This window comes from Borostomias antarcticus (assembly GCF_949987555.1).
Source record: "Borostomias antarcticus genome assembly, chromosome: 4".
Lineage (NCBI taxonomy): Eukaryota > Metazoa > Chordata > Actinopteri > Stomiiformes > Stomiidae > Borostomias > Borostomias antarcticus.
Genome location: NC_140237.1, coordinates 26,473,867 through 26,586,605, shown reverse-complemented (window position 1 = coordinate 26,586,605; position 112,739 = coordinate 26,473,867). Strand labels below are relative to the sequence as shown.

Here is a 112,739-nt window from a genome sequence, read left to right as displayed (position 1 = left end):
AAGCATTGGAACTGAAGTGTCCAGGTGACAAGACTCATCTTTATTTATCAGACATTACCGTCCTACCAGTCCCGCACAGAAACAAGCCAGCCAACACACATAAGCCAGGCTTGGCCTGGCCTGGTTTGTTATAGACATCCGTAGGAGCGTGTGGATACCGAATGAATGGAGTGTCCCCTCTTGGCATTCCATACTCTTTGTTTTTACAACGTATCCAGAATGGCCCCGCCCATCGAGGGCTCTTTCGCTTCCGGTCTCCCCTGCTGCTTCCTTTCTGCCTGTGCAAATTTCACCGTCAACACGCGCTCTTCTTTACAGCATCAAGTGAGTGACTTATTCAAACCTTTTTTAAGGTATATGTCATGTAAACGGAGGTATATTACGACACAGTAGCATTAAACACACCATATATGTAAATCCTGCAACTCCGTACTGAAAAGTTTGAAAAAATATTGTGTTTTTAGAAGAGCATCGCGCTGGCTAACGTTAGCTATCTAGCTAACAGGAGCCATGTGTGATCATAGTTATGTGCACTGCTGCATCCAGTGGTGCAAGGCCCAACGTTAAAGTAATGGAACAGTTAACTTGAGCAAAATGGGCGCACATTAGCTAGCCATCTAATCTCTAACGTACCTTTAGTTTGTACCTTTAATTTAGTGACACAGCTAACACTAGCTAACGTTAGTAAGCATCAACCACCGGCTAGATTAGCTAGCCACATCACCCATTAGGCTCAAATGCTAGCGAACTAGCTACAGTAGCTAGCTAGCTATCAAACTATACAAGGCTATGGGACAGTACATATTGGAAGTTTCCGGTGGGGTTGATGTTAGGTTAAACATTGGGGATATGATAATGAGAACCTTAAAACTAAATTTAACACTGATTGGTAGATTGCTATTCTTGCACTTTGCCTTCAGCACTAGATTATTCTCTTAGTCACTTGTTTTAGAAAGGAGATGCACTTTTGAGTTCTGGCAAGTAGTAGTACATTGGCTTTTCCTACATTAAATGCAATTATTGTTAGTTGCTATGGATAAAAGCGTCTGCTAAATGACTAACGTAATAACATTGACTGCCCACATTTGTAACAATCTTGGCTATATTGATTTGACTACTAGATGGTTGTGGTGTAATGTTAGTTAGATCGATCGTCATGAACTACTGGAATAAAATGTTTTTACTGATATGTAATTTGGCAATTAATTTAACTCAATAGATATGAGGTTCTTTCAGGACTATTGAAATGATTGGGTACCTTTCTCTAGTTGTATTGATTGACATGTTCTGGTCTCTTTGAAGGATGCGTTACGTCGCTGCTTACCTGCTCGCTGCCCTCGCAGGCAAAGACAGCCCCCAGGCCGATGACATCAAGAAGATCCTGGAGAGCGTTGGCATCGAGGCTGACGACACACGCATGGAGAAGGTTAGGGTTAGGGCTCTGCACTCTACACACGCATGGAGAAGGTTAGGGTTAGGCTGACGACGCACGCATGGAGAAGGTTAGGGTTAGGCTGACGACACGCATGGAGAAGGTTAGGTTTAGGGTTAGGCTGACGACGCACGCATGGAGAAGGTTAGGGTTCCACGACACACGCATGGAGAAGGTTAGGGTTAGGCTGACGACACGCATGGAGAAGGTTAGGGTTAGGGCTCTGCACTCTACAGGTGTCGTTGCATCTGCTCGTCATTGCTGCTTCTGCCACAGCCTTTCCCAATTCTTGAAAACACCTCAACCTCTCCTGCCTTAATTGGAAAATCCCTGATCTGATGTGGCCAGATTGGCATCAGGATAACTCGGGATACATGTAAATGAAGTGTTCAAACAGAGACCCTGGGGTCTACCTGAATGCCAACCTAGCCTCATCTTCCCCTGGTTATGCAGAAACATAAAACCCAGATTATAATTCCCAGCTCAAAATCACCTATCTGTTGCAAACACACATTTCTAACATGTATATTTCTAACATGTAATCTGTTTTTCTGTGAATGTTGTGACTTTAGGAAGGCTTTGATCTGATGAGGTCCTCTCTGCTTTTCCAAACAGGTCATCTCCGAGCTCAGTGGCAAGAATGTGGATGAGGTGATTGCCCAAGGTGCGTTGCTGAGCTTCCCATTGTCAGTGGTGTGAAGGATGTTGAGAGGGCATGCACATGTCTGTCTGTACTTGGCCTCCAGAATGGGCTGGCGTTTTATCTGCCCAGATGTCACTCCAGAAAACTGATGAGCGTTAGACACGTGGATAGATAATGTTTTCTTCCAAGTTTGTTTCAGCATTAATACTTCAGTTAATGTTTTTATTCCAAATGATGCTTGTAATTATTGACGTCTTCATCGCAGGACTGTCAGTTTGGTCATTGTGGTTATTAAAGGACTTGTTTTCTCCCTGCCAGGCTATGGTAAGTTGGCCAGCATGCCAGCAGGTGGCAGCGTTGCAGTGGCCAGCTCTGCTGCTGCTGGCTCCGGGGGAGCAGCCGCGCCTGCCGCAGGTAAAGATCTCTAGAACCTCAACACTTCTCTTTAAGATCTCTAGAACCTCAACACTCCTGTTAAATATCTCTACAACCTCAATACTCCTTTGTTCCTTATCTATATGTTCAACTACAGGCAATTGATAACTCTTGGATGCAATTAGTTTTACTAACAAGTTATGATTAACAACCTTTTTACTGTGTCTTGTTGCCTAGCCACTGTTTAGGAACACTAATAAAGTTTTGTTGTTTTGTTTACAGCTGCTGAGGAGAAGAAGGAAGAGAAGGAGGAATCGGAGGAGGGGTCAGATGATGACATGGGATTTGGCCTGTTCGACTAAACTTGTTCCAGACCAGATAAATAAATTGTTCTTAGAAAAAAGACCAGTTTGCAGACTCTTTTTATAATTTTGATTTGTATCAGGATCTTGTGGGTGGGTTGTTATATTTGAAACAAATTCAACCGTAGCATTTGATGGCATCACTGATAACGGAAGGAACGAGAGGAGGTGAAGTGCATCATTATACACTGACCTGACCAGTGAAACCGGGCAGTGATGGTGTGGGGTGTGTTGTCATTGCACATAGTGGGCCCCGTGATGGAAGTGCAGCCATGTTGGAATGACACAGCACCGTGCTCATCGGGTGCATTCCTTCCAAGGCAGCAGTGTAAACTCATGCTCATGGAGTTTTTCAGCAAGGTAATGGCCCATGCCCCAAGGCAAAGACTGTCCAGGAATGGTTCCATGAACAAGACGAATTCATGGAACGAGCATTCAGAGTAGAGATGCACTACCAGCCAACTCAACACAACCATAGCAAGCGCTGGAGTCGGCATAGGCCAGCATGCCTGTGGAACACTAAATACCTTGTTGAGTCAGTGCAAATACAAAATAATCAATCAGATTTGTTTTATTGCCATGCGGTTTTCTCAACGTACTACGAATTTGTTTTCGGTCGTGGTGCATAACATGGAAACAACATTGGACAGGATGCAGGATGAGACAGGACAGTGCAAAGAGCAAGGACACAATGCTAGTCCAAAAAAGGACAGGCTAAGAAAAAGAAAAATGTACAAAAAATAGTGCAGTTGGTACATTGAGTGAGCAGTGTAGTGTGTATGTGAGTAGGTGTATATGTGTAATGTGTATGTGAGTAGGTGTATATGTGTAATGTGTATGTGAGTAGGTGTATATGTGTAATGTGTGTGTGAGTAGGTGTATATGTGTAGTGTGTGTGTGAGTAGGTGTATATGTGTAATGTGTATGTGAGTAGGTGTATATGTGTAATGTGTGTGTGAGTAGGTGTATATGTGTAATGTGTATGTGAGTAGGTGTATATGTGTAATGTGTATGTGAGTAGGTGTATATGTGTAATGTGTATGTGAGTAGGTGTATATGTGTAATGTGTATGTGAGTAGGTGTATATGTGTAATGTGTATGTGAGTAGGTGTATATGTGTAATGTGTATGTGAGTAGGTGTATATGTGTAATGTGTGTGAGTAGGTGTATATGTGTAATGTGTATGTGAGTAGGTGTATATGTGTAATGTGTGTGAGTAGGTGTATATGTGTAATGTGTATGTGAGTAGGTGTATATGTGTAGTGTGTGTGTGAGTAGGTGTATATGTGTAATGTGTGTGTGAGTAGGTGTATATGTGTAATGTGTATGTGAGTAGGTGTATATGTGTAATGTGTGTGTGAGTAGGTGTATATGTGTAATGTGTATGTGAGTAGGTGTATATGTGTAATGTGTATGTGAGTAGGTGTATATGTGTAATGTGTGTGTGAGTAGGTGTATATGTGTAATGTGTATGTGAGTAGGTGTATATGTGTAATGTGTGTGAGTAGGTGTATATGTGTAATGTGTATGTGAGTAGGTGTATATGTGTAATGTGTAGGTGTATATGTGTTATGTGTATGTGAGTAGGTGTATATGTGTAATGTGTGTGTGAGTAGGTGTATATGTGTAATGTGTGTGAGTAGGTGTATATGTGTAATGTGTATGTGAGTAGGTGTATATGTGTAATGTGTATGTGAGTAGGTGTATATGTGTAATGTGTGTGTGAGTAGGTGTATATGTGTAATGTGTATGTGAGTAGGTGTATATGTGTAATGTGTATGTGAGTAGGTGTATATGTGTAATGTGTGTGTGAGTAGGTGTATATGTGTAATGTGTATGTGAGTAGGTGTATATGTGTAATGTGTGTGAGTAGGTGTATATGTGTAATGTGTATGTGAGTAGGTGTATATGTGTAGTGTGTGTGTGAGTAGGTGTATATGTGTAATGTGTATGTGAGTAGGTGTATATGTGTAATGTGTGTGTGAGTAGGTGTATATGTGTAATGTGTATGTGAGTAGGTGTATATGTGTAATGTGTGTGTGAGTAGGTGTATATGTGTAATGTGTATGTGAGTAGGTGTATATGTGTAATGTGTATGTGAGTAGGTGTATATGTGTAATGTGTATGTGAGTAGGTGTATATGTGTAATGTGTGTGAGTAGGTGTATATGTGTAATGTGTATGTGAGTAGGTGTATATGTGTAATGTGTATGTGAGTAGGTGTATATGTGTAATGTGTGTGTGAGTAGGTGTATATGTGTAATGTGTATGTGAGTAGGTGTATATGTGTAATGTGTGTGTGAGTAGGTGTATATGTGTAATGTGTATGTGAGTAGGTGTATATGTGTAATGTGTGTGAGTAGGTGTATATGTGTAATGTGTATGTGAGTAGGTGTATATGTGTAGTGTGCGTGTGAGTAGGTGTATATGTGTAATGTGTATGTGAGTAGGTGTATATGTGTAATGTGTGTGTGAGTAGGTGTATATGTGTAATGTGTATGTGAGTAGGTGTATATGTGTAATGTGTGTGAGTAGGTGTATATGTGTAATGTGTATGTGAGTAGGTGTATATGTGTAATGTGTAGGTGTATATGTGTTATGTGTATGTGAGTAGGTGTATATGTGTAATGTGTGTGTGAGTAGGTGTATATGTGTAATGTGTGTGAGTAGGTGTATATGTGTAATGTGTATGTGAGTAGGTGTATAGGTGTAATGTGTGTGTGAGTAGGTGTATATGTGTAATGTGTATGTGAGTAGGTGTATATGTGTAATGTGTGTGTGAGTAGGTGTATATGTGTAATGTGTATGTGAGTAGGTGTATATGTGTAATGTGTTTGTGAGTAGGTGTATATGTGTAATGTGTATGTGAGTAGGTGTATATGTGTAATGTGTATGTGAGTAGGTGTATATGTGTAATGTGTATGTGAGTAGGTGTATATGTGTAATGTGTGTGTGAGTAGGTGTATATGTGTAATGTGTATGTGAGTAGGTGTATATGTGTAATGTGTGTGTGAGTAGGTGTATATGTGTAATGTGTATGTGAGTAGGTGTATATGTGTAATTTGTATGTGAGTAGGTGTATGTGAGTAGGTGTATATGTGAGTAGGTGTGTGTGAGTAGGTGTAGGTGTGTATGTGTGAGTAGGTGTGTATGTGTGAGTAGGTGTGTATGTGAGTAGGTGTATATGTGTGTGTGGTGTGATATGTGGACACAAGCCTTGATGAGGCTGATGGCCTTGTGGAACAACCTCTTCTGTGGCGTGCAGACGTGGTCTTGATGGTCTGCAGCCTCCTGCCTGAGGCAAGAGATTATGGCCGGGGTGGGAGGGGTCGGCCGCAATCTTCCTGGCCCGCTTCAGGGTCCTGGAGTTGTGCAGGACCAGGAGGGAGGGCAGGTTGGACCAGGAGGGAGGGGCAGGTTGGACCAGGAGGGACGGCAGGTTGTACCAGGAGGGAGGGCAGGTTGGACCAGGAGGGAGGGCAGGTTGTACCAGGAGGGAGGGGCAGGTTGGACCAGGAGGGAGGGCAGGTTAGACCAGGAGGGAGGGCAGGTTGGACCAGGAGGGAAGGCAGGTTGGACCAGGAGGAAAGGCAGGTTGGACCAGGAGGGAGGGCAGGTTGGACCAGGAGGGAAGGCAGGTTGGACCAGGAGGGAGGGAGGTTGGACCAGGAGGGAGGGCAGGTTGGACCAGGAGGGAAGGCAGGTTGGACCAGGAGGGAGGGAGGTTGGACCAGGAGGGAGGGCAGGTTGGACCAGGAGGGAAGGCAGGTTGGACCAGGAGGGAGGGGCAGGTTGGACCAGGAGGGAGGGCAGGTTGGACCAGGAGGGAGGGGCAGGTTGGACCAGGAGGGAGGGCAGGTTGGACCAGGAGGGAGGGCAGGTTGGACCAGGAGGGAAGGCAGGTTGGACCAGGAGGGAGGGCAGGTTGGACCAGGAGGGAGGGCAGGTTGGACCAGAAGGGAAGGCAGGTTGGACCAGGAGGGAAGGTAGGTTACAGCCGATCCCCCTCTCAGCAGAGCGGATGACACGCTGCAGTTTGGCCCCGTCCTTGGCTGTAGCAGCAGAGTACCAGATGGTGATGGAGGAGCTGAGGATGGACTGTGAGGATGATGGATGTGTGGAAGCGGAATGAGTCAACAGAGGTCACTGGGGTGTCATTCAGTGTGATGGGGGGGGGGGGGGGGGGGCTGGTTAACGAGCTATAGAAAATATGTACACAAGCTTCCCTCTTTTTTAAAGACGTGGGCCCCTATAAACTGTTCAAAATATATATATTTTTAAGTTTGTGTAAGGAATCTCACCCTAATTGTCTATCGGTGTCCCTGCAACAAGAAGTACAAAGGGCCTCCCGAGTAGGGATGGATATTGATATGATTTTAGCGATTCCGATTCCATTTTGGATTCTGCTTACCCTACCCCTGAGGCCTTGGGCCCTGTAGGCCCGTTCGGTAATATGTCTTTGCATTGATCCGCTGCATAATGGACTTTAGTGATTAGGATGTTTGTCTCTGCAATATGTTGTGCTAGATTCACATTGGGCATGTGGAGCGCCACGGCTTTGGAAAAGGCTCTAAACTGCACTGACAGGATGGGCAGTCAGAATTAAGCCTATTGGGCAACTCATTAGCATTTTGTAAATGTATGGGCGAAGAATTTTGTAAATTTTTCTAATTTTTTTCTGTAAAACTAGGTTAAATTGCCAATCATAACTTAATGATATTAATTATTTTCAACCAGTGGTGTAACTTTTTGAGGAGCATGGGACACAAAAGAAGGTGGGGGGTCCTCCCCGAGTTACGAGGGGGACAAATGAAATGGCACAAAACAACCCCAACACCTTATTCACATGTATTCCAATGTGATAAAACCTTCAAAGGTCTTTCCTGCCCTCTTGTGGACACCATGGGTAGGCTAAGGACGTTCTTTCAACTACATGGCTACAAACTGGTGTTTCTCATGCAGCCGCAGACTTCAGGTTCAGTGATGAGAGGGATCTGAGTAACTGGCAGCAAACTACACAACCGACGGGCAGTGAGATATTTTTTATGGATTAGCGCGTAGTTACTAACAGCAGTAGCAAATTGCATTCAATAACGATTTACTAGCCACTGTGAGGTTTCAGAGTCAAAGGAGCGCTGATTGTATTTGTTTTGGATGTTGCTGATGGAGTTGTGGCTCTAGCGATCTGCACTGCGGATAAGGTTTATGTGGAGATTAGAATTGAAAACATTGTTGTTGTTTATAACTTGTTGAGACGATGGAGCATGATTTCTCCTTTGATCGCGGTCTGTGTTTTTAATAGCTATTTGGTAACAACCAGTGCAAGATCCGCGGACACTTCTTGAATTCTTCTGGGCCAGAGAAGTGTATAGTGCTAGCTAGCCAGTTAGCTTGCTACGCTAACCCCAGAGTTCTACTAGCTTTCAAGCTACGGTGCAACAGCTGCGTATAATGACGCTAACTAGCTAGCTACTAGTGGACATTTCCCTTTACAGAAACTAGCAGCTAACAATAATAATCAAGAAAGTTAACTTAAGTGTGTTCAGTTGTCATACAATTTGACAGAGTAAACTAACATTTGCTTCCAAGCTTTTTTAACGAGTTAGCTAGCACTAGGAAACTGAGGTTAGCTGCTAGCCTAGCACTAACAGTTAGCGGATTCAGATTCAAACAAGTTGTTGTTCGTCGAGCTGGCTAGCTAGCCTAGTTAGGCAAGCAAACAGCTTGCTAGCTAGTTAGCGAAATGTTTGTCTTGTCACAGCAGTCTGTATAATGCGATTAACCCAGAAGACAGGATTGAACTTAGATTAATTCTTAGAACTGTCATTATATTGCACCGCCAGTGGAGAAGTGATTCAATTTGAGTTGCGTTGGTTTGTTTACTTCTTGCATAGCTAGCTATCTCGGAGTGGCTGCTAGCTAGCGCGTTAGTAACGTTATGTGGCCAGCGAGTCAGTCAACTTTTTTTGTAGCAAACCTGATGGATTCCTGATGGACTGATACACCGCCAACAATAAGTGACTCAGAATCGCTACGTTTTGCTCCTAACTTTCGCCTTAAGTTCAAAGTAAAGTTTTGAAACTGTGCGGCCCACACAATGTCCGGATCACCGGGCTCGGGTGGGACTAACCCGAGGAAGTTCAGCGAAAAGATCGCGCTGCACAACCAGAAACAAGCTGAGGAGACACGGGCCTTCGAGCAGCTTATGACAGATCTCACCGTCTCAAGGGTAAGCACATTTAGCCCTTTTGTGAGATGTGTAGCCTCGTGAGACTACCCTGATCTCTCGAGTTACTTTCAGTTTCTCTGCAGATCAATCTGGACTACCCCTATTCCGATCGATTTATCTCAGTTTACGTTTTGATCGGGCCAATCAGGGACTGTATTCTAACTAGCCTCGTCACCATGCACTACATATCCGGTCTTGTTTATACCATAGTGTTATCGTTCATACGCCAAAGATAGATTGCTATGAGATAGAAGAAAACATGTACATACCAGACAAAGTATTCCAAAAAGTTAGTTTATCCACGAAAGATGTTCTCGCGTTCCTGCCGACCGACTTTTGAAAAAGCCGAATATTTCAAACATGGCTCACGGTATGCAATCTGTTTGGGAACAAGTTATCGGTGAATAAATCGCTGGTTGATGAAATCGTTACAGTTGACTGCTATTTTGACTAGTTATGTTATTTTGAATGTTATGTTGACTAGTACTTGAATGTTATTTAATTGCACTGCCTACAACGACACAGTCACCCATGATTGGATGGGATATGTAGTAGGGCTGCTCGATTAATCGGATTTTAATCTAGATTAAGATTTGGGCTGTCAACGATCATTAAAACAAAATAATCGCCATAAAAAGATTAAGCACAAATCAAGTGCACCCTACACTGCAGAGCTATACTGTGCTTGACCCCACCTCCCAAAGCCCCAAAACAAACACTTAAGTTCAAAGCGAGACGAGTTGTCAAGCGAGGCGCACGCATGCTCCTCTCGAACAAAACACAACAAGAAGAAGATTATGGCATCAGAAAGAGAGGTGGACAAGAGAGCTAAAACAACATCAGTGGTGTGGAAACACTATGGGTTTGCGGAGACAGATTTGGAGCAAGTTGACACGGTGTGTAAAATTTGCTACGCAGTCTTAGGTGCCCCTCAAAGTAGCCCTTCTCAGTCCCGTTGTCGCATTCCGCTCGCTCATGCCAGACAGCAGTCCTTTGCCGGCCCATTCACTTTGCCGTCAAAATAAATCGGTGTCAGCCTATTTAGGAGAGGCGCTCATATTTACAAGTGTCAGATAAAGATGAAACTTCACTTACCTAAGCAAAAGGGTCAATTTTAACAAATACTGGGTTTTGAAGCCTCGGCGCTACCATTAAATAAATTATTTAGATGCGTTCTGTCGTAGTGAAATTATTTTTCCGAGGTAGTCTTCTTCTGTGGTGGTGGCGGTGCTTTCAAGCTTCTTTATTTATCAGTTTTGGCACTTTTATTTATTTATCTATCAAGGTCAAGGTTCACTATTCGTCTCCCATGGGAGACATGTATCTAATCCAAAGAACATTGTTAAAAAGAAAAGCCACTGTCAACATTTAATAAATTAATTGTTATCAAAGTCAATGTATAAGTTGATTTGTTAAGAAAATGTCAAAACTTTTGATAAAAAAAATAATTCAATGAATGATCGTGTTAAATAATCGTGATCTCAATATCAATCAAAATAATCGTCATTATGATTTTTGCCATAATCGAGCAGCACTAATATGTAGCCTACAGTAGATGAGGATCAAACTGATATAATTGACAGACCACTGGTAAATTGCCATTTTGGGAACCTTAGCTAACTGGGAACTGATTAGTGCTGATAAGTTACTGTAAGGACAAGCAATGACGACATTCTTTGTACCTGTAGGCTACCTGTACCTGTTGTTATATATATATATATATATATATATATATATATATATATATACACACACACAGTAGGACCCCACTCATCCGAACTTCAGAGATCCGAACCTCCCGGTCTACCGGACAGGCTTAAAATACATTTCTTTTATTCGAGCCTGTTATCTGGTTACTGGTAGGGATTTTCATTACAGTACTGTACCCTACTGTGAATAAAAACAGAACTGTATGTAGACCTACATGTTGCCTGTAGGCTGTAGCCTACTGTCACGTTTCATTTCTTTGTTACTCTAATGTCGAGCGCAAAATGCAAACTAGTCTGCTGCGAGAGCTGCATTCCTTGGTAGCCAGAAAGCGCGTCAGCAACCTGAAGCAGAGGAGCATCGAGTCATTTTTCATTCCCAGTTAATGGACTTCAGGAACACAGACGTGTTGTGAGCATGTAGATTAGCTTCTAGGCCTATTGTATTTGTTAAATAATAACCTACAGCCTAGGCCACGTTAGCCTACATCGGTTGTTTTAGAGACTTTCTTTTAGGCTACAATAGCCTAACTTGTCTGTCATTTCATTTATTTATTTATTGATTATCATTTGCTCTAATTGTTGTTGGGTTGTTTTTAGGTTATATCATTTTGTTCTGCGAATACAGTAGCCTATCGATACAGCGTACGCCTCATTTGAGAATAAGGTACTGTATTTGATCAAAGCCCGCATTCAAGTGGAAATTAGTTTATTTTATTATAGGCTACTATAGACCTATTATAGGCTAGGCTATATGAGTTTAGTTGGCTATTTAATTTCAATTTTGATGCATTTTCACAAGTAATTGTATTTATCTGTCTATTATGAGTCTATATGAAACAAGTATATACCACCTATTGAATTTGGTGCATTTTAACATATGTTTCAGTCATCTGGACATTTCAGAGATACGAACGACCTTCGGTCCCGTTGGGTTCGGATAAGTGGGGTCCTACTGTATATATATTCTGTTTACATTTGTTTGTTATGAGCTGGGATGAACAGCCAGTTTCCCAAAGGGGATTAATGAAGCAAAAACTCAAGTCAACATGTCACATTGTTATCGACTATGGTAACAAAGCAGACATATGTCCCATTGTGATTTGCCTATTAACCACAACTTAATAGTATAACGGAGGGTTGTAATGGGGATTTCATTAAGTCATTACTATGCAATTATTTTTGAAGTTATCATATAACCTGAAGTAGCCTTCGGAGATGTAATTTTTAAAATCATCAGGAAAACTTACCATCATCACTTAACGTAACATAGACACTCAGGCAGTTTTGGCATAAGTTTTATTATGCTGATTGTCTGAAGGAGTTAGAGTAAGAGGCAGGTACTCCCCCGCCCACTGACATCGTTAGAGACAGGAGGAAGGCCATAGAGATGGGATTTATGGCTCTTTGAAGGAAGCCGGATCTTGAGGATCCGTTCCTTTCAAAGAGCCGTTCAAAAGACTGGCTCATTTTTATATTTATTTATTTTTAAGAAGCCAGCCTTGGGGTGATCCATTTTATCTGGGAAATAATCACTGGGAGGAATGATAGGGTCATATTTGGATCAGAATCATTCAAACTTAGACCTCCAATATATATTCTATTGGTGGGATATTCTGAAATAATGATTAGGCTATAATTTCATTTGGTAATGGCTTGTGTGGACATTTGTGGTAAACATTCCACAGGGTGGCGCCACATGCTTCTGCTTTGACAGCAAGATCATTTTTTTGGATTTACCCTTTGTATAAAATGTGTTTGTGTGTAAATAAATCTGACGTATGTTATTCACGCACAGTGAAGTAGTCGGGAGGAGCTTGAGTGAAAAAAGAACGGCTCCCACAACTGCGAATCGGTTCCCATCGTTCGTTTCAAAGAGCCGTTCAAAAGAATGAGATCGTTGGTGAACGTCACATCACTAGAAGGCCAGACTGATCTGCAGAGAGAAACAAAGTGAGCTCGCTAGATCAGGAGGCTGAGATGGGAGCAATCTCAGGCTAAAATGCTACATCCACTGTTATATTTTTTTTTTTTGACAGCTAAATCCGAGTTTAAAGCTATACATCGCGATATTTGGACCTTTACAAACGTGTCTGGTGCTAATTCTCCAATTAGATTTACTAAAAGTAAGCTGAATCATCCAAACTGTCTACTCAGAAAGATAATATATTGACATTTATTACCTTTTAAAACTCACGCCCCCGGGACGCACCATTCAGTCGAACCGGCATGTGCAACGTTGTGCTTAAACAACACAGTAGTAGCTAACTATTCCGGCGTCTATGGATATCATGCGTTCTATTTCGTGGAGCTCCGCCCCACAGGGCTAGCTCCTATTGGCTAGCGAAACCCAGCTAGCCACATTGACTGAAAAAAAAAAACATACATGCACCTGTGTCCAACCAAATCCGGTGCACCACTGTATAAGCGGGGCTGCGCCCACACATCTGCTCCTTCAAAATGTTCAGCTCGCATTGTACTGAAAGAAGAAAGATCAAGAAATGATGTCTACCCAGCGGACCCAAGCGGAGCCGGTGGCGTCCCTCGATGACCCCCTGCCGGTGCCGATTGATCCGCCGGATCGTTTTTGTGTCTAAAGCTCCCGCTACAGCGACGTGGGACACCACCTCTGTCTGGGGCCGCAGCACGCCACAGCGGGTCTGGCTCCGTACCCCGCCTGCGAGATCTGCGCCCTCCTGGACCCCATGGAGAGGATGCTCCGGGCGCATTTCTTCACTCCGCCGCCGCTGGAGACTGCTCAGACTGCTGGAGACTGCGCCCCCTCAACAACCGGCAGCCCCGATTACCTCCCTCCCGCCTACGGATGATGAGGGAGAGCTCTCCGAGCCAGACGAGGGTCTCTCTGCCTCAGAAGCCACTACGGCTAGTGGCGCCTCCTTCCCGGAGCAGGGTTCCTTCGACTGTGACCTGCCCTGGCTGCTGGAGAGAGCCGCGCATCACCTCGGTATCCCCGTCCCGGAGGCTGCTGCGACTACAGGGCTCCCCCTGTGGAGCTCCGTCTGCTACGGGGGTCCCTCCCAACCTGCTCCTCGTCTCCTACCGGCTATGCCTGACCTGGAGGCGTTCGTCGAGGCTGAATGGGAGCCACCGTTGGCCATCAGAGGTCCGCTTCGCCAGTTCAGCAGAGCTACGAGGGTAACCGGCTGGACTGACGTAGTAGCTATCGGCTCTCCTCCCCTGGAACCCGACATCGCAGTGGTCCTGGTGCCTGGTTCCTCCGCCTGGGGCTCGGCCAGGAAGCCTCTCATGCCGGACGTCAAGGACAAGACAACCCTGTCCTTGGCCGACAAAAGTTTTTCGCAGGCCGTGGCTGCCTCCTCTTCCATTGCTATGCTGGCCATTTACATCGGCCAGCTGGCTACGGAGCAAACCCCCCCCTTTATGGATGAAGACTGGAGAGCGGAGATGGCCGAAGCCACCGGAGCCGTGGCTCAGCTTGTGAGAATCTACGCCTCCTGTCTGGGTGGAGTGATGGCCATCTCGGTGGTGCAGCAGCGCCACCTATGGCTCTCCCTGACTCGTCTGTGCGAGGAAAACAAAGGTGTCCTCCTCAACTCACCGGTCAGTAGGGAGGGGTTGGTTGGGGCGGCTGTGTCTAACATCCTGGAGCAATGTCGCAGCCAGGAGCAGGACCGGCTCCTCCTCGCTCGCCACCTCACTGCTCCGGGGGAGCACAGTGTGCCGGCACGTCCGTGACCGGGAGCAAGCGCCAGCGAACACACAAGTCCAAACAACCTGCCACGGGGTCCCGCCCCGCTACAGCCCATGGACCGGCTCGTCCGGGCTCCTGGACTGCGCATGCGGCTCCTCCCCCGTGACCTCCCCCTGCGTACCCCCCGCCCAGGGTGCCGGGAACGGACCGGCGTCTTCAAGCGCGCCCACCGCTCCGCCTCCGGCTTAGGGCAAGAAGAGACACACCTATTGACGGTGCGTGGAGATGCGTGGCTGTTGTGCCCACACCACGCTCTGTTAAGAGCGGCGGTCAGCAAGTTTCCCTTTTTTCCCTGAGGAATAAATCCACAATGCAACGCTATCCTGGTTGTCATGTACAGTCCTGTTTCAGCAACTGTAATGTTCTCGGCTAGAGCCGCTGGGTCTTCTGTGAAAAAGTCGGAATTGACCACGGCAGGTCTCGCCGCAGCTGAAAAACTGGCTCGAGCCGCGGAGTCTCTTCCTGCTAAAGCAGACGTGACTCACGCGGGGCTCGCCGGCTCAGATGATGTGATGTATTCGGCTAGAGCCACCGGGTCTTCTGTAAAAAAGTCAGAATTGACCACGGCAGGTCTCGCCGCTGCTGGAAAACCGGTTTGAGCCGCGGAGTCTTTTCCTGCTAAGAAAGCAGACGTGACGTGCGCAGCTCTCGCCAGTTCAGCGAATGTAATATATTCGGCTAGAGCCGCCAGGTCGTATGTGAGAAAGTCAGATTTGACCACGGCAGGTCTCGCCGCCCCTGTTCTAAACAGACCGTTGGGGTTTTTAACAGAGGGGATGTGTGCGCTCAGGCCAAGTGCTAGGCTGTACTGCCCTGTTCAGAGTTTTCTCGGGACCGACCGCTGGCGGGGTTTAGCGGCGAAAAAGATGCGCTAGACCCCCAGACGGCGTTCGTTCATTCAGGCCGAGCGTACGAGCCTCTCCCTGTGTGTTCGACAGGTAGAGAGGTTTCACGCTCACCGGTCAGTGAGAATACTTCCATGTTTACTGAGCCTCCGGCTGGGACAATGGCACGTTTTTCTGCTTCAGCAATTAAAACGTTTTCACTTGCCACCGGGGATAGGCGAGGTAAACAGGGTGATGGTTTGACGGCAGTGTGGGCTAGCTATTTTCATGAGCAGCTGAGGTGCCGCTCAGTGTGTGTGATACCAACGCTCGGCCTTTAGCTAAAAGGAGCAGGCCTTTGGTGTCTGATATCCACACTTCATCTCACAACGTACACCAGTCGCATGGTTTTCGCCTAGCCGCTTTGTGTGATGTTGGTGAGAAATCACTGCCCGCCTCTCATGTCCCATCTAGTCGGTCTGCGAAAGACGGCACCTTGACAGATCATGCAAATGAGAAGGCAGCGCTTTATTAAAGGCCCTCTGGATGTAGTGTCTTCATATAGAAAATCAGTTTACATTGAGATTTAAGCTTACATGTAGGTCCTTTCCCTACATGTCCCCAAGGGTCAGAAATCACATTTTTACTCATGATGACGCCTAGAATCTCCATCTGATTTAGGTCTCAGCCCCATGCAGAATCCAGGCACCCTGAGAAATAGAACCAGTCTGTCCAGGGAGAATAGAAAGGGTCCATTCATGTTATTTCCACTACATTGGTTCACAATGGTCTTCCTTTATGAGATAGTTTGAAATAGCTGGTCAAAAAGGATGTGGTTTTAAGGCTGTACTGAATTAAGCCATAAGGTATGACCTGTGTGACCCCTAGGATGCTTTTAATGTCTCATGTGTCTTGATGCTTTTAATGTCTCATGTAAAGCACTTTGAATTGCCTTGTTGCTGGAATGTTCTATACAAATAAACTTGCCTTGCCTAGGAGCCAGAGATACCTGTGAAGAGCAGGTCTTGTGGGTCAGGCTACAGGACCCACTGCCGCAAACAGTTGTAATTCGAAATACCTGCTTACACATTTGCACCAGTGACCGGATGATTGAGTTAAAATGCCTTTGAGGGGTATTGAATGAAGGTCTGGGTTCCTTCAGGTAAACGGATCTTCCTCTGCCCCGCTGTGGGCGGCAGGCTGTTTCACTAAGCACCATCTTTGACTGGCCCGCTCTCTTCAAGAAATGTTCCAGTATGGGGCGCCCCGGTAGCTGCATGTCTTCCTCTCTCTCTCTCTCTCTCTCCCACCTTTTCTGTATGTCACATACACTGTCCTATCCCTAATAAAGCAGAAATGCCTTAAAAATATCTTTATAAAAAAATAAAAAGTTCAAATATAGCCCCAAAACACATAATACAGTATGTTTGTTTATTTGTTTAGCTTTGTCTGTCTGTCATGGTCATAGAAAAATGTTGTTGTTTCCGGGTCATGGTTACTGGTTTGTGATTGCTTTGATATCCGATCAGAATGACGGTCTTGCTGATTCTACCTTTAAATGATATTTCTCTGATCAGTGGCATTAGCATTCTCTCCGAGAGATGGTCTTTCCAGTCTGTGTAATTCCATTGATAACATCAAATGAGGTCAGTCTTTGAGATTCAAATTATGTCCTTTTGGAAGTGCGAGGAAGAAACGCCCCAAATTTGCATATTCCTGATCGGAATTGATAATTGACATTGTTTACCTTGTTTACCTTACCTTGGCAGAACAAGCCCAGCCCTGTGGTCTGTGGATTGGTCCTTCTGAATTGCATTTAGAGGAGGCCATAACAAATTAATTTCTAAGAATTTCAAGTTTGCTTTAAACTGTCCACTTCATAATCTTGATATTATCCCCCGTACATTGTACCTCATCTCCTTCGTTTGTTGATCTTGCATTACCAGTGACTTTACAGCCCACTTATTACTACGAACCGTGGTGTTTTGACAGGTGCAGTTCCAGAAGATCCAGCAGCTCCGCTTGTCTCAGACAAGGGCACAGTACTACGGAGGCTCCCTGCCCAACGTCAACCAGATAGGCAATACCAGTACCGACTTCCAGGTGAGATCTCAATCCAGGCGCCAGGCCTCAGACTGGGGTGGCAGGCCAGGGGAACGTAGGGCCATTGAGGCCCAGGCTTTAGACTGGGGTGGCAGGCCAGGGGAACGTAGGGCCATTGAGGCCCAGGCTTCAGACTGGGGTGGCAGGCCAGGGGAACGTAGGGCCATTGAGGCCCAGGCTTCAGACTGGGGTGGCAGGCCAGGGGAACGTAGGGCCATTGAGGCCCAGGCTTCAGACTGGGGTGGCAGGCCAGGGGAACGTAGGGCCATTGAAGCCCAGGCTTCAGACTTCAGACTAGGGGGGCGGCCCAGGGGAACGTAGGGTCACCCAGGCTGCAGAGTAGGGGGTCGGTCCAGAGGAACGTAGGGTCACTTTAGTCAGCTGTGAGAGGGCGTCCTTGTTTTCTCTCCCAGCATCAGGAAACATTTACTGTAAAAGGAAGTTTCTTGAAAAGGGCACACCTTGTAATTACTGTCTTTACCAGAAACACGGCTCTTGTTCACAAGCCTGAGTATCTCAGTGCCAGCTAAGACCAGACCATAGTAAATTCTTACTACTAGTCTAATGTCCTCCACACATCACTGTAGGTTCAGAAGTGCAATGCAGCCTTTCTTGGAGATGCTAACTCAGAGTAACTACACAGAGCCCTGGATGTGTGCTGGTCCTAGTGCTGGTCTAACTACACAGAGCCCTAGATGTGTGCTGGTCCTAGTGCTGGTCTAACTACACAGAGCCCTAGATGTGTGCTGGTCCTAGTGAGCTTCAGAGTAACTACACAGAGCCCTGGGTGTGTGCTGGTCCTAGTGCTGGTCTAACTACACAGAGCCCTAGATGTGTGCTGGTCCTAGTGCTGGTCTAACTACACAGAGCCCTAGATGTGTGCTGGTCCTAGTGAGCTTCAGAGTAACTACACAGAGCCCTGGATGTGTGCTGGTCCTAGTGCTGGTCTAACTACACAGAGCCCTAGATGTGTGCTGGTCCTAGTGCTGGTCTAACTACACAGAGCCCTGGATGTGTGCTGGTCCTAGTGCTGGTCTAACTACACAGAGCCCTGGATGTGTGCTGGTCCTAGTGCTGGTCTAACTACACAGAGCCCTGGATGTGTGCTGGTCCTAGTGCTGGTCTAACTACACAGAGCCCTAGATGTGTGCTGGTCCTAGTGCTGGTCTAACTACACAGAGCCCTAGATGTGTGCTGGTCCTAGTGAGATTCATTCCCATCAGAAAGCCAGTGTTGAATGTGATACAGCGGAGTTTCCCTGTAGCCACAGGCCTGTATCTGTGTCAGCCCTCTGAAGAGAACTCTACCCCAGGATACAGTAGTAGCTCCAGGTAAAAGTGCCCTTGTTGCTGGAAAGAATGGCTCTTTGAGGAGTAGAGCACTGATCCCTGGACTGAGGCTGGCTTCAGAAATTAAAGCCAGTGAAAGCGCTTCTTAGAATGGGGTCCATTCACTCCTCCCTCAGGGATGCTCTTCAGACTGAATAGGCCCCACTTGATTTGGATTATTTGTTAGTGCTCATTCATTTTAATTATTGGATGGCCTTTAGTTTGTTTTTGAGTGCTTTGGTGAATACATCTTGATAGATACTGTAGTTTATTTTATACTGTATGTATTTGCTGCTGGAAAATATTTTTAAGGTCCCTCTTTATGAAAAATGCACTGCTTCAGCACTTGTGTAAATACAGTACATTTGGGTCTCTGACGGGTCTACTAACACACAACCCAGTCAGTTTTTTGTGGGCTGCCAAATTCAGAAAACATGATCCAACAAGCCATTCAGATTTGCCTTTCTAATGTCAGGACAAGACTCATTCAAATTATACCGCTACCCCATCTGAAAAAAAAAGTCCTGCTGCATTGTTTGAACTTCTGGAGGCACGGTCGGACTGGGGGTGAAGGTCGGACTGGGGGGGAAGGTCGGACTGGGGGGGGGAAGGTCGGACTGGTGGGGAAGGTCGGACTGGGGGTGACTGGTGGGGAAGGTCGGACTGGGGGTGACTGGGGGGGAAGGTCGGACTGGGGGGGACGGGGGGGGGAAGGTCAGACTGGGGGGGACTGGGGGGGAGGTCGGACTGGGGGGGGGGAGGTCGGACTGGGGGGGGGGAGGTCGGACTGGGGGGGGGGGGTCGGACTGGGGGGGAAGGTCGGACTGGGGGGGGGGGTCGGACTGGGGGGGAAGGTCGGACTGGGGGGGGGGGTCGGACTGGGGGTGATGAACAGCAGCTCATTTATTAAAGCCACAGACACAGAAACAGCCCTTCCAGAACAGGACTGAAACAGGGATGAAATCTGAGTGGTATTTTCTGCCAAAATATTCAAAAACATGTTTTGGGGATCCCAGAGACCTATATTAACTTATTGAAAAGGAATAGGGGACCTTTAATATTTACATACTAATAACTTGTCATGTTGCTCTGTTATTCCCTTGCATTTGGCTTTCTCCTTATGATTTTTTTCAATATTTCTCACCCTCTCTAAACCTGTCTGTATCCCTGTCCTTCATCCTCCTGTTCTCCTCCATCTTGTTAACGTTGTCTCTCTCCGTCCCTCAGGGCGGCTTCCCAGCCGGTTTGGACTCGGTCAGAGGGATGCGTCACCACGGTCTGGTGGAGCGGGTCCACAGGGACCGCAGCCGCATCAACTCGCCCCACCGCCGACCCATCGACAAACACGGACGGCAGATATCCTTTAGAAGCAGAGCCATGCCTGGGGCTCTCCTGTCCCAGACTCACACCAAGCCTGGGGCTCTCCTGTCCCAGACTCACACCAAGGCTGGGGCTCTCCTGCCCCAGACTCACACCATGCCTGGGGCTCTCCTGCCCCAGACTCACACCATGCCTGGGGCTCTCCTGTCCCAGACTCACACCAAGGCTGGGGCTCTCCTGCCCCAGACTCACACCATGCCTGGGGCTCTCCTGCCCCAGACTCACACCATGCCTGGGGCTCTCCTGTCCCAGACTCACACCAAGGCTGGGGCTCTCCTGTCCCAGACTCACACCATGCCTGGGGCTCTCCTGTCCCAGACTCACACCATGCCTGGGGCTCTCCTGTCCCAGACTCACACCAAGGCTGGGGCTCTCCTGTCCCAGACTCACACCATGCCTGGGGCTCTCCTGTCCCAGACTCACACCATGCCCCGTCCGGGTGGCCTTTTGGGCTCATGGAGGATGTCCCACCTAGCAGTCAGTTATTAACATGGAAAAGATAGGCCGGTGCGTTTTGGGATAGTTAGGGTGTATTTGAATGGAAGTCTATGGAGCTGTGTGGAGGAGAGGAGCTGCTCATCTTCCCTACACCTCAGCATGCTCTCCCAGTCATTTCTCCAGGGAGCTATTGAGACTTTAACATTGGCAATAGGGTTTAGTGAATCCTAGATGCTTAGAAATTGATTTGAGGGCGATTCAAAAACAACATTTTTAATTAATCTTTTATTTATTTTTCTTTGAATTTTGGGGAGGACTATCCTCCCTGTCCTCTATGGACAAGCCTCCTCTTGTTTGCTCTGAGCAATTTTCCCACCCTTGGATATGACCTGCTTTTCCATAGCAACAAAACGCAAGCCCTAGCAACCAAACCTAATGCCAGACTTGACTTTGATGGCAAACAGCTAGCTATGAATGATAGGGTACTGTTCTGCTTGTTTGCTGTGCAACATTGTCAAAAAGAGATGCCAACGAACGAACAAGTTTTTATTCAACAACTGTAACACACATAATATACTAAGCTAGTTACTTTGCTTAGCTAGCTAGAGATATTTGGCCTCAAATCATTTTTACCTCTGCAACAGTGCAGGGCAAGATGTAATGTTTTTGGTGTCGTGGGTGCGTCTGACTGTTAGCAGGATTATACAAAAACTACCACACTACTTGTCATGAAACTCTGTGGAGGGGTGTAGCATGGGCCAATTTAGAACCCATTCAATTTTGGCACAGAGCCACGGAATGCATTCAGGGGCGGAGGTCTGTGCTCTCTGAGCACCAATTCTAGTACAACATGTTTTCATGATAAACAAGCAGAGCCACACAAACAGTGCAGCACCAGAATGCAGTGAATCATGTATGAAGACACTGTTTCACATAAGTCTACCATGAGGATTCAGATTCTGAACTCAGTTTGATATTGGCCGTGTTTCCCGATAAAGAACCTTCTTAAGGAACCCTTCTTAAGCAAACATTTGTATGGGAGTTAAGAAGTACTTTGGAGTTAAGTGCTTCTTAACTCGTTTGGGGAAACCCGGCTATTATCATTTTGACCCATGAATCAAAGATGGCCGCCATCCAATAGAAAACGTAACTTTTATACGGGAAGGTAAGATCTGGTTTTTGGGTTTTGTTAAATTAAAGCATAAGTCCACTATTCTGAACTATAGGACCCATTCTTGGTCTGTCTTACAGCACATGAACACGACACATAGAGACTATAATTTCCATCATGGCCTCAGTATTGAGCTAGCTACAGTTCTGCAGGCACACCCTTGGCTACAATGGAAGTCATCAATGGGACCAATGAGACCTTGGAAAAAGTACGAAGCATTGCTGTTATAAAAGATTACAAATATAATTTGTTACAAATAGTTAGTAGCTGACTAGTAGTAAGCTCACGAGGCGCTCATGCCCAGCCTGTCTGATGAGATCAGACCTTGAGATTATGAGAGATACCAGTCAGATACCAGTCTCCTAAGAAACCTGCGCTGCTGCTCAGGCAGCATTGAAGGATGATGCTGAGCTCCAGAGCCTCATCACCAGCTTCTTCACCCAGGTGCGGCCACTGACATGGCAGACTACTGGAGGAACTTCCTACCCATGACAGATGTGTTTATGCAGAATGTGCACACAGTTCATATCTGCAACTGGGGTGAGAATGTCTGTGTGCCATGCTGCCATGGATGGTAGCGTATCACAACAATTGGTATGGAAGGTGGTTGCCAGACTTCTGGGCAATGCTGACAGCACTCTCTGCTGATCAGTTCGCCTTCCTTCGTAATGACTTCACTTAGTCCACCACCACTACTCCAACATGGCCTGGGACATGTGGATTGAGTGTACAATGAACAAAGGCAACAAAATGAAGTCTGTCCGGCTCTCCATTCTCGAGAATGAGAAACAGCTGCTGGTGCCGTCCAGAAATGTGAAGTGTGGCTCGAATCTGGGTGGCGTTCTGGCCAACCGAAAAGAAGCCAAGATTAGCTGCCTCTGATGAACTGCTTCTGATGAGATGCCTGCCTCTGATTAACTCATTGCAGACTTAGTCAGCCTGTCCTGTGGGAGAGATGTTGACCAGCTTCTTGCGAGATGGGGTACCAAGTAAGAATACCTCCCTCCATGCGCCCCCACCTCTGAGCAAATGCTTAACGTTTGGGAGCCATGCACGGAGAAGCCTAGGGAGGAACTCAAGGCGAGAGTTGCTGAGATGGAGCAGAGCATGCTCAAGGCGGTGATCGACCTGGTTGAGGTTAGTCAACTTGTGAACCTCCCAGAGTTGCTGGAATCAATGAGTTAGTGGCCTTATTCAACTCCGACAGCACATAAAGGAAGTTGTAGAACAGCAAGCTCACCCAGAAGCTCTCTTTCAAATCAGTAGATCTGCAAGAACCCTACATCGCTATCGTTGAGATGGGCATGATCTGGAGGATGGCAACTCCATCAGCAGAAGATCGGCAGGCACAAGATGGCACCCCATACAAGTGGTTAGACTACATCCACAAGGTGTCACCTTTGCCTGCCATGGTGCTGCTGACCGTATCATCTGTGTGAATGACCCGAGCAAACTCAACTAAAGATGACGAGTGAGACCTGTGGGTACAGGGTAAGCCACATGTCCCCAACACCAACAGGAAATTGAGGGACCCCTTCCCTTCTGCCAGACCATTTAAAACGCTGCTGTGTAGTGTCAGCAACAATGGGCCGCTACAAAAACTGATATGCAGCTTCATTACCGTCATTGCACAGAATTTAGATGCAGAGATTGTCTACTCGGTTGGCTCCCACTGCACCAACTTGTCAACCCATCAACCGATGCAGAACTACAGCTTTGAACTGTCTGAGGCTGACACCATGCTCTTCTCTCTCTATGGGCCTCTGCTAAAAACTATGATAAACATGCATTTTCAAGGCAGGAAGCCCCTTACCTGTCTCAGTAGAATGTTGTCTTGTGAAATGAATCGCCATCCCCATGTGTTGACGTGTTGGGCATGGCTAGGAGGATGTAAACAATCGTCTAGCTTTACCGCTCACACGCATGCTCGCGCTCTCTACCACATGTGGAGGAAGTTTACAGTGCGAAAGGTATGGTGTAGTGCGTTCGGCGAAATAGTTCTGGCTCAAATGGTGCTTTTGTTTCAATATTCGGTTTGAGAATGTGATATATTTCACATGACAGCAGATCACACCCTGCACTTCCTGCCTTGAAAATGCATGTTTATCATAGTTTTTAGCAGAGGCCCATAGACCTTCATTATAAAGGGGGTGCGCGCACAGAGGAAAAAGGAGCTAGCTTACTATTGCACGGATCGGTTAAATGTTGGTGTATACGGATCGGTTTCATTGAGGACAAAGCGACATTTGAGCTAAACTTGCTATGACAGCGGCGTTCCCCTTGAAAATAGCAGCTTTTGGAGGTGGTCATGTGTGTTTGTGAGTCAGAGGATTTGAGATTGAGCCCAACGAGGTGGCAGCTGAGGGTGGAAGCCGTGCTGAGAGGGTTAGGTTAGGGTTAGGGTTAGACACACTGACACCTGTTGCATCATGCAGAAAGGGAGATTGAAGGAAACGTGCATTGTTAATCTTATTTGAATGTGAAAGATGGATAGTGAATTAGAACATTTTTGATAGTGAGTGTGTCGGAGCACCGGGAAGTGATTTTAAAGCTCAATGAGAGTGGTTCTTGTGGTTCATTATTCACCTTTACTTGCTATTAGTTTATGAATTGGCCTTAGCAAGACCCCAAAAATCATTTTCGTGACATGAGACTGCATGAGACCCTGTGAATTTATTATTTTAGAATTTCGGTGTACTGTTTAGTACACTGGCGGGAAATCTTGTGGTGGAAAAGGGAGTGACACGTTACAATATCAGGAAGAATAACAAACACTTTGCCCCGCGAAACGAAATCAACATGCACATAAAAGAAAGAAGACCGGTATTTACCTGCATTGAAGCCATCCTTCTAGAAAGTAGCTACAATCTTCCAATCCAGTCTGCGCCACGGGTGTTTATCATTTTTCCCCCATCATTACAGCGAGTGAGTGGGGGATTGTGGGAAGTGTGGTTCTTAAAACGTTCTTAAAAAAGTGCCGATTTTATCACGACCAGAGAGGCTACCAAAGTGCCGAGTTATCTCATGTACACTATTGCCAAAAGTATTCACTCACCCATCCAAAAAATTGAATTCAGGTGTTCCAATCACTTCCATGGCCACAGGTGTATAAAATCAAGCACCTAGGCATGCAGACTGCTTCTACAAACATTTGTGAAAGAATGGGTCGCTCTCAGGAGTGCAGTGAATTCCAGCGTGGTACTGTGATAGGATGCCACCTGTGCCCAAGTCCAGTCGTAAAATGTCCTCGATATTCCACAGTTAACTGTCAGTGGTATTATAACAAAGTGGAAGCGATTGGGAACGACAGCAACTCAGCCACGAAGTGGTAGGCCGCGTAAAATGACAGAGCGGGGTCAGCGGATGCTGAGGCACATAGTGTGTAGAGGTCGCCAACTTTCTGCAGAGTCGATCACTACAGACCTCCAAACTTCTTATGGCCTCCAGATTAGCTCAAGAACAGTGCCTAGAGAAATTCATGGAATGGGTTTCCATGGCAGAGCAGCTGCATCCAAGCCATACATCACCAAGTGCAATTCAAACCGTCGGATGCAGTGGTGTAAAGAACGCCGCCACTGGACTCTGGAGCAGTGGAGACGCGTTCTCTGGAGTGATGAATCACACTTCTCCATCTGGTAATTTGATGGACGAGTCTGGGTTTGGCGGTTGCCAGGAGAACGGTACTTGTCTGACTGCATTGTGCCAAGTGTGAAGTTTGGTGGAGGGGGGATTATGGTGTGGGGTTGTTTTTCAGGAGCTGGGCTTGGCCCCTTAGTTCCAGTGAAAGGAACTCTGAATGCTTCGGCATACCAAGTGATTCTGGACAATTCCATGCTCCCAACTTTGTGGGAACAGTTTGGCGATGGCCCCTTCCTGTTCCAACATGACTGCGCACCAGTGAACAAAGCAAGGTCCATAAAGACATGGATGAGCGAGTTTGGTGTGGAAGAACTTGACTGGCCTGCAAAGTGCTGACCTCAACCCGTTAGAACACCTTTTGGATGAATTAGAGCGGAGACTGTGAGCCAGGCTTCTCATCCAACATCAGTGTCTGACCTCACAAATGCGCTTCTGGAATAATGGTCAAAAATTCCCATAAACACACTCCTAAACCTTATGGAAAGCCTTCCCAGAAGAGGTGAAGCTGTTATAGCTGCAAAGGGTGGGCCGACGTCATATTAAACCCAATGGATTAAGAATGGGATGTCACTTAAATTCATATGCGTGTAAAGGCAGATGAGCGAATACAATATAGTGTAGCTTTAAGATTTAGTTTGTTTAAAAAAGAAACAAAGTGGCCACTGTGATATAATGCACCCACCAGTGCCTATGTGACAGAACGCTCCTGGGCTTGGAATAATCTGCACAGTATGTTCTTCCCTTTAGGCCCCTGCAGCTCCCTGTATGTTGCACAACAAGTTCTTCACTGTTCAAGCCAATGCATGTCAAGCTCCTATGCTATAGCTCTTAGCATCACTGAGCTATCTTTTATTGAGGGAGAGTATCTTGTGCTTCACCCCTCATAGGAAATCATGATTTCTTGGACTTTATGTATTCTATATAAATATGTATGAGTGAGGACACGCATGTGAACACACTAAAGTCATTCACGTCACAGTACTCTGTTGTCGGCAGAGGAATTGATGACTGCACAAACATCAAAACCAGCAGAAAATCCAGCAGAATCTGCTGCTCTACTCGCTAGCCACCATAATTTGGGAGCAGTTGGCATTAGCCATTCAATAATAGCTTCGATAATTTGATAATAGCTAGTGCTGCTAGCGAGCTCACGTTAGCTGAATGGCTGTCAGCTGTTTCCAAACCTAGTTTTTTCAGAAACAACAACGATGATGAACTTGGAGCAGTTGTTGGAGTTTATTAACTTTCTAAATTGTTTTGGGTCAGCGACATTAGACTACCGATAATGGTGTAGTTGTAACTAAGGCCACTTTCATACCTGAATTTGTTCCAATTCAGGGATTAATAAGTTACAATGTTTCACTTGGACCTTAGCTCGATTCATGTTCACACGGCAATATGGACAGAGCAAACGATGCAAAATGTTGCGTAGGTGTGCTTGAGAAGCAACGTCACTGCCCCGCGCTTGGCGCTAAAGTTAGTTGGTTGAGAGATCACCAACAAGAAGGACTGATATAATGGCACGTTCCAGGCAACCCGTGACCCGTGTTTTTCCAACCTTCTACACATGAAAATGCACTGGAATGGCAGTCAAACCCGTAACTTCCCACCCGTGAACTCGTATCAGATCGATGTACTCCCAGTTGCACTCTCTGACGTCACACAGCCCTCTAAACAAGATGGCAGCCCCCATGGGTATGGCGACAAAGATAACTTAAGGGCAACGTAAAGTAAATTTGTACGTTGTAATCAAAATAATACAAACGGTTATGGACAACAATCTGCTATGTGTATGTAATGATGCCCAAATATGTTGACGACAAGAGATAGCTAGTGCTAGCTAGCTAACGTTAAGGTAAACCTGAACTTGACCATGCAAACGGCGAAAAGTCGATGATGTCAATAAATACAATTATGTAACGTACGATTTCTTAGCATAGCGAAGTTAGGCATACAATATTTAGCTTGCCAGCTCTGACAGTGTCAAATCTCAAGCTTTTGCCGTATTGGCTTTTATCCAGAATTCCACACACTCATACAGTTTGCCTGGAACGCTATGAAGTCGTGAGTCGTGACTTGAAGTCGTAACTTAAGTCTTCTGTACACTGTACGACTGAAAAAATCTTAGATAGGGGATCCCTTCCCACTGTACGACCGGGACTCCGTCTCAAGACCATACGACCATACGACGTGCGTATTCACACTATGCGATTTGTATTCACACTATACGATTTCTGTCAGCCCCAATTATGCCCACGATTCATCTTGGATGAACTTCTACGTGATCTGCGATCTACGACGAAAATATCTGACATGCCAGATATTTTGTCGGGAACGTAGAACGTAGAACGCAGATCGTACACCTTCTCACGCTGTGCGACTTGCGAGTCCCGATTTTGCATACGATCAGCTACGATTGTCTGCGACAACCCACGACCACCTTAAGACCTCAATCGTGGGATTTATTGCATAGTGTACATTCGGCTTTACGGGCTCAAAATCCTATCTGGAACGCGGCATAAGCTTCCATTTTTTTCTTTTCTTTTATTACTCGTACAGTGATGCTTTGGAGTGTGGGGTTCTCGTTGGTACAGTTCTAGGGGAAACACTCTCCAGGTAATGTTAAGTGCATGTGTGAAAGGCCCTACTTGTTTATGGCTCAGTTAGTTAAAACCGGGCCTTTGTTTGTGGAAATAGAGGTGTGTGTGTGTGTGTGTGTGTGTGTGTGTGTGTGTGTGTGTGTGTGTGTGTGTGTGTGTGTGTGTGTGTGTGTGTGTGTGTGTGTGTGTGTGTGTGTGTGTGTGTGTGTGTGTGTGTGTGTGTGTGTGTGTGTGTGTGTGTCTGACTGACTGACTGACTGACTGACTGACTGACTGACTGTGAGAGAGAAAGTGTGTGTGTGTGTCAGTGGAGGCTCGTCCATTGAGGCAGGGGAGGACAGTCCTCAGTTTTTTGGAGAGAAGAGAGGAATTAAAATATAAATATATGAATTTATTTATTCATAATATTCTCAGTTTTGTTCATAAAGCAGGTTTTCCCTATGGATAAAAAAACCATTATTGCAATTCTAAAGCTCCAACAGTGACATCTATAACATGCAGCTGGAGGACCCATAGATATCAAGTGAAGGGAGGCTAGCCTCCCTTAGGGCGGGTTCTTTTCTCTTAAATCAATGTAATGCCTTTTTTTTTTGTTGCTAATTTGTGATTGGCCAAAACGCTGAAAAATTACCGCAAGGGAGGCTAGTACTCCGGCCCTGTCTGAACAGGATTCAGATATTGACATTTTGTTAGTCCAATCACATTCCAGATTCCAGATTTACCACAGTGAAGGCCGATTGAGTCGGTGTTGATGTCTGTGTTTCTCTTCCCTGTGCCATTGGAGACTTGTTGTGTGTTCGTAGCTCCATAAAATAATACATCCGAAAGTATTATGGGACATATTATACATCAAACTGTTTGTCTATTTGTCTTGATTCTAGCCATCTAAATATCTAAGCTGACATAAATACTTTTTGAGCTAGAGCCGTCTGAACACGACAGTTCCACTGGCTGGTTATAGCCGGTAACGTTAGCTACAAGGTGCACGTCAGGCTACGGCATAGGCAGGCGCGCAGATTGTCTGGAGGCGCAAACTGACGGCAACTTGTCCAAAACATTTGGGTCGCAACAACAACGAAATCCACAGCCTGGCTCCTGCTTGCGTGAGAATTGATCGCTTTGCGGTGCTTATTCCTCATCCAGTGATGGATGGGTGGATGGAAAACTTTCAACTGAAAGTTCATATTGTTCTGATAATTGTAGGCTATAGCAACATAAGAGTGACAGCTTTTACAGCAACCCAAATGAGCTAATCCCATAGCTGTACCATTGCTAGCTAGCCATGAGCGAACTGTTGGATACTGCATTTGCTGTGCAATGTATTCCATTGTCCAGTTGTCAAATCTATTTGCCAACAAACTGTTTGAGAGCCAGAACACCTCAGTGTCCCCTAATCAAATTTTTTTTTCATACATCATCTGACCTCTCCAGCACCTCACCAATATCAATTATTTTCTCTCTTTAGAGAAGAGTACAATCCATTACAACAACTATTGCTTACAATGTTTTATTGTTGTTTTGTAATAAGGGATGAAGAGATGAAGAGAGGGGTGTTCAGGTGTGTGTGGGGAGGTAAGGGATGAAGAGGGGTGTTCAGGTGTGTGTGGAGGTAAGGGATGAAGAGAGGGGTGTTCAGGTGTGTGGGGAGGTAAGGGATGAAGAGGGGTGTTCAGGTGTGTGTGGAGGTAAGGGATGAAGAGAGGGGTGTTCAGGTGTGTGGGGAGGTAAGGGATGAAGAGGGGTGTTCAGGTGTGTGGGGAGGTAAGGGATGAAGAGAGGGGTGTTCAGGTGTGTGGGGAGGTAAGGGATGAAGAGGGCTGTTCAGGTGTGTGTGGGGAGGTAAGGGATGAAGAGAGGGGTGTTCAGGTGTGTGTGGGGAGGTAAGGGATGAAGAGGGGTGTTCAGGTGTGTGTGGGGAGGTAAGGGATGAAGAGGGGTGTTCAGGTGTGTGTGGGGAGGTAAGGGATGAAGAGGGCTGTTCAGGTGTGTGTGGGGAGGTAAGGGATGAAGAGAGGGGTGTTCAGGTGTGTGGGGAGGTAAGGGATGAAGAGGTGTTCAGGTGTGTGTGGGGAGGTAAGGGATGAAGAGGTGTTCAGGTGTGTGGGGAGGTAAGGGATGAAGAGGTGTTCAGGTGTGTGTGGGGAGGTAAGGGATGAAGAGAGGGGTGTTCAGGTGTGTGTGGGGAGGTAAGGGATGAAGAGGGGTGTTCAGGTGTGTGGGGAGGTAAGGGATGAAGAGGTGTTCAGGTGTGTGTGGGGAGGTAAGGGGTGTTCAGGTGTGTGGGGAGGTAAGGGATGAAGAGGGGTGTTCATGTGTGTGTGCGTGCGGGTGTGTCATGGAGAGGTTTGGGTTTGGAGACCACACAGAGCATGGGATCCTCACACTGCGAGAGGGAAGAGGAACATCCCCCCTCGGCCAAAATCGCTTTTCACTCCCAGGTTGTTTTTTTCCTGTCGGCGCCAGATGTCCGTCACAGTGGAGGCTTGTTTTTCACAAATGAGCCGAAGTGTATGTGCCAAGACCAGACAGGCGGTGAGGGGGAGAGAGCGCTCAGGAGATCCAGACAGGCGGTGAGGGAGAGAGAGTGCTCAGGAGATCCTGACAGGCAGTGAGGGAGAGAGAGCGCTCAGGAGATCCAGACAGGCGGTGAGGGAGAGAGAGCGCTCAGGAGATCCTGCCTCACACTCCAGACTCTTCAGATTACACTCCTCCCCATGTCTTCATCTGTGGCATCGTTGATTAATTCCATGTGGGTTTTGTGACATTGCGGTAACTCTCCAGTAACCAGGGTTGGCTTCAGCTTACTAGCTCACAATTACACGTTGACTCCTTTTAGTTTGGCTGAGATTTCCTAGCTGAGTTTCCAAGCGTGGTGTTTCACTGCCTGACAGAACATGGTGAGCTGTGAGCGTCCCCGCCTGATGATGTCACAGACACTCGCAGCTGGGAAGAACTGGACAACAGCATTAGTAGTAGCTTACTGGATCTCTATCTGTACAGGGCCTCTCACTCACTCTCTATCTGGCTCCATCTGCCTGAAGTGAGTAGGCTGTGATCCACCCTGGCCTTCCTGGATTATGGGGACACGACCATGTGTGCCTCTGGACACGAGTGACTCCTGGATCTCTTTTGCATTGTTTTAGAGCAGCCGAGCTCCCTGTGTGTGTAGCAGGGATGTGAAGGGCTTTGCCCTCAGTAGTTATGTCCCTTTCTGGCAGGTTTGTGACCGGTTTGTTGAGCCTGCTCTGTTTGTGACGGCCCACACACGGCATGATCTGTCAGGCAACTTTTTGAGGTGTTATTTTCCATGATTGTGAAGTTTAATGCTATCATGTTCCTAAGCTTGGAAATGTTACATCGTCTGATTGTTCCAATCAAATGTCTGGGCATGGCGGGGGGGCCCCTCCCTTCTGTCTGTAGAACTGTAGCCGTGTTTGTTATAACACACACCGCACCGCACCGCACACACACACACCGCACCGCACACACCGCACCGCGCACACACACACACACACCACACCGCGCACGCACGCACGCACGCACGCACACACAGCAATAACCTGTTGGACAGGATCCTTCCATCTGCCGCCCCACTGCTCCTACTGTAGAAACCAATCCTCTCTCTCTCTCTCTCTCTCTCTCTCTCTCTCTCTCTCTCTCACTCTCTCTCGGTTCTGGTTCTGTCTCAGCCAGACGTTTTTGCTATTTAGACCAAAGTTGAATCCCCCAGAAGCGGCACGCTAGAGCCCTCAGGTTTGGTTAAAACGGGGATGTGATCCAGGCCGGTGAGACAGCTGTGTCCCATCTGAAGGGCAGTGTCCCATCTGAAGGGCAGTGTCCCATCTGAAGGGCTGTGTCCCATCTGAAGGGCTGTGTCCCATCTGAAGGCCTGTGTCCCATCTGAAGGCCTGTGTCCCATCTCCCCCATGGCTCAGGCGGTCAGGACCAGAGCTTAAGGGCTGACATTGTTTCCATGACTCTTTGAACAAGGCAGCTGTGTTGTTGCACCTAGTTGCCATCATTTCACTTTTTGGGGGGGGGGTCTAATCTTTCATGCTGTAAATTCTCATTTGCTGTGCATTCGCTAGCCTATATCATCCATGTGCACCTTTTGTTAATGTCCTTTTGATGCAGCATCATTTGGACCGTTTGAGTTAAAGCAGAAGTAGCTGAGTAATATAATTTATTTTTAGTTTTGTCAAGATTACATTACAGTCAGATAAGATAAGATAAAATGCAGTGTTTTGTTTGTCTCTTTGGTTTCCTTGACCGATCCCACATGGAGAGCTCTCCCTACGGAGCGGTGTACCTGTCCCCTCCGCCAGACAACAGCTGGAGAAGGTGAGTGGTTCCTACCGTTTCTGATCCTGCTGTCCTGCCTCCTCTTCCTAGGGCCACCGCTGATCCAGGATCTGTTTCATCTGCTTCCGGTGTCAAGTCTCCCTTGTGGGACAATATTTCAGGGTGTTTTTGTGAATGTGGTGAACTTGAGATCTGAACCCATAAAATTAGGGTCTTTCCCTCTGAGGGGTGTCAATCAGAATGAATTCATGATCCCTCTCTGCTGCAAATGCTCCCAGTTGTATTTTGAGGTCCCACAGATTAAAAATGTACAACATAAATTACTGGAAAACACAAAAGAATGTGCGTACTACGCAACGTATGCAGGTTGGCAGGTCTTAGTGTTTATTTGTCAAGAGATGGAGGTGGCAGGATATTTGACGGAGGCGGCCGCCTGGTGATTCTCTATGCAGGAAAAGCCCCGTCTGTGCCCGATGGGGCAGGTGAGCTTGATTGATTTACTACCCCAACGTGGCATTTTACTTGCCCCGGGCAGTGGAGCAGTCAGCTGATCAGGCAGTCAGCTGGCGCCGGCCCCAGGAGGAAGCCCTGTCTGCTGAGATGCTCTTGACAGGTAGCCTTTGGGTTCAAAGGTCAGACGCAACGGCCCAGTCGTCCTGCTGCTGCCCCGTCTCCACGCCGCCACAGGGTGAAACCAATCACAACGCAGCGCAGAGCGGGGCGGGGCTTAGCTCACCATCTCCTACCCAGAGGGAAGCTAGATGGACCTGTCTGCTGCAGACGGATGGCCGCTGCCAACAGCCCTGTTTAAACCGCCGGTCGTATCCAGCTAGAGCAGGCAGGGTAATTACTGGACCTTTTTTCTCCTGTGTTTACAAGGGAGTGAATTACAGCCCTGCAATAAAAGCCCTAGCCAAGCCCCTCCCCTACTCTCTTTCTCTCTCTCTCTCTCTCTCTCTCTTTCTTTCCTCTCTCTCTCTCTCTCTCTCTCTCTCTCTTTCTCTTCTCTCTCTCTGCTCTCTCTGTGGCTACAGTTGTGTTTTGAATGTTGGCTTGGCTGTCTGCCAGTGCCCCTCCCCCTCCCCCCATGGCTCTGCAGCGATGGATTCTGTGTTCAGAGCTGTTCAGCGCCGGCCGCCAGACTCAGTGTTGACTGCAGCATAACGACTTGTAAAACTGAATGGGGTCCACGCCCTCTGGTCATCTGAATGGGGTCCACGCCCTCTGGTCATCTGAATGGGGTCCACGCCCTCTGGTCATCTGAATGGTGTCCACGCCCTCTGGTCATCATTGACAGCGGAGAACAGGTTGGCTGTGTGGAAGCTCCCGACCGAGCGAACAGACAGCGCCGTGACCTTGTGCTCTCAGAGAGGAGCACACACACAGCGCACACACACCGACACAGCACACACACACCGCACACACACAGCGCACACACACCGACACAGCGCACACACACCGACACAGCACACACAGCGCACACACACCGACATAGCGCACACACACCGACATGGCACACACACACCGACACAGCACACACACACCGACATAGCACACACACAGCGCACACACACCCACACAGCGCACACACACCGACACAGCACACACACAGCTAGGGGCTCTGGCTGCATCAGCACCCAGCCACAGCGCACACACAGCACACACACACCGACACAGCACACACACACACCGACACAGCACACACACAGCACACACACACTGACACAGCACACACACAGCTAGGGGCTCGGGCTGCATCAGCACCCAGCACTGTTTCCTCCTGACCAGTAGATCGGCCGGCTGCTCCTTACTCCTAACCCTAGCCCTAACCCTAACCCTAGCCTTTGACTGACCTGTAGAGGATTTACTCACACATTGTTTTCTATTGGGATACAACTAGGGTTGCAAATTTCAAGGGATTTCATTAATCGATAACTGTTAACCTTAACAAACAATAGTTCATTAATTGATAAGAACGTCCCGCGCCGGACTGCGCTTTGCTCACTTCATTTTTTTGTCGTCTTCCGCTGTGTCGTTGAAATTTCCCGGTATCCCAATTAGCCTTCACTACATGGCGTGGCGCCCTCATGTGCAGTCAGACCTTAAATCATGATTGCATATCACGCACCTCCCGTTGATAACGTCCATTCCCCAAAAAAACTTCCGTTAACTAGCAATTAATCGAATAACCAAATCTTACTCAAGTAAATTCTTATCGGCAATTAATTGACAGTCGAGTAACTGTCAATTAACAGTCGATTAACATCCCTAGATACAACCTTCCAGACAAATCCGTCATGGTTCTAATCAATGAAAACCCTTGATTTTAACATTGGAAATACGGTTTACAGGTTTGCTTTGTCAGGAAGTTCAAGTGCAGTATGTTTTTGGAGGATGATTTTAGTGTGTAGTTATCTTCTCCCTGGGGCCAAGGTGACGGTGTCTAACCATTGAGTATTGTCAGTTAAATAGTGACTCCTCCTCTCCCTTCACGGCTCAGAGCTGGAAGAATATGTTGGCTTAATGTGGCTTTGGATAACCACATGTTTGTGTATCCACTTGAGATTGATTTTGTAATCACAGTGCTTCCTTGAGCCACCAAGAGATATACAGCCTACTTGGAACTACAGAATACCAAGCCAGCATTGCGTAATTAGTAATACAATAACATGCTCTGTGCGGGTACTTGTATCATTTGCCAGTACCTTGAGAGATGCATCCTGGTAGTTTCACATTATGCAATATACAACCTGGATTGAAAGGCAAATGTGTTCAATAACAACATTGTGCTTTCATGTTTATAAACTCATATTTCTCCTCTTCCCATGTTAACCTGAGGTGTTTCTTTCTGATTCTAACCTGACTCTCTCCCCCCAGGACAGAGCTAGTAGCCTGCTTACCAGTCTCTCTATCTCTACCTGGTGTGTCTCTGACTGCTCTCTCCTTTCCCACTAGTCTCTCCTCTCCCGTCTCATCAGGTCAGCCCTGGCCTCCTGCTCCTCCTGCTGCTCCATGTCTGGTCCGTAGAGGACTGTGAGCTCAGCTCCTCCATGTCCTAGAGGACTGTGAGCTCAGCTCCTCCATGTCTGGTCCTAGAGGACTGTGAGCTCAGCTCCTTCATGTCTGGTCCTAGTGGACTGTGAGCTCAGCTCCTTCATGTCCTAGAGGACTGTGAGCTCAGCTCCTCCATGTCTGGTCCTAGTGGACTGTGAGCTCAGCTCCTTCATGTCCTAGAGGACTGTGAGCTCAGCTCCTCCATGTCCTAGTGGACTGTGAGCTCAGCTCCTCCATGTCCTAGAGGACTGTGAGCTCAGCTCCTCCATGTCCTAGTGGACTGTGAGCTCAGCTCCTCCATGTCCTAGAGGACTGTGAGCTCAGCTCCTCCATGTCCTAGTGGACTGTGAGCTCAGCTCCTTCATGTCCTAGTGGACTGTGAGCTCAGCTCCTTCATGTCCTAGAGGACTGTGAGCTCAGCTCCTCCATGTCTGGTCCTAGTGGACTGTGAGCTCAGCTCCTTCATGTCCTAGAGGACTGTGAGCTCAGCTCCTTCATGTCCTAGAGGACTGTGAGCTCAGCTCCTCCATGTCCTAGTGGACTGTGAGCTCAGCTCCTCCATGTCCTAGAGGACTGTGAGCTCAGCTCCTCCATGTCCTAGTGGACTGTGAGCTCAGCTCCTTCATGTCCTAGAGGACTGTGAGCTCAGCTCCTTCATGTCCTAGAGGACTGTGAGCTCAGCTCCCTCATGTCCGGCCCGTAGGGGACTGTGAGCTCAGCGTGTAACAAGGAAGCTCATTCTCCCTCAGCGCCGGCTCTCTGATCCACATCAGTGTGTTAAAATGAACCTTTCTCTCCCGTGTTGGTTTAGTGTGTGTGCTCAGGACGAGGGGTCAGGTTTAGTGTGTGTGCTCAGGACGAGGGGTCAGGTTTAGTGTGTGTGCTCCGGACGAGGGGTCAGGAGACCAGGGGAGGGGCCTGTCTGTCAGGCGGCCTCTGCTTCACTCACAAATGCTCATATCGTTTTTCCCCCCCACTTTTGGTTGCTGATTGTTTCCATGTCGACTGCTTACTAAACCAGGTGCATGAGTTTGACAATGAAGATGATTTTGTGCTTTAGACATATTGAATTCTGTGTGTAGTTGAGATGCACGATATATCGACAATCATATTGGTATCGGCTGATGTTAGTCATTTTTTAATATATCGGTATCGGTCTTATGGGCAAAACAGGGCCGATGTGAACAGCTATTTTTTTTCTGTCTAGCTGCTGTTATGCGTGTTGTTGAGAGGAAACAATGTGGTAAATCTATGATTTATCAGCTTTCCCAAATGTTTTGGAAATGCAGACAGTGTTAACATGTATTTTTCAGTATGTATAACATTTGATTAGCATCGAAACAAGTTTTCATACAGATCATATCGATATCGGTTATCGGCCGTAATATTAATGTTAATATCTGTTATCGGTATCGGCCAAAATGTTCATATGGGTGCCTCCCTAGCCTGTAGTGACCCTGTCTCTGACGGTTCTATTCAGGTCTCAGGTCCACGTCTATCACTGCTGTTGTATTTAACCCCCCTTAGTAAAGCAAACACCTTGTATCATTAAAGTGATTTAGGTTGGTCTTGGTCCCATAAGTCTTTGCATCGGTGCGGTTCGCCCGTCTGCCAGGACCCAGCTGGATCTGGATCAGTATTTATACAAGGGATTTCTTTATGGAATCTCATTTTGTGCAGCCGTAAAGCACAGAGGAGGACAGGCTGAACTACAGGGGGGAGACTGGAGGAGCCGGACGTGACCTTCAATGTCTCGGGACCAGGCTGAGGGCGAGCCGGGCAGGGGATGAGGACCAGGGGATGAGGACCAGGGTGAGGGTGAGCGGGGCAGGGGATGAGGACCAGGGTGAGGGCGAGCGGGGCAGGGATGAGGACCAGGAGATGAGGACCAGGGTGAGGGCGAGCGGGGCAGGGATGAGGACCAGGGGATGAGGACCAGGCTGAGGGCGAGCGGGGCAGGGATGAGGACCAGGGGATGAGGACCAGGGTGAGGGTGAGCGGGGCAGGGATGAGGACCAGGCTGAGGGCGAGCGGGGCAGGGATGAGGACCAGGGTGAGGGTGAGCGGGGCAGGGGATGAGGACCAGGGGATGAGGACCAGGGGATGAGGCAGGCGCTGAGCACAGTGAGGGCTCTCCACTCTGGGCATTCCAGTCTGGATTTTTTATGAACTGATGATTTTAATTGATTGATTGATTTGAAAAGATTATTATTATTTAAAAAAAAAAAAAAACACCCAAGGTCACCTTACCTGGTTATGAAAGGCGACTTGAAATAAAATGCATTAATATTAATATTATTATTATTATTATTACTACGAGGGAAGTCCCTCCAGACTATTTGAGCCATAAAACACCACCAGGAATGTATTGCATGTGAGCTGGACACCGGAAAGATGCGTTGATTGTGCGTTAGCTGCGGCCTCCTTAGCGTGACAGCATAGCTTCACCCCCACCACCTGATATCGAGCCAGCGCCTACGAGGGCCGCAGATGAGCCACAGGTCGTCATAGAGACAGCAGGACTGCGTGTGTGTTTGGACACGCAGGGCATGTGTTTTTGCGTCTGTTTGCTTTGTAGCTGCGGTCGAGAGATTGTGTGTGCGTGCGTGCGTGCGTGCGTGCGTGCGTGCGTGTGGTGTGGTGTTGTGAAACAGCTCACATGGGTCAGATGAGTGGCTGAGCGATCCAGTGTGTCGGTACCGTAGGATGGGATTGGGCCAGGCAGCAGAAACAGCCTCTCACTGCTCTCTGAACACGTCTTTACATACCTTCATTTACAACTGAAAAATGAAAAGCTCAAATAAAAAAGAAGACTATTATTATTTAAATCAACATCATCATCAATGTCGAAATTAGATGATAAAATCAGTTGGCCTCCTTTTTTTTTTTTTTTTTTTTATTATAATTTTTTATCTTAAGCCAAACGGTTTTAAGTAGCTAGAAGAACGAAATGTAGTTGTTTTGTGACTGCCCATTTGGAATGTTGAATGTATTAGAGCTGCTGTTCTTGAAGGTTCAACAGAGACTCACAATGAGACAGAACAGAAGACTCACAATGAGACAGAACAGAAGACTCACAATGAGATTCACAATGAGACAGAACAGAAGACTCACAATGAGACAGATGCTCTAAAACTAGCATCTTGTTGCGGCGGTTAATGTGGACCCAGCTGGACTCTCCCCACTCACGCCTAAATATGGTGGCTTGGCCCTGTTTAGATGTTGGGAAGTGCATGATTGTGTTTTATGTGTGGAACAGACCTCCAGAACACTCCTCTCCAGGGACCTCCGGTGTCTGGGTAGAGATGCTCTTGGCTGGGCCTGATCCCTGGGTCCGGAGGCCTGGGCCCCGGGCAGCGGCATGGATGAGTCCCTGTAGAGCACAGCTGGACGGGGTCATCTGCAGGGTCACTGTGTGTATTCCAGTCCCACGCCCTCCCCCACCGCCCCCACCCATCACTGGCCCGCGCATCCTACGCTGGCCTCTCCGGGGAGGGGAGCTTAGAAAGGTCGGCTGGCCGGCCGGCCATGCACTCACTCAGCAAGAGCTAGGGTGCGATTCTGCTTCTAGAATGCTTTTATCATCTGGTTCTAGAATGGTAAATGGTAAATGGACTGCACTTATATAGCGCTTTTCCACCTTAGCAGCACTCAAAGCGCTTTACAATGGCCTCTCATTCACCCATTCACACACCAATGGCGGCAGCTGCCATGCAAGGCGCTAACCTGCTCATTGGGAGCAATTTGGGGTTAGGTGTCTTGCTCAAGGACACTTCGACATGTGGACAGTCAGAGCTGGGATTCGAACCACTGACCCTTCGATCATTGAACGACCCCCTCTGAGCTACAGCCGCCCCTCTTTGGTTGGCCGAATGCTTTGGTTCTAGAATGCTTTTATCTTCTGGTTCTAGAATGCTTTTATCTTCTGGTTCTAGAATGCTTCTATCTTCTGGTTCTAGAATGCTTTTATCTTCTGGTTCTAGAATGCTTCTATCTTCTGGTTCTAGAATGCTTTTTCAGCTGGTTCTAAAATGCTTTTTCAGCTGGTTCTAAAATGCTTTTATCTTCTGGTTCTAGAATGCTTTTATCTTCTGGTTCTAGAATGCTTTTATCTACTGGTTCTAGAATGCTTTTATCTTCTGATTCTAGAATGCTTTTATCTTCTGAATCTAGAATGCTTTTATCTTCTGGTTCTAGAATGCTTTTATCTTCTGGTTCTAGGATGCTTTTATTTTCTGATCTGTAGCCTTGTCTGTGATCTGTAGACTTATCTGTGATCTGAAGACTGGTCTGTGATCTGTAGACTGGTCTGTGATCTGTAGACTGGTCTGTGAGGACAGAAAATCCAGGCCTCTCCCGTAGGCATTAGGCTGGCCTGCAGGCTCTCAACAGGAGGCGTTGACCAGCTGGCTGCAGCCTTAGAGGACCAGAGATGTCCACAGTCTACTTCCTGTTCCTGTCCACAGTCTACTTCCTGTTCCTCTATCCTGAATGATTCTTCTGAGCTCCGTACTCTCACCACCACGCCTGTTATCACCCAGTCTGCTCACCACTGGGGCTTCCCCTCTCTGGACATCCACACTGGGCACGCTCACTTCAGCTCCCATCACACATCATGTACGCAAAGTAAGCATTTTGGGACCAGTTGGACTTAGAGCCGAATGTACAGGTATGAGCTTCATGGGTGAGGCAGCTCACTGTGATCCCATGAGATCACCAAAGACGGCACTTACAGGTGAGCAGTAGCACACTTTGTGTGTGGTAGGTAGTGAGCCTGTGTGTGGTAGGTAGTGAGCCTGTATGTGGTAGGTAGTGAGCCTGTGTGTGGTAGGTACTGAGCCTGTGTGTGGTAGGTAGTGAGCCTGTGTGTGGTAGGTAGTGTGCCTGTGTGTGGTAGGTAGTGTGCCTGTGTGTGGTAGGTAGTGTGCCTGTGTGTGGTAGGTAGTGAGCCTGTGTGTGGTAGGTAGTGAGCCTGTGTGTGGTAGGGAGGGAGCCTGTGTGTGGTAGGTAGGGTGAGCCTGTGTGTGGTAGGTAGGGTGAGCCTGTGTGTGGTAGGTAGGGTGAGCCTGTGTGTGGTAGGTAGGGTGAGCCTGTGTGTGGTAGGTAGTGAGCCTGTGTGTGGTAGGTAGGGTGAGCCTGTGTGTGGTAGGTAGGGTGAGCCTGTGTGTGGTAGGTAGGGTGAGCCTGTGTGTGGTAGGTAGTGAGCCTGTGTGTGGTAGGTAGTGAGCCTGTGTGTGGTAGGTAGTGTGCCTGTGTGTGGTAGGTAGTGTGCCTGTGTGTGGTAGGTAGTGAGCCTGTGTGTGGTAGGTAGTGAGCCTGTGTGTGGTAGGTAGGGTGAGCCTGTATGTGGTAGGTAGGGTGAGCCTGTGTGTGGTAGGTAGTGAGCCTGTGTGTGGTAGGTAGTGAGCCTGTGTGTGGTAGGTAGTGAGCCTGTGTGTGGTAGGTAGGGTGAGCCTGTGTGTGGTAGGTAGTGAGCCTGTGTGTGGTAGGTAGTGAGTCTGTGTGTGGTAGGTAGTGTGCCTGTGTGTGGTAGGTAGTGAGCCTGTGTGTGGTAGGTAGTGAGCCTGTGTGTGGTAGGTAGGTAGTGTGCCTGTGTGTGGTAGGTAGTGAGCCTGTGTGTGGTAGGTAGGTAGTGAGCCTGTGTGTGGTAGGTAGGTAGTGAGCCTGTGTGTGGTAGGTAGGTAGTGAGCCTGTGTGTGGTAGGTAGGTAGTGAGCCTGTGTGTGGTAGGTAGTGAGCCTGTGTGTGGTAGGTAGTGAGCCTGTGTGTGGTAGGTAGTGAGCCTGTGTGTGGTAGGTAGTGAGCCTGTGTGTGGTAGGTAGTGAGCCTGTGTGTGGTAGGTAGTGAGCCGGTGTGTGGTAGGTAGTGTAATGGTAAATGGTAAATGGACTGCACTTATATAGCGATTTTCCACCTTAGCGGCACTCAAAGCGCTTTACAATGGCCTCTGATTCACCCATTCACACACCAATGGCGGCAGCTGCCATGCAAGGTGCTAACCTGCTCATTGGGAGCAATTTGGGGTTAGGTGTCTTGCTCAAGGACACTTCGACATGTGGACAGTCAGAGCTGGGATTCGAACCGCTGACCCTTCGATCATTGAACGACCCACTCTACCAACTGAGCTACAGCCGCCCCCAGTGTGCCTGTGTGTGGTAGGTAGGTAGTGAGCCTGTGTGTGGTAGGTAGTGAGCCTGTGTGTGGTAGGTAGGTAGTGAGCCTGTGTGTGGTAGGTAGGTAGTGAGCCTGTGTGTGGTAGGTAGTGAGCCTGTGTGTGGTAGGTAGTGAGCCGGTGTGTGGTAGGTAGTGTGCCGGTGTGTGGTAGGTAGTGAGCCTGTGTGTGGTAGGTAGTGAGCCTGTGTGTGGTAGGTAGGTAGTGAGCCTGTGTGTGGTAGGTAGGTAGCGAGCCTGTGTGTGGTAGGTAGGTAGTGAGCCTGTGTGTGGTAGGTAGGTAGTGAGCCTGTGTGTGGTAGGTAGGTAGTGAGCCTGTGTGTGGTAGGTAGGTAGTGAGCCTGTGTGTGGTAGGTAGGTAGTGAGCCTGTGTGTGGTAGGTAGTGAGCCTGTGTGTGGTAGGTAGTGAGCCTGTGTGTGGTAGGTAGTGAGCCTGTGTGTGGTAGGTAGGGTGAGCCTGTGTGTGGTAGGTAGGTAGTGAGCCTGTGTGTGGTAGGTAGGTAGTGAGCCTGTGTGTGGTAGGTAGGTAGTGAGCCTGTGTGTGGTAGGTAGTGAGCCTGTGTGTGGTAGGTAGTGAGCCTGTGTGTGGTAGGTAGTGAGCCTGTATGTGGTAGGTAGGGTGAGCCTGTGTGTGGTAGGTAGTGAGCCTGTGTGTGGTAGGCAGTTAGTGAGCCTGTGTGTGGTAGGTAGTGAGCCTGTGTGTGGTAGGTAGAGTGAGTGGAGGCTGGTGATGTGACAGGTGTGGAGGCGTGGCCCAGGAGGCGTGGGCCAGGATTATATCTCCCACTTCCTCTTGTCGTCCCCGTCTGATTGGGAAGTGTCAAAGTGCAGGGAAAGGCACTGCCGCGAGGGAGAGCGCCCCCTATGGGCAGACCGCAGAACCACAGACCGTGGCAGTAGGCTTACCACTCAGAAGACTATTCTTCTACTATAGACTACTACTACTATAGACTACTACTACTACTATAGACTACTACTACTACTACTATAGACTACTACTACTACTATAGACTACTACTACTACTATAGACTACTACTACTACTATAGACTACTACTACTACTACTATAGACTACTACTACTACTACTACTATAGACTACTACTACTACTATAGACTACTACTACTACTATAGACTACTACTACTACTACTATAGACTACTACTACTACTACTATAGACTACTACTACTACTACTATAGACTACTACTACTACTATAGACTACTACTACTACTATAGACTACTACTACTACTACTATAGACTACTACTACTACTATAGACTACTACTACTACTATAGACTACTACTACTACTACTATAGACTACTACTACTACGCACGTCTAGGAAGATACAGGTTTGATAGGGAGTCCGTGTGTGTGTGATATTGATTACAGGCTGGTCATTGTTCATTACAGGATCAATTGTCAGTTGTGTTGATTTGTTGTTGTCCTCCCTTCCCCCCCTCCCCCGAAGTTATATTCCCTGGCACGTTAGACACTGTTAACCACTTCCTGGAAGACTGCGGCGGTATGGGCGTGCTCGTCCTTCCAGACACGCTGACGCAGCCTGACTGAATGTGCAGGATAATCCACTTCTCCGGTGTTTGGGGTTTAGCCAGTGACTCCGCTCTCGCCCACATGACTAGTTTGTGCTCCCGGTCCCTCCCAGGTGTTCAGGTCCCTCCCAGGTGTTCAGGCCCCTCCCAGGTGTTCAGGCCCCTCCCAGGTGTTCAGGTCCCTCCCAGGTGTTCAGGTCCCTCCCAGGTGTTCAGGCCCCTCCCAGGTGTTCAGGCCTCTCCCAGGTGTTCAGGCCCCTCCCAGGTGTTCAGGCCCCTCCCAGGTGTTCAGGCCCCTCCCAGGTGTTCAGGCCCCTCCCAGGTGTTCAGGCCTCTCCCAGGTGTTCAGGCCCCTCCCAGGTGTTCAGGCCCCTCCCAGGTGTTCAGGCCTCTCCCAGGTGTTCAGGCCCCTCCCAGGTGTTCAGGCCCCTCCCAGGTGTTCAGGTCCCTGCAGAGTGTCGGGTTGCTGCCTGCCGTCCATAGTCTCTGTAGCGTTGCTGGCCTGGACGTTTCACTCTCTGAGGGGACCTTTTTGTCCGGACGGTTGTGGATGATTTGTGGATGATTTTTTCTCTCTCTCTTTCTCCCCTTCTGACCCCAGGGCAGCTAGGTCTCTCTCTGGGAGTCCACTAAATGTCTCTGTCATGTGTTTCTCTCTCTCTCTCCTTCTCTCTCTCTCTCTCTCTGGTTTCTCTCTCTCTCTGGTTTCTCTCTCTCTCTCTCTCTCTCTCTCTGGTCTCTCTCTCTGGTCTCTCTCTCTCTCTGGTCTCTCTCTCTCTGGTCTCTCTCTCTCTCTCTCTCCCTCCCTCTCTATCTCGTCTCTCTGGTCTCTCTCTGTCTCTCTCTGTCTCTCTCTCTCTGTCTCTCTGTCTCTCTCTCTGTCTCTCTCTGTCTCTCTCTCTCTCTCTCTCTGGTCTCTCTCTCTCTGGTCTCTCTCCCTGTCTCTCTCTCTCTGGTCTCTCTCTCTATGTCTCTCTCTCTGGTCTCTCTGTCTCTATCTCTCTGTCTCTCTCTCTCTGTCTCTCTGTCTCTCTCTCTCTCTCTGGTCTCTCTCTCTCTCTCTCTCTCTCTCTCTGGTCTCTCTCTCTGTCTCTCTCTCTCTGGTCTCTGTCTCTCTCTCTCTGGTCTCTCTCTGTCTCTGAAGGGAGCAGCAGCCGTGGACTGAGGAGAAACGCCCGGGGTTTAGATTAATATCACAGCTTAACAGGTGACCTACGACCCCTACAGTCTCTCTCTCTCTTTCCTCTCACACAGAGAGACCACCCTGGACCGCTTTATCACTCTGCCACCTCTCTCATCCCGCGCCATGATCCATTAATCCCTCCCTCCTTCTTCTCGTCTGTTTAATCTCTCCATCTCTCCCCCGTTCTCTCTGATGAGGCTGAGAGACGCAGTCAGAGCACGCTCTGCGGCCGTGCGAGTTAAGGTCTGCTCTCCCTCTCTCTCCCTGTCTAATATCAGTCTAATCACTAGTGTTTCCTCTCTCACTAACCAGCTGTAGGACACGGCGGGACCGGCGCCACGGCTCCTCGTCTGCAGCCCTTTCCTGCCTGCCTTCGTTCTGTCAATCAGCTCTCTCCATCTTTCTCCCGACGCCTTGCCGATGTCTCGGCGCCGATCGCCGCTGTTATTCGGACGGGTGTTGGCGGTGAAAGAGCCGTCTCTCTGCGTGCTGGAGGCCAGTGAGTCGGGCGCTGGGCGGTCAGACGAGGGTTAAGGACGACCGTCACTAGAGGGACAGCCAAGCATGAACACAACCAAGCTTTAATGTAGGGCCCTTGAGAAAGCCCTCAGCTAGCCAGCCAAACGGAGGGGGGTGTGTTTGTGTGCACACATGAGTGTGGCAGAAAGACATTGTGTGTGTGTGTGGGGGGGGGGGATCATTAGTGTGTAATGAGTAGCTGTGTGCCTGCGTGTTTCTGAACCAAGGTTATTATAGTTAACGAAAACTAACTAAAAAAAACTACTAAAACTAGGTGTGAAAAAACATTTTAGTTAACTGAAATAAAAATAAAAACTAGACTTTACAAAAAAACGATAACTAACTAAAACTGTATTGTGTGTTTACAAAACTAACTAAAATAAACTAAATTTATTGAGAAAATGTCCTTAGTTTTAGTCTTTTTCATTTCATACATAAGCCTAATATTTTGGGTGGATATGAAATCTATCCTCCATTTTTACTTAGCTGTGCCCCGGCGCAGAAGTAACCTGACGTGCGCCAGATGGTTTGTTTCACACGAAGTGAAACAACGTGAGCTCGCAAGATCAGGATAGTCTCATGAGGCAAGCGCAGAAGAAAAAACAAAAACTAATAAAATCTAAACTAAAACTAAGCATATTAAAAAATAAACTAAACTAGCAAACCTGCTTTAAAACTAATCAAAACTAAACTGAAATTGAAAACAAAAAGTTAAAACGATATAAAAATAAAAACTAATGACAAAAGCAAAACTATTATAACCTTGTTCTGAACGCATGAAAGAGTGAGTGAGTGAGTGAGTGAGTGGGTGGGTGAGTGGGTGACTGAGTGAGTGAGTGAGTGGGTGAGTGGGTGACTGAGTGAGTGGTTCTATGTGAGTGGGTGGAAGGGGACGAGGGCTCACTACTATCAGCCTGTAGACAAAGGAGAGATCAGCAAGAATGACTCACTGACCCTCCAGCCGCAAGGACCAGCGGCTCTTCCTCCTCTGTCCAGTGTGTCACAACGCTCCTAACATCCTGCCCTCCTCCTCTCCTCCTCCTCCCTTTCCTCTCCTCCTCTCCTCCTCCCTCCCCCTACTCCCCCCTCCTCCTCTCCTCCCCCCCCCCTCCTCTCCTCCTCAGGACCAACTCAGACTCTGCTCTGCACACGAGCGCCATGAACCCCAACCCCCAGGATCCCTTTGGAATGAACCAGCAGGTGGGCAGAGGCCCCCCCCAGCGCAACGGTGAGAACACACACACACACACACACACCTGAATATCCACTTTCAAAAGGCCCTGGCTAGGTGTGTCTGGTGCGTGTGTGTGTGCGTGTGTGTGCGTTTGTGCTTGTGTGCGTGTGTGTGTGTGTGTGCTTTCGTGCATGTGTGTGCGTGTGTGTGTGGGTGAGTGGGTAGGAGAGCAGAGGTGCATACATGTTTCCAGAGGAGAGACAAGCCAAGTGGAGATACACGTGTCCCAAGGCCTCAGCAGGGCTGGCTGTCCCTACAGGGATATACGTGACTCCTAGGGTTATATTGAGAAGCCATCAGAGGGATGTATTGAATGTTTAGTTCTGAGAGGGTTAGGGTTAGGGTTAGGGTTAGGGGTTAGGGGTTAGTGTTAGGGGTTAGGGTTAGGGGTTATGGTTAGGGTTAGGGGTCAGTGTTAGGGGTTAGTGGTTAGGGTTAGGGGTTAGGGGTTATGGTTAGGGTTAGGGGTCAGTGTTAGGGTTAGGGGTCAGTGTTAGGGGTTAGGGTTAGGGGTCAGTGTTAGGGGTTAGGGTTAGGGGTCAGTGTTAGGGGTTAGGGGTCAGGGTTAGGGGTCAGGGTTAGGGGTTAGGGTTAGGGGTCAGGGTTAGGGGTCAGGGTTAGGGGTTAGGGTTAGGGGTCAGTGTTAGGGGTTAGGGTTAGGGGTCAGTGTTAGGGGTTAGGGTTAGGGGTCAGTGTTAGGGTTAGGGGTCGGGGTTAGGGGTCAGGGTTAGGGGTTAGGGTTAGGGGTCAGTGTTAGGGGTTAGGGTTAGGGGTCAGTGTTAGGGGTTAGGGTTAGGGGTCAGTGTTAGGGGTTAGGGGTCAGTGTTAGGGGTCAGGGTTAGGGGTTAGGGTTAGGGGTTAGGGTTAGGGGTCAGTGTTAGGGGTCAGTGTTAGGGGTTAGGGTTAGGGGTCAGTGTTAGGGGTTAGGGGTCAGTGTTAGGGGTTAGGGGTCAGTGTTAGGGTTAGGGGTCAGTGTTAGGGGTTAGGGTTAGGGGTCAGTGTTAGGGGTTAGGGTTAGGGGTCAGTGTTAGGGGTTAGGGTTAGGGGTCAGTGTTAGGGGTTAGGGTTAGGGGTCAGTGTTAGGGGTTAGGGTTAGGGGTCAGTGTTAGGGGTTAGGGTTAGGGTATAGCCTCATCTATACCCTTCTACACATGGCTGTGCTCAGTCCTTTTCACTATAGTTCACACATTGAGGAGGGTTAGGGTGAAGAGCATCAGCTGAGACTCACTTATTCACACTCACTCACTCACTCATTCACACTCACTTATTCATACTCACTCACTCACTCACTCACTCACTCACTCACTCACTCACTCACTCACTCACTCACATATTCACTCCCCCACTCACTCACTCACTCACTCCCCCACTCACTCACTCACTCATGTATTCACTCACTCACTTATTCACTCACTCCCCCACTCACTCACTCACTCACTCACTCACTCACTCACTCACTCACTCACTTATTCACTCACTCACTCACTCACTCACTCACTCACTCACTCACTCACTTACTCACTTATTCACTCACTCACTCAACTCACATACTCACTCACTCACCTCACATACTCACTCACTCACTCACTCACTCACTCACTCACTCACTCACTCATTTATTCACACCCTCACCTATTTACTTACTCACTCACTCACTTGTTTACTCACCCCCCCCCCCCTCCCGTATGTGTCCATGCGCTGAGCTCCAGGGCGGGCGGTCATGGTGGTGTATGTGTGTGTGTGTGCGTGCGTGTGTGTGTGTGTGTGTTCCTCTCCCCAGGTCATTCATTAACAGGGAACACAGTCCATCCTGCAGCTCCCCTCAGTCTGTTAAGCACACACTCACAAAATGGACACTCAGATGCTTTCAGAGTGACAGAAATCAGCCGGGTTTCGAGAGTATCGTGATCTTAGCATTGCACTTAACTTAACTGCATTACACCATTGTGTTTTGACATCTCAGACATTGTTGAGAGATTAATGTTTTTTGGACACTGACTGTCAATTGTCTTTAGACATACCTGGGAGGTGAGATGGGTTGGCTTCCAGGGACGCTCCTGGGCTTGTAGACACTCCTCTCCTCTCCTCTCTCCATTCCTCTCTCTCCATTCCTCTCTCTCCATTCCTCTCTCTCTCTTGCTCTCTCTCTCTCTTTTTTTTCTCTCTCTCTCTCTCTTGCTCTCTCTCTCTCTCGCTCTCTCTCTCTCTCTCTTTTTCTCTCTCTCTCTCTCTCTCTCTCTCTCTCTCTCTCTTTTTCTCTCTCTCTCTCTCTCTCTCTCTCTCTCTCTTGCTCTCTCTCTCTCTCTCTCTCTCTCTACAGGCGTTATAGTGTTGACATGTTACTGCTGTGCTGATGTGCTGAACATGATCAGTGTTGAGAGCCCAGAGTGTGTGTAGAGCTGTGGCTCTGTAATGGATTACTACTGACAGTGTTTAGCCAACAAGTTCAGTCAGGATATTGGCTTCAGATCCGGCCCATGCGTGAGTTTCAAATACAAACAGAATCAGCTCGCCGCCACTTGCTGTGTTGTGTGGGCACACGTGTGTGTGTGTGTGTGTGTTCGCACGTGTGTGTGTGTGTGTGTTTGTGTGTGTGTGTGTGTGTGTGTGTGTACGAGCGCACGCTAGACCCACTGACAGCAGGATTACCGCCTCCTGATTTACTTGTTGTTGCTTGGCTGGCGGCGTTTGAACCCGCGTGCCCAGAGCTGCCGTCAGTTAGACACGCCGACGGCAATTACACCAACACACGAGCAGGGACAGGCTCCGGCTGACTAACCAGCTTTTTAGATTGATTTATTTTCACTTTTCTATAACAGAATATAACAACAGAAAGTTAAGAGATTGTACAGGTGAACATCTAGAAACCCCCAAAGGGCTTATAAAATCGATGTCACCTCTAAATCATTGGTACATACTGTAATCATTAGAGTAGTAGCTTTTCCCCTCTTGGTTGGTCGGGCTGATTAATCACTGTGTGCATGTAGCCAGTGTTCCACCTGCAGGGCTGTAGACTGAGGTCATGGCTGAAAACGGTTGGGGGTCAGCTGGTGTGGAGTGGCTCAGTGCTGCCCCTCCTGGTGAGGTAGGGGAAGGGCCGTGTGTGGTAGGGTCAATGTCCACCTCCCATGGGCCTGGCTGACAGCTGTCAGCATGGTCGGGTGGGCTCCTAGAGGTGCTTATCTCTTGTCTAATTAGGCCAGTGTGTCCGAGCGTGCGACCCCATCTACAGTGACAGAGCCCCCTTGATGTCAACGCCCCCTGGCTGTTTGATTCAGCGCTGGATTGGACTCATTTTAGGCTCTCAAGGTCCAAACCTGGATGAAGCCATTTGTGTGTTTGGTGAGCTGCTCTTGGTTGTGGCCGTATGGGAACCCAGGCCTGTCCCTGTGGACGGGGCAGTGTGGACGCACCCTGGACCTGTCCCTGTGGACGGGGCAGTGTGGACGCACCCTGGGCCTGTCCCTGTGGACGGGGCAGTGTGGACGCACCCTGGGCCTGTCCCTGTGGACGGGGAAGTGTGGACGGGGCAGTGTGGACGCACCCTGGGCCTGTCCCTGTGGACGGGGTTAGTGTGGACGGGGTTAGTGTGGACGGGGTTAGTGTGGACGGGGCAGTGTGGACGGGGCAGTGTGGACGGGGCAGTGTGGACGCACCCTGGGCCTGTCCCTGTGGACGGGGTTAGTGTGGACGGGGCGGTGTGGACGGGGTTAGTGTGGACGGGGTTAGTGTGGACGGGGTTAGTGTGGACGGGGTTAGTGTGGACGGGGCAGTGTGGACGGGGTTAGTGTGGACGGGGTTAGTGTGGACGGGGTTAGTGTGGACGGGGCAGTGTGGACGGGGCAGTGTGGACGGGGCGGTGTGGACGGGGCAGTGTGGACGCACCCTGGGCCTGTCCCTGTGGACTGGGTTAGTGTGGACGGGGCGGTGTGGACGGGGTTAGTGTGGACGGGGTTAGTGTGGACGGGGTTAGTGTGGACGGGGTTAGTGTGGACGGGGTTAGTGTGGACGGGGCAGTGTGGACGGGGTTAGTGTGGACGGGGTTAGTGTGGACGGGGTTAGTGTGGACGGGGTTAGTGTGGATGGGGCAGTGTGGACGGGGCAGTGTGGACGGGGCGGTGTGGACGGGGTTAGTGTGGACGGGGCAGTGTGGACGGGGTTAGTGTGGACGGGGCGGTGTGGACGGGGTTAGTGTGGACGGAGCCAGAGATGCCCACCGGCCAGACATGTCCCAGTCGTCTCCGTCTCAGCGTCTCTGTGAGCGTAGAGACGACTCGTCTGCTTTGAGTGCAGATTAAGTGGTTCAGTCCCAGCTTCCTCTCTGGGCAGACAGACCTCTGAGAGAGAGAGAGAGAGGAGAGAGGGAGGGAGGGAGGGAGAGAAAGGGAAGGAGGGAGAGAGAGAGGGAAGGAGGGAGAGAGAGAGGGAAGGAGGGAGAGAGAGAGGGAAGGAGGGAGAGAGAGAGGGAAGGAGGGAGAGAGAGAGAGGGAAGGAGGGAGAGAGAGAGAGGGAAGGAGGGAGAGAGAGAGGGAAGGAGAGAGAGAGAGAGGGAAGGAGGGAGAGTGGGAACGCTGAAGACAGGAATGGAAGGAGGCCCGGGGAGGAACACGCTGAGGTCAGCAAATACAAGGAGGAAGAAAGGAAACACGAACGAGGCCTTGAAGTGAAGAGAACAGAAGTGAGTGAGTTAAGGAGGGAGGTAGAGAGATTGTGAAAGCGAGGGAAAGACGGAAAGAAAAAAAGGAGGTTTCTGCCAGAGGAGGAGAGAGAGTGGAGCCCAGCCTGCTGTCTGTGGGAGAGGAGGGGGAGGAGCAGGAGAGAGGGAGAGAGAGAGAGGGGGGGGAGAGAAGGAGAAAGAGAGAGAGAGGGGCAGAGAGGGGGGGGGAGAGAGAGAGGGGGGGGGGAGAGAGAGAGGGGGGGGGGGGGAGAGAGAGAGGAGGGGGAGGAGCAGGAGAGAGAGAGAGAGATTCTTCTGTTCTGGGATCTCGGTGGCGACGGGAAAACAATGGCCCTCTCTTTATTCTCTGAGGGCCTGCGGTCGCTCAGCCTGTTCTCTGCCCTCTCTCATTCTCTCTCTTTATCACTCTATCACTCTCATTCTCTCTCTTTATCACTCTATCACTCTCATTCTCTCTCTCTCATTCTCTCTCTATCACTCTATCACTCTCATTCTCTCTCTCTCATTCTCTCTCTTTATCACTCTATCACTCTCATTCTCTCTCTCATTCTCTCTCTATCACTCTATCACTCTCATTCTCTCTCTCTCATTCTCTCTATCACTCTATCACTCTCATTCTCTCTCTCATTCTCTCTCTTTATCACTATCACTCTCATTCTCTCTCTCTCATTCTCTCTCTCATTCTCTCTTTATCACTATCACTCTCATTTTCTCTCTCATTCTCTCTCTATCACTCTATCACTCTCATTCTCTCTCTCATTCTCTCTCTTTATCACTCTATCACTCTCATTCTCTCTCTAATTCTCTCTCTTTATCACTCTATCACTCTCATTCTCTCTCTCATTCTCTCTCCTTATCACTCTCATTCTCTCTCTCATTCTCTCTCTTTATCACTATCACTCTCATTCTCTCTCTCATTCTCTCTCATTCTCTCTCTTTATCACTCTATCACTCTCATTCTCTCTCTTTATCACTCTATCACTCTCATTCTCTCTCGCTCATTCTCTCTCTTTATCACTCTATCACTCTCATTCTCTCTCTCATTCTCTCTCTTTATCACTCTATCACTCTCATTCTCTCTCTCATTCTCTCTATCACTCTATCACTCTCATTCTCTCTCTCATTCTCTCTCTTTATCACTATCACTCTCATTCTCTCTCTCTTTATCACTCTATCACTCTCATTCTCTCTCTCTCATTCTCTCTCTATCCCTCTATCACTCTCATTCTCTCACTCTCATTCTCTCTCTTTATCACTCTATCACTCTCATTCTCTCTCTCTCATTCTCTCTCTTTATCACTATCACTCTCATTCACTCTTTATCACTCATTCTCTCTCTCATTCTCTCTCTTTATCACTCTATCACTCTCATTCTCTCTCTCATTCTCTCTCTTTATCACTCTATCACTCCCATTCTCTCTCTCATTCTCTCTCTTTATCACTCTATCACTCTCACTCTCTCATTCTCTCTTTTTATCACTCTATCACTCTCATTCTCTCTCTTTATCACTCTATCACTCTCATTCTCTCTTTATCACTCTCATTCCCTCTCTCTCATTCTCTCTCTTTATCACTCTATCACTCTCATTCTCTCTCATTCTCTCTTTATCACTATCACTCTCTTTCTCTCTCTCATTCTCTCTTTATAACTCTATCACTCTCATTCTCTCTCTCATTCTCTCTCTTTATCACTATCACTCTCATTCTCTCTCTCATTCTCTCTCTTTATCACTCTATCACTCTCATTCTCTCTCATTCTCTCTCTTTATCACTCTATCACTCTCATTCTCTCTCTCATTCTCTCTCTATCACTCTATCACTCTCATTCTCTCTCTTTATCACTCTATCACTCTCATTCTCTCTCATTCTCTCTCTTTATCACTCTCATTCTCTCTCTCTTTATCACTATCACTCTCATTCTCTCTCTCATTCTCTCTCTTTATCACTCTCATTCTCTCTCTTTATCACTCTATCACTCTCATTCTCTCTCTCATTCTCTCTCATTCTCTCTCTTTATCACTCTCATTCTCTCTCTCTCATTCTCTCTCTTTATCACTCTATCACTCTCATTCTCTCTCATTCTCTCTTTATCACTATCACTCTCTTTCTCTCTCTCATTCTCTCTTTATAACTCTATCACTCTCATTCTCTCTCTCATTCTCTCTCTTTATCACTATCACTCTCATTCTCTCTCTCATTCTCTCTCTTTATCACTCTATCACTCTCATTCTCTCTCTTTATCACTCTATCACTCTCATTCTCTCTCTCATTCTCTCTCTATCACTCTTATCACTCTCATTCTCTCTCTTTATCACTCTATCACTCTCATTCTCTCATTCTCTCTCTATCACTCTCATTCTCTCTCTTTATCACTATCACTCTCATTCTCTCTCTCATTCTCTCTCTTTATCACTCTCATTCTCTCTCTCTTTATCACTCTATCACTCTCATTCTCTCTCTCATTCTCTCTCATTCTCTCTCTTTATCACTCTCATTCTCTCTCTCTCATTCTCTCTCTTTATCACTCTATCACTCTCATTCTCTCTCTTTATCACTCTATCACTCATTCTCTCTCTTTATCACTCTATAACTCTCATTCTCTCTCATTCTCTCTCTTTATCACTCTCATTCTCTCTCTCATTCTCTCTCTTTATCACTCTCATTTATCACTCTATCACTCTCATTCTCTCTCTCATTTTCTCTCTCATTCTCTCTATTTATCACTCTTATCACTCTCATTCTCTCTCTCATTCTCTATCATTCTCTCTTTATCACTATCACTCTCTTTCTCTCTCTCATTCTCTCTTTATAACTCTATCACTCATTCTCTCTCTCATTCTCTCTATCACTCTTTCACTCTCATTCTCTCTCTCATTCTCTCTCTCATTCTCTATCTTTATCACTCTATCACTCTCATTCTCTCTCTCTCTCATTCTCTCTCTCGTTCTCTCTCGCTCTCATTCTCTCATTCTCTCTCACTCGCGCTCTCTCTCTATCACACTATCACTCTGTCACTATCTCTCTCTTTATCACTCTCTCAGTTTCTCACTATGTTTATCTCACTCTCTCTCTCACTCTCTATCTCACTGTCTTATCTCTCTGTAACTCTCACCTTCTCTCTCCGTCTCTGTCGACTAGCGTTGGAGGCGGGGCTGTGATCTGGGCCGTGGGGGGGGGGGCGGGGGTGTTGATCTGGGCCGTGGGGGTGGGAGCGTGATGTTGATAACACGCTGTGAAGCTCGGCTTCTGCGTTGTGTGATGCGCCGCTGTAATAACAGTGTAATAACACCGTGTTCATGCTAACATGCCCAGAGCGTCGGGGTCAGAGGGGTTGATTGTGTCAGAGGGAGGGAACACAGGTGAGCAGCTGGAGAAAGAGCTGTTTTCTAACGTGATCTGCTTTTATCCTTCTCTCTCCATCTCTATCTCTCTCTCCATCTCTCTCTCTCTCTCTCTACATCTCTCTCTATCTATCTCTCTCTCTCTACATCTCTTTCTATCTGCATATGGCGGAGTTTGGACTGCAGTCAGTGTCAATGAGGTGGAGGTGGATGGCTCTGGAGATGGTGAGATGCTCTGACCCTCCTCCCTCTTCCTCTAAACACACACGCACACACACACACACACACACACACACATACACACAGTAATAGATAGATTGCTCCAGCCGTATATAGTTGAGGTGTGAATAGCTGAAGGTCTGTCTCTCTGCAGTGTTCTCCTTCCCCTCCCTGTCCAGCGAGGACGGGGTGATGGGGGTCAGCAAGCCCCTCCCCAAGCAGCTCTGGGAGGCCAAGAGGGTGAGAGCACGCGTGTGTGAGCATAACACCACGGTCTGATCAGGCCACTCTGACACACACACACACACGTTTCAGGGGACTCGGTTTAATCAACGGAACTCATTTCCTGTCTCAGGTCCAGTCCCTTTCCTCGCGGCCCAAATCCTGTGAAGTGCCTGGAATCAAGTAAGTGAACACTGGGATAAAGATAACACATGGAATATTATACTCATGATGCTTTAAAACCTCAAAGGCCTGTTGCTGGACATTGACCGGGTGCAGCCGCAGACCCAGAGGCCTCTGAAGGAAGGCTGAGCTGCTCACTGAGGAGGGAATGACGGCATGTGAGCGGCGTGGTGTTGGTTGTTTGGGTTCAGGAGGGAATGACGGCATGTGAGCGGCGTGGTGTTGGTTGTTTGGGTTCAGGAGGGAGTGACTGGCATGTGAGCGGCGTGGTGTTGGTTGTTTGGGTTCAGGAGGGAGTGACTGGCATGTGAGCGGCGTGGTGTTGGTTGTTTGTGTTCAGGAGGGAGTGACTGGCATGTGAGCGGCGTGGTGTTGGTTGTTTGGGTTCAGGAGGGAGTGACTGGCATGTGAGCGGCGTGGTGTTGGTTGTTTGGGTTCAGGAGGGAGTGACTGGCATGTGAGCGGTGTGGTGTTGGTTGTTTGTGTTCAGGGCGCCTGATGGCGTCGTTGACAGATGAGCCACGCATTGTTCCAGGGTTAGGGTAAGGGTTACGCATTGTTCCAGGGTTAGGGTAAGGGTTACGCATTGTTCCAGGGTTAGGGTAAGGGTTACGCATTGTTCCAGGGTTAGGGTAAGGGTTACACATTGTTCCAGGGTTAGGGTAAGGGTTACGCATTGTTCCAGGGTTAGGGTAAGGGTTACGCATTGTTCCAGGGTTAGGGTAAGGGTTACGCATTGTTCCAGGGTTAGGGTAAGGGTTACGCATTGTTCCAGCTTGTTTGTGTTGTGGGTTGACGGCAGTATCAGTAGTGGGTCTGTTAGTCACTGCTGGGCCAGATCTAATGACCAGCAGCAGGGCCTCATCCTCTGCTAGGGATGAGGAGCTAGGGATGAGGGAGGAGGAGTTAGGGATGAGGGAGGAAGAGCTAGGGATGAGGGAGGAAGAGCTAGGGAGGAGGGAGGAGGAGTTAGGGATGAGGGAGGAGGAGTTAGGGATGAGGAGGAAGAGCTAGGGATGAGGGAGGAGGAGTTAGGGCTGAGGGAGGAGGAGCTAGGGATGAGGAGCTAGGGATGAGGGTTAGAGGGATAACTAGTTCTGACCCCCTTGAAAACAAGATAATTCATCTCAAGGGGTTTATCCTGTTACAGTAAATTTCAAAAACTAAATAAAATAAAAAGTAATAAGTAAATTTTGCATCATTTAGCATTTTTTATCCAAAGCGACTTACAAAATTGTATTTAAAGTACAGTAGGTAGTCAGTGTGCTACTACTCGCCAGAATTCACAAGTGCATCTCCTTTCTAAACAAGTGACTAAGAGCATAATCTAGTGCTGAAGACAAAGTGCAAGAGTAGCAAAATAAAAGTATAAAACCCAAGCATCGCCATAATATCATGGGTGACATCAATAATTTCCAAATCCCTCCTCTGTAGCCCCCCCCACCCACCTGGCCGGGTTTCTCTCCTTTATCACCTCATACAGTAGCATAGGAGTAAACGAGCCATGCTACTCTTATTACTGTATAATAGCATAGGAGTAAACGAGCCATGCTACTCTTATTACTGTATAATAGCATAGGAGTAAACGAGCCATGCTACTCTTATTACTGTATAATAGCATAGGAGTAAACGAGCCATGCTACTCTTATTACTGTATAATAGCATAGGAGTAAACGAGCCACGCTACTGTTATTATAATAGCATAGGAGTAAACGAGCCATGCTACTGTTATTATAATAGCATAGGAGTAAACGAGCCATGCTACTGTTATTACTGTATAATAGCATAGGAGTAAACAAACCATGCTACTGTTATTATAATAGCATAGGAGTAAACGAGCCATGCTACTGTTGTTACTGTATAGTAGCATAGGAGTAAACGAGCCATGCTACTGTTATTACTGTATAATAGCATAGGTGTAAACGAGCCACGCTACTGTTATAACTGTATAATAGCATAGAAGTAAACTAACCATGTTAGTGTTATTACTGTATAATAGCATAGAAGTAAACGAACCATGCTACTGTTATTATAATAGCATAGGAGTAAACAAACCATGTTGGTGTTATTATAATAGCATAGGAGTAAAGGAACCATGTTAGTGTTATTATAATAGCATAGGAGTAAAGGAACCATGTAAGTGTTATTATGACGTAGTGGTTAACCCTGTCTGTCTTGTCCTCAGTATCTTCCCGTCTCCGGAGCAGAGTGCCGGTCTGTCCCACTACCAGGGCTCCCTGAACACGGGCGGCTCGCTGCCCGACCTCAGCAACCTGCACTTCCCCTCGCCGCTGTCCACCCCCCTGGACCCGGAGGACGGGGCCGGATACCCCAACCTGAGCGGGGGCAGCAGCACCGGCAACCTGCCCGCCGCCATGATGCACCTGGGCATCGGAAACTCGCAGGGTGTGTGTGTGTGTGTGTGCGCACCTTTTTGTGTTTAGGTAGATGTTTTGGGTGTGTCTGGTCAGGAGTTGTCACTTTGGGGCCATCCTTTGTGGCTTATCCTCACACTCACTCACTCACTCACCCACTCACTCACTCACTCACCCACCCACGCACTCACTCACTCACTCACTCACTCACTCACTCACTCACTCACTCACTCACTCACTCACTCACCCACCCACCCACTCACTCACTCACCCACCCACCCACCCACCCACTCACTCACTCACTCACTCACTCACTCACCCACTCATCCACTCACTCATCCACTCACTCACCCACCCACCCGCCCGCTCGCTCGCTCACCCACCCACCCACTCACCCACTCACACCCACTCACTCACACTCACTCACTCACTCACTCACTCACTCACTCACTCACTCATCCACTCACTCACTCACTCACTCACTCACTCACTCACTCACTCTCTCACTCACTCACTCCCGTAAATAGGTAATGAAAGCCTGTCTCTGGGGAAGCAGACTGTGTTGAGGAGACTGTGTTGAGGAGACTGTTGAGGAGACTGTGTTGAGGAGTCTGTTGAGGAGAGTTAGTTGAGGAGACTGTGTTGAGACTGTTGAGGAGACTGTGTTGAGGAGACTGTTGAGGAGACTGTGTTGAGGAGAGTTAGTTGAGGAGACTGTTGAGGAGACTGTGTTGAGGAGACTGTGTTGAGTTGGTTGTGTTGAGTTCTCTCAGTGGAGCCTGGAGGGGAACGGCTCTCCAACCAGAGAGATGAAAATAGAGGGATCCCTCTGTCTCTCTGATCACAGCCACATCCGCTCGGTCCTTCCTCTGTGTGTGTGTGTGTGTGTGTGTGTGTGTGTGTGTGTGTGTGTGTGTGTGTGTGTGTGTGTGTGTGTGTGTGTGTGTGTGTGTGTGTGTGTGTGTGTGTGTGTGTGTGTGTGTGTGTGTGTGTGTGTGTGTGTGTGTGTGTGTGTGTGTGTGTGTATGCGCGCGCGAGCATGCATGTGTGTGTCTCTCTTGCCCTCTGCGCTGTGCTACAGTCAGCCTGGCAGGAAACCAGAGTCCCAGGGGACCTTTGACCCCATGCTGGACAGAGACAAACAGCTCTCTTCTTTTCCCCTGCTCTCTCTCTCCTTTCGCCCTGTTTTCTCACTCTGTTCTACTCTGGTCTCCCCTCCATTCTGTCTTTCTCCTCCCCTCTCTCTCTCTCTTTCTCTCTCTGAACGTTCTCTCTCTCTGAACGAGAAGAACAATGGTGTTCAGTGTTTTTGGGGTGTGGACTGAACAGTGGGCTGGAAAACTCAATCCATACATCACAGCTTCCACTGAGCATTCCCTCAGTCTGACCCAACCACACCGCTCTCTCCATGACCGCTCTCTCCATGACCGCTCTCTCCACGTCTGACCCAACCACACCACTCTCTCCATGACCGCTCTCTCCATGACCGCTCTCTCCACGTCTGACCCAACCACACCGCTCTCTCCATGACCGCTCTCTCCACGTCTGACCCAACCACACCGCTCTCTCCATGACCGCTCTCTCCATGACCGCTCTCTCCATGTCTGACCCAACCACACCACTCTCTCCATGACCGCTCTCTCCATGACCGCTCTCTCCATGTCTGACCCAACCACACTGCTCTCTCCATGACCGCTCTCTCCACGTCTGACCCAACCACACTGCTCTCTCCATGACCGCTCTCTCCATGTCTGACCCAACCACACCGCTCTCTCCATGACCGCTCTCTCCATGTCTGACCCAACCACACCGCTCTCTCCATGACCGCTCTCTCCACGTCTGACCCAACCACACTGCTCTCTCCACGTCTTACCCAAGCTCTCTCTACCTCCTTTAACACCAGCCGATTCAACTCACTGATTCTTTATTGGCATCAAAACATCCTCACACTCTGCCAAGGCCAGCTACCTCACACACTACCTCACACACGCTACCTCACACACTACCTCACACACACTACCTCACACACACTACCTCACACACACTACCTCACACACGCTACCTCACACACGCTACCTCACACACTCTACCTCACACACGACCTCTCTCTCTCTCTCCTCCAGGCCTCTCCTCCTCGCTGAGCAACCCTTCCATCCAGGCGTCCCTCAGCAACCCTTCCATCCACTCGTCCCTCAGTAACCCCTCCATCCACTCGTCTCTGCGCCTGTCCTCGCTGTCCAGCCCCCCCCAGGGCGCCATGAGCAGCTCCCCGCGCCGCCGCCCCGCCCCCATCAGCCCGCTCACCCTGTCGCCCGGTGCCGAGCAGCGCAGGGGGCTGGCCAAGCAGCTGTCCCCCACCATGTCCCCCTCGCTGTCCCCTATCACGCAGGTGGGTACGCTCGCCCTCCGCCGCGTAGATCTCTCTCCATCAACATGTCGAGGCTGGTCTCTAATCCTCTGACCCCGCCCCTCTGTCCTTTCCAGGGGGTCGCTCTAGACACCAGCAGCTTACCCATGGAGCCCCCCCCCCCTTACCCGCTCTACCAGCAGTCCCAGCAGGCTTTGCACCAGCAGCAGCAGCATCAACAACATCAACAACATCAACAACAGCAGCACCACCAACAACAACAACACCAGCAGCACCACCAACAACAACAGCACCAGCACCAGCAACAACCTGGTTCACCTCTGCAGAACGTCTCTCTGGACTTCAACTCAAGCCCTGTGAGTCGACTGCTCGATCCCCTGAGAAAGACCAGTCAGTCAGAGAGAGAGGGCCAGTCAGAGAGAGAGAGAGACCAGTCAGAGAGAGAGAGAGAGCCCAGTCAGTCAGAGAGAGAGAGAGACCAGTCAGAGAGAGAGAGGGCATCAGAGAGAGCCCAGTCAGAGAGAGAGGGCCCAGTCAGTCAGAGAGGGAGAGAGACCAGTCAGAGAGAGAGGGCCCAGTCAGTCACAGAGAGAGAGAGAGCAGTCAGAGAGAGAGAGAGAGAGAGAGAGGGGGCCCAGTCAGAGAGAGAGAGAGAGAGAGAGTGTGTGTGTGTGTGTGTGTGTGTGTGTGTGTGTGTGTGTGTGTGTGTGTGTGTGTGTGTGTGTGTGTGTGTGTGTGTGTGTGTGTGTGTGTGTGTGTGTGTGTGTGTGTGTGTGTGTGTGTGTGTGTGTGTGTGTGTGTGTGTGTGTGTGTGTGTGTGTGTGTGTGTGTGTGTGTGTGTGTGTGAGAGAGCGAGTGAGCTAGCATACCGGCTGTGGTGGTGTATCTGGCAGTCCAGGCAGAGAGACAGTATTACTAGTTTCTCCTCAAGCTGCTGTCAGTAACAGAGAGAGAGAGCGAGAGAGCAGTCAGAGAGAGAGAGAGAGGGCCCAGTGTCAGTTTTCTGTGTGTGTGTGTGTGTTTGTTGCACGGTGTATCGATACTAGAAAAGTACCGTGATACTCTGTCGTCAAAAACGGTACAATACCCAAATTTAAAGTATCGATACTTTAAGAAAGACAGTGTTTTAATAAGAGCCGTATATATTGAGTCGCGTTCATGCGACAGTGAAGCCGTGTTTGTTTGTAGGCTAGAGCGCTCTGCTTCTCTCTCCCAAGATCCCCCGTGTCGCGGGGCAGTATGTGTGTGTGTGTGTGTGTGTGTGTGTGTGTGTGTGTGTGTGTGTGTGTGTGTGTGTGTGCGCTCTCTCTCTTTCTCTCCTCGCTCTGTCACTCTGCAGCGAGCAGCGCAACAGTTTTAACTAGTCTAACCTGAGATGGCTACAAATACAAATGTCACCCGTCCACAGCTTGTTGATAAAGCTGATGCGCGCAGCGAAATCTGGCATTATTTTGCGTACAGAGCTGACAGTGAGGGCAAGTCCACGGACATTACAAATCCCATCTGTAAACGATGCTACAAATCTATACAAACCAAGGGAGCCAATACGACCAACCGGGCAAAGCATCTTGCAGACAGACATGCCGACTTTTTACAGTACACAAAGAATTCAAAGAGCGACAGGTTAGCGAATGTGATAGAAGATAAGATACACACAGCAACAACAGTACTGTATACAAACGAAGGATATTTAGCCTACCTTATGTTTGAATGTATGAATGCACAATACATTTATTGCACCAGATGATAATCTGAGAAGCTAATTTTCATCTGTAGCATGAGACTTTTAGCTAGCATAGCTGCAGCCTGGTTGCAAGCCTAGCTCTGCCTAGCGCACGTGTGACAAAAAAAATCAATACCTGCTCCGACCTCCTAGAGCGAGAGAACTGTTAACCATGAGACCATTATCTCTTCTGATAATTTGGAATAGCAAAAATGCTTTAATAGGCCTGGGTTAATTAATTATAATAATAAGCTTTTCAAGTTCTTCTGATTATCTCACAGTTTGCAACAACATAGGCATAATTTATTGATTTCTCCCCACACAGACAAACAAACAGAAGCCAGCACAATCCCAAACCACCCAGTCGAGGCAGCCTTCCCTTCCAGCTGTTTGAAAGCTACAGGAAATATGATAAAGACTCAAAATATGCAAAAATACTGAACAGAGCACTAAAAAAAGACAATTTAAAGTTCCATGTTCTGTCATCTATTATTCCATTGCTTTTCCTTATGTTTTAGATTTTCGACGTGGTATCGTTTCGGTATCGAGATATTTTGGGCAGGTATCGTATCGAAGTCATAATTTTGGTATCGTGACAACACGTGTGTGCGTGCGTGCGTGCGTGCGTGCGTGCGTGCGTGCGTGCGCGCGCGCGCTAGCATACCGGCTATGGTGGTGGTGTGTATCTGGCAGTCCAGGCAGAGAGACAGTAGTTACTAGTTTCTCCTCGAGCTGCTGTCAGATCTGTCCCACCGGGACACACTTACAGCTCTTTATGATGGACCAATCACCAGGCCCTCCTGGTTCAGCCGGCCAGACACTCGTACTCTTCCAGGACCGTCTGTCATGAACGCCGTGGTAGCAGGGATCAGGTTCTCCTGGTTAATAAGGAGGTTGTATTTAGCCCAAATAGACGTCCAAACGCTTAATGGGTGAGCTTGATTGGAGACCAGCTGGCTGCCTGTGTTTGAATCAAGGGCTGAATGAGTGAATGTGTAGGAGAAAATATGTCGTCGTTATGATGGGGTCAAAGGTTAGCCTGCAATGGAATTTTCTTTACCTTGAAAACCAGAGCACCTGCCCATCATGGCACACTGTGTCACCCATGATAAACCTGAGTCACACACACCATGATAACCCTGAGTCACACACACCATGATAACCCTGAGTCACACACACCATGATAACCCTGAGTCACACACACCATGATAACCCTGAGTCACACACACCATGATAACCCTGAGTCACACACACCATGATAACCCTGAGTCACACACACCATGATAACCCTGAGTCACACACACCATGATAACCCTGAGTCACACACACCATGATAAACCTGAGTCACACACCATGATAAACCTGAGTCACACACCATGATAAACCTGAGTCACACACCATGATAAACCTGAGTCACACACCATGATAAACCTGAGTCACACACCATGATAAACCTGAGTCACACACACCATGATAACCCTGAGTCACACACCATGATAAACCTGAGTCACCCCATGATAAACCTGAGTCACACACACCATGATAACCTTGAGTCACACACACCATGATAACCCTGAGTCACACACCATGATAAACCTGAGTCACTCACCATGATAAACCTGAGTCACACACACCATGATAAACCTAAGTCACACACACCATGATAACCCTGAGTCACACACACCATGATAACCCTGAGTCACACACCATGATAACCCTGAGTCACACACCATGATAAACCTGAGTCACCCCATGATAACCCTGAGTCACACACCCCATGATAACCCTGACCACGTCTCTTCCAGCACAACAACATGGCAGCGTTCTTCAACGACCCCTTCATGGACCAACATTTCTCCAGTCGCCAGGCCAAGACCCTGTCCTACCAGGTAAACCACCTACTAGACCCTGGTTACCAGGTGAACCACCTACTAGACCCTGTCCTACCAGGTGACCCTGTCCTACCAGGTAAACCACCTACTAGACCCTGTCCTACCAGGTAAACCACCTACTAGACCCTGGTTACCAGGTAAACCACCTACTAGACCCTGTCCTACCAGGTAAACCACCTACTAGACCCTGGTTACCAGGTGAACCACCTACTAGACCCTGTCCTACCAGGTAAACCACCTACTAGACCCTGGTTACCAGGTAAACCACCTACTAGACCCTGTCCTACCAGGTAAACCACCTACTAGACCCTGGTTACCAGGTGAACCACCTACTAGACCCTGTCCTACCAGGTGACCCTGTCCTACCAGGTAAACCACCTACTAGACCCTGGTTACCAGGTAAACCACCTACTTAGACCCTGGTTACCAGGTAAACCACCTACTAGACCCTCTCCTACTAGACCCTGTCCTACCAGGTGAACCACCTACTAGACCCTGTCCTACTAGACTCTGTCCTACCAGGTGAACCACCTACTAGACCCTCTCCTACTAGACCCTGTCCTACCAGGTGATCACCTACTAGACCCTGTCCTACTAGACCCTGTCCTACCAGGTGAACCACCTACTAGACCCTGTCCTACCAGGTGACCCTGTCCTACCAGGTGAACCACCTGCTAGCGGCGCAGAACAAGGTTTTCAGAGCTCCAAAAGACAACATGTTATGCGTGGACCTCAGTGAAAGACGAGGTAGAATAGTTTCCCTAACCCTAACCCTACTCTAACCCTACTCTAACCCTAACCCTACTCTAACCCTAACCCTACTCTAACCCTAACCCTACTCTAACCCTAACCCTACTCTAACCCTAACCCTACTCTAACCCTACTCTAACCCTAACCCTACTCTAACCCTAACCCTACTCTAACCCTAACCCTACTCTAACCCTACTCTAACCCTAACCCTACTCTAACCCTAACCCTACTCTAACCCTAACCCTACTCTAACCCTACTCTAACCCTAACTCATACCCTAACCCACGTCAGTGAGGCTGCTTAGCTGGTACATGCATCTATTTCGTGTATTAAGCAAACTAAGATGAGAGTTGATTTTATTTATATTCATTTTATTTAACCTTTATTTAACCAGGTAAGTCAATTGAGAACAAGTTCTCATTTACAATGACGACCTGTCAAACAGGTCGGAGCACATCAAATCCTAAACAAATGAAAACGGTAACGGTAACGGTTGATAATGGTGAAACTGTCCTCCCCAGCTGGACCAGTTCAGCATGCTGGAGAACGCTATGAGCTCCATGGCGGGGGGCTCTTATTTCGAGGCCGGCCCCTCTCCCTCCTCCCTCTACTGCTCCCAGGCGACCCTCATGGGTCTGGGCGGGAGCCATGGCAGCCTGCAGGACCTGCAGATGAGGCCCAACATGTTCTACTCCAACTGCAGCGGTGGCGTGCCCAACATCATCCTCACAGGTGGGTCCTGCCCAACATCATCCTAACAGGTGGGTCCTGCCCAACATCATCCTCACAGGTGGGTCCTGCCCAACATCATCCTCACAGGTGGGTCCTGCCCAACATCATCCTCACAGGTGGGTCCTGCCCAACATAATCCTCACAGGTGGATCCGGAGGCAGCTGGATCACGAGCCAGTGGGCGTGGCACCAGCCTAGACTGGCCAGGGGGCATGGTACCAGCCTAGACTGGCCAGGGGGCGTGGTACCAGTCTAGACTGGCCAGGGGGCGTGGTACCAGTCTAGACTGGCCAGGGGGCGTGGTACCAGTCTAGCCTGGCCAGGGGGCGTGGTACCAGTCTAGACTGGTTGCCCCATCACTCCCGAGGCCCCTGCGGCCGACAGACGCGGTCACGGCTCTTCTGTCGCTGCCCATCTTTCGCCCCAGGCTCAAAACTAATCTCTTCAAGAAGTACTAGAACGATCCTTCCTCTCAAGCACCTATTGTATTTATATTTTGCTACTCTTGCACTTTGCTTTCAGCACTAGATTACTCTTTTAATCACTTGTTTAGAAAGGAGATGCACTCGTGGGTTCTGGCGAGAAAGATAGATAGATAGATAGATAGATAGATAGATAGATAGATAGATAGATTCTTTGTCCTTTGCAGGAAATTCATTTGTCTGTACAGTGCTACACATAATACAGACCCACTACACAAGTACAAGTAGTGTATGTAATGACCACCTACAGTATAATGACCACCTATAATGACCACCTATAATGACCACCTATATATTAAATGCTATTATTGTGAATAGCTTTGGATAAAGGCGTCTGTTAAATGACTGATGTAATGATGGGGGTCTGGGGGGCTGGGTTACTCTAGATGAAGGAGAAGGAGCTGATCTATCCCCCTCTCCCTCCAGACGAGTCAAACCCAAACCTGTTGAAGGACATCAGCAGCGCGCTCTCCGCTGTCCCGGAGTGTTTCGACTCGGAGGGAGGCTTCCCATTGGAGGATGAGCTGCGCATCGAGCCTCTCAGCCTGGACGGTCTGAGCATGCTCAGTGACCCCGACATGGTTCTGCCCGACCCCTCTGTGGAGGACAGCTTTCGCAGTGACAGACTTTGAGAACTCTCGTGCAAGCACACACACGCTCGCGCAAACACACACACACACAGCAAGGATCACCCACGCTTCATTTAAAGGTGTATAAATCTATAAGTACATCATGCAGACAATCTGACTATCGAGCCATAAGGTTGCTGAACGTGCCACCACTGCCACTGAAATGAGACAAATGTGAAACAGACACACACACACACACACACCATGTCATAAGAATAGACTTGTGAACAGACACTGTTTACAAATACTTCACATCCAAATTCTATAACCCTCATTTTAAATAGTGGTCATTTGAAGATGGAGGGGCGTGTTCGTCCCTGCGCCCCTGCCCCCCACCTCCGTCTCCCTCAGCTGAACCCCCCCTCCGACGGCGCCGGTCTCAGAGCGCCATCACCGAACGTGAGAGAGACCGACACGCACACTCAACACCCAGCCATCTGGCACTGCCACAGGGAGGGAGAGAGAGAGGGAGAGAGGGAGGGAGGGAGGGAGGGAGGGAGGGAGGGAGGGAGGGAGAGAGAGAGAGAGAGAGAGAGAGAGAGAGAGGGTGCTGACTGGTGACTGGACGATAGCCCTGTCTTGGATGGTGTCCAGGCTGCTCTCACACAGCCCGAAGTACAGATGCATGAGGAATCTCCCCTCTGAAGAGAAGCGTGTTGATGGACGGGTCCTGGGTCTCTGGGGGGTCCTGGGTCTCTGGGGGGTCCTGGGTCTCTGGGGGCTCCTGGGTCTCTGGGGGGGTCTCTGGGGGGTCCTGGGTCTCTGGGGGGGTCTGTGGGCCCCGGGGGGGGGGGGGGGGGGGGGTCCTGGGTCTCTGGGGGGTCCTGGGTCTCTGGGCCCCGGGGGGGGGGGGGTTCTCCTGCCCGTCACCAGCTCACACCTCCCCACCTCATGCTGTGCTCACGGCCATGTCGCCGTGGTAACTCGCCACATAGCAACACCATCGCTATGGTTACAGCCAATGGCAGCCTTATTGCCATGCAGTACCAGTGCAGCACCTTGGCCTGTCACCCATGTCCCTGTGTGATCCTGTGAGTCCTGCCAAGGCCTCCCCTCCAACAACCACACACACATGAAGAGCAGAGGAAGACATCTCTCTGTCCAGAGCAGTACTGGACAGTACTGGTTTATTTTTTTGTAAAATGTTGTTTGCCACAGATCTATGTATCTGCATACGTATATATGTGTGCACTGTGCATACATGCATATATGGGCATATGTGTGTGTATATTCTGTATGTATGCCTCAATAATTGCAGTATGACTAGAATGTATTTTTCAAAGAGAGAAAAAAAGGGCAAACTGTTTACAAAGAAAATATTTTAATAAGTAAACAATACTTATTGGTATAAGTTTGAATTCTAACATTTTGGTATACTTCTGAAATATGAAACAATTTATTCTCTGGTCATAATATGAGTGGATGCAAATTGCCCTGTCTGTGAGGGAATGGACTGGTCCATCTGCCCTGTCTGAGGGAATGGACTGGTCCATCTACCCTGTCTGAGGGAATGGACTGATCCATCTGCCCCATCTGAGAGGGAATGGACTGGTCCATCTGCCCTGTCTGTGAGGGAATGGACTGGTCCATCTACCCTGTCTGTGAGGGAATGGACTGGTCCATCTGCCCTTTCTGAGGGGGAATGGACTGGTCCATTTGCCCTTTCTGTGAGGGAATGGACTGGTCCATTTGCCCTTTCTGTGAGGGAATGGACTGGTCCATTTGCCCTTTCTGTGAGGGAATGGACTGGTCCATTTGACCTGTCTGTGAGGGAATGGACTGGTCCATTTGACCTGTCTGTGAGGGAATGGACTGGTCCATTTGCCCTTTCTGTGAGGGAATGGACTGGTCCACCTGACCCGTCTGTGAGGGAATGGACTGGTCCATTTGACCCGTCTGTGAGGGAATGGACTGGTACATTTGACGCGTCTGTGAGGGAATGGACTGATCCATTTGACGCGTCTGTGAGGGAATGGACTGATCCACCTGAACCATGGATATGCAGATCCTATTGGTGGGGGAGGGGGGGGGGGCTCTGAGTGCTGCGGCAGCCAGGAACTTTGTTTGACTAGTTTATCTACTTCTCTATATGTATCCATTATATAAGAAACTCTTCACTTTATGTTGTACTGACCTGTAATGCCGTTCTGTTTTGTGTAAATGAGGGAACACACTGGGCAACGGTGGGTAGATCACTTCCTGAACACTTCTGACCAGAACCTCTTCCTCTCCTCACGATACGCCAACTTCCCACTAGATGGTTCCATTGAAAGGTAGACAAAAATGCATTTATTGAGAGCCGACCGAACCGTAAACGCTGTGGACATGGAACACATTGAATATTAGCTTGTATGATATTTTTGCATTGAGCACATTCTCTTGATGTCTCTAAACCTATATATACCTGTACGTATGAAGTAGGAATATATTTTCTTGTACAAAAGGCCCAAAGATCATGTTTGAATATGAAACAAGTGAAGCCATATATTTGAGATGCAGACTCAGGTGATGCATTAGTCACGTCAAGCCTTTATGAAATATATAGTTTAAAGAATCACAGATAAAGAAGTTTGGATATCTGCCCATATTCTCTGAATATGATGTTTTTGTTTGGTGACACATGGGTAGTGACGTTAACTTCCCTGTTAAATGAATCTCATCATGATCAGGGTCTATGGTCACATGGGTAGTGATGTTAACCTCCCTGTTAAATGAATCTCATCATGATCAGGGTCTATGGTGGCTGCTGCTCCCTGATTCACTTTACTGTGCTGTGCGATTAAAAATATATAATATATATAGAAACTGCAATTAAATTCCTGAGTGAAAAAGGAAAGGAAGCAAAAGTTGTGAAATATGGAAAGATATCCTCTCTTCCCAGAGTAGGTCTGGACCTCGCTCTATGCATTTGTTTTCATATCGGTCAAATAATGATTGAAATGCAACCTGTTGAACAGGTAACACATTCACTTTATTAACTTTATGCAATGCATTGTAAAGAAATGTTGTATAATCGAGAATGCAATTCCCGTTCATGACATTTTCTACTAATTTAAAAGCAAGAGCGCTATGAGCGATGCCCACAGTGAGTCGGCTGGTTAGACAGATGAGAGGAGAGGAGCAGCTTTGTCTGTGTTCACTAACTGGTTTCCTATTCATTTCCCACACAGTCGAACACAATGGTTCAACTTGCAGTAGGAACATTTCCATGTTCCATAGTTGTTCACTTGTATCAACGTATCCTTGTAAATGAATTGCAGCTATGTGACCAGCATTGGGAGGGGGGGGTTGTGCCAACGTGTGAGGTTGTTGTTTTTCCGTTGCTTCGGAAACCGAACACACACTCTGTTTTCTGCTCCTTCTGCCCAGCAACACGTCTGAAGAACTCAAGCACACCTCAGATGCTTTCACTCGATTTGACTTTTATATTCTATTTTAGAGACAGAGTTTGATATTGTATTTCAACTACAGTACTTTGTATCTGCTTTGTACCATATATGAAGGCAGGTCGCTAATGTATGGTCTGCACAGTAAGCCGTACGGGAGCCTGGATGGGACAGGTTTAGATGGAGCTGATTGCGTTTCCCGTGATGACCAGCCTGTTTCCTCCCCCTGCTCCTCTCCCATGTGGGAGGTCTGTCTTCTACTGCCTTACTCTGCTGTTCTATCTTCTGAACATGTCCCACTGTGACCTCTGACCCCTCTATACTGTGACTTCCTCCCTTTCTTTCTCTTTCCCTGCTCTCTTCGGCATTTATACTCGTTTTTGCTCGTTTTGGTTTTTCCAGAATTGACTACCAACGTTGGAGCTTAAGTTGTTGATGTTCATTTCTGTTGAAGGATTTGAGTTCCTTTTTTTGTTTTTTTTGTTCGGTGTCTTATTTTTTTTTTGTTACCTTTTAAAGAAAATGTACAGTTCTATTATTTAAAACGTCTTTTGTCCGCTAGTGTTACTACTTTTTTGTAATATGTCATTTGAAATCTTTTCTTTTTTCAGATATAAAATTGTACTACACCACAAGGCTTTTTTGGTTTGTGAAGTATGTTATAGTCCTTACCTTTGATCTAATATAAACAATAAAACCCTATAGTGTATCAAGCCCTCGTGTGTTGGTTTCACCTCGTTTCCACCGTGGTCTTGGCTGTACTGCGTCAGTGAGTGTGCTGCGTAGCACCGCCAGTAGGTGGCGCCAGTGTCGAGTCATGAAATGTTAAGTAGGCTGTATCAGTTCAGGATTTACCCATGATCAGAGTCGGACTGAGGCTCTGGAAATTTACACCCAAATACCATGTTAACATGAAGACAGGCTCAGTGGCCAGGTTTCTTTTAAGTATGCCTTTTGGCCTCGTGAGACCATCCTGATCTCGCGAGCTCCATTCTGTTTCACACAGATCAGTCGGGCTGAAATTTACTCGAGTAGTGCACAGCGCCCGTAGAGTTGTTGTGGTCGATCGATCTATCTGTATAAAACTGACGTTTTGGCTCCTGGTTGTTAGCCCGTGAGAGAGAGAGATGATTAATCCAAGTATTTTTGAAAGGGCCTGCCCTTTTCAAAATAGTTTCCAACGATGCCTTCTGGTGCGTCATGGGCTCTTTTTACTCAAGGAGAAACTTAATCTAGTGATTTCAGGTACACCCAGAAGTGGAGCAACACAGTCTGTTATCTGTTGAATGCTGGATGGATGAGTTCTGGATAATGGGTGTGGACCCATGCAGGGCAGAGCCATCCTGCCATGGTAGATAGAGGACGAGGCTGAAGTTAGAACCCGTTTCTCAGAACCCGTTTGGCATTATCCGGTCCACCTTAAAAAAAAAAAAGGTTCAAATCGGGATTGAATCAAGATGAAAAGAAAACTACCCAAAATGTCACGGGTTCGATACTACACGGTGGTAGTAGACCCCCTCCCCAGTCTGACTCGTAGAGTTTCACGAGATTCAGATGTGCCATTTCAAAATAAAATCCTTCTAAAGTCTCAAACTGCTTAAATCAGGATTAAAAGAAAACTACCCAAGATGCCTCGGGTTCTATGCTACACAGTGGTAGTAGACCAAGCCCCCAGGATTCGAAATCTAAAGTGAAGGCCTATTGAACCGCGCCATCTTGGCTAGATTTGTAGTCATTTTGCTATTTCCGGTGACTTTTGCACTTGCGCAGTTGAGCTTTTCTGTCCGACGCGCGTCCACGCACGTTCCCGGCTCTCCCCGCTTTGATTTAGCAATGAAAACCGGCTTCCATATTAACCTGTTTTTTTTTTATATATCCATTGGAGAAATTATTTTTTCATCCAGGCATCTTAGTTTTAACAGGTTAATTATAACTGAAGATGTTTTGTTTGCTAGTAGATGGTATTCATTCCGTTCGCGATAACGTTATTGCAGCCAGGCTAAATTCCTCCAGGGAGCCAGTGACAGGCGAGTTGAAGAGCTTCACTCCCCGCCAGCAGGAGCTTTGGCCGCTGCTACCGCATCTCGGATAACCCGCTGAGTGGCTGCTATTTCACACTCGCCCTTGATCAATCCCAATACCGATCCATGGTAATAATGAATCAATCGTTCAGATCGGCAGTGCTGCATGCATGTTACAACATCATTGTTAGCTTTTTTAACATAACCATAGCCTACATTTATCTCTCTAACGTTAGGCTATCCATCTTACACCAGTCAGCCATTCGATAGCTAGAAGCGGTCAACGCCAATGTTGACCGTGGACGCGCGTCGGACAGAAAAGCTCAACTGTGCAAGTACAAAAGTCGCCGGAAGGCCAGAAAAGCACAACTGCGCAAGTACAAAAGTCACCGGAAATGGTCAAATGACTACAAATTTGCCAAGATGGCGCGGTTCAATAGGGCTTCATTGTTGATAGCGGTCAGTGAATGGAGTGGCTGTATCCAGGTCTATTAATACATCCATGTAGTAGACCCCCTCGCGGTCTGACTCGTGGAGTTTAGAGAGATTCTGATCATCTGACCATTTCAGGATTAAAAGAAAACTACACAAGATGCCACGGGTTCTATGCTACACATATATATATGATATATAATATTATATATATTATATATATATTACTTAATATAGAACCTGTGGCATTATGGGTAGTTTTCTTTTAATCCTGATTTAATCCTGTTTTAAGAAGTTTTTGATACTTTAGAAGGCTTTTATTTTGAAATGGCACATCAGAATCTCCTGAAACTCCACGAGTCAGACCGCGAGGGGGTCTACTACCACTGTAGCATAGAACCCGAGGCATCTTGGGTAGTTTTCTTTTTATCCTGATTTAAGCAGTTTTTGAGACTTTAGAAGGCTTTTATTTTGAAATGGCACATCAGAATCTCGTGAAACTCCATGAGTCAGACTGGGAGGGGGTCTACTACCACTGTGTAGTATAGAACCTGTGACATTTTGGGTAGTTTTCTTTTTATCTTGATTCAATCCCGATTTGAACCTTTTTTTTAAGGTGGACCGGATAATTCCAAACGGGTTCTGAGAAACGGGTTCTAACTTCAGCCTCGTATACAGAGGTGGGGGACACACGCACAGTAGCTATGGAGAGCATTTTCAGTTGACTCCATGCATTTCTCTTTCCGGCATTAGCGGCATGCAGTGACTGCAGATGACACGATTGTCTAGATAGTCAAGCATTGAGCTCGTAATGTGTTCCATTAATTCAAACATCAGTGGCCTGGAGTCTCAGTCTACAGGATTAGATAGTGTCTCAGCCTACATGATTAGATATAGCCTATGCAGTGAGTCATGACTGACTGGTGTTAGGAGAGCTGTTGAGAGCCCAGCTGGAGGGGGGTGCAGAGGGGAGATGGTGTTGAGAGACCAGCTGAAGGGGGGTGCAGAGGAGAGATGGTGTTGAGAGACCAGCTGAAGGGGGGTGTAGAGCGGCGATGGGTGTTGGAAGGAGGCACTTATACTGAAAAGACTAAAGCTGAGGTTTGAACTCACCCCCTCTGTGTCTGTGAGTCCAGGTGAGGGGGAGATGATAGAGGTACAGTAGACTCACTGAATACAAACGCAGATCTAAAGCATTGCTGCTTGAAAATACTCAGTCTTTCAGCCCCTGGGCCTCTTGAAATGGAGGTTCACCTGTTGTATTGAATGTGTTCTTTTCGTATCTTTATTTTTTTTAATTTTTTTTTCTACAGATATGTTGAACATGGCAGGATACACAACACACACACACGCATTAGTGGTCGTCGGTGTCACATCCTCCCTAAGATGTGAGCAACTAGGGAGGGAGAACCACCGCCTGCCTGTCAGGAAACTAGACCAGGTCCTGCCTGGCTCATTCTGGTTCTCCACTAAAGTTTCTGGACTAAAGTCATGACCTGCCCTACAGTATGCACTTCCCTTTAGGTGGTGAAGACCAAGACACACTGGCTTATCTGGACATCTACTTCTTTGAGTCAGCAGGTAGTGTTGTTTGTAAATAGTTAAATGTTAATAGGCTTGCTTGTACTATACAGTACATTATATGATCCTGATATATTAATATGAACAGTTTAGTGGTTCTTAGATAGGCTAAGTGTAGGCAGACCTGAAAGCCCAATCGTAATAAAAAACAAAACAACTGTAAACATACTGTATCACTTAACAGAATTAGGAAATACACAACTCATGACTCAAACTTTTCCTTAATGCTTTATTAAACAGTAAAAGCAGAAATATGTTGTAATTTTGGACGTGTTCTCAGGACTGGTCAGTGGTTGTGACTTGTGACATCGTTGGAATGAAGAGAGGTGAGTAATGCACATGGATGTGCATAGAAGTACAAAACTACAAAACAAACAGGCATATAAATACCTGACATGTTTCTATGTATGTATATTGTACTGTCTGTGTTTTATATATGGACCTCTTGTAACTTGTTTTGTAACATCAACCTGCCTAATGGACTCCAGATGGAAACTAGCCTCCGGGCTACAATCTGGATCAGATCAGTCTGACATATTTACATGTTCATCAATATGCACTGTCCTGAGCTAAATAAATAAATAAATAAAATATAGACAGTGTTGTTTTGAAGACTACATGCTGTGTGTGTCTGTGTGTATATACCTGCTCCCTGACCATTCTGTTGGTATACACTCCTACGATGAAGTGTGTGAGAACTGTATGTTAATAAAAGGTGGGGTTCATGCATCTGAAACATGTAGAATGTGTGTGTTTATATGGTGGTTAGTACCAACACGTGTGTGTATGCGTGTGTGAGAACTGTGTGTTAATAAAAGGTGCAGTTGATGGAATATTAATTACCTATGTTGTAGCAGGAGCCGTCTGTATTGTATGTGTATTTGTATTTTATATCTATCTTGTACTGTATGTGTGATTTGCATTTTTATTCTCCACTATGAGGCACTCTGTGCACTCGTGCTGTGAAGTGCGCTATTTAAATAAAGGTTTACTTTCTTACTTACCTACTTACTATATCATATATACTCTGGAACCTTGCGATGCCACAGTACACTGTAAAAAAATGTATGTACAGTAAAGGCCTGGAAACTAAGGACAACAAACTAAGAGCTACAGAAACACCAACACTACCCTCCACCACATGCTGCCTGAAGGTGGATTGTCTCTGTGCATAAGAATTAGGACGTAAGTTTCCATATTGTATTGTTTGGTACTGATACTGTAATAAGCCTGATTGGACCAGTCTCCCATGCAGTGTTCCGGTTTGGGCCAGTGGGTGGTGCTGTTTCCTGCATTCATAGAATGAGTTACTTCTAAACTTTTAGCCAAACATTATTTCTAACCATCATTGTTAGGTCCTGATGACACCAGATAGGCCTACTGCACAAATCCCTGCCATTATATGGTAGGTTTGCATAGGATACAAGTCATATCCCAACATGTGTCCATTAGACAAATATGAATTCAGTATTTCACTGAATATGACATAAAGTCCAGATATACATTGGAAATGGTCCATATTTGCTGAAATATCAATGAAAGATTATTTTCTCCACATATTTGCTTTTTGCCCAGAGTCGCTTAAAAATAATAGCCTCATAATAATAATACTAACAAATAACAACAATAATAATAATAATAACAACAATAATAATAATATACTATATATATTATTAATTATTTTATGTGTGAAATTGCTGACTACTATTGGAAGAGAAATCTTTGTCAGTTCAGAGTTAGTGCTGGTCTGTAGGCAGGAGCAAGAACAGCATGAATCCTTCCAGTAAGTGTTCTTGCCGCTCTACAAATGCTTCAATCCTTCAGCTATCAAGACACATTTCCTTTTAAGGGAAAGGGGTAGTAAGAGTAGACTGTTTATTTGTTGGGGCTCAAATGAGAATCAGCTGGATAGAACCTGTCTGCTCCATGCCAGCGTAGTGAGATGGACTCCTGGATCAATGGTACTGACCCTCAATAACCAGGTCCATCATCCTCCAGGTGAGACGGCGTATGAACGCCACAAACACGCTCCTTCTTTGGTTTCCATAGTCTTTCTGTTTCCCTTCTCCTCTATTCTCCTTCCTCTACCCCTCCCTCTCTCTCCCTCTCTCCCTCCCTCTACCTATCCCTTTCTCTCCCTCTACATATCCCTCTCCCTCCCTCCCTCTCTCCATTCCTCCCTACCTCTACCTGTCCCTCTCTCTCCCTCTCTCTCTCCCTCCCTCCCTCCCTCTACCTATCCCTCTCTCTCTACCTCTCTCTCTCTCTACCTATTCTCTCTCTCCCTCTACCTATCCCTCGCTCTCTCTACCTATCCCTCCCTCTACCTCTCTCTCTCTCTCTCTCTCTTTCTCTCTCTCTACCTATCCTCTCTCTCCCTCTACTGTACCTATCCCTCTCTCTCTCTACCTATCCCTCTCTCTCACTCCCTCTCTCTCTCTCTCTACCTACCCCTCCCTACACTCATCTGCCCTTCTCTCTCTACCTACCTACCCCTCCCTACACTCATCTGCCTTTTTCTTTCTCTCTACCTACCCCTCCCTCTCTCAACCTACCCCTCCCTACACTCATCTGCCTTTTTCTTTCTCTCTACCTACCCCTCCCTCTCTCAACCTACCCCTCCCTACACTCATCTGCCCTTCTCTCTCTACCTACCCCTCCCTCTCTCAACCTACCCCTCCCTACACTCATCTGCCTTTTTCTTTCTCTCTACCTACCCCTCCCTCTCTCAACCTACCCCTCCCTACACTCATCTGCCCTTCTCTCTCTACCTACCCCTCCCTCTCTCAACCTACCCCTCCCTACACTCATCTGCCCTTCTCTCTCCCTGTATGTGTCAGACTATTAAAGCTGTCCTTGTTTTGGTTTTGACAGCTCTGACTTCATTTGATCCCTGCAGGATTAGAGTGATTGGTTCAGGTCTTTGACTGTAATCCTGCTGCCGTGTGAGTGACTGGGTCATGACCACCCCGTGTGTGTGAGTGACTGGGTCATGACCACCCCGTGTGTGTGAGTGACTGGGTCATGACCACCCCGTGTGTGTGAGTGACTGGGTCATGACCACCCCGTGTGTGTGAGTGACTGGGCCATGACCGCTCCGTGTGTGTGAGTGACTGGGCCATGACCGCTCCGTGTGTGTGAGTGACTGGGTCATGACCACCCCGTGTGTGTGAGTGACTGGGTCATGACCACCCCGTGTGTGTGAGTGACTGGGCCATGACCGCTCCGTGTGTGTGTGACTGGGTCATGACCGCCCCGTGTGTGTGTGGACCGGGCCATGACCGCCCCGGCCCCTTTGATGGTGCTAGGGTTCTCTGGGTTCTCAGCCCTCCGCCGCCCAGGACCAACCACCCAGGTCCAACTACCCAGGTCCAACCAACCAGGACCAACCACCCAGGACCAACCACCCAGGACCAACTACCCAGGACCAACCACCCAGGACCAACCACCCAGGACCAACTACCCAGGACCAACTACCCAGGACCAACCAACCAGGACCAACCACCCAGGACCAACCACCCAGGACCAACTACCCAGGACCAACCACCCAGGACCAACTACCCAGGACCAACCACCCAGGACCAACTACCCAGGACCAACTACCCAGGACCAACCAACCAGGACCAACCACCCAGGACCAACTACCCAGGTCCAACCAACCACCCAGGACCAACCACCCAGGACCAACTACCCAGGACCAACTACCCAGGACCAACTACCAAGGACCAACCACCCAGGACCAACCACCCAGGACCAACCACCCAGGACCAACTACCCATGTCCAACTACCCAGGACCAACTACCCATGTCTAACCACCCAGGACCAATCACCCAGGACCAACCAATCAGGTCCAACCATCCAGGACAAAGGTAAAGTGCAAAAGTAAATAACAAAAAAAAGAATAGGTGCTTAAAGAACAATGCTCGTTTTTGACAACCTGGACCTTATTTACGACATATTATAAGACGTTTGACTCACCAAGATCACTTTGGTGTAGTTCGGAGGCATGTAGAAGAAATTTAAAATCCAGCGCGAGCCAGTATATCCATGTAATGGCGGTGGTCGGGGCACTTAGAATGCAGTTTCTAAAAATCTATTTTCTGCCGCGAAACGGTTGTTTTCATCAATCTGTCTTGATGAATCAGCAGTCCTGATGTCGGTGGGCAGTTCACTGTGTGGCCAGGACAGAAAAGAGCTGTGGCCATGTCACAACCTCAAACCTTGTTCCATCTCCTAACTGGAGCAGTTAACAGGAAAGCATATGCCTGCACCAGTTTGTGTATATACATATGTGTACCAGTTTATGTGTATATGTGTACCAGTTTGTGTATATATATATACATAACCTGGTACACATATATACACACACTGGTACACATATATACATAACCTGGTACACATATATACACACACTGGTACACATATATACACACACTGGTACACATATATACATAACCTGGTACACGCACACACACGTGCACACACACGCACACACACACACACACACACACACACACACACACACACACACACACACACACACACACACACACACACTGTACACATGGGATGGGGAGTATGGGCAGACAGATGTTGAGGACTCCTGGACTCCAGCCAAGCCCTAAAAGCAGAATGCAATCCAGGGAAGGGTGGAGTTCTGCCCACACACACACACACACGCACACACACACACACACACACACACACACACACACACACACACACACACACACACACACACACACACACAGGGCATGGTGTTGAAAGGATGAGTTGAGTTACAACCAGTCAGAGCGTGAGCACTGAGGTGGGCCTGCAGTATTTGAATATCATGGTACGCAGGTGAATTCGCCCCAGGATGACATTACTGATTAAACTGAATCCTGACGCCAGCTGGAAAGAAAACTTGGAACAGCACAAATTGCCTCGTTCAAATTAATGCAATTAATCTAATTAATGATCTCTATTAAGCCATTGTGACGCAGCGGCTGCCTGCGGTCATGTTCTCCAGACGTGCAGCAGCACATCCAGGGATATCGCTGACTTGGGTTTGTCAACAAGGAACGACTAGAACTTTCCGAGCTCATGTTTGAAGGATATTCTGATGACACGTAACCTTGGCAACCTGGGTATTCTGACGCTGATACAGTAACTTCACACCCTCCCCCTCTCTCTCCTCCCCTCTCTCTTCTCCTCCTCTCTCTTCTCCTCTGTCTTCTCCTCTTTCTTCTCCTCTTTCTTCTCCTCCTCTCTCTTCTCCTCCCCTCTCTTCTCCTCTCTCTTCTCCTCCTCTCTCTTCTCCCCCTCTCTCTCTCTCTCACCTACTCTCTCTCTTCTCCCCCTCTCTCCTCCTCCTCTCTCTCTCTCCCCCCTCTCTCTCTCCTCCTCTCTCTCTCCTCCTCTCTCTCTTCTCCTCCTTCCTCTTGAACATATATCTCTTTTCAATAGACCACCCTGCAAAAAAGGATGGTGAAATTCCTTCCCCCATACTCCCTCTTATTTCTCTCACTCTCTTACTCTCTCTCTCTCTTTCTCTCCCTCCCTCCTCTCCTTCCTTGTTACCTCTCTAATCTGACCTCTGTTGGCTGCTGGTCTCTCTGTGCTTGTTAACTCACTCTGAGCCTCCGGGCCGCTGGTCTCTCTGTGCTTGTTAACTCACTCTGAGCCTCCGGGCCGCTGGTCAGCAGGGGTTTAGCGCTGGGCTAATTTAATTACAGTCTAACAGGAGCTTCCCAGGCCTTGAACTGTTGTTGCAACTGTCTACCTTTCCCCTCTATACTGTACCTCACTCTCCCTGGTCACATGATGTGGGCCTCAACACCACCCTGTTCAAATTCCTTACTAGCCTGTACTGTAGCTACTACTCCTCAGAGTAAACCTATATTCCCTTCCATAATCTCTTGTCATTTTAAGATCACTTGTCATTTCTTAAGTTATGGTTTCTTGTTATTGTTCATTCTCTATCCTCCACTTGGATCACTGGTCCAAGCCTCTCACACTCATCCTCTCACACTCAGCCTCTCACACTCATCCTCTCACACTCAGCCTCTCACACTCATCCTCTCACACTCAGCCTCTCACACTCAGCCTCTCTCATTCATCCTCTCACATTCAGCCTCTCACATTCAGCCTCTCAGATTCAGCCTCTCACATTCAGCCTCTCAGATTCAGCCTCTCACATTCAGCCTCTCAGATTCAGCCTCTCACATTCAGCCTCTCACATTCAGCCTCTCACATTCAGCCTCTCACATTCCAGTATTGTGTTGAGAAACCTTGTTTACATTCCCCCCCCTGGTGTGGTCAGTGTGACCTGCTCTTCCTCTGCAGTGCACCAGCTAACCCTAACCCTAGACCAGAAACACACAGACCAGAAACACACAGACCAGAAACACAGACCAGAAACACACTGACCAGAAACACACAGACCAGAAACACACAGACCAGAAACACACAGACCAGAAACACACAGACCAGAAACACACAGACCAGATCAAAGGCTCTCACTCTCTCTCAGCACTGCAATGTGTTTCTATTTTATCTATTGCTAAAATGGTGGCTAAAATGTCAAATGCACTGCAGATAAAACAGACAGAGAGTTTTAGTACGTTTCTATCTTCATCCCAGGGTGGGGAGGGTTCAGGGTGTCCTGGCCCAGAAGGAAATATAACACCCCCCCCTCTCAGTCCCTCCCTGGCCAACAATTAGAGGATCAAATCACCACTGTGCTCCTTATTAGCCCCACTTTGAACTGGGAGAACTAGTTGAACTGTTTTACACTTGTTGGCCGTCTCTGGTGCTGCACTAGAAAAAAGCACTAAAAATAATGTGTATTTTTAAAAGAATGTGTATTTTGAACTTGTATGTAGAGTATTTGGGGTAGTATTTATGGACTGGACCTCCACGTTCTGCTCAGCTTTGAGTGTGACTGTTTCATCCTGGGTATGAACACAAGCGTCTGAGAGCAGACTGTCCTGTGATTAGGGTTCACTCATGATTAACATTTAGTCGTCTTTCAGGGAGCCCTCACACCCTCACCACCCACTACTAGGGTTAGGGTTAGGGTTAGGGTTAGTCTCTTTCAGGGAGCCCTCACACCCTCACCACCCACTACTAGGGTTAGGGTTAGGGTTAGTCTCTTTCAGGGAGCCCTCACACCCTCACCACCCACTACTAGCAACAACCTGGCCAAACCCCCTCACACACACACACACACTAATTGAATGAGGCTATGAAGCCAAGTGATTATGTTTGAAGTTGGCAGTTTCAGCTGTTGGTTTGGAAGACTCCCTGCAAAGTGTTATGGAATACACACACACACATAGGCTACTGTATACACACACACACACACACACACACACACACACACACACACTAAACGGTAAGCTTAAACCATACCCAACTGTAACCCAAGCCCTAAGCCCTAACCTTTGACCATCCCCACGTCCAAGTGAGCATTTTAATTGTTTTACTTTTCTTGTGCACGAGGACATTTGATTGTCTTCTTGTAGATCTAGCAATCAAATCAACCAAATGTCAAGAGGTGGACATCATTGGATTCCTCTCAGCCTAGCCTACAGAATCAACCTTGTTCTGAGCAGTTTGGAGTCGAACAGTCCGACTTCGCGTGACGGTGGCCAGTCCGGAGCGGGTTGGTGTTTAATAACAAACTCTTCTTTCGTTTCCCCTGTGAAAGCTTCAGCTGGGAAAATGGAGAGGCTTTTATAGTGTTTTTGGCAAGTTATCCTGGATTATTTGAGGCATCCTTGCCTGCATATAAAGATCTGAATTTTTAAAAATGCAACGTGGAGAATGATGTCCCTGGTGGGTTGGTAGAGGAAGATGCTTTGCAACATACCACACCGTATTCTCTGGTGCGCCTGTAGTAAGCTTACAGTATAGATGCAATCAATACTGCTTTAGTTTGTAATTCTAATATGGACAGAAATATTCAAACATTAACACAACCCTAACCCCTAATCTTTATCTATATGGTATGGTATGATAAGTGGTCTGATAATCTATTGTTCTTTTAAAATGTATCCACAACTGTTTATTTCTTTTCAGGAGTACCTTCTTGAAACACAGTCTAAATCAAATCAAATCCAACTTTATTTGTATTGTGCATTTCATACACAGAGGCAACACAATGCACTTTACAGAGAGCAATGGGGGGTGGGCATAGGTCCCACCCCTACATTTTCCAGAGGGAAGCAAAAAAACAGTTTCACTGAAAAGGTGAGCTGTAAAAATTATTTCCTGACCTCTCTCAACGAGATGATCGAGCAGGATCCTGTAAAATCTTTAAATCTATTGGCTAAGAACATTTACAGAGCACTAAGCATGGGCTGAATACATAAGAGAGATATGACTATCAGTAGAGTAGGTAATTAGTTACAGAGATGTTACCTATGGTGGGCCATTATGTGTTAGCTATCCCTGTTGTCCATAATAGAATATTTAAATGTATCAAATAACAAGGCAGCAGACAGGCTCCTAAAGAATATATAGTGAACTAGGTAAAGCCGCTAAGCAGAAGTGGGTAAACAAAAAGCAGAGAGCAAAGAGTAAAAGGAGGGGGGGTGATGACTTGATAGGGACAGCTGGGGACACAGAGTGGGATGGAGCTGGACACGAGGACGGCAGGGGGCCTCTCTGGGAGCCATGAGGACCTCAGGAGGACGGCAGGGGGCCTCTCTGGGAGCCATGGGGACCTCAGGAGGACGGCAGGGGGCCTCTCTGGGAGCCATGGGGACCTCAGGAGGACGGCAGGGGGCCTCTCTGGGAGCCATGGGGACCTCAGGAGGACGGCAGGGGGCCTCTCTGGGAGCCATGGGGACCTCAGGAGGACGGCAGGGGGCCTCTCTGGGAGCCATGGGGACCTCAGGAGGACCTTGACCGTGAAAAGGGTGGAGGGAAGGACTTTCCTGGACCTGGGTGTAGTAGCTACAAGAGGGGGAGACACTAGGGGGGAGAGAGGAAGACAGGGTTAGTAGCTGCACTGGGTCCTTCCAGCGGTCAGGGGGAGTTTTACTGGAAACAGGGTGGCCTGCAGGATTCACACAATCCTCTGTTCCTATCAGGCTGGGTGCTGGAAGCACAAACTCTTGTAGATCAGGAAAAATAGATTCCCGCACACCAGATAGCTCCCGTTAAAAATGATTTGGTAACACTTTATAATAATGATCAGTTATAAGGCATTTATAAAACATTTGTTAATAATGAACCAACCATTAACAGATCATTTATAAACGTGTAAATGATTCATAAATGATTTGTAAATATACTAGTTAAACATTCACAAATTATCTGTAGATTATTTATAACACATTATCAACATTACATGTGTTCAACATTAATTAATGTTAGTTAATATGTAGTAAAACGTTTGTAAATGATTTTAAGAATGCCTTATTTTATATTTTTTCATGTTTATCAAATGATTTATTAAACATTTACTAAAAGTCTACAAATCATTTGTAGACATTATTGCAGCCCCAAAGATCGTTATAAACTACTAGTTTATAATGAACTAATCATTAACAAATCATTTATACATGTTTATAAATGAGTCATATATCATTTATAAATACACTAGTTTAACATTCAAAAATGATCTGTAGATGATTTATAACACATCATCAACAGTACTTGTAAATGATTTGTTCAACATTAAATAACATTAGTTCATGTGTAGTACTGTAACTCATTTTAATTGCTTTTAAGAATAACATTTTACACCCTTTGTTTTTCATGTTTAACAAATGATTTGTTAAACATTCATAAAACATCTACAAATCATTTGTAAAGGGTTTTTCATGCGCTAATCTTAAATTGAAACTATTAATGTCTATAAAACATCTATAAATAATTTGTAGAGGTTTTTGCATGCGTCAATCTAAAGTTGAAACTATTTATCATTTACAAATGTCTTATGGACTTTTTCTTCACCTGTTATAAATTATGTGTAAATGTTGTAGACAGCTTTGTTCCTTTGTGACATCAAAAAATGACGACAATGTATAAATGTAAACTTGTAACATGTAATTTATACATGTACTGTAATGTAAACATGTATAAATGATTTGTTAATGGTTAGTTCATTATAAACTAGTAGTCTTTGGGGCTGCAATAATGTCTACAAATGATTTGTAGACTTTTAGTAAATGTTTAACAAATCATTTGATAAACATAGAAAACAAATAAATAAGGCATTCTTAAAATCATTTACAAATGTTTTACTACATATTAACTACTGTAACATTAATAAATGTTGAACACATAATTTACAAGTAATGTTGATAATGTGTTATAAATCATCTACAGGTCATTTGTGAATCTTTAACTAGTAGGCCTATATTTACAAATAATTTATGAATAATTTACACATGTTTATAAATGATCTGTTAATGATTTGTTCATTATTAACAAATGTTTTATAAAGGCCTTATAACTGATCATTATTAGAAAGTGTTACCAATTATTTTTTTTATTGCGAGTGTAAGTAAGTGACAAAAGCTCTTCGTCACATCAAGTAAGAGCCTTTGTGCGCGAAACGTCACTTACCTGCACTGTCAATAAAAAAATAATTTTTCCTCATCTACAGTACATACAGAGCCACATAAGCAACACATATTTTCACCAAACAATGGCAGTTGCTAAGCAACACACATCTAGATATACACACAAGGCATAAGTGATTTTAGGCGAGATTGAATAGGTACGTCTTAAGATCTCGCTTAAAAATATCCACAGTTTCAGCCCTTCTTAGGTTCTCTGGCAAGGTGTTCCAGAGGTTGGGGGCATAGAAACTGAAAGCTGCCTCTCCGTGTCTCTTGCTCCTGGCTTTTGGAACTGACGACCTGAGGGATCTACTGGGTATGTACCTAACTGGTCTGGGTTAGGGTTAGGGTTAGGGATCTACTGGGTATGTACCTAACAGGCATGTCTGAAATGTATTCAGGTTTGTGACTGTGGGGGGATTTAAAGACTAGTAAAATAATTTTGAAGTCTATTCTAAAACTGACAGGTAACCAGTGTAGTGATTTTAAGACTGGTGTGATGTGTGCCCTCCATCCATCCATCCATCTTCATCCGCTTATCCGGGGTGGGGTCGCGGAGGCAGCAGCTCCAGCAGGGGGCCCCAGACATCCCTTTCCCTAGCAGCATCAACCAGCTCTGCCTGGGGAATCTTTAGCCGCTCACAGGCCAGTGCAGATGTAGTCCCGCCACCTAGTCCTGGGTCTACCCCGCGGCCTCCTCCCAGCCGGAGGCGCCCAGGAGGCATCCTCACTAGATACCCGAACCACCTCAACTGGCTCCTTTCGACGCAAAGGAGCAGCGGCTCTACTCCGAGTCTCTCCCGGATGACTGAACTTCTCACCCGATCTCTCAGGGAGACCCCAGCCACCCTCCGGAGAAAACTCATTTCGGCCGCTTGTATCCGTGATCTCGTTCTTTCGGTCATGTCTGCCCTCCGTCTAGTTTTAGTTAGAACTTGTGCTGCAGCATTCTGTATCATTTGTAGTTCAGAAATGGCTTTCTTTGGTAGGCCAGACAATAGAGCATCGCAGTAGTCCAGCCAGCATGCATTAGTCTTTCAGTGTCAGCCTGAGAGAAACGGTTGCACCTTGGCAATGTTCCTTAAGTGATTGAAAGATGTCTTGGTGATATTCTTGATATGGGTTTTTAAATGTGCAGATAGTTTCTCTCTTTCAGCTTTTTCACCAATGATCAGTACCTCTGTTTTGTCTTGGTTTAGCTGGAGGAAATTATGTGACATCCATACATTTATATCCGTAATACTTTAATTTAATTTAATTTCATACACTTAACACGGCAGTCAATTGAGCTGCAATTACTGGGTGTCACAGAAATATATAGTTGGGTGTCATCTGCATAGCTATGATAGCTGATGTTGTGCCTCCTAATGACACTGCCAAGAGGTAGCATGTATGGGCTGAAAAGTAAGGGTCCTAGGATGGATCCTTGAGGCAATAAGACTTAGGCCTACTTTTTTTTTTTATGAACCAATAGGCTTATTCGCATGCATTCACAACTCTCATGTTAGCTGAGCTAACTCACTCATTCTTGAATTGCTATAAACAAATAATGATTCCAACAGATAGGCAAATTAAGTGGCATGTGTGCCATTAAATGTGTACCCTTTTTTACTTTTTGTGGTGTGAAAAAAAGTGTGGAGAAAGCTTGAAAGCTATGTTAAGATCATTAATGTGGGGAGATGGAGTGGGGTAGCCTGATATCAGACAGAATGCCAACTCATTACATTGAGATCTTCAAGAACCAGTCAGCCTTGGTGGAGTGGCCGCATTCACATGTCTGGCCCCAGCCTAGGGGTGGGGGGACCAGGGTTTTTCTAAATATGCCAGGGGTCCAGAACTCAAAACAGGTTGAGAACCACTGATCTACAGTATCAAAAGCTGCACTCAGGTCCAGGACTCCTCGTCCAGGAGGACTAGAACAAGGAGCTCTTTGGAGTCAGAGTTAATTCTAAGGTAATTTACAACTTTGACTAATGCCGTCTCTGTGCTATGATAGGTGCGAAAACTGGACTGGAAGATGTTGAAGGTCCAACTTGCAGCTAGGAAGTCATTTATCTGATTGAAAACATTTTTTTCCAGAGTTTTACTCCTAAAGGAAGGTTGGAGATTGGTTTAAAATTGCTAAGAACTAAAGAGTCTAGGTTGCTTTTCCTCAGTCTCATCAAGGCAGTTTTGAGTGTTGGTGGGAAGATATCTGTAAAGAGGGAGTTGTTTACAATAGCTAGAATGTCCTGAGACACAGAGTCGAAAATAGTTTTGAAAAGAATAGTGGGGATAGGTTCGAGCAGGCATGTGAAGTTGTGATACTACTTTTCTCAGCATTTCTGTATCAGCCAGTGTAAATAAGCTCATATCCATTACAAGGAGGAAGAGGTTCAACAAGTAAGACGTGGCCTTTCCTGGGTGATACTCCTCCTAATATATCTTATCTCTGAAGTATTCTGCAAATTCCTCACAGAGGTAGAGAGCAGGTTATCAGGTGTTGTAACGGCAGGATTTATTAGGCTAACAATCGTTGAAAAGAGCACTCTAGAATTATTTTAGTTTATACTCTAGATGTCAATTTTGAGAAGTGGTCTTTCCTTGCATTGCTTATTGCCTTATTAAAGGCAGATAAGATGTTCTTTGAGAATATCAGGGTGGACCTGCAGCTTGGTCTTTCTCCATGTATGCTCAGACCTACTGCAGGTTCCCTTTAGCTGATTAATTTCCTAATTTCTCCATGTAGTTTTACATGTATGTTTGGCTGTAAACTTTTTCAGTTTAATAGGTGCTACAGAATCCAAGATTGCCCTTACTTTGGTGTTAAAGGTGGTTACTAAGTCTATCATTATGTTACTATCCCACTTCTGGAGTTGATAGACTGTTTGTGTTCATTATTACTCTAAAACTATCAGCCACTGCAGAGGTAAGATAATGTTTCTTGACAATGTGTTCAGTATTACTTTTGACTTTAGGAACCAGTGCAGTGAAGAAGATACAGAAATGATCAGAGAGAGGTCACTGATAGAGGAGACAGTGATAGTCAGACCCTTTTTAATCACCAGGTCAAGAGTGTGGCCGCAGTTGTGGGTTGGCTCGGTGATATATTTGGTAAAATCCATGGAGTTTAGGAGGTTGATAAAGTCCCTGGCTTTCGAGTCAGCCTCAGTATCCACATGTATGTTGAAATCATCCGATGATAATAATCTTATCATAGTTTGCATGGATGATGGACAAGAGTTCAGAAAATTCTGTGAAGAAGGCAGGGCATTGTTTGGGTGGACTGTACACAGCTGCTACCAGAACTGGGGGCTGGCATTTTAGGACTATAGCGTGGTATTCATGTTAGGACTATAGCGTGGTATTCATGTTAGGACTATAGCGTGGTATTCATGTTAGGACTATAGCGTGGTATTCATGTTAGGACTATAGCATGGTATTCATGTTAGGACTATAGCGTGGTATTCATGTTAGGACTATAGCGTGGTATTCATTTTAGGACTATAGCGTGGTATTCATGTTAGGACTATAGCGTGGTATTCATGTTAGGACTATAGCGAGGTATTCATGTTAGGACTATAGCGTGGTATTCATGTTAGGACTATAGCGTGGTATTCATGTTAGGACTATAGCGTGGTATTCATGTTAGAACTATAGCGTGGTATTCATTTTAGGACTATAGCGTGGTATTCATGTTAGGACTATAGCGTGGTATTCATTTTAGGACTATAGCGTGGTATTCATGTTAGGACTATAGCGTGGTATTCATGTTAGGACTATAGCGTGGTATTCATTTTAGGACTATAGCGTGGTATTCATGTTAGGACTTTAGCGTGGTATTCATGTTAGGACTATAGCGTGGTATTCATTTTAGGACTATAGCGTGGTATTCATGTTAGGACTATAGCGTGGTATTCATTTTAGGACTATAGTGTGGTATTCATGTTAGGACATTAGCGTGGTATTCATGTTAGGACTATAGCGTGGTATTCATGTTAGGACTATAGCGTGGTATTCATGTTAGGACTATAGCGTGGTATTCATGTTAGGACTATAGCGTGGTATTCAAAGGAGGTAAAATCATGCTCCTCCAGCTCAAGAGCCTGGCTATGGTGGCTGTTCCTCCACCTTTTTTCCCACTTCTGATAGATTGAAAACTGTAGTTGGGAGGAGAAGCTTCGATGAGGGCTGCTGGTCCATTGATATTTAGCCAGGTTTCAGTTAGGAAAATACAATCTTGTCTATGCCTCCCCCTGCTGTTCATATATCGTCACTCTGCCACAGTGGATCTGCTCAATGCATTCTACAGCATCTGAGAATAAGTGAGCTACTCTGCCAAAGAGCGACTGGGGCCCAATCCCAATCACCTTCCCTTGGCCCTACCTCTAGGTTTGGGATTGGCCCTAAACACCTCAAGCTCTGAACTCTGTGGAAAGTAGATTTTACAGAGACACCGACCAAAGTTTTTTTTATGTACTGTACAAAGCAAAATGTAATTGGCAATGGGAAAAATGAATTGTGGCAAGCGCACACACGAACGCACACACCAACACACATACAAACAAATGCACGCATGCATTAATGCACCAACATACAGGGAACAAATTCATATTCAGAATCACAATCAGAATCAGTTTTATTGCCGTGTAGTTGTTATACACACTAGGAGTTTGTTCTGCTCAGCTGGTGCATAACACTGATGGTATACGACAGTAGACAGGGTGCAAGGACTAGACAGGACAGAAAAAAATACAAAATGGTGTATGGAGTGTGTATATACAGTACTGGAGTGTGTATATACAGTACTGTATGTGTACTATGTGTGTCTGTATAGCTCAGGAGGTAGAGCGGGTAGTCCGATGATCGTAGGATTGGCGTTTCGAATCTCGCCTCCTCCTGTCCATATGTCGAACTGTCCCTGGGCAAGACACTGAACCCCAAATTGCTCCCAACGAGCAGGCTAGTACCTTGCATGGCAGCTGCAGCCATTGGTGTGTGAATGTGTGTGTGAATATGTGAAGGAGAGACCTTCATTGTAAAGCGCTTTGGATAAAAGCGCTATATAAGTGCAGTCCATATACCATTTACCATTTAATGTGTAAGATGTTGTTACTGTATATATACAATGTGTGTGTCATTGTGATGTATGTGTGTGCAGTGACATGTGTGTGTGCAGTGACATGTATGAACCCTCAATTTCATCAGGTGGGGGACAAAAAACTGTCTTAGTTACCATCCTGTATCCATGCTTGTGACTTCTATCTTTAGCCCACTGGGACTGGGATCACAATACAGTCACAGCTATGCTGTGGTGTTTATAGTGACAGAAATAGCCCGGATCAGAGCTTAACAGCTCAAAATACATTCTTTTCCCAGAACAGAAGGACTGTCAACCCCTCATGTTCTCTGTTTTGATCCTTGGAATAAAATGTTATGAATGGAAAGTTGGATTTCAGTGATGTGGCTTTTTAATAGTGTTATTATATTGTTGTGTACATGAACTGAGCTTTTTTTAACCAAAGTTTCACAGCAATAACATCTGCCGGCATTAACAATAGCAATGGCCTTGTTTATCCTTGTGATTTTCCATTGCATAATGAAAATCTGGATATGCACACACACACATACACGTGCACGCGCACACACACACGCAAACGCGCACACACACACACACAGTGGCCCATGATAACCAGCGACATGCTCTAGAGTTGACTCACCCTGCAGCTGTGTTTAACTGACCTACAGTGTTTGTGTTAAGATGTCCAGAGGTCTTTTCTCTCTCTCTCTTTTTTCCAAACACACTTGCTTACTTACACACACACACACACACACACACACACACACACACACACAGTACACTGTACACATACCTATACACACATACTGTACATCAACACATACACACACACACTGTTGCGGCATCAAAGACAATACGGATACAATTGGATACAAATTTACAGTAGATGCAAAATAACAGATAAAAATTTACAGTAGATACAACAGAACAAAGAAAGCTCACCATACACACACACACACACACACACACACACCCTCAGGTCTGTAAGTCAGACTACTGTGCTGCTGGTGTAAACACTGGTTCCCCACAGCATCTGTGCTCCATCAGCCCTGCGGTGTGTGATTATTTAACTAACAGTAATATCCCTCACCCCCAGCCCCGCACCGTCCTGGGTGAGGGGAGAGGCCTGTGGTGAGGTTTGTTTGACCTCCTGCGTGAAGGAGACATGCTCGAGCCGTGTTCCGTAGCACCTAGAACAGAGGCGGACAGATGTTCCCCTGACATGCCTCCCAGACCGTGATGGAACACGAGGGGTCAGAGGCCACTGTCCTCGCTTTACCAAATAATTAAAGGTAATGGATTCATGAGCTCTTTGTGACACGCTTTTGTAAAATCACTCTTGGCCAGATGTTTTAAATCCGCTTTCCCAACTGGGATTGATTTATTCTGTTTATTCCGCTTCACTAAATGTGCTTTGTAAGTTTTTGTTTGGTTTTTCATTGGAAAAACGTGTTAATTAAAGCTGATTGTTAAGTTAAAGAGATTGAATGGCGGCATGCTTGCCTAGTACAGTATTTGTGTAGAGGGCCGTTCACCAGCTTTCTCCCTTTATAAGAACAGCTAGTAAAGTGACCCTGATGGTGGTCACATCTATCTAATGAATAACCCCCATTATGAGGACAACTTGACAACTTGAGGACAACTTGAGGACTTTTGAACTTTTGAGGCTTGCTCATATTCTGCCCAGCAAGATCTTCATAGCACCCCATGTTAAGGTAGGAAAACATCTTTGTTTTAGTTTTTTTCATAACATCACAGTTCTCCCTCCTGACCATAGTAAATCAAAGTTGTTTTTCCAGCTCCTTTATTTTATGAATTTTATGAGCCCCATCCATCAAGCGTTGGCGGCCATGACAGGCTGGTCTACAGAGTGCCCTGATCCTCCTCTCCGACAGCAGCCATTACCAGGGGCCCCATCCATCACAAGTGTTACCCAGGCGACAGCACGTTAAATGGAGCTGGAAGGAGATTAGGAAGTTCCTCAGGGTTTCATTGTCCCAGGTTGAGAGAATGGACGCCCTGTCATGTCTTTAACAGGATGGATACCTCCGCTTTAGAAATGTACCACCCTACATTGAGTTGGGATAGGGCCAGTTACAGCAAAGTGTTGGGATCCCTGTGCAAATCTTGGTTCCGACAAGATATTTGACTATTTACAGTCTCTCACCTAAAACAAACATGCAGTATAACTGGCACACACTCATGAGTCAGTCTCTCTGGCATTGCGAGACTACACACTGCACATCCATGGCAACAAATGCACCTCTCGAGGGAAATGAATACCAGGTCCCATCCAGCCAGAGTCCGGGTGAGAACAGCTGTCTGTCAGAGAGGGATTGTGGGGGATTAGAGCACCACACACTTCCTGGTGGGACAGACGCACTGGACCCCCCCATTACCATACCTGCCTGACTGGGCTGACCCACTTTCACCAGCACCACTCTCCCTGTGTGTGTGTGTGTGTGTGTGTGTCTGTGTGTGTGTGTGTGTGTGTGTGTGTGTGTGTGTGTACAGTAGGTCTACTATAGGTGTAGACATGACTCTGTTCAGACTGCATGCAATGCTGGGATATACAGTATTGTACATGTTTGGCGCTGAGACCAACGGTCTCTCATCAACGTTCCTCTGAGAAACCCAGTCTGCTCGTTGCCAACCACCTTGGTATAAAGCCAGGCCCAGTAAAAAGCCTGTTATAGAGTGTGTGTGTGTGTGTGTGTGTGTGTGTGTGTGTGTGTGTGTGTGTGTGTGTGTGTGTGTGTGTGCGTGCGTGTGTGTGTGTGTGTGTTTGTGTGTATTGTCTCTGTGCAGCAATGAAATGTCTCTGATTTTAGTAGTATTTTCAGTTCACCTCAGTAGCTATGATTGAACCTTCTCTCTCTCTCTCTCACACACACACACACACATATCACATATGCATACACTTTTTCTAGGTAGAGGCCTCATCTTCATTCATAGTACGCTGAATGTAATGATCACTGTATTTTGCTCTTTGTAAACACCCAGATGACTAAACCCATGCTGGGGAATAATGTTGGAGAGACTTTGGGGACTGCAGTGGAAAATCTCTCACTCACTCTGCAAGCTACAACATGTTTATAGAGGCCATGAGTACTTAAGTAATCATTATACATTGTTCGTGTTACGGGACATGAGAAGCCCCTAGGAGAAGAAGCATCATTGTCTTGTATTTGCATGTAGACAGTGATTAAATAGTTAGAGTATTACAGTTGTTTCATTCGGGACACTACTTACATCTCCTCTCTCTTGTTCCTTTGTTAGCTGTTTATGCTGTTCGCCTCAGTTCCCCCTCTCCTTCCACACTGTGGAGTGGCTGTGTCTGCTAGCCTGGCGCTGAGGAGATAACAGCGAGCCAGACATGTATCTGCTCCTGGTGTCTCCCTTGACCTCAGAAAAACACAAGACAAGATAGCAGCCTAGCAGTGAGCGTTCTCAGACACTCACTATTCAAACTTAACTCCTAACCTTAACCAGTTTGTACTGAAGAGTATCTCTTGACCTATTTAAAAGACGCCTGCACCCCTGCACTTTAGCAGCGGGGTAAAGAGAGACCCCATCTACAGGGTTAAAGAGAGACCCCATCTACAGGGTTAAAGAGAGACCCCATCTACAGGGTTAAAGAGAGACCCCATCTACAGGGTTTAAGAGAGACCCCATCTACAGGGTTAAAGAGAGACCCCATCTACAGGGTTAAAGAGAGACCCCATCTACAGGGTTTAAGAGAGACCCCATCTACATGGTTAAAGAGAGACCCCATCTACAGGGTTTAAGAGAGACCCCATCTACAGGGTTTCAGGCAGATCACAGTGCAGATCACAAGGCCTCTCCGAATCTGATACGATTCCAATGAGCCTCTAATGTCTATGACACTATCAGGGCTTCTGGTTCTCTTTATATACAGTGCTGTGTGCCCTCTGGTTCTCTCTATATACAGTGCTCTGTGCCCTCTGGTTCTCTCTATATACAGTGCTCTGTGCCCTCTGGTTCTCTCTATATACAGTGCTCTGTGCCCTCTGGTTCTCTCTATATACAGTGCTCTGTGCCCTCTGGTTCTCTCCTCTTAGAGGCAGGTGGGGAATGTGAGGTTTGAGCAGAGCGCTCTGGAGCTGCTGGGTTCACAGCGAGGCCATGCTGTTCCTCTGGGATGACTCAGCCGTGGAGACTCGCCTACCGCACACGACAAGCGCAGGAGAAGCATTGTGGGAAAGTGAAGATTACCTGCCTTTTTTATACCAGCTCAGTGGCCTTGTGGTTAAAGTGTCTGCCCTGAGACTGGGAGGTCCCCGGCCGAGTCATACCAAAGACTATAATAAAAAATGGTACCCAATGCACACGTCAAGGGTTGGATTGGGGCGAGTCCCTCCAACATACTAGTGTTATGTCCAGGGGGTGTACTTGTACATCAAGCTGCCTCACGCTAAGGAAACAGGAGATAGGCTCCTGCTCTATGGGCCACTGGCTCCAGAACCAGTTCTCAAGGCTTACCTACTACTACTTTATACCAAGACTGGTGAATTGGCATTTTGTTTCCTGACTATATATAGTTTGGCTATAGGCTCACACGCTGTTCGTTAATCGCTCCCGTTTTTAGTCAAAGTCATACATTACACATTGTGTGACTGATATGAACATGTTTCTAGGCTCAAACACAAAGAACATAGTTAGAGATGCAGAACGCCGGGGGGATGAATAACTAAAGACATGGGTTGGCTGGTTTCCCGATGAACCAGCGAAAAACAGCGGACATGAAGTGAATCACAGAGATAGGAGTCCTGACTTGTAGATGGAGATAATGTTCATGCAGCTCCCTGAGGTGTAGCCAACTGTCAGCCAGCACAAGGCTGCTGCAAGAAAGGACAGAGTAGGATGAGAGTGGGGAGGAGGGTGAGAAGGACGGGACAGAAGGACAGACAGACAGACAGACAGACAGACCATGCCAGAGAGGAGAGAGGGATTCACTTCTCTCACTTTTCAATAGCTATCTTATTCAGTTATTGTGTCTGTGGTATGTCTGTAGTGGCAGTTTGGTGTGAACTCCGCTGCTATGAAACAAACACATCTGACTTTTATTAATTTCATAATTTCTAATAATCATTGTTTTGTTTGATTGTCTCCCACAACCGCCACTGGTTTTGCTCGCGCGATAGAACTCTCTATTGGACGCTCTAAATAAAGGGGGCGTGTCCACGGAGATACCATCGGAATGCATACGGGAGCAGATCTCAGGTGTAGTGAACTCGGAAAGAAGTTACCCCTGATAACCGGATAAGAACAGCCATGCCCACCACTGCTCTTCTTAAGTGTCGTTTCGTTAGGTCGCCCGTTAGACTAAATAGCATACAGTTGATGGTTGATGAGTGATTAATAATATGCGGCGTTTTTTCTTGAAAGGTATTTTTGACCTCGGGCTCTTGTTTCGATAAAGAAGTAGAGAGAGAGACTGAAGGAGCTATAGCCTACCTACTGTTTCCCCAGAAGTGGTGTATTGAGAATTAGGCAAGCTTTTTAACGGCAGGTTTAGGTCTTTAATATAGCTTTTATTCGTTATTTCGCCGCCTGCATGACAGTTAAAAAGAACACCCGAAGCAGAGCGCGGAATAGATCAGTTTGAAGATGTGCTAATCTGTAATACATAATCAGCAGTAGATTCACCTGCGCTTGGCACGCATCCACATAACTCGAATTTATTTATTTTAAGTTATTGCTGAAAGTAGGCGTTGTTACTTAAGTTATTATATAAAATAAACTAAAACAAAACTACACCGGGATGTGTGTAAAATGATGCAGCCATGTGATGTTCTCATCCAGAGATGAAGAGATTGAAGAGTGCGTAGAAGCGCTGCAGTCCTTTCGCATGGAGTAGAAGTGCATCTGCTGGACTTGGACTAACGCGTTCTGCTGCTCACTGACAGAGCCGTGAAAGGAAATGTATATTCGTTAATTATGGATGGTATTCAGTTTAAATTCCTTATTTTCAAGCATAAGCCGGGGATGTATTGGATTCGAGATAAAACGTTTTAGATCATGAGACAAGAATAATACTACAGCTGACATCGAAAGCAAGATATTTGATCACCTCTGACCAGGACCCTACTATGTCAACGTTATTTACTAGGTAAGCTTATAAGTAAAGATAATTATTAACTACAGTTTATAACACAAGTGAGGATATTCAGGCAATATCTTCTCCAGTCACTGACGGAACATTTTATAGAGAACTTAATTGAATGGGAGCATAAGTGTTTTATATCAAACGAATAAAAGTGATTTACTAGCTTGGCAGCTCTCCTCAAGCGCTGTTAGATCCTGGAGCCACTGGGTGCTGTAGTACTGTATGAGGAAGGCATGGTGATGGATTGCAGGCAGGTTGACTTGTGTCTCAGGATCACTCTGTCTTGTATATTAGATCACTCAGTCACAAGTTCTGAAATGGCAGTTGATTAAAACTATACAATCTAACTTGTATAGTTGCTGAGATGGTTTGTATAGCATAAACATTTCTTCTGGCAAGACAGAAGCTGTGGCATACCAATAACTCTCTGAGTGACTTTTAGGTATTAATGGCTAATGTGATGAACAAGTGTGCATGTGTCTCAGTGTTCATGTATGACTTCCTGTGAGGGTCTTGGGCAGGTCTAGTCTGGTACAGTTGGTAAGTGAGGTAATCTTCCAACCATACCTGTAGCTGTGTGTGTGTGTGTGTGTGTGTGTGTGTGTGTGTGTGTGTGTGTGTGTGTGTGTGTGTGAAAGAGAGAGAAAGAGAGAGAGAGAGAGAGAGAGAGAGAGAGAGAGAGAGAGGAGAGTATGGGAACATGTGTGAACATTCCTCAGGTCCTGCTAGTTTATCTCCTAATGCCCTGGACTATAAATACCCCACTCATATTTACCTCATCATCACCCCTGCAGAGAGCAGCCCCCCTGGACAGAGAGGGCTGGATCGTGTCTGAACACTCTGGGTCTAATAGCGTGTGAAGTCCCGTACATCTACCCTCTTCTATCCGTGTCATATCACAGACCAGGAACAGTCTGAGCTGTGGTGCTGGTACGCTTGTAGATGTGTGCTTGTCTTTTGCGATGGATTTGATCAAGATTTGCTGTAAGGTGTCAGTTCCCAGGTCTGTGGTGTGGGGTTAGGGTTAGGATTAGCGTTAGGGTTAGGTCAGGCTGGCTGTGGTCGGGGTGGCTGCTCTAGATAGGAGATGATTCGAGGGAGTCGGACCTCTGGGAATGCTTCTCTCAGAGTGCTCTCTTGAGGAATGCTTGTTTGGGAAGGAGCCATGGGCCATATGAACAGACCCAGTGTGCTTATGGAAGACTGAAAGCATGCGGTACCTGCAGAACCATCACTTTCATTAACACAGCTGCTACGGAATGTTGTCACTCGCTCCTCAAGGGTGGAATTTCGATCCCCTGACATTGGGCATGTTTTAAATAAAGGTCACATTTCAGTTGGTTTTATTCCAAGGTGTGGTAGTGATTGTGAGCATTTAGGGGGAATGACTTGAAGTGACTTCTTGAGAGAGAGAGACGTATGTGTCAAGGTACACTCAGATAAGAATTTACAGCTCAGTGTGTGTGTGTGTGTGTGTGTGTGCGTGTCTGGAATGCACGTAGCCCTATCTCTCTATCGCCCTTGGGAAGTTCAATACGGCTGACCTACAACTTATGACAGTTTTGCGTGGGTCAACATTGCCTTCGACGTCTGCTGAAGGTGGATGTGGGGAGGACAGTATGTTTGTGTTGTTTTGAAACGTTTCTAAGTGGCCTTAAAGGGATGACGAGGCCGGGGTTATTAAAGGGATGACGAGGCCGAGGTTATTAAAGGGATGACGAGGCCGAGGTTATTAAAGGGATGACGAGGTCGGGGTTATTAAAGGGATGACGAGGCCGGGGTTATTAAAGGGATGACGAGGCCGAGGTTATTAAAGGGATGACGAGGTCGGGGTTATTAAAGGGATGACGAGGCCGAGGTTATTAAAGGGATGACGAGGCCGGGGTTATTAAAGGGATGACAAGGCCGGGGTTATTAAAGGGATGACGAGGCCGGGGTTATTAAAGGGATGACGAGGCCGAGGTTATTAAAGGGATGACGAGGCCGAGGTTATTAAAGGGATGACGAGGCCAAGGTTATTAAAGGGATGACGAGGTTAGAGAGGGTGGCCGCGGGCCGCAGACAGACGGACGGACAGAGGAGCCGTCTCAGTCAGAGCGGTTGTGAGAGGATCAGCTCATAATCCTCAAGGTATGACAGCGCACCAGGTCTCTGCTCGTCCTAGACAGGGAAGGAACGGTGAGGGTTAGGGTTAGGTCTCTGCTCGTCCTAGACGGAAGGAACGGTGTGGGTTAGGGTTAGGGTTAGGGTTAGGGTTAGGGTTAGGTCTCTGCTCGTCCTAGACAGGGAAGGAACGGTGTGGGTTAGGGTTAGGTCTCTGCTCGTCCTAGACGGAAGGAACGGTGTGGGTTAGGGTTAGGGTTAGGTCTCTGCTCGTCCTAGACAGGGAAGGAACGGTGTAGCCAGGAACACAAGAAGCTCAACATCTGTGCCTCAACAACAACAACAACAACAACAAGGTGAGAAAGCAATTGTGTTTCTCAAACAAAGCGACCTCATTCGGCCAATCCCTGACCAGGACCATTGTGTCTCTCTGGATGTTGCGGGCCTAATTGATAATCAGTGGAGATTTAGGGTTCATAGTTCACCTCTTCATTTTCAGAATGAACATCTGTTAAAGCTTGGCTCCATTCATTCAGCCTGCTTTATATGCGTGCTCCGGACTTTGGACTAGAGTTTCCCAAATATGGGTCACAGCTTGCGGGTCCTTTTGGGTCAGAGGCTGAAACAGGGCCTTGGGTAGGAACATTTGTTTTTGCTCGCTTGATGGGTGACAACTGCAAAGGATTAAGGGTGCTCATAGCACAGAAATAGTAACTGCTGGCCCACCTCACCAAGCAGGGTCTCCGTGGACCACCGGCCCCACATGTGATCCCTGACCAACCCGGTTCTCTGCTGGCCACCGGTCTGCAGAGTTAGGAGGCTCAAACCTGATGCCTCTGACACATCACACGCATTCCCAGATGTCACATTCTCACCTGCAACACTCCTCAGCAATCATTCAGTACAACATTAGAGCTGTAATCTCTCTGGGAGATAACGAGTGTGGTTTGTTTGTGGAGGGATGGAGGGTTGAGACAGCAGCGTGGGGTTTGGAGGGCATTAGAGCGAAGGTTTGAGAGTTCAGCTGTGTTACAGCAGCATCACGGGGAGTAGGGTGGGGAAAATGGAAAGCCCTTTTGGCCTTTTAACATAGTTCATGACCCCTAGCGGGCCTACGTGCTCCTGTTAGACAGGTGGGAGGAAACCTTTCACCCAGCAAGATTTATGCGCAAGACCCGCCGTGTGGTACAGTGTATTAGAAGATTATCTCAATTCTTCTTGTCATATTCACATCACACGTTATATTTTAGCTGCTGGGAAATTAATAAGTTCTGCTCTCTATAGTGTTAAATGCCAGAACTCTGTTATGTTGTTAGAGCGAAGCAGAATCATGCTGTTCAGATGAATGTCTCTCAATAGAGGACTAATTGGTGGTGTGAGTGGTTTGAAGGTGGAAAAAATGTCGTTTTTTCTCTGTGTTCCAGAAAGCCTCAACTTAATAAAAACAAACAGCTTCTCTCTTATTGATTTAAGCCGTTCCCGTCTCCTTGCCCCTTGGCCATTCCTTTAATGTGCTGCCACGGAGCTTAATGAGTGCTAGAGGACTTGGCTGGTGTGACCAGGGGCCCAACAGTGACCAGCCCCCCCCCCCCCCCCCCCCCCATTATTAAATAATCCATAATGGATTATTTAAGTTCACATCTATCTATCTATCTATCTATCTATCTATCTATCTATCTATCTATCTGTCTGTCTGTCTGTCTATATATCTCCAATGGGACGGCAAAATTAAGTGACACTGTATGGTCAATCAGATATCACGTTGTTCCTCTTCTACTCTGGGGGTAGGGGTAGGGTTAGAGTGTGTTATCTCAGCCCAGGGGTAGGGGTAGGGTTAGAGTGTGTTATCTCAGCCCAGGGGTAGGGGTAGGGGTAGGGTTAGAGTGTGTTATCTCAGCCCAGGGGTAGGGTTAGGGTTAGAGTGTGTTATCTCAGCCCAGGGGTAGGGGTAGGGTTAGAGTGTGTTATCTCAGCCCAGGGTTAGGGTTAGGGTTAGAGTGTGTTATCTCAGCCCAGGGGTAGGGATAGGGTTAGAGTGTGTTATCTCAGCCCAGGGGTAGGGGTAGGGTTAGAGTGTGTTATCTCAGCCCAGGGGTAGGGTTAGGGTTAGAGTGTGTTATCTCAGCCCAGGGCCCTCGGACGGACACCTCTGGAGGGAGTATTGGGGGGGATGTGTGTCATTTCACTGGACAAGGCAGCTACTGACCTGGGACCAGCTACTGACCTGGGACCAGTTACTGCCCTGGGACTCAGCCTAGCAGGAGTTAGATCTGGGACCAGCTACTGACCTGGGACTGAGCTACTGACCTGGGACCAGCTACTGCCCTGGGACTCAGCCTAGCAGGAGTTAGATCTGGGACCAGCTACTGACCTGGGACTCAGCCTAGCAGGAGTTTGTCTAGTCCAGTCTAGTGTTCATGGATGGAGGAGAGACAGAAGAGAGAATACGTTTTTTTGTCAAATCAACACATCCTTATCTTATGTGACAGAGAGCATATATTGTTTCATATGACACATCAGACCACTTGGATGTGTGTAACTCTGAACACAGTGAGCAGGCAGTGCCAGGAAACAATTAAAGAGGGGGGCTTTCCAAGAACTGAAGGCATTTCAGAGAAAACATGCTCAAGCCTTTGATGAGTCAATTTGACTTTTTCTGTCTTTGACTTGTCTGTGTATGAGTGTGTGTGTGTGTGTGTGTGTGAGAGAGAGAGAGAGAGAGAGAGAGAGAGAGAGAGAGAGAGAGAAAGAAAGACAGCAGTGAGCAAAGGCCCAGTGTTAGCTGTGTGTGTTGTGTATCTGTGTGTGGTCTAATCGCAGCAGCAGGCAGTGGTGTGTGAGGACAGGGAGTTGCCAACAACTGGTTATTCAAGACATACAGTTGTGGTAACATTCATTAACATCACACACTGTTTGCTGCCCCTAGAGACAGCTGCTCCTCTGGGTGTGTGGGAGTTAATATGATCCCAGGGTTCCCTCTCTGGGTGTGTGGGAGTTAATATGATCCCAGGGTTCCCTCTCTGGGTGTGTGGGAGTTAATATGATCCCAGGGTTCCCCCTCTGGGTGTGTGGGAGTTAATATGATCCCAGGGTTCCCTCTCTGGGTGTGTTGGAGTTAATATGATCCCAGGGTTCCCTCTCTGGGTGTGTGGGAGTTAATATGATCGCAGGGTTCCCTCTCTGGGTGTGTGGGAGTTAATATGATCCCAGGGTTCCCTCTCTGGGTGTGTGGGAGTTAATATGATCGCAGGGTTCCCTCTCTGGGTGTGTGGGAGTTAATATGATCCCAGGGTTCCGGGGAAGGGTGGGGGACATGATGCGGGGGGGGGGGGGGGGGGGTAAGGCTGGGGGAGGGGGACATGATGGGGGCGGGGGGGGGGGGCATTCCTGACCTTGGCTCCTGCCCACAGGGGCTCCAATAGCATGGCTGCTTATTTGTTGTTATTATCAGTGACCCCAGGACCTCAGGGCCATGGCTCCTGTTGTAAGTGAGGCCCCAAAAGGCCTGCTCTCTTTCTCTGTCTCTCCGTGTCTCCGTCTCGGGGTGGGAGGGAGGGAGGGAGGGAGGAAGGGGGGAGGGCTATAATTGACTGACTGTGTTTATATTCTCTTGTGTGTCCAGGAGGCTGACTCTGTGCCAGGCCCTGCTCTTCATCTCCCTGCTGGTCTCTCCTGTCTGCCTGTCCTCCCCACAGAGTGTAAGTCTCTCCTCCTCCTCCTCCTTCTCCTCCTCCTCCTCCTCCCTCTGTCCCACCACATGTAATTCCCATGAACACAGATGGCCTTGCTGAACACATACAAGCTGCTGTTGAATTTGAAGGTAGAGATTTTTTTTTGAAAGGGTTAACTGTCTTGTGGTGCGTTTGTGGTTTCATTGGTGTGATCCATTCAACCATGGCAGGGTTATGTCATCCTTTTCCAGCGGACGCCATATAGCCATTGTCTAGCCGCTGCTCTGCCCTAACCCTCCCCTACTACCCACATTTTTCTTGGCGGTTGTTTTTCTTCTTCTTCTTGTTAATACACAGAACCTGATTAGTCTAATCTGGGCTGAGAAAATCCCTTTTCTCCAGTTTCACTGAGGAAAATCCAGCTCATTTAAGATGCAAAACAAATCAAAGCGCTCTGACCAGCATCAGATGTGAGGGCGCCTGCCGGCCATCGAGACCTGGAAGTGAGCTGATTGGATTGTTTTTGTAGCGTTAGCATGCTAATAGGACGTCGGTGTGGTGGAGCAGGTATTTCGGCTCTCCGCGCTCTGATTACACCCCCGCCCCTTCCTCTTCTGAGCACAGCAGCCATCTTTCATAGCGGTGTGTATGGTTGTCAGGGAGAGCCTGCAGGGAAGGGGGCTTTACTGGAGACCCCCCCCTCGGTCAGGGAACCCCCCCCCCCCTCACCGCTCCTAAACAAAGACATGTTTCTATTAGCGTGACTTTCCCTTTGAATTCCGTGCTTCCTTCCCTTCCACAAATAGTTAGCTGGAGATGTCAAAGCCTCACCTCTCAGGTTTCCCTGTGAAGCTCACGTCCCAGACAGGTTGAAACGACAGCCTCCTCAAAGTGGCAGCAAACAGATCTTCAGGTGAATTTACTGCCTTGTTCACACCATCTGTTGGCCGGGCCCCTTTCTCTCTCTCCCCCCTCAGTCAGTCATTCTCCCAGTGCCCTCAGGGGCCCGATGCTTCCAGAGAGCTCCAAGCCCAGCCATGTCCGTCAGCGTCAAGCCGTCGTCGGTGTCATTCCTGAGACCGGTCTGGAGCCGGAGAGAGGAGGGGGGCGTAGGATGATCAAACACAGCTCTCCCAGGGATTTGTTCATCCACTTGTTCAATGTTCAGAGACGATCCTTCCTGGCAGCCAAGTCACGCCGATTACCTACGAGGATTCCCCACTGTCTAGAGTACCCTCTAACACTTATTCTGGAAAAGGTTTTTCTTTGGAAGCAGTTTTGTGGGGGCGGTGGTGGGTTTGCGGGGTGGAAGGTGGGCGTTCTAAAGATCAGAGGTCATTTTCATTAATCCAGCATGCCAGCCCTTCCTATCTCCAACTGTTATCCACGCTAATTTGACTGGAGGTAGCAGTAATGAGGGCAGCTCCAGGTCACCCTGCCATGGAAAATGACGGACAGCAGTCCTACAGCGCTACTGTGTGTGTGTGTGTGTGTGGGGGGGGGGGGGTTATGCGCACAGTTGGATGTACCCCTGACCCCACACAGTGAGATGCCAATGTTGTCACTCACAAAGTCAGAGAGCCAGTCTCAATGTAAACCTATTATTGACTCTCCTTAACAGATTTGAAAACATGTCTTATCGGACTAAAGAGTGAACACACCCAGACTATCAGAACTGGGCTTCAGACATGTATGTTACTGTCAATGGCCATGACTAAAGGAACTGGTCAAGTCTCCTGTTGGAAGCCAAACCAGGTCAACACACACCTAATCTCACACACACACCCTCATACCTGGAGTCAAAGACCTGCACATATAGACCATACCTACCCACGGCTATTCACAACTCACTGCAATTGAGTGCAATTGAAAAGTGTGTGTGGCTAAGTGGCACCAGTGTGTGTGTGTGTATGTGTGTGTGTCAGTCATTGTTGGCGCTCTCGTTAAGTTATAATATAAAATTTTTTTGCACTGTGTTTTAAATCTAAAGGGTTAAAAAGTGGTAATGGGAATCCTGCCAGTTCTAATCCACCTCCAGGCTCCAGCTCCGGAATGCTTTTGAACGTTTTCTTTACTCTAATCATTTTTAAATTACTATATTGTGTCACTAACAACAGAGGTTTTATTTTAAGTCCTACTATAAGTACTGGGTTCCCTTAGGTGTTCACACTGACAGACTTGGCAGAGTGTGCAGTATACTGTATACAAACAACCACAACCCCAACTCAATCATTCCCAACATACCCATTTTATATATATATATATATATATATATATATATATATATATATATATATATATATACAGTAGGACCCCACTCATCCGAACTTCAGAGATCCGAACCTCCCGGTCTACCGGACAGGCTTAAAAAACGTTTTTTTGTTTTTTTTTGCCTGCTATCTGGTTACTGGTGAGATTTTCATTACAGTACTGTACCCTACTGTGAATAAAAACAGAACTGTATGTAGACCATCATGTTGCCTGTAGGCTGTAGCCTACTGTCACGTTTCATTTCTTTGTGTCGAGCGCAAAACGCAAACGAGTCTGCTGCGAGAGCTGCATTCCTTGGTAGCCAGAAAGCGCGTCAGCAACCTGAAGCAGAGGAGCATTGAGTCATTTTTCGTTCCCAGTTAATGGACTTCAGGAACACTGATGTGTTGTGAGCATGTAGATTAGCCTACTAGACCTACTGTATTTGTTAAATAATAGCTTACAGCCTAGGCCACGTTAGCCTACATCGGTTGTTTTAGAGACTTTCTTTTAGGCTACAATAGCCTAAGACACGACAACTTGTCTGTCATTTCATTTATTTATTGATTGATTATCATTTGCTCTAATTGTTCTAATGTTGGGTTGTTTTTAGGCTTTACCATGTTGTTCTGCGAATACAGTAGCCTATCGATGCAGCGTACGCCTCATTTGAGAATAAAGTAGGCTACTGTATTTGATCAAAGCACGCACTCAAGTGGAAATTCGGTTATTTTATTATAGGCTACTGTATGTCTATTATAGGCTAGGCTATATGAGTTTAGTTGGCTATTTGATTGCAATTTTGATGCATTTTCACAAGTAATTAAGGGTATTTATCGGTCTATTATGAGTCTATATGAAACAAGTATACCACTTATTGAATTTGGTGCATTTTAACATTAGTTTCAGTCATCCGGACATTTCAGAGATACGAACGACCTTCGGTCCCGTTGGGTTCGGATAAGTGGGGTCCTACTGTATACACATATATGCATATCAGTTATACATATCTTACCCCCCCCACACACACACATACACACATCCCTAGACACACACATACCTGCGCAACACTCACACAGCCAAACACACACAACTTCAATGAGCAGCACTCTCTCCTCTGCCTTGTTTTGAAACTCCATAGCAACATGATAGTTTTAGGAACTACCTTTCTTGGCGGAGTTCACTAAAATAATATTAAGACACTGAAATAGTAGGTATTTATCACATAGATGTTTCCCGATGATGTAATGTTGTATAAAAGCAATAACTCACTCGAGGGTTGTGGTATATGGCCAATACAGTATATCACAGGTTGTGCTGTGACCGCAGCACAACCCATGGTATATTGCCATACACTTCACCTTCTCATGGTATATTGGCCATACACCACACCCTCTCATGGGTTATTGGCCATACACCACACCCTCTCATGGGTTATTGGCCATACACCACACCCTCTCATGGGTTATTGGCCATACACCACACCCTCTCATGGGTTATTGGCCATACACCACACCCTCTCATGGTATATTGGCCATACACCAAACCCTCTCATGGGTTATTGGCCATACACCACACCCTCTCATGGGTTATTGCCTCAATGACAGCTGCAGGTTGCTGTTTAACAGCCCAGATCCTCCTGGACTATCCTGCAGGGTTAGGGTTAGGGGTTAGGGTTAGGTGGGGGAATCTAAGTCTCAGCCTACTAAAAGCGGGCTGAATGCACAGGCACACAAACTACTAGTCTGCTTCTATTAAAAACTAAATCTCCGGAGAGTAGGGTGTCGTCCACCATCAACAATCCAAGGATCTCCGGTTTCAGAAAAAGATACATACTAGGTAGGTAAAGTCGGGAGTAAAAGGTCAAAAAGTGGTTTACCAGAAGGGTATAAAGGAGCAAGGGACAGTCTAATAATAAACTGAAAGGATGAAAATGAAAATAAGGGAGGCAGGTCATAAGTGCTATTATAAAAGTGCTATTCACACACTCAGGCAATAAAAATTCATGCAAAAAAACACACGTTAATACATACATAAAACAGAAGCCTACACTCTCACAAATTATTCACTTCAGGGTTAGGGTCAGGGTTAGGGTTAGGGTCTCATGCTGAAGAGTGATGAGAGAATAGCAGAGTGATGTCATCTCTCTCTCCATTAGTCCTCCAGTTGAAGAGACTAATAGGGTTGACATGGACACTCACTGCCTCTGTGCGCGCACACACACACACACACTCACACACACACACACATACACACACACACATACACACACACACACTTAATTATTATTGATGAAAAACGCTCAGAGAAAATGATGGATTTGTGTCCAAATTATCATATAAAGCCATCTGTGTCTCTGTGCCTCAGTCCTCTTGGCTGTCTGCATGGGGTCCTTCCGGGGGTCCTTGGCCGGGGCGCCCGGTGCGTGCCCGTCGACAGCTGCACTACAGGAATGAGTGGGCGTCCTGGGGAGGCTGGTCCGTCTGCTCACGCACCTGTGGGGGAGGAGCCTCGGTACGCATGCGCACCTGCATCACCAGGTACGGACCAACACCATATCCAGCCACACCCCAAGACTGGCATTAGATTTGTTTTTTGTTTACATTGACGCTCTTGATCTTAAGCTGTCACCTACACTTATCCTTCTGCATACTACAGTACATGTCCTGTCAAGCAGTCTCCACATTTTATTACGTTACAGACTTATTCTACAATAGATTGAGTTTATTTTGTGAGCGAGGATTCCCCCAAATTCTACACAAAATAGCCCATAATGACAAAGTGAAAACAGGTTATTAGACATTATTTTTGTGCTAATTTATTAAAAATCTAAACGTAAAATATCACAAGTGTGCACACTCTTTGATATGACCCAAATGTGAGCTGAGGTGCATTTTGTTTCCACTGATACAGCTTCAAGGAGTCTTGTGAAAGAAGCTACGAGCTAGGCACACTTGTTTCTGGAGGTTTTTTCTCTATCTTGTTTCTGAGGTATGCAGATAATTCCTTTGACCCCATGGCTTGGAGTTTGCTCTGACATGCACTGTCAACTGTGTGACCTTATACAGGTAGGTGTTGGCATTCCACAATCACGTCCAATCAATTGAATTTACCACAGGTGGCCTCCAAACAAGTTGTAGAAACATCTCGAGCAGTATCAGTGGGAACAAAATTCACCTAAGCTCACTTTTGGGTGTCATTTCAAATGGTGTGCACACTTGTGTACATATGATATTTTACATTTTCATTTTTAATAAATTAGCACACATGTCTAAAAACCTGTTTTTGCTTTGTCATTATGGACTATTTTATGTAGAACTTAGAGACAAAAAATGAACTCAATCTATTGCAGAATAAGTCTGTAACGTAATAAAACGTAGAGAAGGTGAAAGAGGTGTGCAGACTTTCCGGCTTGACTGTAAATGCTTGACGCCTTTCCTAGAAATCCAGTTGGAGGGCCATGTGCCGGAGACCCCAGACAGTACAAGATCTGCAACACCAAGGTACACCAATCCATTCTTCACCAGCATCCCAGACAATCTATCTAGCAGCTGTACTGGAATACGACTGCTAATACAATAACCAACGTGTGCTGAGGGCATACAGGGTGTGTTCAGGGCAAGTGTGTGTATTTAAGCAGCAAGAACGCTTTCTGGGTGTGAACAGGCGGTTTCACCGGGATGTTAACTGTTTCTCCACCATACTACACAAAAGACACACCTCTGTTACTGACAATCATTTCACAGAACACCCTGAACCACACAAACACACACACACACACACACACACACACACACACACACACACACACACACACACACACACACACACACACACACACACACACGCACAGACCCTAAGCTGTCTGAGGTCCTGTGACCTCAGACAAACCAGATCAACATTTTGAAATATGTCCATGTAGCTTAAAAACTGTAGGAGTAGTTACGGTATAATTTTGAAATGACCAACTGCCACTAGAGTGGCGCTCTGAACATTCCGCCATTCGTGTGAATGGAGAGCATGGGCCGTGTCCGAAATGCATACTACCTGCTATATAGTAAGCGAGATGCAGCATGCTACATCAAAACTGTGCATACTGTATTTCACCTACTGTATAGTAGGTACTATATAGCAGGCGAAATTGGCGAAAAAATGGCCCAAAATGTAGCATAGTCCAGAGCATACTGTTCCGGAAGTCGAGACGTGATACGTCACTGGGCAGTGATAGAAATAAAAAAAAGATGGTGGAACTTCAAGTCACCGGGACCGCAGCGGGAACTTTCAAATGTAAGTATTGACTTAATTTGTCGATGATTTTTTTTTTTTTCTGACAGATATATAAGTTATAACGACACAGAGCTATAAATGCAGTTTTGTGTATATAGGTGGGGTAGAAATGACATTCCGAAAAAGAACGTCATGATAGCTAGCTGCTTGCATTGATCTCTGGGGTGGATGTTACGTTAGCTAGCTAGCCCAGCTAACGTTAATAGGCTACTAACGTTACAGGTGTTCAGACGGCTCTTGCTAAAAACGTATTGATGTCATAGCTTAAATGTTAATATAGCTAGAATCAAGACAAACAGAGTAACATTTCCATGTAATATGACCATGATTGCTTAAGAAATGTATAAGAAATGTCGAAATTGTGATGAGTTGTTAAATGGCTAACCTAAGCCACCGAGCCTAACGGTACTTGACGTTGTTTAAACAATTGTCTGTTCATTCCGTGATTTAAATGAGTTAAACTGTTCATATATCATATATTAATATATTAGTATTCATTGTCCCATTATACTTCTGGATGTATTACAGGGACCAACGACCACACCAGGGACGATGATCCTCTGGAGGACGGCCAACTCCTCCCTGTTTACGGTGTAACCGCATGGGTGGCCCCCATCGCCTCTTCCAAGACCCCGTACCACTTCCACGAAGCGGCTGTGGCCTCCCCTCCCTCTGTGCTGACCCCAGTTCTGGGGCTCTTTAGGTCCTATGAGGTTAGATAACGGTTTTCTAGTGTCATACAAACTGTGAGTCCCTATCAATATCTTTGCTATCATGTAGCCTGTAGATCAAAATCACCTTGTACATGGCTACAAGGTTCTCTGTGCGCTTTATCCAGGCTGCCTCCGTCTTCCCCTGCAGCCCAGCTTCTAAGATGAAGGTCCTACATGAATCAATATCCAAAGTAAACAGACCGCTGGATTGCTTCTGAACAACAATGCATACGTTAGTTAATTACTCCAAGCCTTTCAGCGTGGTGTTTCTCTAACCCCGTAAACAGGGAAGAGTTGGCCGTCCTCCAGAGGGAGGACCGGCTGATGTTGAATGGGGGAGAGAGAAGGCAGAGATGAAGGCTGAGTGGAGGGAGGAAAGGGGGTTGTTTAAGGAGAGAGAGGACCGGCTGATGTTGCTTCTAGAAGCCTCAGTCAAAAAAAACTTTTATCTTGTTCCATTATTGTTTTTGTTATTTTTTATTAAATGTATTTTCTTGAATTAAATTGGTGTTTGTGTGTCATTCCTTGTAATGTATTCCCAGTCAAAGAACAAATGTCACTATACCTAAAACCAGTCATTAGAGTTAAAGAACATTCCTAATGGACATTGTAGTTTGCAATTAGGCATAAAAGACAGAACACACATGTTGGTTCACAATGCTTTATTGGACTTATTCAGAGACGGTTATGAAAGCATCACTGTTTTTCAAATGTGTCTGACTAACGACTACTTGATAAGGGAGTTACATGTCCAAAGCTCTCTGCGTGTTGAGTGTTAAGACCTTCCAAGTTACTGTACATGACATGTAGACATATCAAGACAATGTGTCTGATGTGTAGATATTACACTTTGTTGAAATGTTAATACATCAAGAAGTAACCTTTACATGTATAATGGAAGAAACACAACCATAAACATTTCTTTGATATTTTTATTACTCAATGGTCTTAAATTATACTTTTGATTTGTTTATATTTGGTCAGATCATTAGCTTTCCTTGCAAAAGGTACTGACAGGAGACGCGACAAGAACACTGATCTGTTGTCTCCCCCCCAAAAAACTTAAATAACTGATTACTATGTACAGTGTTACACATACATTTAAATACAAATACATTTAAACAAAAGCCTCAAGGCTCTCTATAAGGAACAAGGCAAAGCACACTCATGAACTGATAGACTGACTGACTACTTATGGCAGGATGGGGTAGTCGTGCTCACCAAGAGCTGGGACCCAGGCAGCTGGTGCTGGTGCTGATGCTGCCGCTGCGAGACACTTTCTGAGGCCATCTCCAGGGTTGGGATGATCTGCAGCAGCAGGACCATGGCCACCATCAAGGTCTTCAACCTTTAAATGGTTAAATGCAATTAGGCCTACTGTAAGTCACTTAGCAGACACACAAAAGTGTCTGCTAAATAAATGACTAAGGTAATGCTGGACAAAAGTGTCTGCTAAATGACTGATGTAATGTTACCTCCAAAGACCAGCACCTGTGTGTGAATGACAAGACCATTGTAAAGGGTGAGTACTGAGAAAAGCTCTAAATGCAATGAATTATTATTATTGCTATTATTAGCACCTCCATGGTCTTGCCCCATCCTCCCTGACCATCACCAAGGGTATCTATCAATGAGGTTCCTCTGTGTCGATTTTGACAATCTGAAGTCCCTCCTTGTGTCCGCGCCGTCAAAATAGGTCCTCAACAGGCGGACGTGGAGGTTGACTTGGTGAGGACCTCTGTCTTCCATGCGAGCCTACAGGGGGAATATTATTAGGGCAAACTTTAACTCATTTGTGCTTATGGCATATACTTGTCTTTACAATATGATAATAGATAGATGTCATTATCTGTAGAGCTAAAATGTAACATTACAAAGCAGGCGTGTAGTGAGTTGAGTTTTATTGTTTTGCTTACCTGCCTCCTCTCAGAATCTATTTAATATAACATCCCTAGTACAAATGTAACAGTATAGCTAGCCCCAAGCCAGCACATGCGGGGCTATCAACTAACCTAGCTAACTAGCGTAGCTAGCAAGCTAACGTTCAATATTTACCTCAACTACAAGCATGTCGAGAAGATCTCATGACGGCTCTTCTCCTTGCAGCGTTAACACGTCTTCTCCTGAGGGCAGCAGCAGCCGCACATCCCATGCCAGGAAAAGGAAACATTTTGGTGGATAATACACAAAATGATCACAGAAAACACCGGATAATTGTACCACAGCTTCGCGGAAGTAAACAGTATCGTACCCCGTCACTTCCGCTGGATGACTCGAGTAGCATGCTGTATTTTCTCGCATACTACACCCGTTTTGTGGAACAGTAGGTACTATATAGTATGTAGTATGCCTACTATATAGTGCCTACTATATAGCAAGTAGCAGGTAGTATGCATTTCGGACACGGCCATGGTTTTCAATACTGAATATTTCAAAAACTATAAATGGCATTGCTTAGATCTTTGGATGTCAGTGAAAGCATGTAAATCGACACATTTTGGTGTATAATATTTGTGGATATTTACTATTAACTGCTACCACTAGCAACTGAACATTCCATCATTTATTTCAATGGGACAAAAACTATTAATAAAATGTAAGTGCTTCTTTACATGACATGTGTGTCACCAATACTGTTGCACAACAGTACTAGAGGCCAAAAACATTATTAATGAGCGAAGCATTGAGAAACTGGTATACAAATGACATGTTCGGCGATGTTATTATCATAACATTTACTATGGCAAGGAATTACCTTTCTCTATTTCAGTGTAGCATTAGCACAATCTATCAACCAGTGTGAATTTCATACCGTATATTGTTTTTTTATTCTTATATTTTTTCAACAGCTCTATTAGCTTGCTAGCTCGGTTGTTGCTGCTGTTACTAATCCACTAATCAGGCAAGTTAGGAGAAGATTCAGACATTGAAATTGCTTGTAGCCTACTCTATAGCTCGTAACATTATGTGGTTTCGGCTATACAGAAGCAAATGTGCGCTTGTTTGAGATTCCATGTACAGTCGTCTACTAGTGGCTGAGTTTCATTTGCATTTTGCAGACTATTCAGTAGTCTGCAGTGTTTTCATGTCACCTTTCAGCTCGCTTCAGCTCGCTCAGATCCTCGACAGATAAGATCCGAAAAAGGTAACAACTCGACTGGGCTGAACTCGCTTTTGAGACGTGGAAAACAAAAACAAAAACTAGTCAAGTCGAGTTGGTACGTTTTTCTGCGGTGAAAAAACGACTTTTGAAGCGAGCCTTGTTAGCGTGTGGCCTCCCTGCCACCTGCCTGTGTGTTGGTAACCAGCCCCTCTGTCTGGTCTGTGTGTTGGTAACCAGCCCCTCTGTCTGGTCTGTGTGTTGGTAACCAGCCCCTCTGTCTGGTCTGTGTGTTGGTAACCAGCCCCTCTGTCTGGTCTGTGTGTTGGTAACCAGCCCCTCTGTCTGGTCTGTGTGTTGGTAACCAGCTCCTCTGTCTGGTCTGTGTGTTGGTAACCAGCCCCTCTGTCTGGTCTGTGTGTTGGTAACCAGCCCCTCTGTCTGGTCTGTGTGTTGGTAACCAGCCCCTCTGTCTGGTCTGTGTGTTGGTAACCAGCCCCTCTGTCTGGTCTGTGTGTTGGTAACCAGCCCCTCTGTCTGGTCTGTGTGTTGGTAACCAGCCCCTCTGTCTGGTCTGTGTGTTGGTAACCAGCCCCTCTGTCTGGTCTGTGCAGGAGTGCGCCGTGGGCGCCCAGGACTTCAGGGACATGCAGTGTGCCGCCTACAATGACAGACCGCTGATGGCAGGAAGCAGCTACAAATGGACCACCTTCCACGGAGGTCTGTGAGCCATATGACAAGGCATGACCCTCTGAACCCTGGCAGGCTGCCAGACGTGTGCTGAGTGTGAGTGAGTGAGTGAGTGAGTGAGTGAGTGAGTGAGTGAGTGAGTGAGTGAGTGAGTGAGTGAGTGAGTGAGTGAGTGAGTGAGTGAGTGAGCGAACGAACGAACGAACAAATTAATGTGTATTGGAGGGGTTTCTATGGTGATGTTTGCTTGATGTTCAGCCACACCTGGGTTGTGATTTCTCTGTCTGACCTCTGACCTGTTCTACCCTTTACCCTCTGCACCCTGTCCCTCCTGTACTCCCCCTCCCATCGATATTCTAGAATATTCCAGACCCTGGCCCATCATGTCTCTCTATCCTCGGGCCATACGAACGGCAGATTTTCGACCACTGTTTCCACTGACTGTTCAAACCTGTCCTCTAGGCTCCAACCCGTGTGAGCTGAGCTGCTTGGCTCTGGGTCAGAACTTCTACTACAACTTTGGCCGCGTTCTGGACGGCACCGCCTGCGGCTCCGCCCCCGGCTCCGCCCTCGGCCGCGTGTGTGTGAACGGCCGCTGCCTGGTGAGTGAGAACATGTGGCTCTACCGCTCTTTCTTACTGTCTCTCTCTTTCTCTCTCTCTCTCTCTGTCTCTCTCTCTCTCTCTATCTCTCTCTATCTCTCTCTCTCCCTCTTTCTCTCTCTCTCTCTCTCTCTCTCTCTCTTGTTAGTCAGTACTGTTAGTGATGTTGAGCGCTCCAGCTGGTTTCCTCTCAGCAGTCGTCCCCATGCTGTGCGTTGGGCCCAGAGTGCCCTCATTGGTGTGGACTGGACCTTTCAGATGCTATTAACACACTCACCACGACACACTCACACACTCTCTCACACATTCTCTCACACACTCTCTCTCACACTCTCTCACACACTCTCTCTCACACTTTCTCTCACACTCTCTCTCACACTCTCTCCCTCAAGCAGATGGAGGTTATTGTAAATGCTATGGAGTGCATTGTGGTATTTATAATAGTATATACGTGTGTTAGACAGTGTGTATACTCATCTGTGTGTGTGTGTGTGTGCTTGTTTGTGTGTGTGTGTGTTCAAGTTACTTTTTTTTAATTTTTACAAATGTTAGTGTGTATGGCCCAGTCCCAATGTCCACCCTT

The 112,739-nt window shown here is 46.9% G+C and overlaps 3 protein-coding genes across 3 annotated transcripts in view; all 3 read left to right on the top strand.

Moving 5' to 3' along the window:
• The first annotated feature begins 265 nt into the window (after positions 1-265).
• On the top strand, positions 266-2,839 carry rplp2b (ribosomal protein, large P2 b). The gene is made up of 5 exons (XM_084436981.1): positions 266-324; positions 1,303-1,426; positions 2,048-2,096; positions 2,394-2,489; positions 2,733-2,839. The coding sequence occupies exons 2-5, from the start codon at positions 1,304-1,306 to the stop codon at positions 2,810-2,812; spliced, it is 348 nt and encodes a 115-aa protein (XP_084293107.1). The 5' UTR covers positions 266-324; position 1,303; the 3' UTR covers positions 2,813-2,839.
• A 4,975-nt stretch (positions 2,840-7,814) lies between these two features.
• On the top strand, positions 7,815-66,012 carry crtc3 (CREB regulated transcription coactivator 3). Its single transcript, XM_084437162.1, has 15 exons — positions 7,815-9,040; positions 17,296-17,406; positions 19,962-20,090; positions 32,242-32,303; positions 44,187-44,249; positions 45,869-45,972; positions 54,184-54,222; positions 54,371-54,456; positions 54,572-54,621; positions 56,807-57,027; positions 59,120-59,385; positions 59,481-59,720; positions 62,893-62,976; positions 64,251-64,461; positions 65,369-66,012. Exons 1-15 carry the CDS (start codon positions 8,909-8,911, stop codon positions 65,572-65,574), a joined length of 2,004 nt encoding a protein of 667 aa, XP_084293288.1. The 5' UTR covers positions 7,815-8,908; the 3' UTR covers positions 65,575-66,012.
• Positions 66,013-94,593: 28,581 nt separating this feature from the next.
• Positions 94,594-112,739, top strand: part of adamtsl5 (ADAMTS like 5) — a 27,921-nt gene continuing 9,775 nt past the window's right edge. The window contains exons 1-6 of the mRNA XM_084437128.1: positions 94,594-94,743; positions 100,466-100,541; positions 105,132-105,304; positions 106,207-106,267; positions 111,479-111,584; positions 112,017-112,156. Of these exons, the coding sequence (XP_084293254.1) occupies positions 94,724-94,743; positions 100,466-100,541; positions 105,132-105,304; positions 106,207-106,267; positions 111,479-111,584; positions 112,017-112,156 (576 nt within the window). The 5' untranslated portion in view covers positions 94,594-94,723. The remainder of the gene's footprint in view (positions 94,744-100,465; positions 100,542-105,131; positions 105,305-106,206; positions 106,268-111,478; positions 111,585-112,016; positions 112,157-112,739) is intronic.

Excerpts from the sequence above, each read along its gene's own strand:
- rplp2b (XM_084436981.1), top strand. The coding sequence starts at position 1,304 with ATGCGTTACGTCGCTGCTTACCTGCTCGCTGCCCTCGCAGGCAAAGAC. Across the intron at positions 1,427-2,047 it reads ACGACACACGCATGGAGAAG|GTCATCTCCGAGCTCAGTGG; the intron begins GTTAGGGTTAGG and ends TTTTCCAAACAG. Across the intron at positions 2,097-2,393 it reads GGATGAGGTGATTGCCCAAG|GCTATGGTAAGTTGGCCAGC; the intron begins GTGCGTTGCTGA and ends TCTCCCTGCCAG.
- crtc3 (XM_084437162.1), top strand. The coding sequence starts at position 8,909 with ATGTCCGGATCACCGGGCTCGGGTGGGACTAACCCGAGGAAGTTCAGC. Across the intron at positions 54,457-54,571 it reads AGCTCTGGGAGGCCAAGAGG|GTCCAGTCCCTTTCCTCGCG; the intron begins GTGAGAGCACGC and ends TTCCTGTCTCAG. Across the intron at positions 57,028-59,119 it reads GGGCATCGGAAACTCGCAGG|GCCTCTCCTCCTCGCTGAGC; the intron begins GTGTGTGTGTGT and ends TCTCTCCTCCAG.